The 121,896-nt window shown below is 37.1% G+C and overlaps 4 protein-coding genes, 1 non-coding gene and 8 pseudogenes across 6 annotated transcripts; 5 read left to right on the top strand and 8 right to left on the bottom strand.

The window, feature by feature from the left end:
* Window positions 1–1,683: 1,683 nt before the first annotated feature.
* LOC104731740 (putative disease resistance protein At1g59620) lies at window positions 1,684–5,204 on the top strand. 2 transcript variants are annotated; one of them, XM_087450581.1, is made up of 5 exons: window positions 1,684–1,832; window positions 2,073–2,361; window positions 2,467–2,935; window positions 3,017–3,163; window positions 3,316–5,204. In XM_087450581.1, exons 2-5 carry the CDS (start codon window positions 2,080–2,082, stop codon window positions 5,007–5,009), a joined length of 2,592 nt encoding a protein of 863 aa, XP_087306707.1. In that variant the 5' UTR covers window positions 1,684–1,832; window positions 2,073–2,079; the 3' UTR covers window positions 5,010–5,204. The 2 variants fall into 2 exon arrangements, with proteins under 2 accessions (XP_087306707.1, XP_010449522.2); XM_010451220.3 differs by having other exon boundaries at window positions 1,706–1,832; window positions 2,073–2,935.
* A 2,163-nt stretch (window positions 5,205–7,367) lies between these two features.
* On the top strand, window positions 7,368–10,629 carry LOC147944199 (uncharacterized). The gene is made up of 4 exons (XM_087512496.1): window positions 7,368–7,660; window positions 9,718–10,110; window positions 10,164–10,273; window positions 10,340–10,629. The coding sequence occupies exons 1-4, from the start codon at window positions 7,368–7,370 to the stop codon at window positions 10,627–10,629; spliced, it is 1,086 nt and encodes a 361-aa protein (XP_087368622.1).
* Window positions 10,630–28,356: 17,727 nt separating this feature from the next.
* Window positions 28,357–28,463, top strand: LOC147944198 (small nucleolar RNA R71). Its single transcript, XR_015558614.1, has one exon. It is a non-coding gene; the product is annotated as a small nucleolar RNA R71 (small nucleolar RNA).
* A 4,249-nt stretch (window positions 28,464–32,712) lies between these two features.
* LOC104733523 (putative F-box protein At1g58090 pseudogene) lies at window positions 32,713–39,067 on the bottom strand (annotated as a pseudogene).
* Window positions 39,068–39,083: 16 nt separating this feature from the next.
* LOC147944197 (uncharacterized) lies at window positions 39,084–39,749 on the bottom strand. Its single transcript, XM_087512495.1, has one exon. The coding sequence runs from the start codon at window positions 39,747–39,749 to the stop codon at window positions 39,084–39,086; it is 666 nt and encodes a 221-aa protein (XP_087368621.1).
* Window positions 39,750–49,930: 10,181 nt separating this feature from the next.
* Window positions 49,931–51,034, bottom strand: LOC104733524 (putative F-box protein At1g58090 pseudogene; annotated as a pseudogene).
* Window positions 51,035–56,541: 5,507 nt separating this feature from the next.
* LOC147944196 (uncharacterized) lies at window positions 56,542–57,018 on the bottom strand. Its single transcript, XM_087512494.1, has one exon. It carries the CDS (start codon window positions 57,016–57,018, stop codon window positions 56,542–56,544), a length of 477 nt encoding a protein of 158 aa, XP_087368620.1.
* A 10,166-nt stretch (window positions 57,019–67,184) lies between these two features.
* Window positions 67,185–67,940, bottom strand: LOC104731741 (putative F-box protein At1g58090; annotated as a pseudogene).
* A 14,443-nt stretch (window positions 67,941–82,383) lies between these two features.
* Window positions 82,384–83,863, top strand: LOC147944195 (uncharacterized; annotated as a pseudogene).
* Window positions 83,864–100,687: 16,824 nt separating this feature from the next.
* LOC147944194 (uncharacterized) lies at window positions 100,688–102,835 on the top strand (annotated as a pseudogene).
* Window positions 102,836–103,393: 558 nt separating this feature from the next.
* LOC147944193 (uncharacterized) lies at window positions 103,394–106,072 on the bottom strand (annotated as a pseudogene).
* Window positions 106,073–115,150: 9,078 nt separating this feature from the next.
* On the bottom strand, window positions 115,151–115,702 carry LOC147944192 (S-protein homolog 7 pseudogene; annotated as a pseudogene).
* Window positions 115,703–119,277: 3,575 nt separating this feature from the next.
* LOC104733528 (S-protein homolog 7 pseudogene) lies at window positions 119,278–119,829 on the bottom strand (annotated as a pseudogene).
* Window positions 119,830–121,896: the final 2,067 nt, after the last annotated feature.

Raw genomic sequence — 121,896 nt, 5'->3', positions numbered from 1 at the left:
CTTATCTTATTCACTAATCATATCTCGATTAGGAATCCCTTGTTTTTCTATCTCAAGTTCACTTCAAGCTTAAACCAACAGAGTTGAGGTGTCAGAGGGGAATGGATTCGCTAGGGATGCGATAGAGTCTAACAATTTTGACTTGTAGACAGTGGCGGAGGAAGCATGGGGTCCTATGAATTTACCAAAAAAAATTTTTTACTTGAATTTTTAGAAGAGAAATCAGAAAATAATTAAAAATATGCTTATTCACTCTCGTAAACAGGGTATTTTCAAAAATGTAAAAATGCTCATTTTTTTTATACATCTTTCAAAAATACCTATTCATATTGACCATTTTCAAAACAATCTCTCTTTATATACAAAATGACCAAATTACTCTTTCTTTGAGTAATAGTCACCAAAATCCAAAAAATATTTTCTGCTAAAATTTATTTTTTCCCGCGAAAATTACGAAATTAGATTTTACCGCTAAAACTTTTGAAATTTATACCTTATAAAAACCTTGTAAACTTTTTATAAGGTTTTATATAAGATTTTAATAAAGTTTTTATAAGGTTTTAATAAGACATTTACAAATTTTCATAAGGGTTAAATAAGGTTTTATAAAAAATTTAGAAGCTTTTAATAAGATTTTTATAAGGTTTGAATTAGGTTTTTATAAGGTGTTTTATAAGGTTTCTATAAGGTTTATACTTATAAAACTTTATAAATGTCTTCTATATTTTTTAAAATCGTTTAAACCTTATAAAAATTTTGTAAATTTTTTTGGAGGGAAATTTTTTGTCAAAATTTTTTTTCGCATGAAACTTTTCTTGTGAGAAAATATGTCGGAAATGTTTTGGCAGAAAAATTTTGTTTTTCTTTTTGTTGACTAAAATAGTTTTCAAATAGGAGTAAAATGAAATGAAAATGATCAAAAAGATATATTTTTGAAAACAGATATATCAAAAAAATGTATTTCTGACAAATTCTCATAAAATAATAAAAAATATATTTATTGACCCCATAAAATATAAAAATATGCTTATTGACTCCTATAAAAAAAATTTATAGATTTTGGTTATGAAATTATTTTTTTTGACCCCTATGAAAGTAATTCCGAGCTCCACCACTGCTTATACAAGTCAATCTTTGACAGAGAAACCGAGGTAGCATGTGCTCTGGAAGTGATGAAGGATATGATTATATGTGACATGTTCAACCGTGTTTGGACGAGCAGGGACAACATTAGCTACTTAATTAGCCTACTAGTTTCTTCCTTTCTCTCCTGGATCAACGTAATAGGGAGTTATATCCTTGGATTTAATACATATGGCTTAGATTTCCCACTTTACTAAGAATCCAAATAATTGTTATGTACATATTTTAAGTTTACTGGTCGACTAAGCTTATTTCTTCTGGACCAAGTAATTATTTTCTTCTGGTTAAGTAATTAAAATATGAGAAAATTACCTATGACATGGGATTACCTTGCCTTGTAACTGTTTTGTAGTAACAATTCTTGTTTCTGTGATTTACTTGAAATGAAATGATTAGACAGAAGCTTTAAATTAAACTAAGCTTGAACCAATATAATTTGTCATATAAACTTTAGTTATCCCTTTCTTTCTGAAATAAAACTGTAAAAAAGACAAGTGGGATGTAAGAAGGGGCTACAATAGATTGCTTGTAAGACTTTCTAGCTACAAGATTCACACATCATCTTCACTACAGCTGGTTGTTGAATAGTATTGTATTGACTTGGGGTCAACTCTTATAATGGATCTTTAGCAGAGTTCTAACTCAACACGAAACAAAAACATCAGTTGGACGAACAGAGATTCCAGGAGGTACTTTCGAAAGAAAAGAAGTATTTATTATATTATGTTTCTTTCTATAGTGGTGCTTCAATCCTATGTAGTATAATGTATATTGCATTTTTTTTTTTGTTTAAATCTCAAATAATGTTGAATTCTCTGTACAAAAAAATTTAATCTCACAGAATAGTTTATTTAGTCTGTGAATTTTCAAAATATATTCTCCGAATAATAAACTCATGGATTGTCCTCTACTGTCATGTTTAAAAGCAGGAGACTTATGGCTGAGACACTTTTGTCGTTTGGAGTTGAGAAGCTTTGGGACCTCCTTGTCCGAGAATCTCAGAGATTTCAAGGAGTTGAAGAGCAGTTTAATGAATTAAAAAGTGATCTGAACATGTTAAGGTGCTTTTTGGAGGATGCAGATGCCAAAAAACATACAAGTGCAATGGTCAGAAACATTGTTATAGAAATCAAAGAAATTGTTTATGACGCAGAAGATATAATCGAGACATTTCTTCTGAAGGAAGATCTCGGTAAAAGAAGTGGCATCAAGAACAGTGTGAGAAATTTTTCTAAACGCATGGGACTTTCTTTCGATATTAAAGCCATAAGTAAGAGGATTTCTAAGGTGATCCGTGATATGCATAGTCTTGGGATACAACAGGTCATTGTCAACGACAGGTATATCGAGTCTTTACAAGAACGAGAAAGGGAAATGCGACAAACATTTCCTAACGAAAATGAAAGCTTTCTTGTGGGGGTGGAGGAAAACGTTAAGAAATTGGTCAGTCATTTGGTGGAGGATGAAAGCAGTCAAGTGGTCTCTATAACCGGGATGGGCGGGATTGGTAAAACCACCCTCGCAAGACAAATTTTTAATCATGCGACAATAAAGAGTCATTTTGTAGGACTCGCGTGGGTATGTGTTTCACAACAGTTTATAAGGAAGCATGTGTGGCAGATGATCTTACGGAAACTAAGGCCAGAATACAAAGTGTTAAAGATGCCAGAAGAAGAACTTCAAGAAAAACTCTTTCAAGTGTTGGAAACACAAAACGCTTTGATTGTCCTTGATGATATCTGGAAGGAAGAAGACTGGGACAGAATAAAACCAATGTTTCCGCGAGAAAAAGGTAAAATTTTATGATATTCTTCATTAAGCACTATGTTCCCTTTGTTTGAGAATTATGTAACAAAAGATATATTTGGTATAGGTTGGAAGGTACTACTTACTTCTCGTAATGAGGGTGTCGCATTCCGAGCAGATCCAAACTGTTACACCTTTAAACCAGATTTCTTAACTCTCAAAGAGAGTTGGACAATTTTTCAAAGGATAGCATTTTCTAGAGAAAACAATACTGGTAAGTTTTCAAGACAATTGTTTCTTAAGTTTTGTTTCCATGTTGATTAAAAATTAAGAACATTTTAAGATTATCATAATCCGATTTTCAATCATATCTCTCGAACACGTCTATGAAATTTTATTTTATTTTAATTCCAACATCTTTTGTAGAATATAGAGTTGATGATGTAAAAATGGAAGAGGTAGGTAAGGAGATGATCAAACATTGTGGAGGTTTACCATTAGCTGTTAAGGTGTTAGGCGGGTTGTTAGCTGCGCAATACACATTGCATGAGTGGAAACGGATTTATGAGAACATTAGATCTCACATTGTTGGTGGGACTACGTTCAGTGACATAAATAATAGTTCTGTTTATAATGTTCTATATATGAGTTTCGAGGAGCTGCCTGTATATTTGAAGCATTGCTTCCTCTACCTTGCCCATTTTCCAGAAGATCATATGATAGATGTGGGGAATTTGTCCTACTATTGGGCTGCAGAAGGAATTTCAAGACCAAGGTATTATGATAGAGCGACCATTCGAGAGGTCGGAGATGAATACGTAAAAGAATTGGTGAAGAGAAACATGGTTATTTCCGAAAGAGATGTTGGTACTTCAAGTTTTGAAACGTGTCACTTACATGACATGATGAGAGAAGTTTGTCTTCTTAAAGCTGAAGAAGAGAATTTCCTACAAACTGTTCTCGACACGTCAACTACAAATACTAAATCTCCTTGTAAATCCCGCAGACTCGCCATAGGTTTGTCTCGTGGAACATATCGCCCGGTGGGGGAGATGAAGAATCCAAAACTTAGATCTCTCTTGTTTATGAAGAAGCTCAACTGGACGGATACAAGATTGTGCTTTACAAGGCTACAATTGATGAGGGTTTTAGATCTCTCTAGAGCCCATTTTGAAGGAGGGAAGTTACCCTCTAGCATCGGAAAGCTCATTCACTTGAAATACTTGAGTTTATATCAGGCACAAGTATCTCAGCTACCTTCTTCTATGCAGAATCTGAAGTTGCTGCTCTATTTAAACATATGTGCACAAGAGAGATGTTCACTTTACATGCCAAATTTCTTGAAAGAACTGCGAGAATTGAGTTACCTCTCTCTTCCGTGGAGAATAGATGATGACGTAAAGATTGATTTGGGTAATCTAGAAAACCTGGAGACATTGATGAACTTCTCAACAAAGCATGGGAGAGTAAGGGATCTACATGATATGACACGGCTCAGAGACCTCTCTATCTTTATCAAAGGTGGGTGTACTGTGGAAACATTATCTTCTTCTCTAAGTGAATTGAGACACTTGGAAAATGTTGCTATATATTATTACAAGATGTATGCTCATACAAATGACGAAGAAGGCTTAGTTTTGGATTGTGTTCAGCTTAAACAACTGAAGTTGAGAATATATATGCCAAGGTTACCTGATGAACAACACTTTCCCTCTCATCTTAGAAACATATCTCTAACTGAGTGTTGTCTAGAGGAGGATCCGATGCCAATTCTAGGGAAGCTGCTTCACTTAAATGAGGCCAGTTTATTGAATAAATCTTTCTGTGGGAGGAGAATTGTTTGCTCGGGCAGTGGGTTTCCTCAGTTGCAAAAGCTATACTTATTTGGACTAGAGGAATGGGAAGAGTGGATAATAGAAGAAGGCTCCATGCCCTTTCTTCATACTCTGACTATTCGTAACTGTCAAAAGTTGAAGGAGCTTCCTGATGGGCTGAGATTTATCATTTCCATGAAGAAACTAAATATCACCTTAGGTAACTGGGATTTCAAGAGGAAATTATCTAAGGGAGGAGAGGATTACAACAAAATCCAACACATTCCTCTTGTTGGAATTGTATAGACTCTCCAATTATGGACGAATAAAACAGGTAATAGTTCTTTACCGAGTTGGCGAGTTCTATAATCTGAGAAACAATTTCATAAAAGGAAACAAATGAGTCATTCACTTGGATCTCATGTAGTTTGGATTTAAGAGATATAACATTTTCTTTTTTGGTAGTATTTTACACACAAAATAAAATTAATGTTTCCACAATTGACATTGCCATCTGCTTTACTCAACACCAACTTGTGTGTTAATTTCATCTTTTTTTCTCTTTGAGATTTCCCGGAGAATGTTAAAATTTATAATGGATAGTAAAGCATCTGTAACGCCAACACATAGCCACACATACAAACAATATAAATATCTTCTTAACTACGTCAACTATTGTCATAACATAAGGACATCCATAAACAAACATATGTTATATGTACAACACCATAAACATTCAACTCTAGTGGTTGGTTCACCGGAATCCGGCGTTGACCAGTGTTGACCGACATTGCCTAGTGTTGACCGGCGTTGACCAGAAAAAAATATTCAAAAAAAAAATATTTTTCTTTTTTCCTAAAAATAATATTATTTTTTTCATGTATTTTTGATAAATAAATAAAAAAGATAAATGATTTGTATAATTTACAAAAACAAAATATAACAACAAAAAGTCATACAAAAAAATTTTATTTGTAGTAGATTTTTTCATAAAACTATAACAAATATATACCTTTTCCTTTTAACAATCATTTTTTGTTTTGTATTTTTAAAGGTGTGGATTTTAAATATATCATTTTTCTTTTTTATTTATTTATAAGATTATTTCATTTGAAATATATCCAAGGTATTGCCAACTATTCTTTGATTTTACAAGACCAACCTTTGATTTTACAAAATCAACTTTTGTTTTTTAAGTATCTTCTAGATATATGTCTTTCATGTAAATAAATACAATTTTCATTATTTTCTTCCTTTCTTATTCTTATTAAAAATAAAGAAATAGTTGACAATGTCTTGGATATATTTCAAATGACATAATCTTATAAATAAGTAAAATATATATATATATATATATATATATATATATTTAATATCTCCACCTTTGAAAATACAAAATAAAAAATGATTTTTGAAAAGAAAAGGTATATATTTGTTACAATTTTATGAAAAAATCTACTACACATAAAATTTTGGTGGTATAGTTTTATTATATTATTTTGTATATTTTCTGTATTAACAAAATTAGATACTAGATATACCACAAATTTTGTTTGTCATATAATTTTTAATTTTGTTTTGGTATATAATTGTCTTGTATTTTTTTGTTGTATAACTTTTTGTTGTTATATTTTGTTTTTGTAAATTATACAAATCATTTATCTTTTTATTTGTTTATTAAAAATACATGAAAACAAAAAAAATTTTATTTTTAAGAAAAGAAAAAAATATATTTTTTTTTCTGGTCAACGCCGGTCAACACTGGTCAACGTCGGTTAACAATGGTCAATGCCGGATTCCGGCCAACCAACCACCGGAGTTGAATGTTTATGGTGTTGTACACATAACCTATGTTTGTTTATGGATGTCCTTATGTGATGACAATAGTTGACGTAGTTAACAAGACATTTATATTGTTTGTATGTGTGGCTATGTGCTGGCGTATAATAAAAGTAGCTAGCAATGTAATCCAATGTAAAAAGTAAAATTGCTATGCACTAAAGATAAAAAATTTTAAACGGTCCTATAGAGATTACACTACTATAAATTATGTTCTAACTAAATTAATGACTTGCCTTTCTACCTCTGCGTAACATTCAGTGTCCAATAAGAGAGATTGCAAACAACAAAAGCATTGCGGAATAACTAAAAAGAAAGAGATTAAAAGTCATAAGAATTTATAGCCACTCATTGTTCAAAACAGCTGGTCAATATTGCTAAATCTATCTCGTGCCTCAGTTCAACTTTATAGCCACCGAGTACACAACTTCAGTAGACATATGGTCCACAGGTTGTGTGATGGTGTTGGTGTAAGCTTGAAATAGCTTGAGGAGCAAGCTTAGTATATTTAGGAGATATCTAAATATACATATCTAGAGATTTAGGAAGAATCTAAATTATGTAATATTTCCTAAAGGATGTTAGGCTAAATATTTACTTGTTCCCTATATAAACGTTAATGTCGAGTTGTGATATTAAACGTGAGAGAATTGGGATTTGAGAGTTTGAGAGCTTTAGTTTTTGAGTGATTTTTCTTAAGCAAATAAAGAGAGTTATACTTTGTTTTTCTTAACTTCTTAAACCTTGATTCAATATTTGGTATCAGAGCAAGTATTGAATCAAACACGTTAATTGTCTTGAGAGAAATTTTTAGCGACAAGAGTCATGGGTGATATTGTTCTTGCCAAGCCAAAAGAAGGTAGCTCTTCTAGTATCCAATGTCCGATGTTGAATGCTGTAAATTATACAGTATGGGCGATGCGTATGACTTTACTGCTCAAAGTGAACAAAGTTTGGGAGTCTATCGAACCTGGATCCGACAATGGAGATCAAAACGACCTGGCCAGAGCCCTTCTGTTTCAATCGATACCAGAAGCCTTGATCTTGCAGGTCGGAAACTTGATACCTCTAAGGCTTTTTGGGAGGCTATCAAGGCACGACACGTTGGAGCGGAACGGGTGAGAGAAGCGAGGTTATAAACCTTGATGGCAGAATTCGACAGAATGAAGATGAAAGACAGCGACACCATTGATGACTTTGTAGGTCGACTCTCGGAACTATCCACGAAATCTGCAACCTGATATGTCTGTATTTTGCATTTCCTTAGCTTGTATTTGTCATGCATTTAGCTAGGACAACTAGTTGTTTTGCATCATTTTAGAACCTCTTTCGTATATTTTGCATGTTTAGGAAGTTTCTGCATCATCCTTGCATACATTGCGCATTTCGGAGTTTTTCAGGTGTCTAGGAGACGTTGGAAGCGCAGAGGGTCGAGCCACGCTCCTCACTTCCACAATCGAGCGCTCCTCACTTCCACAATCGAGCCACGCTCCTCACTTCCACAATCGAGCGCTCCTCACTTCTACAATCGAGCCGCGCTCCTCACTTCCACAATCGAGCGCTCCTCACTTCCACAATCGAGCAACGCTCCTCACTTCCACAATCGAGCGCTCCTCACTTCTACAATCGAGCCACGCTCCTCACTTCCACAATCAAGCGCTCCTCACTTCCACAATCGAGCGCTCCTCATTTCCACAATCGAGCCATGCTCCTCACTTCCACAATCGAGCGCTCCTCACTTCTACAATCGAGCCGCACTCCTCACTTCCACAATCGAGCGCTCCTCACTTCCACAATCGAGCCACCCTCCTCACTTCCACAATAGAGCCATCACTCGAGCCACCGGTCTAGGGATTGAGCTTTTGACGTCTTCATCAAAGTTGTAGAGAATTGAGTCATATTTCCAATGCCGTTTATTTCAAGCCAATCAGAGGTGTCGTTCAAGAGTTATCATCGTTGTAGTGGATGCGTATACACCCAGCTCGAGCCACTTTCACCGACCATGCTCAAGCCATTTTCATTCACACCACTGGAGCCACTACTACTCACTCCACTCGACCTCACTCTAGGGAGAGACGACACGCGACTCGACCGCACATGTCAGGAAGACGTTCCGTCTTACGCGCTTCAGGAGATTCCCAAACCGACGCTTCACCTTGTCGTTTTAAGTTTTAGGGATTTACATGTTTTTACTATAAATACATTTTGTTAAGTCTTGGCTGACACCAGATCTGAGTTTTTATCTCGTTTTGTTTTCTAAGGTTGACCTAGCTACCAAAAACGTATTCCGATCTTGTAATCCAGATAGCTTTGATTTTATTGAGTTTTTGCATTGGATTTCTTCTACAAAGTTGTTCCTCTCATTTTTACCTATCTAAGAATGCTTGTTTCAATGTTTTCTGAGTTTGTATTGTTGATGATGACTTTCGGATCTGAGTAGTGTGTTAGTTCTTGAGGATGGGATAGATTAGGTGGAGGATTTTAGGATGTAGAGTGTTTAAGCTTTGATTGTATGATTCCCTTCTGGACTAGAGTTAGAATTACTAGTTTCTCTCTGATCAATTGGAACTAGGTTCGAGACATTTCCGCACCCAAAAGGTGTTTGATGAAATGTCTGACCAACTAGTGCCAGAGACTTACGTTCCTAGCCTAAGAGATTAGTTGTCTAGGATGTTTGTTGACGTGAATGAACTTGTTTGTCATGCCTGCTCGACCACGTTTCTCTAGCGAGAGCTAGGTATGGAAGTGGGTGAGTCTGAGCAGCTTTTGCCAAGAGATTGGATTAGCTAAGTTGTGATGTTCATTGTTTAGGGATACTTTGCTTGTGGTATGTTAAACACTCCTTAGACTAGGATACTCCACCGACATCAATTACCCCATCCTTAGGACTTCTTTCTTTCTGATTTTTATTACATTCCTGGAACTGTTTCGTTTGTTCATGCTTAGAATCGTTTGCGTTTTTATTCACTTTCGCTTCTTGTCATGCATTCTTGTTTCTAGTTCTGTGACTCATTTCTGTTTCGCATTTTGATCATTCTAGGACTGTTAGATAAAAACACTCTTTGAATTGGCTTAACTTGTGACTTCTTGATTGCATCTTGAGTGATAGTAAACTTTCCCAACTGGATTGACACCTTAAGTATTACAACGCATAAGGTTAATTGAGACCTACTAGGAGACACAAAAATCCTAGTATCACAACCCTAGGAGAAAACATTGAGGAGCCAAAGCTTGTTAAGAAGTTTCTCAAAAGCTTACCACGGAGGAGGTATATCCATATCATTGCGTCGCTTGAGCAGGTCCTTGACCTAAATACAACGAGCTTTGAAGACATCGTCGGAAGGCTCAAAACTTATGAGGAGAGAACTCGTAAGGAGGAAGAAGATCAAGCCAGTGATCAAGGGAAACTCATGTATGCCAATATGGATATGCAGTCTAATCAAGGAAATATGAATATGGACGTGGTAGAGGACAAGGCGGTCGGTTTTATGGTCGTGGAAGGGGACGCGGACGGTTTGGTAACCCACAGTTCGGAGGATACAAACAAGAACGAGATAAGTCGAAGATCGTATGCTATCGGTGCGATAAGTCAGGTCATTACACTTCCGATTGTCCTGACAGGTTGCTTAAGTTGCAAGAAACCCAGGAAGCTGAGGGTGATGACACACAAAAGGCTAAAGAATTGATGATGCATGAGGTGGTGTATCTCAATGAGAAGAACGTGAAGCCAAGCAAGTTTGACACACAGTCTGAAAACATATGGTACTTGGATAATGGGGCTAGCAATCACATGTAAGGCAACCGCAAGTATTTTTCAAAGTTAGATGATACAGTCACAGGAAAGGTCCGGTTCGGGGATGACTCATACATCGACATCAAAGGCAAAGGTTCTATACTGTTCGTAACTAAAGATGGAGAGAAGAAGGTGTTAGCAAATGTGTACTTCATACTAGGACTAAAGAGTAACATAATCAGTCTCAGGCAAGCTACGGAGTCCGGATGCGACGTGAGGATGAGAGGAGACTACTTGACTTTGCATGATCGTGATGACAGACTACCGGTCAAAGCAATCAGATCAAGAAACTGACTCTATAAGGTGGTTATGGACGTAGAACCAACTCAGTGTCTACAAGCTAGAGCGATGAGTGAATCAACTAAATTGCATGCAAGATTGGGACACATTGGCATTGAAACGATGAGAGCAATGGTGTAAAAGGAATTTGTCGTAGGAATGCCGTGTATCTCGATTGAGAAGGAAACTTGTGGTTCATGTTTGCTTGGAAACAAGCCAGAAAGGTATTTCCCCAAGCAACCACGTTTCATGCCGCACGGACACTTGAGCTGGTACATGGAGACCTTTTTGGATCGATAACACCCTCTACGTTAGCAAGAAACAGATATATCTTCATGTTGATCGATGATTATTCTCGTTACATGTGGACTGTGCTGTTAAAAGACAAAAGTGAAGCCTTTGACAAGTTCAAGAAGTTCAAACTACAAGTTGAAAGAGAAACAAGTGCTGCGATCAAGACATTTCGGACTGATATGGGTGGAGAATTCACATCACATGAATTCAATTTGTTTTGTGAAGATACTGGTATTGAGAGGCATCTGACTGCACCGTACTCTCCTCAGCAGAATGGAGTGGTAGAGAGGAGGAATAGGACATTAATGGAGATGATGAGGAGCATGTTAAAGCATATGGATTAGGCCTGGGAATTCGGGTACCCGTTCGGGTTCGGTTCGGGTATTTCGGGTTTTTGGGTTTTCGGATTTAGAGGTATAGGACCCGTTCGGGTATTTCTAGACTTCGGGTTCGGATTGGGTTTGGTTCGGGTATTTCGGGTTCTGATTCGGATTACCCGAAGTTCACAAAACTCAAAATTTTAGTATCTAATTTAGTGTAAATTATTCAATAATACGCAATATATCTAAAAATTTAGAGTATTTTCTACCCAAATTTACTAATAAACAGTTTAAATACTTCAAATTGTCAAAGATATCTAAATATCTGAATATTTTGAACACTTATATTATTAAAATTATAAATATCAATAATATATTACTACTATATATTAATAATGTTGGTATATTCGGATACCCGTTCGGATTTCGGTTCGGATCGGGTTCGGATTCGGGTTTTCGGATTTAGAGATTTAGAATCCGTTCGGGTATTTTACAATTTTGGATACGGATTCGGATCGGGTTTTTTGGATCGGGTTCGGATCGGATATTCGGATCCGGGTATTTTACCCAGGCCTAATATGGATGTACCAAATTACTTGTGGGGCGAGGCTGTAAGACATGCTACATATCTTCTGAACAAAGTTGCTACAAGGGTATTGATCGAGAAAACGCCATATGAAGTTTTCAAGGGAAGGAGACCAAACATCGAACATCTTCGTGTCTTTGGGTGTATCCGGTTAGCAAAAACAGAGACACCGTTTCTAAAAAAGCTGGACGATCGATCACGGCCTTTAGTGCATCTTGGCACGAAACCTGGGTCGAAGGCATATCGGTTGTTAAATCCGACCACTCGAAGAATTGTAGTCAGTAGGGATGTGGTCTTTGATGAATCAAGAGGCTGGGAATGGAGTCGTGTAGTGAGTGAAGGATTCGAAAAACCAGGAACGTTAAGGGTCGAGTTTGGAGAGTTTGGAAACAATGGGCTTCAAAGAGAAGAAGCTACTGTCGAAAGGGAAAATACAAAGGTAGAACCCGACTCGGAGGAGAAAGATGAGAGTGATATCGATGGTGATGACACCGGAGATCGTGTTCCCAGACTCGAAACAGAGGATAACTCTGTGCAAGAACAGAGTCAGCCGCTGATGCTGAGAAGATCACAACAATAGATTGTGAAACCAAAATATCTTGGTGATTATGTCTTGATGGCTGAAATGGAGAGTGAACATCTGTTGCAAATAGTGGATGAAGAGCCGTGGGATTATAATGAAGCCAAGCAGCTCAAAGCATGGAGGGACGCATGTGAGGATGAAATTGGGTCGATCAAAAAGAACAACACATGGGATTTAGTTGATCTTCCTTATGGGGTTTAGCCAATTGGTTTAAAGTGGGTGTTTAAGTTGAAGAGAAACTCTGATGGAAGCATCAACAAACACAAAGCAAGACTGGTGGCTAAAGATTATGTGCAGAGACATGGTGTTGACTTCGACGAGGTGTTTTCACCGGTAGCAAGAATTGAGACGGTTCGCCTCATCGTCGCACTGGCAGCATCTCACGGATGGGAGGTTCATCATCTTGACGTCAAAACCGCATTTCTTCACGGTGAGTTAAAGGAAGTGGTATACGTAACTCAGCCGGAAGGGTTTATAGTCGAGGGAAGTGAGGATAAAGTGTATAAGTTAAACAAAGCGCTTTACGGGTTAAGACAAGCACCCAAGGCTTGGAATCATAAACTCAACAAAATCCTGAAGGAGCTCAAGTTCATCAGATGTTTGAAGGAACCATCACTATATCATAAAAAGGAACAAGGCAATCTCCTTCTCTTTGCTGTTTATGTGGATGACCTCTTGGCCACGGGCTCAAATTTAAGCATGATACTTGAGTTCAAAAAAGGAATGGCCTCAAAATTCAAAATGAGTGACTTGGGAAAGTTAACTTATTATCTCGGAATCGAAGTTGTTCAGTTTAAAGGTGGTATTATGCTAAAGCAAGAAAAATATGCAGAGAAGATTCTTGAGGAAGCTGGAATGAGTAGTTGCAATTCAATTCATATACCAATGGACTCGGGGTTGAAGTTGTCTGAAGCACCTAAAGAGGAGAGTATTGATGGAAAGGAGTATAGAAGAAACATTGGGTGCTTAAGGTATTTGCTTCATACACGACCTGATCTATCTTATTCGGTTGGTGTATTAAGCAAGTATATGCAAGAGCCAAAGGTGTCACATGGAGCAGCATTGAAGCAAGTTCTTCGATATTTGCGTGGGACGATCTCCTATGGTCTCATGTTTTGATACTAGGATTTTTGTGCGTCCTAGCAGGTCTCAATTAACATTATGCAGTTGTAGTACTTAAGGTGTCAATCCAAATGGGAAACTTTACTAACAATTAAAATGCAATCAAGGAGTCACAAGATAAGAAAATTCAAAGAGATTGTTTGTCTAATAGTCATAGAACGGTCAAAATACAAAAACGGGAATGAGTCACAGAACTAGAAACGGGAATGCATGACAAGAAGCAAAAATGAATAAAAACATAAACGAGTCTAAGCATGAACTAAAAGGCACGAAACGAAACAGTCTCAGGAATGTAATAAATATCAGAAAGAAAGAGGTCCTAAGGATGGGAGTAATTGATGTCGGTGGAGTATCCTAGTCTATAGAGTATTTAACATGCCACAAGCAAACCATCCCTAAACAATGAACATCACTTCTTAGCTAATCCAATCTCTTGACAGAAGCTACTCAAACTCAACCACTTCCAAACCTAGCTCTCGCTAGAGAAACATGATCAAGCTTGGCATGAAAAACAAGTTCATTTACATCAACAAACATCCTAGACAACTAAACTCTTAGGCTAGGAACGTAAGTCTCTGCCACTAGTTGGTCAGACATTTCATCGAACACCTTTTGGATGCGGAAATATCTAAAACCCAGTTCCAATTGATCAGAGAAAAACTAGTATTTCTAACTCTAGTCCAGAAGGGAATCATACAATCAAAGCTTAAACACACTACATCCTAAGATCCTCCACCTAATCTATCCCATCCTCAAGAACTACCACACTACTCAGATCCGAAAATCATCATCAAGGATACAAACTCATAAAACATTGAATCAAGCATTCTAAGATAGATAAAAATGAGATGATCAAGTTTGTAGAAGAAATTGAATCAAAATACTGAATAAATTCAAAGGTATCGGGATACAAAGTGTCAAGTGTTTTAGGTGGCTAGGGTAAACCTTCAGAACAAAATGAGATAAAAGATAATATCCTCGAGTGAAAACTTAACAAAACGTATTTATAGGAAAAACATGGAAATCTCTAAAACATAAAACAACAATGTAGAACGTCGGTTCGGGAATCCTTCTCGGATGTGTCTTTGGGACATTACCAGGACATCGGTTTAAGAGCGTCAATAGAGTCGCATCGTGAGAGTGTCGATCGAGTCGCGACATAAGAGTGTCGATAAGGTCGCGACATGAGGGTGCTCAGAAACTGTCGATCGAGTCGCGACGTGAGGGTGCTCATAACTTGTCGATCGAGTCGCGACGTGAGGGTGCTCAGAAACTGTCAATCGAGTCGCTACGTGAGGGTGCTTAGAAAATGTCGATCGAGTCGCGACGTGAGGGTGCTCAGAAACTGTCGATCGAGTCGCGACGTGAGGGTGCTCAGAAACTGTCGATCGAGTCGCGACGTGGGGGGTGCTCAGGAGCTGCTGATCGAGTCGCGTCTTGAGGGTGCCCAGGAGCTGCTGATCGAGTCGCGTCTTGAGAGTGCTCGGGAGCCATCCTGGGACGTCTTGCTCGAGTCGCTGCTAACATCTGATCGAGTGGGAACTCTCCTTTGCGTGTGGGTCGAGTCGGATTTCTGAACGTACGGGCATCCACTAAAACAGAGATAACTCATGAACCACGACTCCGATTGGTTTGAAATAAACTGCATTGGAAAGATGACTCAATTCGCTGCAACTTTGATGAAGACGCCGAAAGCTGAATTTCAAAGTAAAATCTTCACTCGACTCGATCAAAGACGTGGAAGCTTGCGTCGCTGGGTAGTGTAGATCGAGTCGCTTAACTGCTCTCCTGATCCTTGTTTGCATTTGATGGTTTGGACACCTCCTAAAACACCTGAAACAACTCCAAAATGCACGATGCGTGCAAGACCAATGCAAAGACTACCTAGATATGCATGTTGTACAAAAAGACTAAAAACAATACAAAGCAATGAGTTAAAAGAACAAAATGAATGACAAATGCATCATGAAAATGTGTAAAATATATACATATCAACTCCCCCAAACTTATTCTTTGCTTGCCGTCAAGCAAACAACCAAGAACAAAGTATGGAAGAGAGGTTTGAAGATGGGGTCTCAGAACCTAAAATATGCTGAATAGAGTCGTTAGAATCAAGGTCCTTGTTATTGGTTCTATGATGCATGGTGAAGGAACTCTAAGTAAAAACTTTAGACAAGCTCATCACAACCTGAAACGATTCCGAACCTTAGTCTACACATGCCATCATTTCTATCATTCCCTTTAACATTCATTAACAAAGAACCATGAACCAAGCTATGCAATGTCATCAAACTCATTTGGCCGGGGTGAAGGGGTAGAGACAAAAATGATCTCCTTTGCAAGTGGTTTTAACAATATAGAACAGGGATCTCTCACGAAAATGAGTTGAGCTTAAGAGAAGGCTAAAGGTTGAAACCAACTGATACATACAAGAGCAGTACCCCGTCTACCCAAAGGTCCCAAGGAAACTTAGCTCTAACTTTCTAACCTAGAAGTTGGTCCTATCTCTACCCCTCGTCGATATCTCTTCTAAAACCCATGCTCTCATTCTTTTAACTTAGCCTTAGGAGGAGGTTACTTCATTTCAATCTAGCGGATGGGAAACTTTTTTATCACTATGGTTCTCTTTCTTTTCTTCTTAGAATTCTAGACTTCTTAAGCGTTTTGCTTTCTCTCCCTTGTCTAAACTTTTCTTTCTATGCCCAGAACCAATAACTCTTTTACGTTGCACAACCAACATCCTTTACTAGACTTGTAAACCTTGAAAACACATTCCCCCTCCTAAAGACTCTTTACCTAGAACCCAAAATCAAGTTCTCACCTAGTCCTACTAGTCCGGATAGCGCAAACTAGAACTACATAGGATCCTACTCTTGTCGGCTAGAACCTAACACTTTCTAACAAGCTCAACTCGGAAAAGGCCTCACATTCAAGAATACAATTGGCTTAAAAGAACGGTTAGTTAAGAGTGCGGGAAACTATTCCAAAGATAGGAATCAGCTACTTGGATTATTAAGGGTGGTAAAACGGAGAAAGATAATCCAAGTATGTATGTGGTATCCATGAGTTCAACTTTAATGCATAACATGATGTCAATTCAAAACAAGCTTCGATCAAGACTAAAATGCAATTTCGAGAATTCAAAACCTGGTTCAGTCTTACATTTCAAGTTCAATCAACATGCATCAAAGAACTAATAACAAGGGCCTTGATCCTATCCTATTGAATTCAGCATGTTAACAAGGTTACAATCATCATCAACCCCTATGCTAAATGCAATATTCCTAAATTAACAACACTAGACTCAATCCTAACATGCAAATGCAAACTACATGAACACTCTGTTTTTGTGGAAATTTTTGAAATTTTTCAAATTATTATGGCTTTTCTATGCAAATAGATGAATGCAGACTCAAACATGATATGATGCAAAAATTTGAAATAAGAATCACAGAAAACATCATCAGATACATCATCTCAAACCCTCCCACAAACTTAAATTACACAGTCTCCTGTGTAAGAAAAATTTGCGCAGGAGAATTTAAGAATCACAACAGAAACAATGCAGGAATGAAATGGTATGTACAGAGGAAATGTTGGAGTACCTCAGTAGTAGAAGAAGGAGTTGGTGCTCGCCCAAGGAGGAGCGTGGTACTGACTTTGTCCTTCGCCTTGTTCAGGGTCAGCAGGAGTGGCCTCAGCTGATTGGTCGACTTGCTCATCAATCGCTTGTGTGTTTGGATGAATGCTCTGTTGTCCGTCGCACTGCATGTCTTCGACGCGAGATTCACCATGTTCCAATAATATCACAACATCCTCTTTATGCTGAAGGTCACCGTGAGGCTCATTCTGCTGCTCAACCACAGGTGCAGGTAAGTGCTCAGAAGGACCGCCTTGGTGATGCTCAGCTGGAGGACTTGATGAAGGTCCCTTCTTGGCTTTCTTCAACGACTTCCTCGCTCTCTCCCGGGGCTCATGAGAGGAATGCCGTGGTCGTGCCAGAGAGGGTTGCTGCGTTCGTGGTGTGTAAGCAGACCGGCGTTGTAATACCCCTCCCCGGGGCCTAAAATTATGCGGAATGGCCGAGGGACGGCTATCGCGTAAGGATCGATCAAGACAAAGGGTAATTAATTTTTGGAGCTGAGCCAAAGTCTTCTTAGAGAATTATAAAGCTTTTGATCGAAGAAAAATTGAAGATGAACGGGGCAAATCGGATTTTGGTGCGGGGGTGAAGTTTCTGGCCGATGGCCGGACGTGATCACCAGCGTACCGTACCGTCTGCGTCCGTCAGCTACCAGGTAGGCAGCTCTACCAATTCCTATGGATAAGGATGGACGGGGAGATAAGCTCGCCCAAGCTTATCCGATAGGAAAGGATAGGATTTTGGATAAGCTCGCCCAAGCTTATCCGATAGGAAAGGATAGACTTGTGGATAAGATCGGACAAGTTTATCCGATAGGAAAGGATAAACTTGTGGATAAGATCGGACAAGCTTATCCGATCGGCAAGGATAAGGTTTTGGATAAGTTCGACCGATCCTATCCGCCATGTGTCACCGTCCGGAGCTGGGTTAGTGTCCGCACATGTGTCGCGCTCCGGTGATGCCTATCCGCCACCTCATGCTTCCACCACCGACCTTGGGCACCTATATAAACCCCCTTCCCCATTCATTTGTTTCCTCACTCCAAAATCAACCCAAAACCTTCCCGCTAAGCTCTAGGCCGTAGGAGTTCAAGTCGGGTAGTCCGGGTAGTCCGAGAAGTCCGGGTAGTCGGGTAGTTCGGTAAGTTAGTCCCTCCCTTAGTTTTATTTTATTTTTAGAATATTTTTATAAGGGTTTTGGTTCGGTCCAAGCTTAGATTTATCGCGTCGGCGAAAGCTTGGTCGGATCGGGGCTAGCGTAGGCGTCAAGGGTAGAATGTCGTTCTCGCGACATTAGGCCAAGGTGAGTTCTGGTTATGTGTGTTGTATGTGGTTGCATGTTGTTCGAAGAACGCATGTTAACCAGCTTGTTTGTTTAATTGTTTGATGCGAACTAGAATTAAATAGGGATTTAATTGGTTGCTTTTGGGTCTTTTATTTATTGTTATAGGCTAGATTAGATTGAGGTTAGGTTGTATTACTTAGAATTATTTAGTAATGCTCTTAGGTTGGTTGTTTGCTATATTGTTTGTTGTGTTGCTTGTTTGCATTATTGTTTGCTTGCATTGCATGATTGCTTGTTGATATAGTATCGCGATGGTATAGCCGTGATGCTGGACGTTAAGTCGCATTGCCGTTATGCTGTCCGATTGCTATATTATTGATTCTTTGCATTATTGATTGATTGCATTATTGCTTGCTTGCATTGTTGTTATGCTGCTTGTATGATTGTCTGATATAACGTCACGATGGTATAGCCGTGATGCTGGACGGTTAGTCGCATTACCGTTATGCTGTCCGATTGTTATATTATTGCTTGCTTGCATTGTTTGTTTGCATTGTGTGATTGCGTGTTGATATAGCATCGCGATGGTATAGCCGGGATGCTGGACGGTTAGTCGCATTGCCGTTATGCTGTCCGGTTGCTATATTATTGATTGCTTGCTTGTTAGTTACTAGTGTTGCATGATTAGTAGATTGTGCATGTTAGTATAGTAGCGTACTTGATGCTTCCCAAAGGCCATAGGTTAGTAGTGTGTGCATAGTGGTTAATCCCTACACACGAGCGATACGATGACTCGGAGATGACGGGGTCGCACCCTATGGCCGAGTGCTGCATGACGATGTAGCCTGAGTTACCACCACAATATGGAACTCGGAACGAGTGATGTTCTGTACTTGTTTAGCCTGTGTGGCTACTTGTATAGGTGTTCACGAATTATGGGAAGGGAAGGTCAATACGCAGGGCCCTAGGTTGATTGATTGAGTAGATGATTGCATGCATGTTTAATTATATTGTTTGCGTATACTCGTTGTAGTATACTTTGCTTGTTGTTTGCATTGCTTGCTGTGTGTTGATTGTTATTTTGGGTTTTTGGGGATGGGATTGATTTCATGCTTAGGGGAGCCCGAACTCACTGAGTGATTAGCACTCATCCCTCACTCTCTTTTGCAGGTAACCTTAGTGGAGAGACCTTAGGGGTTCGAAGGACGTTAGGCCAGCCGGTGTAGATTTCCTTGCCTTTGTAAGATGTAGTTTTTGTATATATTATGTATTACTCGATTTAACATTATCAATAAAGCGATGTTTTCTTAAAACCCCGTGTCTCCCAATGATATTTATTAGTCTAGTCCGGACTAATCACAACTCGCGCATCGCGGTACGGGTTGCAAAGCCTTAGGCCATGGTACGCGAGGAACGGGCATCTGCGGTTGGACGGCTTGGGCGATCGGATGTGTTCCGGGAACCTCGGTCGGCTGACTGCGGGCGTCCTATACGTGATGCTCTCGGTCTGTTCTTGGCCTAGAACGGGTCGGGGGTGTTACAGGCGTGCTGGAGATGGTTGGGCTCGGCGAGTTGGCTCGAGACGTGTAGACAAGCGTCCCTGTACTGGCAGGACATCCTGTGAAGGCATTGGGATGGCAGCAGTGGATGTCGAACAACTGAATTTACTCATGAAATTCATGAACATCCTCTTGAAACTACTGAGCGACTTGTCTTGTGCCTTGCCCCAATTCTGAAGCTTGTTTAGACGATCATGAGCCTCCCTAACACCCTGTCCTAGTCTCGGTGTTTTGTACTTGTCAAAGTGACATCTCTCAGGGCGATAGTCTTCTGAATCCTCCTCCATCGGGTTGTCTTCTTCTGCTGAGATCTCCATTCTCTGATCCTCTTCCTCAACATACAAAACGCTTCTATCAGGGAGAAACTCAATGTTTTCGCCATTCAGGATCGTTGTTAGACTCGCACAAGGAAGAAGGATCCTTGCTTCTTCAACCTCTGGGTGAACGAATTTGTAGACAAACTTTCCATGCTTGTTTTCCCAATCTAAAGTGTGAATCTGTTTCAGGTTGTACATATCCATCCAGCGCGGCGGAAACGAGTCCGAAGGGAGAGGGACGCCTGCTGCTTCTAAAATCCATGTTATAACCCCTCCCATACACATAATTCCAGGTGAATGAGTGTTGTTCAGTCTCACCACCCATGTCTTGTAAGTCTGCAGATGGTTCAACAGGAAGAAGGCGAACGATGTGTCTGAAGCGTCGCCTCTAAGCATAACACCTTCTGTAGTCTTTTTTAGTAGGTCCTTGAGTGCAAAATCCAACATGTCAAGCTCTGCCTTGGTGACAAGGCCAGTGATTTCCTTTGCGTAGAAAACATTCGAAATAGCCCTGTGGAAGTATCTCAACACTGGACTTCTTATTAGCGTCCCTTTCGACCTTGAGGCGTTGAAGCGCTACTCAGTGCTAATCGAAGCCCATAATGACGACGCCTCTTCCTTGTCGATTTCCGCTGCAGTGCCAGTCCCACTAGTGAATCCAAAAACTTCCTCAAGCTGCTTCACAGTAAGGCTGTACGTCCGACCATGTATCATAAACGTGAAATAGCCTAAACTGCCATCTGACTCCATCTCAGGCGCATCCACGAACATGTGAACTTGCAAGGAGCTTAAAAGCTGGATGGTTTCCTCTCTGTAAGCTTTCTTTGGCGTGTTCATAAGCTTGCTAAGGTTGCATTGGTCAAAAAGATATTCTACATCCGCTGCAATACCAAGGTCCATCATGGTTTGACTGTGGGGGTATCTTGTTCCCATAAACTCATGTTGCTGAAACAAATCATAGTATTCTTGGGCAGACAGCTTCGATTTAGACTTCTTCTTGACAGATTTCCTTGATGATGCACTCTCACGAGCCTGCTCCATCTCATAATCGCTACCTTCATCCCTATGCTTCACTGGCTTTTTCCCACGAGCTTTGTCCTTATTAGATCGTTTTACTGCTCTGCTTGACTCAGCGCCTTGCGTAGGCGGCGTAGAAGTAACAGCACGTCCTGGGACCTGACAACCATACTTCTCATACATCTCATCCCAAAAATTGTCAGACATAGTAAAGCTGAGACAATTCAAACTCAAAATCCAAGATTAGTAGGTTAGTGACTAAACAATTTTACCAAATGCAAAATCAATGAGAGAAGACGTGTTTAGGTGAAATGCGGATGGTATTAGAAGTTGTCAAACACAAAGGATCGATGAAGGGTGTCTCGGTTGGCAGCTCCGGGACGGTCGATCGAGTTGGGTTTGAAGTGTTAGTGTTTGGCAAGTCGAGCATTGATCGAGTTGGAGAAGGGGAGTGGTGACGTTGAGGATAAGCAAGCAACGTCTATCGAGTGGCGGGCGTGAAGACGTGTGAATAACAACAGCGGTAGATCGAGTCAAGCAGGTCAAGAGGCGTTCGTCGTTTTCGATCGAGTCAGAGCACGCAGGGGACAGATCGAGTTGAGTGAAACGGTGGTATCTGAGAGTGTTCTGGTAAAGTTGCTTGACGAATAGTAGCTTTAGACTGAGTCAAACCTATTGCATCTCTGGTCGTGTGACTTTGTGTGGTGATAACGATGACGAACGAAAGGAACTTTGACGAATGGTGTGACTTGAGCATATCAGCGGAGCGTGAATGGGGGTGTGGTGATAATGGATCGAATCGTAAGAATGGCAAGCAGTACCGTTGGTCGAGTCGGAACCTTGTTTCTCGATCAAGCGGAAGAAAGAGGCTGTTTTAGCGGGTGCTCTAGGACGGTGGATCGAGTCGGAGAGAATGTTGGTTCTGGGAGCAGCTCTAAGTCGTCGTCGATCGAGTCGAATGAAACTCTGAGAGTGTTCTGGTTAAGCCGCTTGAAGAAAAACAGCTTCAGACTGAGTCACACAAGTTGCAGCGTCGTCGGTCTTGAGAGCAGCTAAACACAACAGATCGACGAAGGACGTCTCGGTTTGCAGCTCCGCGACGGTCGATCGAGTCGGCACCAAGATGACGCGGATCGAGTGAATGTTGAGTCGAGTTGTGAGAGGGGGCTTCACGGCAGCTCCGGTCGAGTGGAGTCGCGGCGAGGGTCGAGTTGGGTCTACCATGTGAGCGGATGGGGGATGCTTGTCAAAGTCTCCGGGTCGAGTCGGAACGGGTGTCAGCGAGAGGAGTTCAGCCGAGCAGTCTCGAGAAGTTGTGTCTTGGATTGAGCGAAGGACGTCGGTCTCTTTCGGGTCTTCTTGAACTCGAGGTGAGAGAGAGATGAAAGTAATTGATATGTTGTGTTTGGTGAGAGGAAAGAGTAACAAGGGTGTGTATTAAGTATCTAGAGATGGAGAAGGTAAAAAGGGAGTTGAAATCGAGCGTGGGGAGCAAAGAGGGGGAGAGTGGATGGGTGAGTGGTGATGAGGTGACAAAAGGTTGATGTGTTTTAGGAGAGGGGACAAGAAAGATGAGAGGTGAGGTGACAGGGGCGTTGAAAATTCACGTGGTTGGGGAGAAAGAGCAAGTGGATTGAGCAAAGGTTGAATGGGGAGGGAGAGTTCGCGTGGGCATTCTTCTTCTTTCTTTTCTGCATTATTTTTTTATTTTTTTATTTATTTATTTTTTTTTTTGCAAAAGAAGAAGAAGAAATTTCTGTGTATCCTCTATCTCTGATCTCCACACGCCCTTCTATAGATTCCTGAATATAAGAAAACCAAAAACAAAAATTAAAAACACAAAGATCCTAAAGAATATGTACAGTGGTACCTTTGGGACTTCCTCCCAAGTGAGCTTGTTTAAAGTCCCTAGCTTGACTTTTCAGCTTTTTAGGCTTTTTGGGGGTTCATAGAGGAGCACAGAAGACCCCTCTGGTTGGACTTGATCAGCTAAATATTTCTTGACTCTCTGACCATTTACAGTGAATTCACTACCATCCTTGTTCAGAAGAGTGATTGCTCCGAATGGCAGAACTTCCTTGACGTCAAAAGGTCCAGACCACCTAGACTTAAGCTTTCCAGGAAATAACTTAATTTTAGAATTGAAAAGCAAAACCTGATCTCCAGCCTTGAGCTCCTTGACAACAGTTTTCTTATCATGAAAATTCTTGGTTCTTTCTTTGTAAATCTTTGAGCTCTCATAGGCATCAAGTCTGATTTCTTCCAACTCGTGAATGTCTAGAGACCTCTTAGCCTGAGCCGTATAAATATCCAAGTTCAGCAACTTGATAGCCGAAAGCGCCTTATACTCAACCTCAACAGGGAGATGATATGCTTTACCATAGACCAACTGAAATGGTGTTCTGCCTATTGGCGTCTTGAACGCTGTTCTGTACGCCCAGAGAGTCTCGTCAAACTTGACTGACCAATCTTTCTTCGAAACCCCAACAATTCTTGATAAGATCCCCTTGATTTGCTTATTCGAGACTTCAAGCTGTCCGCTGGTCTGAGGGTGATACGCAGTAGACACCTTGTGCTTGACCCCATACTTTCTTAGCATACTCTCAAACACCTTGTTGACGAAGTGAGTTCCACCATCACTGATCACTGCTCTGGGTATCCCATACCTTGGAAAAATTATACTTTTGAACAACTTCAAAACGATCTTGTGATCATTGGTAGGACTGGCAATGGCTTCAACCCACTTAGAAACATAATCAACTGCCACCAGAATATAGACATTACCATTTGATGGAGGGTTGAAAGGTCCCATGAAGTCTATCCCCCAAACGTCAAATATCTTTACTTCCAGGATCGGATTCTTGGGCATCTCGTTCCTCCTTGTAATGTTGCCCATTCTTTGACAAGCATCACACTTGGTGATGAAACTGTGAGCGTCCTTGAACAAGGTTGGCCACCAGAGACCTGCTTGAAGAACCGTCTGAGCTTTCTTGAACGTGGCGAAGTGACCTCCATAGGTGGAGCCGTGATAGTGCTCAAGCACTCCATGTACATCCCCTTATGCTATGCATCTTCTGAACAGACCGTCAGAACCTCTCTTGTACAGATAGGGTTCATCCTAGAAGTAGTGGTTGACCTCTCTGAAAAACTTCTTCTTCCTGTAAGGATCCATGTCATCAGGAACTTCTCCACAGACCTTGTAATTCACTAAATCAGCATACCATGGCGCAGTATCCGAAGTGATCACCATACAGTTGATTTTTAGGTTCTCAACCCCGGTGTCATGCATCCGCTCACAAACATGGGCGACCATAAGTTGTTCCTCAGGCATTGAGTCATCTATTGGAGCAGCATCTTCAATCCTCATCCTTGACAAGTGGTATGCAACTACATTTTCTATTCCTTTCTTGTCAACTATCTCCATGTCAAACTCTTGGAGAAGCAGGATCCATCTCAACAGTCTCAGTTTGGTATCCTTCTTCGAGTAGATGTGTCTCAGAGCGGCATGATCGGTATACACAATGACCTTCGAACCCACAAGATAACTCCTGAATTTCTCGAATGCAAACACCACTGCTAGGAGTTCCTTCTCTCTGGTAGCATACCTTCCCTGGGTCTCGTCCAAGGTGCAACTCGCGTAGTAGATGACATGAAGCTTCTTGTCAATACGCTGTCCCAGAACTGCTCCAACTGCGAAGTCTGAAGCATCACACATGATCTCAAAAGGATGATCCCAATTTGAAGCTTGCACTATGGGTGCTGAAACCAAGGCTTCCTTGATCTTGCTGAAGGCTTCCAAACATGATGCATCAAATTCTAACTCAACCTCCTTGCACAGCAACCGTGTCAAAGGTCTTGCAATTTTTTAGAAGTCCTTGATGAATCTCCTGTAAAGCCCAGCATGTCCCAGAAAACTCCTGATGTCCTTCACTGTCTTAGGCGGTTGAAGCTGAATCATGACCTCAATCTTTGCCTTGTCAACCTCAATTCCTCTTTCAGAAATCTTGTGTCCCAGAATGATCCCTTCTTCAACCATGAAATGGCACTTCTCCCAGTTCAGCACCAGGTTCGTCTCCTCACATCGCGCCAATACCCTGCACAGATTCAACAAACAGGAGGAGAAAGTGGAACCGTATACAGAGAACCCGTCCATAAACACTTCCACTGACTCCTCAATTAAATCCGAGAAAATTGAAGTCATGCACCTCTGAAAGGTGGTAGGAGCATTACACAAGCCAAATGGCATGTGTCTGTAGGCAAAAGTGCCATAGGGACAAGTAAAGGTTGTCTTTTCCTGATCATTTGGGTGGATAGGGATTTGGAAGAATCCACTATACCCATCAAGGAAACAATAATAGGGATGACTAGCTAATCTTTCCAACATTTGATCAATGAAAGGCAGAGGAAAATGATATTTCCTAGATACAGCATTCAACTTCCTATAATCTATACACATCCTATGTCATATGATGGTTCTAGTTGGGATTAACTCATTTTTGTCGTTTTTGATCACAGTTATGCCTCCCTTCCTAGGTACACAGTGCACTGGAGATACCCAAGTACTATCAGAGATAGGATAGATAACTCCAGCATCAAGTAGTTTTAGGATTTCTTTCTTAACTACCTCTTTCAGATTAGGATTCAATCTTCTTTGGGGTTCAATACTAGCATATAATTCATTTTCAAGATTGATCCTATGGGTGCAAAGACTAGGTGAAATTCCCTTGATATCATCTAAAGAATAACCAATAGCCTTTCTATACTTTTTTAGCTCAGTTACTAGCATCCCCAATTCATCATCACTCAACCTAGCATTCACTATAATAGGATAAGTAGAATTGGTTCCCAGAAAGACGTACCTGAGCCCGGAAGGAAGAGTTTTGAGTTCTACCTTTGGAGCTTTCAGTTCCGACCTGTCGTCAGCATGGGAGTCTGGAATGATCGCGGTCGAGTGAGAGGGGTGCGACTCGATCGAACGGGACATTGGTGTCTCGAGTCGGGTCTTGACGTCGGTCGAGTGGGACACGTTCTGAACTCTCTGTCTCAACTGCATGTAACTCCTCTGCGTCAGATAGCTGCTCGAATTCCTCTGATCCATCCGTTTCTCTGTGGGAATCTAGCAGATGCTTGTAACAAGTGGTCTCCCCATGCAGAAACCCTTCTTCTCCATCCTTGGTTAGAGCAATTTTGAGATGATCTTCTTCAGCTAGTTCCTCCAACAACTCATCAGCCAATTTATCCATCTCTTCAATGTAGAAGACTTGTCCTCCTATCATTGGCTTCTTTAAGGTATCCTTGATGTCAAACTTCATAGTGAAGTCGTCGCCCAGATTGAGGTCAATCTTGCCATTTCTGACATCAATGATGGCTCCAGCAGTCGCTAGGAACGGTCTTCCTAAAATCAGAGGATCGTTAGGTTCTTCATCCATCTCCAGAACCACGAAGTCAGTTGGCACTTCCACGTCTCTGATCCTGACAGGTAAGTCCTCTAAGATACCATGTGAAAGTCTCACTGATCTATCTGCAAGGATGAGGGAGATGTCGCATCCCTTAAACCTTGTGAAACCCAACCTCTTAGCCACAGAGAATGGCATCAGATTCACTGAAGCGCCAAGATCACATAAGCACTTCTCAAAAGGCATAGGTCCAATGGAGCAGGGTAGGGTGAATGATCCGGGATCTTTGAGCTTCTTGGGTATAACCTTCTTCTGGATGATTGCACTGCACTCAAGACTTAGTACAACCATGCCTTGAACTTCTTTTGATCTCTCCATCACTAAGTCCTTGAGGAATTTCTGGTAGTGAGGAACAAGTGCGAATGCATCCAGCAATGGCATCCTCAACTCAATCTCCTTGACTTGTTTTTCGAACAAAGCTTTGTATTTCTCAGTAAGCTGCTTCTTGAACCTCACTGGAAATGGTAGAGGAGGCTTGTCCGGTGGAGGGATGAACCTCGCAGGTTTGTCTTCAGAAACAACAGGCTCCTTAACCGCTTCATGTTCGGACTGCGTCACTGGTTCAACCGGGTCTTTGACTGCTTCGTCTGGGTTCTCCATCTGAGCGTCATCCTGACCAAAATCCTCCCCAGCTAATTCCTCACTGTCCTCAGTGACGTCTGGAACTCCTTGCCTAGGAGGCAATATTTTCTCACTTCTCAGCGTAATGGCATTGGCAAACTCCTTGGGGTTCTGAACAGCTTTACCTGGGAATTGGCCAGGCTTTGGGGCAGAAGTAGAAGCCGATTGGCCCTCCATGTACCTTATTTTCGAATTCAGAGTTTCGAATTTGACGTTCAGATCATTGTAGGAACATTCCATCCTCAGACTAAGGTCAGCAAACTTCTTTGCAGTATCCATGGAACCGCTAGCTTGGCCCTGAAGAATTTGTTGCATCATCTGCTTCATTTCTTGATCTGGGGTTGGAGTAGGCTGAACTGGTTGAGGGCTGAATCCTGGCGGTGGTCCTGAGGGAGCTTGGTAACCCTGCTGGAACGGTTGTTTTGGAGCGAAGCCCGGATTGTAAGGCACAAAAGGTTTTTCTTGCCCTTGCTATTGTTGTTGAGGCGGGTACACCTGATCTTGTGGATTAGCAACATTGGTACTTCGGTAAGACAAATTGGGGTTCGTCTTGTAGGGGTTGTAACCTTTGTTGTATCCACCCTGATTCTGAACATATCTGATCTCTTCACTCTGCTCACCCTCCCCATCTGGAACTTGGAAAGGGTCGTCCTCAGAGACGAAGTGGACGCTCCTCTACTTGCTCAGCAAGATACGGTCAAGATTCTCATTGACATTCTTGAGGTCCTTCTTGTACTTCTCTTCAGACCCAGCGTCACCGCAAAATGTGCGGTCATAATCCTCATTGTAGTTGCCGTCGGACTGAGCGAGATTCTCCACCAGTTGCCAACCTTCATCGACGTCCTTGTTCAGGAAGTTACCGTTAGAAGTGGTGTCAAGCAGCATACATATTTTGGGAAGGACACCACGGTAGAGAGTACTCAGTAATGACTCAATGCTGAAACCATGGTGTGGGCACTGGCTGTGGTAACCCTTGAAACGCTCCCATGCTTCACAGAATGATTCTGAGCTCTTCTGAGTGAAGCTGGAAATCTCATTCCTGAGACGTGTTGTTCTAGAGTTGGAGAAAAACTTGGCCAAGAATGCCTTCTTGCAAACATCCCAGGTGGTGATTGATCCCTTGGGAAGGTTTTTCTCCCATTGATGAGCTTTGTCTCCAAGGGAGAATTGGAAGAGGCGCAATTTGTAACCATCCTCACTCACGCCGTTGATCTTCGTGAGACTGCAAAGACGGTCGAACTCGTCCAAGTGGTCGAGTGGATCCTCCATAGGCAACCCGTGAAACTTCTTTCCTTGGATCATGGTGATCAGACCACTTTTGATCTCGAAGTTGTTGTTCTGCACGGCGGGAGGGACGATTCCAGCACGCTGAGTATGAGTGTTCGGTGCATCCCCAGCACCAATGTTTCGCGGCCCCTGATGTGGTTCATTCTGGTGTTCCATACTAACTTGTGCGGGATGTTCAGTGGGTTGACGAGCTTGTCGTGGGCGTTGCAACCGATTGATTTCGTCGATAACAGGAACGAGATTCTGATGCCCTCTTGATCTGGTGTGCATGCAATCAACATGTACCTGAGATGCAAAACAAAGAAGCAGAAAACCAAAGCAAATCAGTACTCGGAATGATAAGTGTAACGGAACTTAATCTTGCAAAACTTGAAATCTTAAATGTCGCAAAACGAATCCCAAATGGCAAGGGCGCCAAATTGGTACTAGGATTTTTGTGCGTCCTAGCAGGTCTCAATTAACCTTATGTAATTGTAGTACTTAAGGTGTCAATCCAATTGGGAATCTTTACTATCACTCAAGATGCAATCAAGAAATCACAAGTTAAGCCAATTCAAAGAGAGTGTTTTTCTAACAATCCTAGAATGATCAAAATACAAAACGGAAATGAGTCACGGAATCAGAAACGAAAATGTATGACAAGAAGCAAACAAGAATAAGTGAAACTGAAAACGATTCTAAGCATGAACAAACGAAACAGTCTCGGGATGTAGTAAAAATCAGAAAGAAAGAAGTCCTAAGGATGGGGTAATTGATGTCGGTGGAGTATCCTAGTCTATATAGTATTTAACATTCCAAAAGCAAACCATCCCTAAACAATGAACATCACTTCTTAGCTAATCCAATCTCTTGACAGAAGCTACTCAAACTCAACCACTTCCAAACCTAGCTCTCGCTAGAGAAACATGATCAAGCATGGCATGAAAAACAAGTTCATTCACGTCAACAAACATCCTAGACAACTAATCTCTTAGGCTAGGAATGTAAGTCTCTGGCACTAGTTGGTCAGACATTTCATCGAGCACCTTTTGGATGCGGAAATGTCTAAAGCCCAGTTCCAATTGATCAGAGAGAAACTAGTATTTCAAACTCTAGTCCAGAAGGGAATCATACAATCAAAGCTTAAACACTCTACATCCTAAGATCCTCCACCTAATCTATTCTATCCTCAAGAACTACCACACTACTCAGATCCGAAAATCATCATCAAAGATACAAACTCAGAAAACATTGAATCAAGCATTCTAAGATAGATAAAAATGAGATGATCAAGTTTGTAGAAGAAATCGAATCAAAATACTGAATAAATTCAAATGTATCGGGATACAAAGTGTCAAGTGTTTTAGGTGGTTAGGGTAAACCTTCATAACAAAATGAGATAAAAGATAAGATCCTCGAGTGAAAACTTAACAAAACGTATTTCTAGGAAAAACATGGAAATCTCTAAAACATAAAACGACAATGTAGAACGTCGGTTCGGGAATCCTTCTCGGATGCGTCTTCGGGACATAACCAGGATGTCGGTTTAAGAGCGTCGATAGAGTCGCATCGTGAGAGTGTCGATCGAGTCGCGACGTAAGAGTGTCGATCGAGTCGCGACGTGAGGGTGCTCAGAAACTATCGATCGAGTCGCGACGTGAGGGTGCTCAGAAACTGTCGAGTCGCGACATGAGGGTGCTCAGAAACTGTCGATCGAGTCGCGACGTGAGGGTGCTCAGAAACTGTCGATCGAGTCGCGACGTGAGGGTGCTCAGGAGCTGCTGATCGAGTCGCGTCTTGACGGTGCTCAGGAGCTGCTGATCGAGTCGCGTCTTGAGAGTGCTCGGGAGCCATCCTGGGACGTCTTGGTCGAGTCGCTGCTAACATCCGATCGAGTGGGAGCTCTCCTTTGCGTGCGGTCGAGTCGGATTTCTGAACGTACAGGCATCCACTAAAACGGAGATAATTCATGAACCACGACTCCGATTGGTTTGAAATAAACTGCATTGGAAAGATGACTCCATTCTCTACAACTTTGTTGAAGACGTCGAAAGCTGAATTCCAAAGTAAAATCTTCACTCGACTCGATCAAAGACGTGGAAGCTTGCGTCGCTGGGTAGTGTAGATCGAGTCGCTTAACTGCTCTTCTGATCCTTGTTTGCATTTGATGGTTTGGACACCTCCTAAAACACCTGAAACAACTCCAAAATGCAAGATGCGTGCAAGACCAATGCAAAGACTACCTAGATATGCATGTTGTACAAAAAAGACTAAAAACAATACAAAGCAATGAGTTAAGAGAACAAAATGAATGACAAATGCATCATGAAAATGTGTAAAATATATACATATCATGTTTACTTGTGCGGATAAGACTGATCTGATTGGCTACAGTGACAGCAGTCACAATGTGGATGAGGATGATGGTAAGAGTACTACTGGTCACATTTTTTATCTTGGTGGATGTCCTATGACGTGGTGTACGCAGAAACAAGAGACGGTGGCACTATCTTCTTGCGAAGCAGAATTCATGGCAGCTACGGAGGCTGCAAAACAGGCGATTTGGCTACAAGATCTTCTTGGAGAGTCCACTGGTACAACATGTGAAAGAGTTACTCTTCGTGTAGACAACAACTCCGCAATTGCACTTACTAAGAACCCGGTGTTCCATGGTAGGAGCAAACATATACACACGAGGTTTCATTTCATCCGTGAATGTGTCAAGAATGAGCAGATAGAGGTTGTGTATGTTCCCGGCAATGAACAAAAGGCCGATATCTTGACAAAGGCACTTGCAAGGATCAAATTCAAAGAAATGAGGAGTCTCATTGGAGTTCAAGATGTGAAGGAAAATGATTTCAAGCTTAAGGGAGGCAATATTGGTGTAAGCTTGAAATAGCTTGAGGAGCAAGCTTAGTATATTTAGGAGATATCTAAATATACATATCTAGAGATTTAGGAGGAATCTAAATTATGTAATATTTCCTAAAGGATGTTAGGCTAAATATTTACTTGTTCCCTATATAAACGCTAATGTCGAGTTGTGACATTAGACGTGAGAGAATTGGGATTTGAGAGTTTGAGAGCTTAAGTTTTTGAGTGATTTTTCTTAAGCAAATAAAGAGAGTTATACTTTGTTTTTCTTAACTTCTTAAACCTTGATTCAATAGATGGCTGGACTGCTAGTCTGCTACTTGCACTGGTTGGAGTACTATTTTTGCATTACCTATATGATTTTTGTTCTCGCATTCTATTTTTTTCACCTTCGTAGTTTTGTTCGTGCTCTCGTGGACTTCTTATGTAGTCTCTGTTTCCTGGCGAAAGTGCAGTTGTAGAACAGCTCGTTGAAATCATTAAGGTTTTCGGTACACCAACAAACGAGGAGATCATATATAATACCTCTGGCTTACATTATATATATACTAGAAATAGGCTCGCGCGATGCACTAGATATATTTAATTTTATTTTTATTAATTATGATATACCTTAAATTTACAAATATATTTTTGAATTGGATTTTTTTAATATGATTTTTTAAAAAATATTTAATATGTGTTCCTTTATATATGGTTCTTAATGTTTGGACGCAAAATAAAAATAAAAATAAAAAACATATCAGAATTTTTTTTGGATTGAAGTAATTAAATCCCTCAAAGTTTTGTTGTTCTGGATTTTATTGTCTTGTGATAAATTGTTAGGTTCTTAGAGCATCTCCAACCCTACTCTATTTTAAAGTCAATACTCTGTTATAGAGTAACATTTGCTCTAACTCTAACATTGCTTTTTAACACTAACTCTATTTATATACATTGAAAAAAATTATGCTCTATTTTAGAGAAAAAATAAAATATATATTGGAGATAGTCTTAGCACACATGAGGTTTGTGTAGAAACCATATATCAGACATTCAAAACGAAAGTTGAGTATTGAAAATAGTTTACAAATATTTTTAGATAAATTTCATCTGTCCCTACATCTTTTCCAAAGCTTTAATATATGGATGCGGTCAAGGCTTATATGATGATTCGCTAGATCCCTATAACCAGAAAACTATTAGCAAAACTTATTAACCATGAAAATAAATAAATAAAAATTACTCCCTCCGTTTCATAATATAGGATGTTTAGAGGATTATTTTTGTTTCATAATATAGGATGTTTCCAACTTTTTATACTACTTTTAGATTAATTTTATATTTTATATTATGCACTCTTGGTTATGATTGGTTAAACATTTTAAAAGTAACTTTTTCTTAATATGCATGTTTCTACTAAAACATCCTATATTTTGAAACGGAGGGAGTATGTTTTAGTCTCAATCGTAAAGAAAAATAATTGATAAATATTTATCTTTTTGCGAGTGGTTTTACAACTTTATATATTCTTTAACTCAAATCTTAATATTTGATTTTCTTTTTGACTCTACAATATGTTGCTATGGTTTGATTTTCTTCAATTAGCCTCCTAACAAATTTCTTGTGAATTAGAAACTCTATATGAATGCTTAAAATGTGTTATAATTCTATGATGATCGGTTATTTCTCGGTCTTTGTCTCTATTCTTATTCATTATGTTCATTTAATTATAAAAAAATGAACTCTCCAATATGTCAATTGGTGTAGATGGAAGGGAAGACAAAATCAGAAAATTTGATATCAACAATAGATACATTCCAATTATTTTTCTGACATAAATACATTTCTAATTTATTTTAACTTACATCAAAATATTTTTTTAATTAACTATATTTGAACCTATAATATCTATATGTTGACTTTTCCATCAGTTTTTGATGATTTTAAAATACGTATGTGAGAAAAAAATTCAGACCGACTCAAATTCATCCAATCAATAAACTAAACTTTTTAAACTTGAATTTTGTACTATACTGTAAAATTCGTGAACCAAAATTGGGGATTTTGGGAATGGGTGTCGATCGACACCAGCTTTTCTGGTTTGACCAGATTGTTTAATTCGTCGATTGGGTCGGTTTGGTTTAAGGAAAACCATTGAACCGTCATATTTAATTGAGAAAAATGACCTAGGTCGTTTTTTGTTGTTTGTCGCCGCTAAAACAAGATAAAAGGAGAGAAAACATTGTTCTTGAGATTTTGGGGGAGATTGGTGAGATTTCTTGGTGTTCTTGGGAGATCTGAAGCTAAGGAAGTGTTAGAAGCTTGCTGGGAGTGAGGGATTCATCATTGTTGGTCAGAAATTTCCTGCAAAGAGGTGAGTGCATGACAATGGCTTATCTAAGCCTGAGAATCCTTTGTTTGCTTGTGTGGTGTTGTTCTTGCTTGTGGTGGTTGTGTTATGGTTATTATAGGTTCCGGAAGTTTTTGGGTGAGTTTGGAACGGATTGGAGATGATTGGAAGCGGAGATTCGACGATCGGCTTCAAGCAGAACGTGTCTGCAGGGTCGGTGTCGATCGACACCAAGTGGGTGTCGGTCGACACCAAGTGGGTGTCGGTCGACACCAAGTGGGTGTCGGTAGACACCATGTTTGGGCCAGTGTCGATCGACACCTCTCTGGTGTCGGTCGACACCAACTTGCTTGATTCGTGATTTCCTGGTTTGTTGGTTTTGTTTGTTGTTTGTTAAACATTGGAATCTCAGTTGTTTGTGTGTATAGCCCTGTAGATGGGAGGATTGCCTCACTAAGTATTTGTGATAATACTTACGCATCTCAATTGTTGTTTGTGGTGTGCAGGTATGTGACGTGGAATCATGGCGATGAGGAGGAGGATGATCTAGGGTCTCGTTTGTGTGTTGTTGGCTATATGTGGTTTACGTTGGAACCTTGGTTAGAGTTATGTTAGGATGCTGGATAGAATGGTTAGGAATGCTATTGTATTGATGATATATTGGTTTTGTATTATTTGTTTCCGCTGTGCTTAGTGGTTATTGCTGGTTTAATGATGAGTTGTGGTTTGGGTTGGTTTAATTAAGTAGTATTGGATGCTTAATTATATATTGTATTTATTATTTAAAAAAAAAGGGTTGGGTCGTTTCAATTTGGTATCAGAGCCTTTATGGTTCTAGGATGGTTAAGTGGATGGTTTAGAGCGGTTTAGGAATTTAATTGGTTGAATTATTTTCCTGTTTTTGGATGCATGTCGTTGTGAGATGGATATTGATTACGAGTAGTTAGTCAATTTCTTTGTGGTATGGAGTCCTAGTATCATCCTCTTCGAGCCTTCGATGAGATTCCACGGTAAGTGATTTTGTGTGTTGTTATTTGTGTAGTGTTTGTAGCTTCTGTACGTGAGGTGCAGTTGGCTATTGAAAGTTGTTGGAAAGTGGTCGATCACGCTGGTATCGGGAAATACCATTGGAGGTGATTGGTGGGAGTGGATGTTTTGCAAATGAAGTTCTTTGAAATTTTTGACTTGTGTGTCTTGTGGAAAGGAATTTGCACGGGACTTCTAAAATTGGAATGTTTCCATAAATGGAAAGTTTCTAAAAATGGAAAGTTTTTCGGGAGGTAGAACTTGGAAAGGGTGCGGGGGGACATCCAAAGTGTTTGAGATGTTTGGAGTGAGGCCTGGGGGTGGCCATGACAGTGGTGACATTCTGGGAGATATTATGGTGTTGGTAGGACATTGAGGTGTTCTACGCGGATCACGGGGGGTGGTCCCGGTTGGAGAAATGCTTATAGACGTTATGACATTTGCTATAAGGGCAGGGGGTCCTGAATAACTCATGAGGAGATGGGGGTTCTCCTGAGGGGACGAGGGGTTCCCTAGATACCGATAGCTCGAGGGACTGCGGTCCTGAGGGTGGCAGAGGAGATGGGGGTTTCCACAATTTTATTAAGCTTGATTTGGTCCAGAATTTTAGTAATTTTGGTCCACAATTTTATTAGAGAGAGAAATTTTTTTAGTCTTGCCCTTTTTAAATAAAAACCAGAATTTAAAGATTTTCATGACTACACAAATATCGTTTTGAGATAAGAGTATATGACATATACAAAGATGTTGCAACTTTTGTTGTCCTCGATAGTGAGGCCACCAAAATTGCTGGGCATAGAGCTGCTGATGTTTTAAACGAAGAAATGGAGGTATTGTAGATCAACTATACTTTTTTTTTTGAAATTTTACTTTTCTAACTTCTACACTCATGCTCAGGCTTCCAGCACAGCTTCGTATACTGAAATAAATTTGCAGACCCCAGAATGTTTAAAACATATCGTTGGCAATACTTGCAAATTCCAAATCAAGCTCTCAGGACCACAATTTTAGTAATTTTGGTCCACAATTTTATTAGAGAGAGAAATTTTTTTATTAATAATTATCTGTATTTGAAAAAATCTCAGCTGTTAATTTTTATTTTTTTATAGTTTCTAGTAATTAGTTTTGATTTGAATAGATTTTTTTTAATTTTCTAGATTTTTTTTTGATCAGTCAGCATTTTTTATTTTTAATTAATTAATCTTAATTAAATTTTTTAATGGCAATTGAATATAATTTTTACACATTTTAAAGTTAGTTTTATATTTGTACTTCCCAATTAATATAGTAGGATATAGAGATATATTTCCTATATATTAAAAGAAAAACATTCTGGAGAAAAAAATTGATGTGTCGTCACCATAGAGCTCTGTGCCCTATTTATTATTCACCTTTAGTATTCCATAACATTACATAAAACTGTTATTGCTATATATATATATATATATATATATTTTTTGCCAACTGCCACTGATATTCAATTTATTTATATACACAATATTTTGCTCCTATAAATTGGTAAATATTATTCAAAAATTGATAAATTATTAATCCCCTACATATTTTCGAAATTAAATTAATTTTATTATGTATTGTAATATAATAATATAACTATATTATGAGATGTAAAGAAATATATATATTTCAAATCATATCTTCAAAAATATAAATAATGTTACCTTTCTAATAATTTTAAAACTCTAACGGTGAAAAAATCGAAGATCATTCAATATATAGGAGATTTACAGTAAATTGTTATTAGTATAACTAAGGAATAATTTATTCAATAATTGAAGGAAATCCCATCCAATCCCATATATATTAAGAGAAACATTCTGGAGAAAAAGTTGATGTATCGACACCAGAGAGCTCCGTACCAAATTAATTATTCACCCTTAGTATTCCATAAAATTACATAAAACTGTCATTGCTATACATATATATATATTTTTTGTCAACGCCACTGATATTCAATTTATTTATGTACATAATATTTTACTCCTATAAATTGGTAAATATTATTCAAAATTGATAAATATCACCCCCTACATATTTTTGAAATTAAATTAATTTTATTATGTATTGTAATATAATAATATAGCTATATTATTAGATGTAAAAAATATATATTTCAAATCATATCTTCAAAAATATAAATAATGTTACCTTTCAAATAATTTTAAAACTCTAACGGTGAAAGAATCGAAGATCATTCAATATATAGGGGGATTTACATTAAATTATCATTAGTATAACTAAGGAATATTTCATTCAATAATTGAAGGAAATCTATACTATTAATTGGGGAATACACTTAAGTGTCCAAAAAAAAAATCATATCAAAATATTCATATTGCCAAACTGATGCAATTTACATATTAAGAAGAAGATTAAACAGCAGATGTATTATATTTTAGGAAATCGTTCAAATTAGTTCCATGATTATCATGTTATGAGAATTTTGTGTGGGTATATTCATGTATGAAAAAATACAGGATGGGAATTTTGGGAACAAGAATTCAAGCAGAACATATGCAGAAATACTATTTCCTCATGTGAATTACGAGGAATAGGTTTTTTTGGGTCAAATTTTTTAAAAATTAAATGTTGCAATCAAACATATTAGATGTGTTTGATCACTTGACAATTATATTTAGGTCATCTGAAATTCTATGATATGCAACGGGATGGGTATGGACAAGTAGGCATAAACACGGGTACGATTACGGTTTATTAACTATCGGTTATAGTTATATACGGTTGTGGTTATTTGACGATATGATACAATTGATATTATTTGATGATATGATATGGTTGATATTATTTATTTTCAATTGATATGCTCTTTTAGTGTAATTGTATATCTATATATCATACTATTCATATTAAAAAAAAATTATTAGTATATTTATTATATCTTAAAAATAGTTACGGTAAAAATTTATAGTTTAACTCTCCGGTTGACCAACATTTTTGATACGATGACGGTAAATTAATGGTTACAGTTAATATACATCTAGGTTAAGTACGTGAAATAAATGAAACTGAAACCGAATCCAAATTTTATTTAACACCCTTAAACAAACAATTAGAAATGTTTGGATTACATTTAGAATAATATACACGTAAGATCAAGTATCTCAATTATATCTTAATTTTTTCTTATATATATCATTTATGCAGGTCTGAGTTGAGGTTGACATGAAAATTTTCTAATTTTTAAAAAATTATGCAAAAATAACCCGTGCGGGTCCAAACCTAGAAGTTCAAATAATTTAAACAAGAACGCAACACAATGGGAATCAAACTTGTAAAACTTCCAGGTTTACAAGAAGAATTTAGCATAGGACGTAACCAGTTGATCCAACAACAATTCTCAACAATATCATTCAAATTAATCCTCATAAACCTAATGTAACATCCATCGAAATCAAAAAAAAATCTAGGAAATTCACACTCTTGTGGGTCAAACTCGCGATCTCTTACGTGTTTAGCATATGACTTAACCAGTTGATCCACAACAATACTCAATTATATGATACAATTTTATCCTCATAAAGCTAAAAGAAATCTAAGTCTCAATTAAATGAAATATTTTTATTTATATTTATAAATTAAATATAACTGAGAATATAAAGATAAATTTGTATAACTGATAACCTGTCCTCCAGTACAAATTTCCATTCAGGGAGACCCTAGAAGAGGACTCCTCTAGGCTTAACTCTTCGCGAGAACTGGTACGATGAGTAACCTTCCACTCATTGGTTGCTAATTCTAGGATTGCAACTCTATCGGTCGTATTAGAACTGCGACGTCCAATAATCTTGAAACTCTTTTCTGGTCTACTACCATCGTAACCCATATCTCTGTCACAGATACCATCCCTGGGAATATATTTACACTTTCTCAACAACGGATTCAAAACAAAGTCTCCTTCCTCTAAGGAGTCCACGAAGACGTGACCATCGCAGATCCCACTGACATGATAATGGCGACAGCATAAATCAATGCGCAAATCAATCACTTTTATGGTTGGATCTGCGCTAACCGAGTAAACATCGGAATGTGTATGTAACATGAATTCTGGGGGAGCGCAAGCAAAGTTTTTGTTGACGAATCTCTTACTGCTGAGAAGATTGTTCCATTGTTCCATTCTTTGCAAACGGATCTTAAGAGAAGAAGAGATAGAGGTGGAACACGAACGAGTATCTCTTCTTCCACATCTGACAGGCAGCTTTCTCCACACCGCTAGGGTTTTCTTTTTTTCTGGTAAAAGCATTAGGGTTTTCTTTGTAAAAGGATCGAGGAAGGAAAATAAATGTATATAGAGTAAAAATTAATATATGAGACATCGATGAAGAACTTAGGCCATATTTGGCAAGAGCGTCAGCAGCAGCATTTCTTTCCCGAGTAACATGATCCAGAGAACAGTAGGGTAGCTTGAGCATCCAATGCCGTATATCAAATAGAAGGGTCCCCAACTTGTGATGATCACTGCTTGTATTAATTAGGTTTGTCAATTCTTTATTGTCCCCTTCAAACCATACATAGCGATAACCATGAATCCATGATAATTGGAGGACATAAAGAAATCCTAATGCTTCAGCCTGTAGTGACGTACACGAAGGTGGTAGTTTGGCATATCCTGATGAAAGAACCCGGCCATTTTCGTCTCGAAATAACCAACCTGTATTTGTAAACTTCCTTCCTTGAGCATAACCTCTGTCAAAATTGCATTTGATCCAACCTGGCGGGGGTGGTGTCCATCTTCTATCTCGGGGAATTGTAGCAGGCATATCAGACATCTGATTTGGTATAAGTTTCTCATTCGCCATTAACCATTCATTCACATCCTGAATTCCTTTTTCAAGTACATATACTGGATTCTGGCAAAGTTTGTTGAAGACGAAATTGTTTCTTGATTTCCAAATTCGCCAAAGTATCCACAAGGGAAGAAGTTGGTGTTGGGCTTGAGAGGTTGGGTCCCTTGTAACTGTAAGGGACGGATATTGTCTTCTAGACACGCTGAGAAGTTTATCTGTTTCCCTATCTTTCTCTGTAACAGACGCCAGACAACTTGAGCATATGAACAAGTAAACAGCATATGATTTATCGTCTCATCATCTAGACAGCATCTCTGACAGGTCAGGTCTATGGGAATTGTCCTCGAATGTAGTTGTGAATTTGTAGCTAACGCCTCGGATAAACATCTCCAGAGAGAATGTTGGAGTTTAGGAGCAAGGTTCGCTTTCCATATGTCATTTTTCAAATCTACTGATCCATCTGGCGGTAGGATGGTTTCATCTTCAGCAAGACCAATATGAGTAGCAACCCAATAACCTGATCGGACAGAGTAGCAAGCATTGTTTGTGTATGCCCATTCATAAGTATCATCCTCAGCGTACTGTGATAAGTAGAGTTCAACTGCAAGATTTTGGTCTTCAGGAGTTAGGACACCTTCGAAAATTACAGGATCCCATTCCTGTTTGTTCTCAAGCCATAAATCAGCCACTGTGAAGTCTGGATCAATATCGGGACCATAAGCAGGTCTTGGAGGCAGAGTTGGGAGCCACGGGTCTGACCAAATTTTTGTAGTCTTCCCATTACCAATGCAAACACGAAGACCTTGTTGGAGGAGGGCTTTTCCTTCTTGAATGGATCGCCATCCGTAAGAGGCATACGACCCTGTTTGAGCTTCTAAATAGGTAGAATGAGGAAAGTACATACCTTTGTACAGTCGAGCAAGGAGAGAGTGGGGGTTAGTCATGATTCGCCAAGCTTGTTTCCCAAGTAGTGCTTTGTTAAAGAGATGAAGATCTCTAAAACCTAAACCACCCTCTTTTTTAGGTATTGTCATTCTATTCCGAGCAACCCATGGTACTTTTCGATTACCATTCTCCTTTCCCCACCAGAATGAAGAGATAACACTTGTAATTTCATCGCAAATGGTAGCTGGTAACAAGAAACAGTTCATTGAGTAAACTGGAAGGGCCATTAAGGTCTACTAGGGAGGTAAGCGCGGTAATAAGATTTTAACAACAATAGTTTTGTTACTTCATGATATTTACTTTTCTGAATTAATATGTAATAATTGACATATTTAAACATAGTATTTTATCTTTTGAAAAAGTTTAAAATGTTTTATTGGATTGTTAAGTACTTTTTGTGTTTGCATATATACATAAGGTTTATCTTACTAAAGATAAATAATACTCTCAATGTGAAATATTAATCGAGTCTTTTAAATAAACAACTAAGTTGTAGTAAACAGATATTGAAATTCAATAAGTAAATTTTAAATTTTTAAAAGCGTAAGCAATTTCCAATAGTTCAATATTATAATGTATTATCTCAATTACAAAATAAAGATGAGAGTAATGCAAAGTTGGATTTCAAGTAGCGGTTAATACAAAGATACTAAATTTTATAGACATTCAAAATGAGGAAAAAATAAACGGCCAACACCCCATTCTTTACATGTGAGTGCTTGAGCTTTCACCTTGTTGCTTCATCACATGGTTTATATAATAACGTCCAACAAATTCAGACCTGTAAATTATAAAGTGTTGTAAGAAATTTTACTTTAACATCATACAAAACTTGTTTTAATATACATAATTACATCTTACATACCCTGGTGATGCTCCAGTCCTTCAAACTCTGGTTTTATGAAGATCTTCGAAGAGGCCAAGGTGTTTTCAAGACACGGTCACCTACAGACATTTATAATTTTAAGTGAATATATTGGTTACCTTATGATGATTATATCAGAACTAATTTATGTTACATACCTTCATATTCTCCCACCCTCATAAACCGCATTACACATAACACAGGTTCGGATTTGTATATGAGATGGCACCCGCTTGATTGCCATATGGTCATGAATTGAGAAGCGTAGTTGTCTTTGAGACGACACTTCACAGTCTCACACGTACATGTTTATCAAATAAATAAAAATCTTAACAGAGACAACTCTAAAACGTAACTGTCTTAAAGGTAGAGTAAATATCTTTTTACTTGCCATTCAACAACATGAGAACAACTTTATTAATATCAATGACACTCGCAGGCTTTCTTCTATCTTCAACATCCATTATACACGCACAAACATCTAGTTTGGGAAAAAGACAGAATTTAGGTTTCCAAAATGTAGCTAATCTATTTTTGGTAAAGTTTAAGTCGTACTTTTCTATGAGAATGACCAATACACAAAGTTTCATAAATCCTAAAAAGAATCTAGTTTTTAGAATACAAAGATACCAATTAACTATATTGACGGATTGTACCAAAATAATATAAAATCAATTAAAGAAATACTTACCGAAAGAGATGGGATGATCTATTCTTCCACGATATATGTCATCCAAATCCTCGAACCGAAAGTAATTCTTAGGACTCAATGATCCGAGCAGCGTCATATTGGTATCATCCGTAAATTTAATCTGATAAGGATGATGAGTATTCCTCTCCTCCATGGTTGGATTGATCACTTTGAAATTTCTAATACTGTACCACTCACCATCGTCGATATATTTTGGGAGTTTAGCGAGTGTATCGGGTAAATAAGGAGCTTCAATTGTGTCACCTTCACAGTTTAACAACAATTGTGTAAGAAGTCTTATATACAATAACTGTTAGAACTTGAAATTTAAGTAAAAATCATTCAACTAACAACCCTAACCTTTACATCCACAAGAAGCAGAACTCGTTTGGTAAAGAACTCTCTGACTCTCCAAGAATGTAAGACTTTGGCGTTGATACACCAATTAGTTCTTCTGTGTAGTAGATCAACAATATAATCGAACCTCATGATTTTCTCAAATTAGGTTTTTTCTTGAATCTTCTCTGTTATCAAAAACAAAAAGGAGTTTTTTGATTTGTAAGAATACAAAGAGTCACAACTAAATGTTGTGTCTTAATCTTTTTAGTTTTTCACCTTTAGTCTGATAATTAAAAATTCTAATATTATATAAATAAATACAGTTGCATGTACAAAATACAATTTATGTTAACATATTGAAGATGTTTTCACGTTTTCATTTTTAAAAACTTACACTTAGATATTAATATGAAAAAGGTAATATTATTAAGGGGAAAAAATTGAAAATCTGATGACAATTGTATGAGCTTTGCAAACTCGATCACACTTCATAATATCTCGCAAACTCCTATCCAACGTTTCAAAACAAAATATGTTCCTCATTGGAGACTCATCCCATATAATGAGCTTTGCTTCTCTAATCAACTCGGCAATATAGGATTGACCATCTATCGAACACGTTGTATATTTGTCCACATTGATGGATATACCAAATCTAGAATGGGCTGTCCTACCACCTTTCATAAGTAAAGCAGGTATACCACTTGATGCAACATTAAGAACAATATCATCCCTAGATCGTATATCAGCGCCAAGAATACTCCACAAGAATATTTTTCTAGTACCACCAAATCCATGAACAAAAAATATACCTCTATTGTTTCAATTCACATCATCAATAATTTCTAGGATGACACTGTTTTGCTCATCGGTTGACATACGTAACAACCTGTCGCAATCCTCTCTTTGGTCAGCACGTTTATAGTTCCTCTCATATATGAAAAGCCTATTCTCATTATTATCCATCATAGATTGGTCTGGTTTAGGATTCACAGTAGTTGACAGAGAGCTTCCATTAGACCGCATAATCATTTCAATCTCAGCTAAACATAGGTTTGTTATCTGATCCTGACTTAACATTAGACCTGCATTATAGAGTATTTTGATTTTAGTTGACATATTTATGATCAGAATAATAATCGTAAACGTCTATGTACACCAACATATCTTAAAATTTTATTATATATATTTATAAAAATAACTATATATGTACCTTGGTTGTTCGTACGGTTCCTTTGGAAATACAAAATATCTTTAAACAATATATCTTTTGTAGTGACCCAGAGATCGAGAGACACTGAATCACCTTTCGAAAGCAATAGTATGACAAACAACTTCGTTAGAAACGGCCCAAAACACCATGTACTTACCTCCTTTATAGCTAAAATATATTCTTTGTCGTCATCCAATAATCCCAATGCAAAGCATGCATCTTTAAATTCCTTGTACACATTTTTACCAACTGCTAAATATGATCAGTTTGTGATCTAAGCTCATATTTATTTCCGTTATTCAGAACCATGAAGTCTTTTATATGATCCCAAGTATTGAATTACCCAACATTGATTACTTTTCCAATGACATCTTAAAATTTAAGACGTAAACTCATATCAAAATAGTGCATAGTACATTAGAAGTTAATTACGGGAGATTTTAAATTATGGAGCAAAGGTAACTTACCGACCAAGTAATCATCACAATAAGATTTTTCCTCTCTTATTTTGAAGGATTCAAACGTGAAACACAATCAGTCAGAGAATACAGACCATAATATAACCTGCACTAAGCGAAACCAGTAATTATAAGCAAATTTAGTTTTTCAAACGCATTATATGAAAAAAAATTTTAAGAACATTGGGAAATATTTGAGATTTGATATCAATCATAAACTCTGACCTACGTCTATATATATAACCTAAGAGATTGCTATATATTCCTAAATATATAAAATTATTTAATAATATAAAATTTGTGTATTTAGAATAACAGATATGTGTAAATATTTAACATATATATCTCTTCTATATGTTAATTTACTGATTTAAACAATACTTACTTACATCCTAATCTATCGATAATATAAAATCTAAATAAAAGACTAACCAAAATATATTTATTTCCATCTTTATCACTTTAAGTTTATAATAAATACAAATAATCATCCATTTAAAGTAATTATATATAACATATATATATATATATATATATATTTTCTGAGATATGTTAATTTTCTTTTTCAACAATAGTTATTTCCATCTTTATCATTTCAAATTTGTAAATTTTATTTGAATCGTAAATTTTATCCTTTGCCAGTATAATTTTTACAAATAAAGGTATATAACAGTTATTTGAGTTGTCTAATATGTATATTTTCTATTAAATATGTGTAACTGACAAAACTATATTAATTCTGATCTTTTGATTTAATTGGACGTCTGGTGCTTGTTGAAAGCTCCGGATACCTTTCAGCTAACAACGTGCATACTGAACTTTTTTTCGAAATAAAAAACGAAGAGTAAGTTTTCCTATTATAAAACTTTCTTACATATTTATCGTCTTAAATTTACCAAATTTCAAAAATTTGAAGATATACACGATTATTTCGTCATTCATTTATGTATAATTTATTAATCTATTATAGAATAAATTAGAACTTTTTCAGAAACCTTTATAAATAAATATTTTCATAAATCCAAGCTTTCTTAAAATTTAAGATTCTATTATACAAAAGTCATAAAATAAATAATTCTATTGTTAATAAATTAAATAACCTTTAATGGTACAATTAAAAAAATTAGATTAAATTAAAGAAGCAAATATTATAGGAATATTGCAGGGTGAAAAAATTGTCTTCTTTTTTATCTTGGCTTCCACATCATGTCTTTATGATACCAAACTGATGGGTTTGAAATTTCAGCATAAGTGATTTCTTTGGCTTGAGTAGCTTGTGTATTGAATATAATCCAATCTGAAAATTTAGTTGTTGTAGTCGTTGAAGGAATCATAACATCATCCTCAGGACCATCCTCATTGTAGTATTCTTTAGGTTTAACCTGTTCAATATTTTTTTTATAATGAAAAGTAATAATTAAAACATAGAATTATTATCAATTCTCATATAACATCATTGTTTAAATAATCTACATGAATGTAAGCTAAAGATAAAAATTAAACAATTTTGTTTCTATATTCCCAAAAATATACATGGCTATTAACGATCATAGTTATCCTGCAAATATGGCAATCCAAGTGTAATCAACTTATGAAAAGAAATTATATATAATAGAAATAATTTAACACGTTAATCATTCTGATTATATAAAATAATACATAAACCTCAACAAAAAAACACAATATTATACATTTTTTGTTAGGTGAACCAACAACAACCAAAGCGTTATGATTTTTGGATCTTGCTTTCCAAGAAACCACTATATGAACAGGAAAATAAATAGGATCAATCGATAATCATAAAAAACAGCAAGATCGGAATACAAATATAAATTTGAGAACATGATGAAAGAATTATTGAAATTGATAAAACTATAAATTCAATAGAAGAGAGTTTTTTTTGAGAACATGATTAAAGAATTAAACGTAAAACCTCTACCAAAAAAGCACAATATTATACCTTTTTGTAAGGTGAACCAACAACAACCAAAGCGTTATGATTATTAGATCTTGCTGTCCAAGAAACCACTATATGAACAGGAAAATAAACAGTATCAGTTGATGAATCATAAAAAACATCAAGATCGGAATACAAATATAAATTTGAGAACATGATTAAAGAATTATTGAAATTGATAAAACTATAAATTCAAGAGAAGAGAGTTTTTTTCTTTTTTTCTTTGTTGAGTTATGGTGAAAGCAAACGATAGCATTGTATTTATAGTTGTAAATGATATATCTTTTTAGGGTTTCCAGTAAGGAGGTGTATTGTCGTTGGATTTTTTTTTCCTGCAGAAGCCCGTTAATCTATAAACAATCTAAGCCCATTAATTATCTCAAATCTGTAGAATTTATAGTATAAAACAGAACTATAGTTGTAAAAGGGGTGTTTTCCAGGAAATTTAGGGATTAAATTAGCAAATTCTAGTTTTGCAAATAACTTTTTATGCAATTAGATTATTTTTAAATCGATTTTTGATTTATTTTTAATGCGAAAAATAGGTAAATTTACGTTCAGGGGCAAAATATTTCAACGTCAAGGGCAATTTCATTAATGGTATAATGGTAAAATTTTGCTGAGATTGAATGTGGGACGTTTTCACTTCTCGTTTAATATAATTGATGGATGTTTTCAACGTGTTAATAAAATCAACGGTTTAGATTAAAAATATAAAAATAAATACCACACACACATACAGTAAAACCTCTATAAATTAATAATGTTGGGACCAAGATATTTTATTAATTTATAGTGATATTAATTTATCTATAAATTAATAATTATTATTTTATAGTGTAAACTAATAATTATTAATTTGTAGATATATTTTTAATATTTTAATTTTTTTTAAATTATGAATTGAGACAATTTTAACATAGACTTTCAGATGTTTTAAATTATATGGTATTGGAATTGAATTTGTAATATTTAGAAAATATTATTAATAATAAACCAAAAATACAAATTTATGAATAATAATATCAATTGTTGTATTTTAATAGTCAATCAAACTATCAAAATGTAAATGATGGTTATCTAGAAATTGAAAGTTTTTTACAAAATGTAGTATGATATGTTACAAAACATTTTATATCATTACAGTTTGAAAATAAAACATAACAATTGTTTTATAGATATGAGCTGTAGGAAAAACATACATTATTATATCAGCATATATATATATATATGTAAATTTTCATGATTATTAATTTATGATATTATTGGGACCATATTTTACATTAGGATTTCAGAAAAATTATTATTTTATTATCTTATCGAATTTTGTTATTTTTTATACTGGCCCGACTTGGGACTAGCAAATTTTCTTAATTTATAGTGTTTATTAATTTATAGAGTATTAATTTATAGAGGTTTTACTGTATTGTGATTGATAACAAATTTTTTAGAACCTCTTCTCTCTTCTTCTCTCCCAAGGCGACAAAACTGTTTTCTTCATTCTCAAGGAGACATTTGCCGGTGGTTCTTTTTCAGTTTCTAGTTTTTTTCTTATTGCTACTAATAAGTAATAAGTAAAAACTAGGATGGGATTATATCGGATTTGCCGATCAACTTTCTTCTTTCGGATGGCAGCAATGATTGTGATTGTTGTCACAAGGATAAACGGTTACCATTTTTATTCAAAACCAAGTGCCAGTTCCGAAATCAAAAGGTACTATGCTCCATTGTTTAAAGTAATTTTTTTTTATAGTCTTTGTTTGGGACTTTTCTTTAAGCAAAAGGAAACGCTTTTGTTTCCATCATCTTCCTCCATTTAGAGAGGTAATTCATTTATGGTTCGTTGAAGAGTGTTGGCTTTCTCATCCTGGCCATGGCGAACCTCTTGAAGAATTTTTTGATTTTTCATGATGCTCAATCTCCACAATCTCAATCAACATAAGAGATTGCATTCCTAAAATTTCTATGGTATATTGATTGGCGAATATGGGATCCAAGCATAAGAAATCACAGAGAATTAACGAATTAAATATTAATACAAAAGAAGATACTGAGTAACATCAATAATGTACGAGTATGGAGTTTTTTCCATGAGAGGATAGTTAAAAACGACGATCTCATCGCTTGGGGATTGAATTTAGAGAGGAAAAGAAACAGATTTTATAATCTGTTGGCGAGTAAAACTTCGTTCTCGAAAGCCTTGTGGAAATTCACTTCTCCATTGTTCACTATAATAATTATCTATGTATTTGTGGTTGCGTATTTTGTTTGGTGTAGTCTTGCATAAGATTTCAAATTAATAAATGAATGAATGAGATGTTAAATCATTTTAAAACTTTCACATAATTCATCATTTTATAGAATCCCCCATTACAGCATAAATCTTTGCCTCTGAAGTCTGAACAAATTATAGATTGTTGGACATGAACAAAATTGACTCCGATGCAAGACCGCTATTTGTATATGCAATTGTCGACTTGCTGATATATATCAGAAATTTAGAATATGCATGGACCCTCTATCGATTGATCGATTGGACGAAATTATAAACATCACTATTTTCCGGTGATATAGTTTCAGACTTTTACAAAATTAAAGGACTTTTGTAATTAAATATTCTTTAAATGTTTAAGTTTGATTGATTCATAAACTCCATGACTCAACTAATTGGCATGTCATGAATAAAAGCTCATTCAAATCTATGTCAAGATTAAACTTGATCGGAAAACTTTGTAACAGAACCTACCCTAGATCTCCACTCAAATTAGATCACTAACATAGAATGCACTTTGAATCACCTAATAAACGACTTAGACATATTTAAAGCTAGCAAAATGATGGGTGATAAAAGGGTATGTAAAATAAAAGAATCAGTAAAGTAAAGAGGGTTCACATATAATTCTTAAATATTTACAGATGATATTTTCCCCCAAAATGTGTAAAAGCTACGATAAACGATCAAGTGAGTGCATGGATCTTCAAAGGATGTGTCATCTCTCAAGGTGGTTTGCAACTTGCAGTCTCGAACGTGCGTAGGTTCTGGTTATAAAGGCACGGACGCAGTATCGGAGCTTGATGGCATTTTGGAGTGGAGCTTGGCCGCACCATCATGGTGGCTTGGCGTGGTGAATGGGGTCTTGATTGTGGTTTGCTTTGCTACGGGCACGGGAGAACATGTCTTCATTATTTTCTTCATAACTTCTGAAGCATATTGGACTGATTCCACTTGACGCTGAAATATTATCTCTTCTAGAGTTTCAACAACGTCAAAATGTTGAATTTAGTGGGTTGGAAGGTCTTCCAAACTGGCATGCAGTCTGAAGTTCCGAAACCTTCTGAAAATGTGTTTTTTTTTTCTCCTTTTTGATCATTTTTTCTTAGAAACTTGTAATGACCTCTTGAACCTAAAAATAATTGGAACGTTACTTAAACTAAACGAACTTAAATCATACCAAAACGCTTGTTAAATCATCTTTAGCTTATCATTTTCCTCTCCAGACGCCCGAAAGGTATGGCTACCCAAAGAAGGGGTATAGCTTATTGGTTGTTTGGATATAACAACAATGTATAAATGAAAGAGGAAGAAAGAAAACCTTTGTGGTGTTAGAAAATGGTCATGCGCAAAACTGATTATGACACTCTTATCATATATACGAAAATTTGCAATTATATTATGGCACAAATTTAAACAATGGAAATCAAACTTGTGCTTCAGCAAAAGTATATCAAGAAATGTTGATCAAACTGGGAATATAGACAGACGATTGAAAGTCACATACCACTTCATCTATCTTAATCTTTTTGCATAGATCTCCCCTCACAATATAGACCCAAGCTTTTATAGGTTTCTTGCTACGACAACACAAAACCAAGATTTTTCCATAGATGTTATTATCAACGAAGTAACTTGTAGAGATGTGCCTAACTAACATGGGAAAGTCAGGTCTTGAGACAGTCATGAACTTAATCCACACCACATCGCCTCCATCATCCCCATTACCAATTTTCTTCTCCGTCACCCAAATCTTAGTCTCTCCTGTTCTTCTGGATTGTTGTAACACTGAAAACCGATCTCCCTTGTAAATCGATAGGGCACGAATATGGGAACCAGCACTTTTTCCCTCACACGGTAGAATACAAAAGATCTTCATTATCTCTTTCGAAAAATCCAACATTTCGATGAAATACTTGCCAGTTTGGGGATACTTATAACCTGTCCAGTACAAATTTCCATTCAAGGAGACCCTACACAAGTCGGGTGATAACTTTTTGCTAGAACTAGTACGATGAGTAACCTTCCACTTATTGGTTGCTAGTTCAAAGACTGCAACTCTATCAATCGAATCAGTACTGCAACGTCCAATAATCTTGTAACTCTTTTCGGGTCCACTACCATCGTAACCAATATTTCTGCCACATATAACATTATCCTTAGCAATCCTTTTAGGATGACTCAACAACGGATTCCAAACCAGGCCTCTTTCATGATGGCCGTTCAAGAAGAAGTAACCATCGCAGATCCCACTGACACGATAACGGCCACGGCGCAAATCCAAGCATAAACCAATCTTTTTTATAGTTGGATCGTCGTTGAGATCTGCGCTTATCGAATAAATGTGGGAATGTGTTTGTAACATGAACTCTGGGCGAGCGCAAACAAAGTTTTTGTTGATGAATCTCTTGTTGTTAAAAAGAGTGTTCCATTCTTTGCAAACGGATTTGAAGCAAAGGAGAGATAGAGGTGGAACACGAACGAGTATCTCTTCTTCCACATCTGACGGGAGCTTTCTCGACACCACTAGGGTTTTCTTTTTTCTCGTAAAAACCATTAGGGTTTTCTTTGTAAAAGGATCGTCGGGGAAGGAAAATCTATATATATAATAAAGTTAGTTTTTATCATTCTCATACTGTCACTAAGCAACACTATTTTTTAACTTTAAAATAAAATTAAAGTAGTATTTATTTAGTCCATATTTATCATACCTATAATTAATGACGCATTCTCAAAAATACTCTTTTTATCATATTTTTTTTTTTCAAATCTCTCCATATTAATCATTTTTAAAATTAACTCTTTTTAGGTACAAAATGACCAAATTATTCTTTCTTTGAAAGACAACAAGAATGTACAGTCACAAAAATTGAAACGACTGCACCCGGATTCCCAATCCTCGCACAGGATCCACCGTTGGATATGAAGCCTATCGAACCACAAAGCTCTCCACCAAATTTCAGCCAAATTGGACTTTGTTTCATCCTCCAAACGTTGCCTCAAAATATGCATCTCGGACCAGTTCGCGCTTTTCATCTGCAAGTGTTGGTGTCGACCGAAACCACCATGGTGTCGAACGACACCAAGCCTGCAACCACGATCTAGGCTTCTCCTTCAGCCCCTTTTGGCTGCAAAACCCCAACTCCCCATAATACTCGTTTCCCATATGAATAATCACAAACAAAATAGCCTCACAAGGTAACAACCAAGGAAAACAACCCATGGATTCTTCTCAATTCATCTTACCCATCAAAAATCTATCACAATCATTCCAAAACCCTATATAAGCCTAACATCAACCACTTACCTTGGTTTAGAGACGAAATCTGAGGAAGGAGCAACAGCTCACCACCACCAGTGCTCCCCTGTCCTCCTCCATGCCATATCATCGCCACTCTCCTTCATTCCCATCCCCAAACCATCTCCTCACCTCCCTAACCTCCAAGTATACCCAAAAACCTCTTCTCTTCTCTTGGGGAGGAAAACGGCTGGGCAGGGAACCCCTCACATGAAGAGTGTGTTTTCCTTTTATAGGGAAAGTTAAGGGTTTCTCTAAAACCGCTAAACCACATTAGACCAGAGATTAACCAGAACCGCAACCTTTAAACCATATGGTGTCGAGCGACACCCCCTATGTGTCGGTCGACACCAACCTCTAAAACCGGAACTCTGTTCACAGGCGTTACAAAAATAAAATAAAAATTACTGCAAGAAAATGAAATATTTTCTCGCCAAAATTATTTTTTCCCGCCTAAAAATTAAAACAAAATTCCCGGCAACATTACGAAATTTGATTTTCCCGCCAAAAATTTTGAAATTTCTAACTTATAAAAGCTTTTATAAAATCTTATAAAAACCTTTTATAAAATCTTATAAAAACCTTGTAACCGCTTTTACAAGCTTTTAATGAGGTTTTAGTAAAGTTTTTAAAAGGTTTTTAGGAGATTTTTTGTAAAGTTTTTATGATGCATTTACAAAAAAATTATAAGGATTTTTATAAGGCTTTTATAAGGTTTTTATAAGTTTTATATTATAAAAACTTTATAAATGTTTTATAAATATTCTTAAATCGTTTAAAATCTAAAAAAATTATTGGCTGGAAATTTTATTCGAAATTTTTTTGTCGGAAATATTTTTGGCGGAAAAATTTTTGGCGGAAAAATTTTGTTTTCATTTTATTGATTAAAATATTTTTTATGTAAGGGTAAATTGGTCATTAAAAATTAAAAGAAGGCAAAAATGAAAATTGCCTAAAAAAGGGTATTTTTGAAAATGTGTTTATCAAAAACGGTATTTTTAACAAATTTTCACAATTAATAATTAATAGAGAGTTTAAATAAATAAAAAATTAATGAAGTAAAATAAATGAAATGTTAAAACAAGAAAACAAGTCTTTTAATCGAGAGGATATTTACCTATTTTTCGTGGAGTGGCATTTACCTATTCTTCGGGAGTTTATGGACCCAAAGGATATTCAGAATTTCAGATTATTCGGAGTAGGTCTATAAGCAAGTCTTTAAAGCCAGATCGGCTGATATGGCATTATTCAAAGTCTGGAAAATATTTGGTCAGATCGGGATAAGGATTGGCTAGGGAGATTGTAACGCCCCCGAACCGTCCTTTGGCCGGACGGCAACAGACCGCCCTGGGACGCTATGCTGGTAAGGTTCACCAATGATCCGGCCGAGGTTCAAGAACATATCAGGACCCTTAGCCAGTCCGTCGGTGGCGTTGCCGACCGCATGGAATATCTTTTAGGCTTTGCAACCCTTGAGACATCCCAGGCGTGGAGCCGACTCGGACAAAGTCTATATCAGTTATGACTCATACGAATAAGAAATCCGAATATATTAGATACTTAAAGAGTTTTTTACAAAACGGTAACCAAAAGGTTTTAAGAGTTCGAGTTTAAGGCTTAGCGCCAAAGGTCGAATACAAAATAACATACTTTATTTTACAATAGACACACAAACTACTCCAGGGTCCTACTCATTCACCATGCCCTCTAGTTCCCTCTAGGGTTTCCTGCAAGGCAAACACAGTTCCGTAAGTAATCATAAAGATTACTTATTGAGCTCAGGATTCCTGCAAAACCATAATAAATCCCCAACCCCAAACCCCAAACAACAATCAAGCATGCAAGCAACAAGCAATAAAGCAATCAAGCAGGCATGCAAACAATCAAACAATCAGAGATAGCATGCGGAAGATAATGAGCTAAGAAAATTAATCTAGCAAGAAAATCAATCAACTACAAACAACATGCAGTAAACTTGAATAAAAGCAAAAGAGTTCTAAACAAGTTTTAATTTATGGGTCTGGTATGCTTCCTCTCCTCAACAACTCTGTGAACACCCGCATTGCAGCCACAAAGGCATGCAACCGGAACTTCACCTCGAGCTACACCCTCGTGTCGACTGCGTCGGCCAGGGTAGTGAACCCAGTAACCTCCAAGCTCTTCGTCCCAGACCCTACAACTCACGAACATGGGTTACATGTCGCGGCTGCAAGTTGTACTGAAATAGTCTTAGGACAGCCATACCCAACTCTTACTTTGCTAGCCAGAATTTATAGCGGACTACACGCATTAAGACTTCAACAAATTGATACTTGAGTTTTTATGGTTTTTAAGCTCATAGTTTTATAAGTATCTTAACCAGTTAGCATCTCCAATACTAGATCATTTCGAACTAGTACCGAGAGTAACTCTCAACCAAGTTACCTTCTCTGTTACTAGAACATTTCAAACTAGCAACGAGTGTAACCTCACACACACGCATTTAAACAAGAAAAAATCAAAAAGATAAATCAAGTAAAAAATGCAACTAAAACTCCAAGCAACCGTTTACTAGATGGACGTCATTGGACTCCATCTAGCTCGGTGCAGTGTGCCTGAACTCACAGAAAACCAGCGATCTCTTGTAAGGAGTGGTCAGATTCTCTTGATAGCGTTCCTCTCGCGGCAGCACTTCGGATCTCTTCCTTTGTTGCAATCGAGTTCCTTCTCGATGCAACAGTTGATGGTAGTCGATAGTCTTGTTTTGAACTCTACTTCCTTCTTTCTGTCTTCCTCACCCTTTCTCTCCTTTCTCTCTTTACTCTCTCTTCTCTCCTTCTTATTTTCTTTGCTTCATTTATGCGAAAATAAGAAGAGGTGAGGGTCCTTATATAGAGAGTTTTGGGCGGTGGAGCAACCAATGCATGTGAAGCATTTGTTCGATCTCCTCTCTCTTCCTTTGAGAAAACTTGGTGACCAAGCTATTCTCACACCATAGACTCTCCTTTGTCTCCCTTCTTCTTCTTGCATGAATCATCATTGGCTGCTTTTAGAAAGGTCAAATGATGATGTTTCTCACTTTCCCTTGCTTGAGATGCAATTTGCCAAACCCAAAAAGTGATAGAGATTTTTGTCTCCCACTAACTTGCATGAAATGCGATTGGCCAAATGGAGGAGACAAAAGTTCCTTAAAATCTGGAACCTTGTCTGGTCGTGTCGGCGGTATGGTGGTATGGTCAGCGGTACACAGCACGGTCCGTCTCGTCCGTGACTTCATTGTCCGGTCTTTACTCGGTCATTCTTCGGCCATTGTCCGGAATTCCTCGGACACTCTTCGGCAATTCTCGGTCTCTCGCCCTTGCCTTCTTTCCGAGATACTTCCCACGCCTTTTGGTCATGGGTTTTTATTTGGTTTCTACCCCGTAGTGAGGGTCACAACATTCTCCCTCCCCCCCCCCCTTAATAGAATTCGTCCCGAATTCCATAGGGATCTGACGGCCCTACTTCATCTTCTTTGACAAACAGCTGAGGATACTTGGCTCGAATCCTATCCTCATCTTCCCAAGTGGTGACCTTGCGGTTCTGCTTTCCCCATAATACTTGTATTTGAGGAATGCTCCTGTTCTTTAACTTCCGCGTTCTTCGTTCTCCGATTCCAAACGGTCCTTCGGGGTATGTGAGATTTGACTCTAGTTCCTCGATAGGCTCGGTTATAATCATAGTAGGATCAAGTACGTGCTTCCGTAGTTGTGAAACGTGGAAGACTTTGTGTAGCCGCATAACCTCTGGCATAGATAGACGGTAGGCTACCACTCCAACTCTCTTCTCAATCCGGTATGGTCCAATGAACCTTACCGCGAGCTTTCCAACTTTACCAAACCGATCCTTCCCTTTTTGTGGTGCGACCTTCAAGTACACCATGTTTCCAACTTCAAATTCCACTTCTCGCCTTTTACGATCTACGTACTTCTTCTGGCGATCTTGAGCTTTCTTCATGCTTTCACGAATAAACTTGCTCTTTTTTGTGGTCCCATCAATCAACTTTTGATTGAAACTCGTCCTTTCCCCAACTTCCGTCCAATAGAATGGTGTTCGACAAGGTCTTCCGTACATTGCTTCGAACGGTGACATGCCGATGCTTGATTGATAGCTGTTGTTATAGGCGAATTCAACCAACGGTAGATTCTTCTCCCAATCAGAAGACCATTCCAATGCGCATAGTCGAAGCATATCTTCTATGGTTCGGTTAGTTCTTTCCGTCTGCCCATCGGTCTCTGGGTGGAATGAGGTGCTCATATGAACATTCGTTCCCAAAGATCTATGCAAATCCTGCCAAAATATCGATGCAAATTTTGGATCATGATCGGAGACGATGTTTGCTGGCACTCCATGCAGTTTCAAAATCTCATTGATATACTTTTCCGCTAAAATCGGTGCTTGATCTGTACTCCTCACTGGTACCAAGTGGGCTACCTTTGTCAAACGATCGACCACTACCCATATTGCGTCGTTGATTCGTCCCTTTCTTGTTGGTAGACCGGTGATGAAATCCATTGAGATAGAGTCCCATTTCCATGTTGGTATGGGCAAGTTTCGAAGTAAACCTGCAGGCACTTGATGTTCTACTTGATTCTTTGACAAGAATCACACTGGCTTACCCATCTTGCTACTGCTCTCTTCAATCCAGGCCAATGGTAATACCTGTGCACGTCCTTGTACATCTTCGTGCTTCCAGGGTGAATACTCAATGCTGAGCTGTGGGGTGCTCTTAGTATCTCCTCTCGCAGTCAACTCCGGTCAGGTACTATGATTCTTCCATTAAGTAGTAAGGTGCCATCATCTGCTATGTGGTAACCACTAGCATTTGGTCCGTCTAAACTCTTCAACTCCTCAATGATCTTCTTCAGGTTCTCGTCCTTAGGCTGCTCTTCACGGATTCGTTGTACTAAACATGCTTGAGTTACAGCCTGTAAACCCAACGGCTCACTAGATTCTCCTTCTAAGGCTAGAAGCCTTACCTTCTTCAACTCGTCGGCTAGAGACTCCACATCTCTCTCGACATCCACTTGTGCTTTCCTACGGCTTAGCGCATCTGCCACTACATTCACTTTGCCTGGGTGGTACTGGATTTTAAAATCGTAATCGGCAATGAACTCCATCCATCTTCGCTGTTGCAAATTAAGATCTGGTTGCGTGAACAAGTATTTAAGACTTTGATGATCCGTAAATACCTGAACCGCTTCTCCATACAGATATGATCTCATATCCTTAATGCAAACACCACAGCTGCCATCTCTATGTCATGTGTGGGGTAATTCTCCTCATGCTTCCTTAACTGTCTGGAGGCATATGCAATTACTCTGTCTCCTTGCATCAAGACACATCTGACACCTACTCTTGATGCATCTGTGTACACGGCATACGGCTGATTTGGCTCTGGTAAAGCTAAAATCGGTGCCGTTGTCAGTGCTCCCTTTAGCTTTCTAAAAGCTTATTCCACCTCTTCACTCCAAATGAAAGGTACGGATGTTGGCTTCGGCCAATCCTGAATCGCGGCAATCTTTTCTAGGTCGACGGACACGCCTTGCTCCGAGACTCGGTGTCCTAGGAACTTAATTTCCCTTTGCTAGAACTTGCACTTGCTGAACTTGGCGAACAGCTTCTTCTCCCTTAGTCGTTCTAAAACCTTCCTCAAATGTTCTTCATGTTCTTCTGCACTCCTCGAGTATATAAGGATGTCATCGATGAATATTATCACGAATTAATCCAAATAATCATGAAAAACCTCGTTCATTAGTCGCATGAATGCTGCTGGCGCGTTGGTAAGTCCAAACGGCATTACTACGAACTCATACTGGCCATATCTTGTTCAAAAGGCTGTCTTCATCACATCTGGTTCTGCAATCGAGATTTGGTGATAGCCGGAGGCTAAGTCAATCTTCGAAAACCAGCTTGCTCCTCTGAGTTGATCTAACAGCTCATCAATCCGTGAAAACGGATACTTGTCCTTGATGGTTATGTTATTGATTCCTCGGTAAATACACAAACGCATGCTTCCATCTTTCTTCTTAACAAATAGCATTGGGGCTCCCCGTGGTGAAGAACTTGGCCGAATAAAACCTTTTTCCAACAAGTCTTCTAGCTGAGTCTTAAGTTCAGCTAATTCGGCTGGTGCCACGCGATACGGCACTTTAGCAATTGGGGTTGCTCCAGGCTCAAGGCTTATGGTAAAAGGATGACTTCTCGGCGGAGGCAATCCTTCTAACGGCCTGAATACATCTTCGTAGTCCTTTGCGACTGTGATGTCCTCGACTTCCAGGTTTTCTTTGTCATATCCTCCGGTGGCGGTAAGAGTGACTAGATAAACGCTTCCTTCATCAAACGATCTCCCAATTCTTATCTTTGATGCGAAATATGCCCTTTTGCTTGGGCTAATTCCATAGAAAACTAGAGGTGTCCTTCCTCCATTTTCAAATATGACTCTGCTCCTACAGCAGTCTATATGGCTTGGTGTTCCGATAACCAATCCATCCCCAATATAGCATCAAACCTCTCCATCGGCATCACAAGCGGATTTACCGGGAAATTTGCATCTTACAAGATTATCGACACATCTCTGAACAACCTTCGGGTCTTGAGTGGTGGTTGATTACCAGCGGTGTAGACATTGATGTTTACTTCCTCCTCCTCACACAATTCTCCGAACTCATCGGCCACTTCGGGAGTCACAAAACTTTTGGACGCTCCCGAATCGAACAATACATGTGTGGGGTTACCACCAACAAATAATGTTCCTAAATGCAAAACACGAATAAAACATGCAATGCAAAAACTACTAAACACGCAATCACACAAACACATAATCAATCATAAGAGAGTTAGAACCCAATCAAACCTGTTATCGGGCCTTTCGCAGGCGCTGGAGGTTTGGGTGGCTCTACTCTTAAAGCAAAAACATTAGCTGGGGTCGCTTGTTTCTTTGCTGGGGGTTCCTTCACTTGCTGTACTGGTTGAACACGGTTCACAGTTTGGGCGTTCAGTTTGGCCGGCCTTGATAGACATGAGGTCGCATAATTTCCCATTTCTCCACAGTAGAAACATGTGACAAGCGCAAGATTGGGACTCTTCACTTCCGAAAGTGTCGGATAAGCTCGGGCAAAGTGTCCGAGTTGACCACACGTAAAGCATCCTCTAGGATCTAGGCTGCTCATCGTACGTCCTCCTTGGTTAACAGTCATATTGACTTTACCACGGTTCGCACCCTGGTTCCGCCCTGCTACTTGGTTCACCCTCCGAAGATTCACGATTTTGTTCTGCTGCACTGGTTCTTTCTTTTTCTCTCAGGCCATAACTTCTTTCTCTAACTCTAGACCTTCCTCGACATTAACTGCTCTCTCCTCCACTTCAGCGATGCTTCTTGGTACAAAGACCTCCTAAGTCGGGTAAATATTTGTCCATAAGCGCGAACGCTCATGTCTCCTTGCTCTAGACGCAGGAACTGATTCTCTAAATCGCGAGACTCTGGTAGGAAGTACTTCTGCTCAAATTCTCTCTTAAAGATCTCCCTGTTATGGGCTGGTAGCGGTAGCGAGTAACTACTCTGTCCCACCACGCACGAGGATCCTCTTCCAAGAAGTTGATCGCGATTGATTGAACTCTTCTGGGCATCTTGACGTTTCGAAATTCGTCTCCAATTCTCTTATCCATCTGTCTGCTAACACCGTGTTCTGCTCTCCTTTGAACTTGCGGAGTCCTAAGTTTCTCATCATTATTACCAACTTCAGAAAGTTATCTGACGGATTTTCAGCTGGCTGGTTTCCTTGGTTATGCTGTTGTTGCTGGATCATGTGGTTTAAAAGGTCTTTTATCATCTTCAGTATTTGCTGGGTCTCTGGTACACTGTGTTCATTCAGGTTTCCTCCACGACCTTGGTCTCTCCTTGGCACACTTGGATTCGGGTTGGTAGCGAACAGTCCAACTGGCGAATACTCTCTTAAAGGCGGGCACACGTACTCAGGTGTACTGTACCGAGTAGAACTGGTTGGCGAGTACCTCGGCATCACACCGGGCACATCCCATTCAGGCATATACATGTTTGGTTCGTAAATGCCTGGAAACGACTCATCTCCTTGCTCATCTCCAAAATGTAGACCCCATTCCTCCAGACCAAACTGTTGACTTGAACCCCCCATGTGTCCGGCGAAAAGTGCATCGATCTAGACCTTTCAAATCCTTGACCAGACATCTGCATCCATCATCAATAGTAAGGGTTACCTAATCCCATCTCATCTAACCCTAAAGTGATGAACAAACCGGATTATCCTAAGTGTCTATTGCGACCATTTTGACTCGATAAAACGTTTGAAAACACGAGTTATAATAGCATCATAACCATGCTCTGATACCTCCATTTTTAATGCCCCTGAACCGTCTTATGGCCGGACAGCCACGGACCGCCCCGGGACGCTACGCTGAAAACGTTCACCAACGATCCGATCGAGGTTCAAGAACACATCAGGACCCTTAGCCAGTCCGTCGGTGGCGTTCCTGACCGCATGGTACATCTTTTAGGCTTTGCAACTCTTGAGACATCCCAGGCGTTGAGCCGACTCGGACAAAGTCTATATCAGTTATGACTCGTACGAATAAGAAATCCGAATATATTAAACACTTAAAGAGTTTATTACAAAATGGTAACCAAAAGGTTTTAAGAGTTCGAGTTTAAAGCTTAACACCAAAGGTCGATTACAAAATAACATACTTTATTTTACAATAGACACACAAACTACTCCAGGGCCTACTCGTTCACCACGCCCTCTAGTTCCCTCTAGGGTTTCCTGCAAGGCAAACACAGTTCTGTAAGTAATCATAAAGATTACTTAGTGAGCTCAGGATTCCTGCAAAATCATAATAAATCCCCAACCCCAAACCCCAAACAACAATCAAGCAAGCATGCAAGCAATAAGCAATAAAGCAATCAAGCAGGCATACAAACAATCAAACAATCAGAGATAGCATCCGGAAGATAATGAGCTAAGAAAATTAATCTAGCAAGCAAATCAATCAACTACAAACAACATGCAAAAAACTTGAATAAAAGAAAAAGAGTTTTAAACAAGTTTTAATTTATGGGCCCGGTATGCTTCCTCCCCTCAACAACTCTGTGAACACCCGCATTGCAGCCACAAAGGCATGCAACCGGAACTTCACCTCGAGCTACACCATCGTGTAGACAGTGTCGGCAAGGGTATCAAACCCAGTAACCTCCGAGCTCTTCGTCCCAGACCCTACAACTCACGAACATGGGTTACATGTCGCGGCTGCATGTTGTACGAAAATAATCTGAGGACAGCCATACCCAAGTATTACCACGTTAGCCGAAATTTCTCGCGGACTACACGCATTAAGACTTCAACAAATTGATACTTGAGTTTTTATGGTTTTTAAGCTCATAATTTTACAAGTATCGTAACCAGTTACCATCTCCAATACTAGATCATTTTGAACTAGTACCGAGAGTACCTCTCAACCAAGTTACCTTCTCTGTTACTAGAACATTTCGAACTAGCAACGAGTGTAACCTCACACACATGCATTTAAACAAGAAAAATCACAAAGATAAATCAAGTAAAAATGCAACTAAAACTCCAAGCAACCGTTTACTAGATGGACGTCATTGGACTCCATCTATCTCGGTGCAGTGTGCCTGAACTCACAGAAAACCGGCGATCTCTTGTAAGGAGTGGTCGGATCCTCTTGATAGCGTTCCTCTCGCGGCAGCACTTCGGATCTCTTCCTTTGTTGCAATCGAGTTCCTTCTCGATGCAACACTTGATGGTGGTCGATAGTCTTGTCTTGAACTCTACTTCCTTCTTTCTCTCTTCCTCACCATTTCTCTCCTTTCTCTCTTTACTCTCTCTTCTCTCCTTCTTATTTCCTTTGCTCAATTTATGCGAAAATAAGAAGAGGTGAGGGTCCTTATATAGAGAGTTTTGGGCAGTGGAGCAACCAATGCATGTGAAGCATTTGTTTGATCTCCTCTCTCTTCCTTTGAGAAAACTTGGTGACCAAGCTATTCTCACACTATAGAATCTCCTTCTCCATTCTTCTTCTTGCATGAATCATCATTGTCCGCTTTTAGAAAGGTCAAATGATGATGTTTCTCACTTTCCCTTGCTTCAGATGCAATTGGCCAAACCCAAAAAGTTTATAGAGATTTTTGTCTCCCACTAACTTGCATTAAATGCGATTGGCAAATGGAGGAGACAAAAGTTCCTTAAAATCTGGAACCTTGTCTGGTTGTGTCGGCGGTACCGTGGTACAGTCGGCAGTACGCAGCACGGTCTGTCTCATCCATGACTTCACTGTCCGGTCCTTACTCGGTCATTCTTTGGCCATTGTCCGGAATTCCTCGGTCCTTCGGGAATTCCTCGGACACTCTTCAGCAATTCTCGGTCTCTCGCCTTTGCCTTCTTTCCGAGATACTTCTCAGGCCTTTTGGTCATGGGTTTTTATTTGGTTTCTACCCGTAGTGAGGGTCACTACAGAGATGGTGGAAGTGGTACATTATGGCCCAACATGTACAGCTTTAAGAGCTCAGGCATGTAAACTCCAAGTCCCGCCAAAGATTAAACATTTCTTTTGGCAAATTGCATCTGGTACTCTCCCAGTAACAGATCGCTTAGCTCACCTAGGTGTCCACTGTGATACCAGGTGTAAAAGATGTGATATAGCATGTGAGAAAATTAATCACGCTCTTTTTGAGTGTCCTCGTTTGTGTCAAATTTGCGGTTTGTCTCAAATTCAGGCTTCTCGAGGAGGTTTTCCTTATGGTTCTGTGTTTTTGAATCTCGATTTTATCTACTGGAGAGGTTCCTCTCTTTCAGGTGATCAAGATTCTCTTCTTCAGTTACCTTATATATTATGGTCGATTTGGAAGGATAGAAATAAAAAAAATTTCCAAGGTTCCCAGCTCGCACTAGAATGGGAAGATGTGCAGTCTTAGGCAGTGGTTTCTTCAGGAAGCTCCGTCCCTTCGGATTCTTTGGCTCTCTCGGTTAACCCGGTTCCGGGTCCGTGTTGTCAAATTGATGGCTCCTGGAAAGCATATGATCTGAATTCAGGTTTAGGTTGGTGGTGTAGTAATAGTGATGCTCAGACTTTATTGATGGGTGAAATATATCTTCGGCGAAGCCCTTCCCCTCTCCACGCAGAGTTGGAAGCTCTGCTTTGGGCCATGGAATGTCACATTGCAGACGGAGTTCTTGGTCAGCGCTTCGAGACGGATTGTGCACAACTAGTAGCGATGATTCATTCTCCTAAGAACTGGCCTGCTTTTTCTACTATTCTAGATGATTTCCACCTGCTTCAGACCGCCTTCCCTCACTTCTCATTGTCCAAGATTCCTCGCTCAGCAAATTTCAAGACAGATTATCTAGCTCGCTCGTCTAGATCTTTAATTTCAGCAATTTCCTATGTAAACTCTTATCCTCCGGTTTGGGCTACCAACCTTGTAGATCTTTTCTAATAAATGTTTGGTTGACAAAAAAAAATAAAAAATAAAAACACAAGAAACACAAGACTATAAATTCTTGGGAGATTCTCAAAAATAGCACTCATTTAAGTTTTTAGTCCAAAACTAGCACATGTTCTTAAATGTTCCAAAATTAGCACAAAATTATATATATAAAATCAAATACTTTTCTTCACAAAATAGCTTCTCCTTTCTCTTCATCCTTCTCCGACGCTTCTTCTCCGCCGGAATCATCCACATATTAATTAAACTAAAGGGTGGTTAATTAATTTCGGTTTAGATAAATCTGGTTTAATCTAATTAAATCTAAAGCTCTATTTTTTCTTTATGAGGATGACGCCTCCTTCTATTTTGTGATTGTCGTTGTTGGTCTGTGAGAAAGAGAAGCCTCTTGGTCGATTTGGTGTGAAGGAGAAGAAGGAGATCAACAAATCTTTCTTTTAGAGATAAGAGAAGGAAACAGAACTGTTAGGGTTTGGGAGAATGAGCGTTCGACTGCTGAATAGTTTCCTAAGCTAATGATTTTTGGTATAGTTGTACCTAAGCTTTTTTCGTAGATTTCCCTTTTTACATAAGTAAATTTGGGTTTAAACTCCGTGAGTTATTGGCAGTTTTGTGAGAAACGTTTTCTCATAAGCGAGTTGGGACCATCGGGGATTGTACCTAAGATCGTGGTCTCGTCTAGTTTCTGATCGGCACGAGATTTTTTGAGAAGCTTCGTGACGTCTATCAATAGCTTTTTACTGGAAGAATTTGATAGTTAATAGTTGGTTTTTATTTTAGGGTTTTATTTTTGAGACTGTTTTTCTGATGTTTCTGTCCAGTTTGCTTCAAGGTTGATTTTGGTTGTTTGACTTGTTGTATGACATTTGTCGACTTTTTCAGACGAGAGGAGAGTTTTTCCTAGTTGTAATTATTGTTCATATCACTTGTTAAGGTGAGTGTGGGACCATGAGCTTATCTAAGCGATTAGGCTGTATGACTTGTTTTGTGTGATGATGTTTAGGTGTGGTGAATGTGTTATTGGGTGTTATATTTAATGACTGGTTAGTTATGTTTTATTTGTGTTTGTACTCTTTATTTGTTTGTGTGTATAGCTCGCCTCACTGTGTATTTCTGGTAATACTCATGCATCTCATTGTGTTTGTGGTGTAGGTAATGCATGTGTAGCATGGAATCATGGCGATGAGGAGGAGGATGATCTAGGGTCTCGATTGTATTATTGGTTATGTTACTTATGTTAGAATCTGGTTTAGAAGCATCCTAGATTGCTTGTTTATATTGGTTATGATTGGTATTGTATTTTAATATATTGGAGTTGGTTTGATATGTCTTCCGCTGTGTATGTTTGGTTATCGATGGTTTGTTGGTTTGTTATAATTAAATATTATGGGGTATTTAATTATATTATTATTATATATTATTTTTTAAAACAGAGAAACATTATAATAACTCAGCCGAGAAGCATTATAACTCAGCTACCATATGAACCTACGAGACCTTTTGTTTTCCCTTAAGTATTATAAGTAGCCGTGAAGTAATATAAATTAGCCGTTTACTTTCTGTTTCTTTTTTGTAATAAATCAGCAGAAAAGCACTATAACTCAGCCGTCATATGAATCTATGAGACCTTTCGTTTTTCCTTAACCATATGTAAATCAACAACGGTACAATCAGCTGTAAACTATCGATAAAAATCCTCAATCAGCTGGAACACACAAATATAAAGATTCGACACATACCGGAACACGAAAACGAAGACGACAGCGAGGACGACGAGAGAGAGAGAGAGAGAGAGAGAGAAAGAGAAAGAGAGAGAGAGAGAGAGAGAGAGAGAGAGAGAGAGAGAGAGAGAGAGAGAGAGAGAGAGAGAGAGAGAATTAGGATTTAACGATGGAATCGCCGGAGGATAGACACGAGAATTAGGGTTCAGCAACGGAATCACCGAGAGAGAGAGTTTTTTTTTTGTTTGTGAACAGTAAAACTACTTTTCATTTTTCCTCTCTTTTGATATATAAAATCCTGTGGATGTTTGGCAAAAAAAAACTGTCAATAATGACGTTGAATAGTTTGCTAATATGTATTTCTTTTTAATATTTTCAAAATTAAAAACTGAAAATTAATTGAAGGTGTTAATAGTAATTACACCCAGGACATTAAATATATGAGCAATTTTTATAAAATGTATAATATAATACCAAGGTTTTTACTTTTCTATAAGATGTGAGTAATTTTTTCATCATTTAATAAGCATCTATATTTTTGCACTTGCATGTTTAAGTTGCACATCATCAAAGCAAGAGACAACATTGTTAGTGCTTTCTTTATTATATTCAAAGATATCCACTCATCTAAAAAATCAGCATATGAATTGCTTGAGCAACAAGTTCAGGTACTTTAATTTCCTCTTCTTCTAAGTACCATTTTTCAAAAATATTTATTATAATCCCTGTCTATCAATCCAGTTTAATCATTTGGGCGAAACACCTCAAGAACTGCTTGATCTATAAGGTTGTCATTATGCTTCCAAGATCTTGGTTTAAAAATAAAGACAACACAAATGGAAAAGGAAGAGACTCTTTTTGGTTTTTGTTTCTCATATTTGTTCACCATGATTTAACTGAAAGTGTTTATTTCTTAGCTGACTCAGTTTTTCACTTTGTATACAAATGGTGGTTTATCTTTATTTTTATGGTGAAATTGTTGAAGTAGATAATGTCGTATTTGTTAAAGACCCTGTTTTAGAAATCACCCTTTTATACATATATATATATATATATATATATATACATGGACAAACGAAAGATGGGTCTATCGATTGATCGATTGGAAGAAAATTATATAAACATCACTATTTTCCGGTGAGTTTCAAACTTTATAAAATTAAAGGACTTTTTGTTGCTCAAGGAGTAATTGAAGGAGACAAATAATGGCATGAACCTACGTTATGGTCCACTCCTCAACTAACTGGGAAACGACGCAGGTAATTAAATATGCTTTAAATGTTCAAGTTCGATTGATTCACTAAACTCCATGACTTATTAACCAATTGGCATGTCAAATCGGAGAACTTTGTAATACTCCAATTAGATCACTAACATAGAACGCACTTTAATTAAACCCAACTAATAAATGACTTTGACATATTTAAAGCTAACAAAATCATGGGTGATGAAAGGGTATGTAAAATAAACGAACCATAACTAGAGTTACAGAAGATATTTTCACCCAAATATCTACAATAAACCTGCAATAAACGATGAAGTGATCGTGCTTGGATCTTCAAAGGATGTGTCGTCTCTCAAGGTGGTTGCAGTCTCGAACGTGCGTAGGTGCTGGATAGTTTCTAAGAGGCTTGAGAATTGAGTAAGCATATCTTCTAGGTTTTAAGAATGAGATTTGTATCTCAATTCTCAAGCTTCTTAGAATCTGAACAAATGATATTAAGAAATATCTTTAAAGGATGTGTCGTCATTTGTTCTGGCATTACACTTCTAAGTTCCATATTTTCTGCAAACCCTATCGGTGTTCTCTTCCGCCCAGTAGGCTCTCTGGTCCTCGACTTTGGGGATTTTCAGTAGATAGCCTTCTTCTCTGTAAGCTACTAAGCTATATATATAACAGGAACCACTGACAAAGAAACAGACTTTTGTATATCTTCCCAGGCTCACGAACTAGATTTTAAACAAATTGTGTTTAAAGAAAAATCATATACTATAATCCTTAAAAAACAGAAAAATAAAATGTTTCTTATCAAAATAAAACTACATGCGGTTTGGTTTCAGTTTAATATGAATAATAATAAATTCAGACCTAAAAGTTCAAATAAATAAATAAAACAAGAATGCAACTTGTAAAACTTCTTCTTGTTGAAGAGAGCTTCAGCAAAAAGGTCTTTCAAGAAATGGTGATCAAACTGGGAACATAGAGAGAGGAGTGAAACTTACATACCACTCCATCTATCTTAATCTTTTTGCACATATCTCCCCTCACAATATATATAGACCCAAGCTTCTTTAGGTTTCTTGCTATGACAACACAGAACGAAGCTCTTTCCATAGATGTTATTCTCGACAAAGTAACTTGTAGACATGTGCTTAAGTACCATGGGGAAGTCAGGTCGTGAGACAGTCATGAAGTTAATCCACACAACATGGTCTCCATCATCCCCATTACCAATTTTATTCTGTGTCACCCAAATCTTAATCTCTCTTGTTTTTGTGCATTGTTGTAACACTGAAAACCGATCTCCCTCGTAAATCGAGAGGAGACGATTATGGAAAGAACCTTTTTCGCATTACACGTACGGTAGAATACAAAAGGTCTTAATCATCTCTTTCGAAAAATCAAGCATTTGGATAAAATACATACTGACCAGTTTCGGGAGACTTATAACCTGTCCAGTATAAATTTCCGTTCAGGGAAACCCTAGACGAGTCACTTGATGATGCTAACTCTTCGCCAAAACTTGCACGATGAGTAACCTCCCATGGATAGAATTTGCTCTCATACGTCCAATAATCTTGAAACTCTTTTCTGGTCTACTACTATCGTAACCTATGCTCCTGCCACATCGAGTCTCATCCGGGGCAATCCTTTTAGCCTGTCTCAACAACGGATTCAAACAAGGTATCCTTCATCAACTTCGTCCATGAAGAAGTAACCATCGCAGGTCCCATAGAGATTATGATAAAGGTGACGGCGTAGATCAAAGCACAAATCATTCACTTTTATAGTTGGATCTTCATCGAGATCGACGCTAATCGAATAAATATGGGTATGCGTCTTTAACATGAATTCCGGGGAGCACAAGCAAAGTTTTTGTTGAGGAATCTCTTATTATTGAAAAGAGCGTACCATTCTTTGCAAACGGATTTGAAGCGAAGGAGGGATCGAGGTGGAACGCGAAAGAGTGTCTCTTCTTCCAGATCAGATGGAAGCTTTCTCGGCACATTAGATTTTTTTTTTTTATTACTAGGTTTTGAATCCACGCCTAGTGTGGATTTATTTAATATATTTGGTGAAAATTATACATGATAGATGACAATTATGAAATATTAAATTATAAAAATCTTTAAATTACTATTAAAGTAAATAAATTATTTCAAATACACAATTTAAAAAAATATAAAATCAGTTTTGTTAAAAATTCAAATCTGATAAAAAGAATTATGAATTTATATTTAAACGTTATATTTTTTTCTTCTTCTTCTTTTTCGTCAGCTTCTTCACATTATTCCGCTGAATAATCATTCAAAACTTCCTTTTTAGACTACCACACAACTTGTTAGCCAATCAAACTCCACGACCAAAATTATTGCCTCTTTTCTCGTAAAATGTGTGCAATCAAAACCAACATAGTCACATATTCACTCAAATATTGATACTTTCACGGTATACTTACTTGGTTTTAGATTCACACGTATTGAAACTTCTCAAACCAAAATCGTTAATAATACAAAATTGTAAATTACTTGGAAATAAAGTAATATGAACAAATGTATAGCTAATAAAACAATTGTGTTTGTCGTCGATCTTTCTTCTTTAAACTCCAAAACTTGACTCAAACATCAAATCAAGGTCTTGCGATGTAAATCCTTCTTCCTTAGACCCAAAAATAAAAAAATTACTGAAAGAATATCAACTCAACTATAAAATCATACACAAAAATATGTTATACAGCTCATGAGAAATAAAAAGCACAAACATAGATAAATAAAATATTTTTAGAGAATTTATTAAAAATGCCCCTTTTGATATACCCCTTTTCAAAAATACCCTCTTTTCTGGCCATTTTTATTTATGTCCTCTTTTAATTTTTAATGACCATTTTACCCTTAGATGAAAATTATTTTATTCAATAAAAAGAAAAACAAAATTTTCCCGCCAAAAAATTTCCAACATATTTTCCCGCCAAAAATTTTTCAAAAAAAATTTCCCGCCAAAAATTTTTTTGTCAAAAAACTTTTGATAAAAAATTTCGAAAAAAAAAATTTTCCCGCCAAAAAAAATTTACAAGGTTTTTAAAAGGTTTTATAAGGTTTCTACCTTATAAAAGCCTTATAAACACCTTGTAAAGGCTTTTACAAGATTTTTTAAAGAGTTTTAAAAGGTTTTTTAAACAACTTGTAAACGCTTTTACAAGATTTTTAAAAGGTTTTTAAAAGGTTTTAAAAGGTTTTTAAAAGGTTTTCAAATGGTTTTTAAAAGGTTTTTAAACACCTTCTAAACCCTTTTACAATGTTTTTAAAAACCTTGTAAAAGTTTTTATAAAATTTTTAAAAGGTTTTTAAACACCTTTTAAATGCTTTTAAAAAGTTTTTAAAAGCGTTTACAAGGTGTTTAAAAACCTTTTAAAGCATTTACAAGCTTTTTAAAAGCATTTATAAGGTTTTTAAAAGCGTTTACAATGTGTTTAAAAACCTTTTAAAAACCTTGTAAACGCTTTTAAAAGTTTTTTAAAAGCATTTACAAGATTTTTAAAAGGTATAAATTTCAATATTTTTGGCGGGAAAATTTTTCGATTTTGGCGGGAAAATTTTTTTTTTGGCGGGAAAAAATAATTTTTTCGGGAAAAATTTTCGATTTTGGCGGGAAAAAAAATTTTGGCGGGAAATTTTTTTGGCGGGAAAATATTTTCGATTTTGATGACTGTACATTCTTGCTGTCACTCAAAAAGGGTAATTTGGTCATTTTGTATATAAAGAGGGGTAGTTTTAAAAATGGTCAACATGAAGGGGTATTTTTAAAAAGAGATATGGAAAAAGGGGCATTTTTGAGAATGCCCCATATTTTTAAGATATTTGAAAATAGAATATATTATATTTAATAATCCTTAAAGTTTTAAAATTTTAATAGAGATTAAAATTTTTTAACTTTAGATGTATTTTAAATATTTATAACATTTTTGATTTTTTAGAGTTAAATATTAATGATAAAATTTTAATATTTATACTATTTTAAACATTCTATGGAGGTGTTTATCATATTTTCGAACATTCTACTAGGTTTAAATATTATAAATATTTGTAACCTTTCAAAATTTTTAATAATTATAATATTTTAAAATTTTAAATTACATCTAAAGTTTCAAAATTGTTAATACTTTTAAACTTTTTAAAATATTGTTATATTATAAAAAAATTTAGAAGATTTAATTTGTTAAAATCTATAATAATTATAAAGTTATATAGATAAACTTTTTAAAAAATTTAATTTGCTCAAATAAAAAACCGGATTAACCCAAATAAAAATTTTAAATTTGGACGCTTGATAAATCAAGCTTCCTGCTCATTCGTAATTAGAAGCATAGTAATCTTATTTATGATGGTTCTCAGCTAGTGTCTAAAATTTTCTAGCCGATGTGGAACGTTGTACATATACTTATTTATAAATATTTTATTAATGAAATTTATAATAATTTCAAAAATTTTAAATATTGAGATGTCTGATCCCGATTGGTCGTTTAGAAAATCTGAATATACAAAATTTTGAAAATTATAAAAATGTTAAATAATGAAGTGGCTAATCCCTATTGGATGTTAATAAAATAGAAAAAAATTTAAATTATAAAATGTTAAATAATGAAGTGGCTAATCCCTATTGAATGTTAATAATATAGAAAGTTTTGTAAATTATAAATATGTTAAATAATGATGTGGCTAATTCCTATTGGATGTTTAAAATCCTAGATGGACAGCCTTGGAAGCTTATAGCTCCTACTTTTATTTAGTATAATTATTAAAGGAAGAAAGGAAAAGATATATATAGATAGAGTAAAAAATATTATTTATATATACATTTTTAGAGACATTTATAAAATAAATCCTGAAGTTCATACCTATTTACAAGCATACCATTGGCATTAATTATTAATTAATTAATATTAAGTTTTAATTTTTGAAAACAAGATTTCTCATCCTAAATAAATTTTCAAAACTAAAACTATTAGTTTATCTCATATCTATCTTAACATTTTTGGAGTACAATTTTGTGTCATCCTCTCTTTATCTTTGTATCCAAACAAGTCCCAACTAAATTCTCTACAATCCTTACAACCAAACACAATCATTTTCCTTATTTGATAATATTAATTTGCTAAAATCTATCTATCTAATTTAAATCAATATGATAGATTAAATATTGCTTCAGTCTGTGCCATGATGAGTTCGTCTGTCTGATGTTAAAGGGTCCTATGATTGCTGTTGGTCGAGTCAGTTCAGAAGCTGGTCAAGATAATGGGCAATTGTTGAGCTATAAGGGGGCGGTTCAAGCTGATTCAAGGAGGGGAAATGGTTTCAGCAAGGGTGGTTCCAAGGGATCACACTACGGAGGAGGTAGGTCCCGCCAAGAGCAGGCTGCTCGCAGTTCGGGGAGCTCTGGTTCGGGGGCTTCTCAGGCAACTCGTAGCAGACAAGGTGCTTCTATGGATCCTATGAAGCAACGGTTTGATTCTGCTTCTGCTCCTGTAACGGTTGCCATGGGTTCTGTTCCTGCTGAATCACGAAAAACTGAGCTGCAAGTTAGGCAGAATAAGGGGGCTAAGAAGGCGTTGTTCCAGGATGGTAGTGGTGGTGTTGGGCCTACGGGGGCTCTTGCAGGCACTGTGGATGCTGTCGAAGAGGGACAAATTTTGGTTAGTCCTCCAGCGAGAGTGGTGAAGGAGTCCTTGTCCGCGGTTATGGACACGTTTGGGGTTGCCCCAATGGCGACCATTGGGCTTCAGGGTACAGAGGCGATAGTGCAGGATGTGCATCGAGGTTCCCTTCCGGAACAGCTGCAGGTTGAGCAGGAGGGGTCGGGTAATGAGCAGCAGGGTGTCGGATCTCAAGAGGGTGACATCTCTTTGGTTGTCTCTGGGGGTACGGATACGTCAGTGCTGATTGGCGAGGTTTTGGGTGGGATCATGGATACGAAGGGGATAGAGGAGGTGGCTGAGCAGGAGGTAAGCAAAGACGGTCTTGGTGGTGATTTGGATGGGGATCACGTGGATGGTGATGTTTCTGAGGTAGATATGGAGTGTGATCAAGGTGATCTTGGGGAGGGAAGACTCGAGGAAACACTTAAGCTGGCTCCGGGTGACAAAAGTCGAAGGGGTAAAGGTTTGATGCTCCATGGAGTTAGTGCTAAGAAGCGAAACGCACAGATGCTCTTGTCCCCACGGAAGCATCCTTCTCACGGGATGGGGACTGGAGAATCCGGCCATGGCTCAAAGGCCCAGGAAGGGGTTAAGGGGGGGACAGGTGGGTGAAAGCCACCAAAACCAAAATTTGTTAAATGAATGTATTAAGTTAGAATTGTCAAGGGCTGGGTAATAAGGCCACTATAGGGAACCCTAGAGATCTCTAGAATAAACATAGGCCAGATTTTTATTTCTTATGGAAACAAAACAATCTTCTTCTCATTTGGAAAAATTTGTAGGCCATTTTGGTTATAATAATTTAATAACGGTGGACCCCTGGGATGTAGCGGGGGTTTGGCTTTGTTTTATAATAAAGACGCTTTTAATGTTTCAATTTTATTGGAGACTAACAGAATGATTGATGTCGAAGCGGTTTATAAAGGACGGGTCATACATCTAACATTTGTCTATGGTGACCTTGTTCCTAAAAACAGAGATTTGGTTTGGGAAAGGTTGTTACGGATTAGCTCAATTAGGTCAACCCCTTGGTTTATTATTGGTGATCTAAATGAATTAACCGAAAATCACGAGAAACGAGGAGGGAAGCTGCGTCCTGCATCTTCTTTCCTCTCTTTCAATGGGATGATTCCGGATTGTGATTTCTTGGAATTTCCTTATTTGGGGGGATTTTCTATCCTGGCGGGGTTGGCGAGATAAGAAACCTATACGGTGCCGGTTGGATAGAGCTTTAGGAAATGAGGATTGGCATGATTTGTTTCCGGACACGGTTACAGAATACTTACCTATGATTGCTTCAGATCATAAGCCTCTCGTGGTCAGCATTGGGGCAAAGAGACCGCGGGGGCGTAGGTGTTTTATGTTTGACCGTCGCTGGGTAGGTAAGGATGGTTTAATGGATGTGATCTCGTCGGGTTGGTGTGGAGACCCGGATCAGGATTTTGCCGGAAAAATTATTAGTTGTAGGCGGGAGATTTCTAGATGGCGTAAAGCGCAGGTTCCATATGGCGAGAGTTGATTGAGGATTTAAAAAGGCAATTGGAGATGGCACAGGCCGATGATTTGTCCACTCCGGAGGTTGTTTCGGACCTCAACGGTCGCGTGAGAGAGGCTTATCGGGATGAGGAGATCCATTGGTATTTAAAGAGTCGGAATAGGTGGATGCGGGTGGGGGATAAGAACACAAAGTATTTTCAAGCCCAAACCAAGCAGAGACGGGCTCGTAACGGGATTGTCGGTCTTTTTTGACAAATACGATGTCTGGTCTACGGAGAATGTTGCAATCTGTGACACGGCGGTAACATACTTTGAGGATCTGTTTTCCTCGATATGTCCGGATAATTTTGAGGACGCTCTACGGGAAGTCAACACGGTTATTACAGAGGTGGATAACGCCCGTTTGACGGCCCCTGCCACGGAGGCGGAGGTACGACGAGCTTTATTTATGATGCATCCTGACAAAGCTCTGGGGCCTGATGGGATGACAACCTTGTTTTTTAAGAAGGCATGGAGAGTTGTTAAGGATGATCTGGTGTCTTTGGTAAACCAGTTTTTTGAGGAGGGTGTTTTTGATAAACGTTTTCATCAAACGCACATTTGCCTCATCCCGAAGGTGGCTAAACCGACCCGGATGGCGGAGTTGCGTCCCATCAGTTTGTGCAATGTGGGATACAAGGTCTTGTCAAAAAATTTGTGTAACCGGCTTAAGGTGATCTTACCTGGTCTAATCTCGGAAACTCAATCAGCGTTTGTACCTGGATGTTTGATCTCGGATAACATCCTCATAGCTAAAGGGATGTTTCATGGGTTGAGAACCAATAATTCATGTAAAGGGAAGTTTATGGCTATTAAGACGGATATGAGTAAGGCGTATGATAGGGTTGAGTGGGATTTCGTGGTGGCGTTACTGTGGAAGATGGGGTTTGCGGACACCTGGATTTTATGGATCATCTTTTGTGTCTCTTCGGTGGAGTACAAGGTCCTTATTAACGGACAACCTAATGGTCTTACAACAGGGTGATCCGCTATCCCCTTACTTATTCATTTTATGTACGGAGGTTCTGATTGCTAATATTTGGAAGGCGGAGGTTGATATGCGGATTACAGGCATTAAGGTGGCAAATAAATGCCCACCGATAACACATTTGTTATTTTCGGATGATAGTCTCTTTTTTGTAAGGCGGATAAGGAACAATGTGGTGTGATTTTGGATATCCTTAAGCAATATGAGGGTGTTTCGGGGCAACAGATAAATTTTACGAAATCTTCGATTCAGTTTGGCCACACTGTTGACGACCGGATCCGATCGGAGATGCAGGGGGTCCTTGGGATAACCAATTTGGGTGGTATGGGGTCGTATTTAGGGATTCCTGAGAGTTTGGGAGGATCCAAAACGAAGGTTTCTTCTTATGTTAGCGACCTACAGAACCGGACAACGGGCTGGTCAGCCAAATAATTGTCCAAAGGGGGTAAGGAGGTGATGATCAAGTCTGTTGCGACGGCTGTCCCAACATTTGTGATGTCTTGTTATCGTTTCCCAAAAACGATAACATCCAAGCTTACTAGTGCAATGGTGAAGTTTTGGTGGAGTTCTAATGGTCAGTCTGGGGGTATGCATTGGATCGCCTGGGAGAAGTTTTGTTGTAGCAAGCAGATGGGTGGGTTGGGTTTCAGGAGTGTTGATGATTTTAATACGGCTTTGTTGGCTAAACAATTATGGCGACTTATTGAGGTTCCGGACTCACTGTTTGCCAGGGTTTTCAAAAGTAGATATTACCGGAATCCAATCCAATGGAACCGATATGGTCCTACTCTCCTTCCTATGGGTGGAGGAGTATTGTATCTGCTTGATCTTTGGTAAACAAAGGGCTTATTAAACGGGTTGGCTCAGGAGACAACATTTCTATATGGACTGATCCCTGGGTTCCAGCTCAATTCCCAAGACCAGCTTTAAGTAACGGTATGTTTAAGGACCCAACTCTCTGTTTGACTCAGTTCATGGATCATCATATGAATACTTGGCGGTGGGATCGGCTTGTTGAGCATTTCGATCCTGTGGATGTCGCCTTGATAGAGGCTATTCCCTTCAGTAGTCTCCCGATGGCAGACTCTTTAGGGTGGCACTTTACAAAATCTGTTAAATATTCGGTTAAGTCAGGGTATAAAACGGCACATCTGGGTATTCCTAACACCTTCCAGGCTCTCGGGTGTGGCCCAGAGATTAGCCCTCTTCTTGCTAAGGTCTGGCAGGTTCATTGTCCACTAAAAATAAAACATTTCATGTGGCAAGTGTTAACGGGAAGTATTTCGGTGTCTGCTAATTTGAGGCGGCGGGCATAGATTGTGATGTTGGATGTATGCGGTGTGGGGCGGATGTGGAGACTATTAATCATGCTATTTTTGTCTGTTTGCCAGCCCGTCAAGTATGGGCTTTGGCCTATGTACCTGTGGGACCTCAACACTTTCCAACGGAATCTATTTATGCTAATGTACATCACTTTCTGGGCTCCACGAATCTGGGTTCCCAGATAGAAATTTTTCCTTGGCTAATGTGGTATATCTGGAAAGCGCAGAATGCTTGTGTGTTTGAGAGTCAGACAGAACGACCGGATGACATTGTGCGAGTAGCGCAAGGGGAAGCGTCCTCTTGGTTACAAGCACAGGTGGACGACGAGGGTGGCGAGGTTATCCCCTCCCCTGTGGTTCCTACTTCTCGGTTACCAGGGCGTAGCTCTCCCCTTTCAACGGTTTATTCCGGGTTTTGCTGTTTTGTTGATGGCTCTTGGAAAGAAACTGATGTTTTTGCAGGTGCAGGATGGTTTTGTACTTCTTCGCAAGGAACATCACCTTTTCTAGGAGCTACCAATTACCAACGCATTCTATCTCCGTTACATGCAGAAGAGGAAGCTTTCAGCTGGGTGATGCGGTGCATGACTGGCCACGATTTCCGAGACGTGGCTTTCTTTACGGACAGTTTGGATCTGGTAAAGATGGTGTCTTCCCCTCATGACTGGCCGGCCTTTGCAACATATTTGGATGGAATCAAGATGGATCGAGAGAAGTTTTCTTCTTTCTCTTTATTTTATATTTCTCGTAATGCAAATGTTAAAGCGGTTTCTTTGGCACGCCAAGCGCGCTTATCTCCGCATCATGTTTTGTTTGTAATCAATTTTCCTTCAAATTGGCTCAATTTGAGCTGATTCTTTTGTTGACAAAAAAAAGAGATTAAAATATAATTCTCTTTTCACTTTTATTTAATCTTATATTTAATTATTTTAATTACTATTTAACATATAAATTAATAAAATTTTAGTTTTTTTCAGCATATGATGTGATTTGAATTTTTGAAAACGGATATATATTTTAAAAATTGTCTTAGGATATTTGTAACCAAACAAATATATCCACATATAGAGCTCGGAATACAGTTTTGGAGTACAATAAGGTGTCATCACTTTTTGCCAACTTCGGGTCGGGTTTTTAACTAAAATTATAATCAATTCAATTATCCGGATCCTCCTTAAGATAGCCGAATATTTTGGGCTGGTTTTTAATCCATAGCGTACTTATTTACATCCAAATAATGCCAATTAATGCTCATTATATCTTAGGAAAGATCTAATTTGCACGCCGAAATTTTAGGGCCAAGTTTGACAAAAAGAATTTGATAACACAAATTATGTCATCACATCCCTATAATATCGCAACTAATTCAAGATGAATACATCTTAGAAAATATCTAATTTGCGTTTAATAAACAATTACATATTTGGTAAGATCTTATTAGCTTTTAATGTACACTATTAATCCAATAATATGAATTGAGAATCATAATAAGAATATGCCATATCATTCATTCCTAAATCATAACTAACCAAATCATAAAATGTCTATTCTCAACTTGCGAATTAAGAATTTCTACAAAACCCTACCTACAACCGTTAACAGTATATATATATATATATTGATGCAATTCATCATCGACTACAAACACCTCTAAACCATTACAGTATCATATCAACAAAATAATAGACCTGTGGCGTACCACGGGGTAAAACCTAGTATATTATAGATTTGTAATCATAGTTTTGAAAATTAACTTATAAATTATTTAGTATATGTACTACAAAATATTACACATACTATAACACATTGTTAATATTCCAAAAAAAAAGTTTAAATACACATAAAAAATATACACTAACATACTATATAGTCATATACCTCTGTTTAATTCTAGAGAACAAAACAAATCTAGAATTTTATATTATATCTAATAACAAATTTAATGTAATTAGGTTATAAACTTTATAAAACGTAAGAACAAGAAAAAAAATTCAAAACAAAATTCTAAATTAGTTAGACAAGAATAAATTAATTGAGAATTTGAAAATTAATAATAAATTCAAAATTATTATTTAAAATACAATAATTTATAATTTAGTCTCGTGGTATACCGCGGGTGAAATCCTAGTATGATAAATAAATATTATTTGAGAAAATTAACAAAAGTTTTTGGAAACCAGGGTTAGGATCTATGGCCAATGTGGACTTGTGGTGAAGCTTTGAGATCTAGTCATCTATGTTTGAAAGCGTTGAGACAAGAAAAAGCTTCACCAGAAGTTTCTAACCATGATATCATACAGGTATATATATTGGTGCTAAGTAATTTTTCGATTTGTAATGGATTTTTGTCAGATAAGTTGGTTGGATACTAGATTTTGTTCTCTGGTTGATGCAGTGCAGGATGAGATATTGGTATTATCCTTAATTCTGTTATCTTCCATCCTATTCTTATGGTTAGACTTAGACACAATGGTATAGCATTATGAGTGGTCAAATGGATTACAAACCATTTGGAGTTTAGTCTGTTTATAACTATAGAGATTGAAGAATCTGAGCTTCCTTGGAGATACATTCCCAGTTTTATTGAGTTTAGTTTATTTCCTGTTCAGTACATGAACCTGAGCAAATACGTAAGAATGAGAATCTGCGGCGGTTGAAACACCGAACTGATTCGTCCCGGCGGCGAAGCTTCTCCTCGAAGAATCTGCGGCGGTTGAAACACCGTTCAACGGAAACTGCCAGATCTCCGCTAGATTAAACGGTCCTCCTTCGTTCATCATCCCACTCGGATCCATCAACTATTTGAATCAAAACAAACACATACGCGCGTAAACAACAACAGCGTCCACCGAGTTCACTCAGTCTCCGCCGATTCAAACCAGAGTTAGATAGAGGAGAGCGAGAGAGATGATGATTGACTCAAACTTTCCTTGGACTGTGGAGTCTCTGTGATTGCGTTACTGTATGTGTTGTTGTTGTTGTTAATAAATTAATAATTTTTCTCCAACAATTTTAAAAAATAATAGTTTTTTGAATATTTTTGTGTGCCTCGGGAGCGACGGTGTTTATTAACTTCACTTCATGGCGAGGTTTCCTCACTCTGACCATCGTTGACTTTTTATCTTCTACGAACGCGGGTGTACCTACGCTGCACTGTTGGATCTTGGTAGATCTAAATGGACGGTGGATTAGTGGAACACGTAAGCCTATGTGTGATACGGAGAAAGAAACATACTTTATGAAAATGGAAAAGGACTTGAGGAAGTGGGGACCCACGTAGGTTTCCTTCTGATAATATGTATTTTTGGTTTTTTTTTTTTTTTAATTAATGCTTTATTTATTTTAGTGATTAGTGATGGGCAATGATCGGGTTGTGGATTTTAATGATGTGTAAGTAAGTAAGGATGATGGATAAATCATAGGTTGGATTTTTCAATCCAATAGATTTTTTATTATAATTTAGGCCTCCATAACTAAACCCATACATGATTCTTATTCATTTTTGTGGTAAAATAGAACATGACTAGTATTATATCCTACAAAAAAACCATCAAGGTGACAACAATTTTCATTTTAAACATTCAAACTATTATACTTCAAACTAAAACCACCAAAGTGTCAAATTTATTAAATTAAACATTTAATATGGCATTCGGGTTCGTGGGTCCATATTTATCACCAAAACAGTTAACTCCGTTAACAGAATAGTTTACTCTGTCAACTGAGCAATAACTTCATTCGTTTAATAGCCCATATATGATTTTTAATATATTTTTCGATTAATAAAAACAAATAAAATAACTAAAACAAAAATAATGCCCAAAATCAAATTGCTTTGGGGGTTAGGGTTAGTAAAAAAATAAAAATAAAGACTTACACAATGACTTTTTTTGTTATGACTCAAAAGCATTTTTTATGAACATGATTTATGTTTTATGGAATGATTTCTTTTTATCTGATTGTTTTATTTTTATTTTTTTTCTCTTTGTAATGTTTTTATCTATTTATAATTAATTATCACGTTTTAAATCCTAATAGAACAAACGGAGTTATTGTTCAGTTGACAGGATGAACTATTTTGTTAATGGAGTTAACTGTTCTGATAATAAATGTGGAGCCATGAACACGAATACCACATTGAAGGTTTGATTTAATAAATTTTTGACACTTTGGTGGTTTTAGTTGGAAATATAATAGTTTGGAGGTTTAAACTGGAAGTCATTGCCGCCACTTTGATGATATTTTATGGGATTTTCCCTATATTTTTGTGTTGTTGAACTTAACCCTAAAATGGCTTAAAACAAATTACAGCTAGCTTCTAACACGTACAAATATCTTTTTTTCCTAAACGTCGGCCAAAATTAAAAATAATAGTGAGGTGCTAAAAGATTGTTCAATGGGTTAGAAAGCATGATGACTTCCAAAAAAAGACAATTTAGAGAACATCAATTTTAGTGTTATGGTGTGTTACGTTAATATTTTCGTATAGTTACAAGAAAAATAAAGTAATTAGTTATCTTACCATCAATACTTTAATTCGTCGATATTTTGTAGTATTATAAATGTTGCTTGGTCGAAAATACAACATATAAAAATATTTAGTGTTCAGCTTTTATGGTTGAGGAAAAGGAATAGTAGTTTGTGCCAAACTCTTGCTTGTGACCATTTCTTATGATAAAATATTCGTTAGGCTTCCCTTTCACCTATAAAGCTCAATGTTTCTCCTTCCTTCTTCTCTTCCGTAACTCAGTACCGCCCATCTCTCTATCCTATAAAACTTCGACACGTGTTGCTGATGATTCCCGACAACTACGTGAGTAAGTGAGCATCACGCAATCATCGCCGTACCAATGTTCCGCCTAACTCATCTACTCTTTTCAGACGTAATAACATTTTTAAAAAAAATCTTTATGCGTACCACCTCATTTTTGTTACGAATAGTATTAGTATCTAATTCTTTTCTTTGTTTGTTGATTCATTGTGAACGTACTTAGTTTCCATTTTAGTAAACTTAATTTTATTCTATAAGTACATCTATATTTGAATTAAGTACACTCCAAACCAAAGAAACATACATGTATATCTTCAAATATATTTTTGTGTACTCACGCAGTATGGCACCAATCTAAATTTTTTGTAATTGATGTTGAACATCTAAACAAGGATTAATTAAGGGATATTATGGACTATGCGGTGCATGATCAGACATGATTTTCGTGATGTGGCTTTTTTACAGACTGTTCAGAATTTGTGAAAATTGTGTCTTCTTCTTTCGACTGGCCGACATTATCAACATACCTGGATGATATCAAAATTAGCAAGAAGGAGTTTACTTCTTTCTCTTTATCTTTTGTTCATAAAAATGCAAATGTAAAATGCAGATTTTTTTAGTGCGCTAAGCGCGTACATCTCCGTATAATGTTTTGTATGTAAACAGTTTCTCATTCAATTGATTCATATGAGCTTATCTTTTATTCTTTTGTTGTAAGAAAAAAATAATTAATTAAATAAATGATATGAAATACTACTACTTAACATATGTGACTTACTGGTGATGGAGATTATGATATGATAATGGAAAGTAATGAGGATAATCAAGTGGAAGCTGAGCTTGTTCCTGAGGATGCTATGCTTGTACCTGTTGGACCAATGACAAGGGCCAGGACCAAACAGCTTGCTAGAGCTGTTCATTTGATATTTGAAAATATTTGGAGCAAAGATAACATGAGAATTTCTATTGGGGATGATATCTATCAAGTCCAGCCCACTTTGAGCATAATACAAGCCCAAGAAAGCCTAAAATAATCACTTTATTTTGTGGTCAAAGAAGGATGACGAAAATGGAGTTCAACTCACCTTGGGAAAGACACCTTGGAAAGAGAAACATGCACCAAGGGTTGAATTTTCATTCAACTTACTATCTTTATTATCTTTTTAGTTTCAAGAACAATTAATACTTGGCTTTGTTACCAAGTTTCTTAAACCCTATATAAACACATGTAATCTCATTTGAGAATCATCAATCAATTTTCCTTTTCATTTTATGAGTCTATCTCTTTGTTCTTTGTCTAGAACATTTCTTTGTTTCTTGGTGTGTAATATCCAAACAACAGCCTCCTCTTGCTGGACTAGTGTGTCATATCTAGCAGTGATTGGAGTTGGGAATATCAGCAGCCTTCCGCAACTGTTGTGCGACCCCTCAATCCATCAAATTTCCCTTGTTGCACCTTTCACCCTGGCGAGTTTCTATCTTTTCTAATCCGGCTGAGTGATCCTCGAATTTGGGCGTATCAAGTGGTATCAGAGCCACTCAACCGGTATTTGTCTGTTCATCTTCTCATCTTCCATTTCTAAATACTTCTTCTTCTTCTTCTTTCTATCTTAAATCTGGGCCATCTCCTTACCTAGGCCATTTCTATTTCAAAAACAAAAAGAAAAAAAAAAAGGAAAAAAAAAAAAAGATTTGCATTTGGCTAGGTGGTGGAAAAGAAATCCTGTTGGCTGAGGAGAAATCCAGCCTTGGAGTGGTTAAAACAGATTTTACAAAATTCTCTTGTCTTTCTATCTTCCTTCTTCCCTTGTTACTTGGAACTTAAGGAGAAAGCTCTTGAGTGACCTACCAAAATTGAGATAAAACATTTGTGTGGGTGAGGATTTTTTTATCTGCTAACTTTTGGTGTTAAGTTTTCAGGAAACCATGGAAAGTGATGGAGAAAGAGATCAGCCAGGAAATTATGTCGCTGGGCTATCTAACTTGCAAATGAGGGCATTGCATGACACTATTACTAACCTTATGAATACAAGTCTAGAAGAACTACACCAGAGGCTTGACGAGATTCAGAATAGCCAACAAACCCGCTCTAGACCCGCAGCCAGGAGAGAACGTTCAAGGAGGACTCACCGGCCCGAGGAGGAAATTGAAGAAGAGGAGTTCCATGAAGAAGATGACCGATCCATCAACCGACCTAGACGAAGTCATAGAAACCGTGATCAAGGTGATGTTAATCCTTTTGGTGCAAGAAATGACAATTTAGGTGGTTTAAAACTTAAAATTCCAACCTTTGAAGGTAAAAACGATCGGGATGTTTACTTAGAATGGGAAAGGAAAATGGAGTTAATGTTTGATTGTCAAAATTTTTCTGAACTCAAGAAGGTTAGGTTAGCAGCAACTGAGTTTACAGGCTATGCTATTAACTGGTATGATAAGTTATGACTCACAGGAGAAGGACAGGTGGAAGACCAATAGCTTCATGGGAAGAGCTCACTACATTGATGAGGAAACGGTTTGTACCAGTTCATTACCACAGAGATCTCCAGCAAAAACTCAAACGCTTGCTTCAAGGAACCAAATCTGTGGAGGACTATTTCCAGGAAATGGAAAGCTTAATGATCAAGGCGGATGTAGATGAAACCTTAGAAGCTACCATGGCCAGATTCCTTGCAGGCCTTAACCGGGACATTCAGGACAGAATGGAGCTTCAAGAATATGAAGGCTTGGAGGAAATGTTGCACAAGGCGGTTCTAATCGAACAACAAACCAAGAGGAAGAGTTTCTCTAAACATTTCTTTGCTCCAAAACCAAGTTATCAAGATAAAGGTAAGTCTCCAACCCCATCAAATTCAGTTTTTAAGACTAATGCTCCTGCTCGTTTTGATAAAGGAAAGGCAGTCGAGACCAACAATCGGGCAAGGGATATTCGGTGTTTCAAATGTCAAGGACTTGGACATTATGCCAACAAATGCCCGAATCAAAAGGTAATGATCCTCCTAGACAATGGTGAAGTGGAGTCTGAGGACGATAAAGAAAAAGAGGAAGATCTCTGTCCAATCTTTGACGAAGAGGAAGAACAGTTTGAATATCCAACTCAAGGGACACTTCTGGTTACTAGGAGATCATTGAGCATTCAGCCTAAATCCAATGACCGAGAACAAAGGGAGAATCTCTTTCACACTAGATGTTTAGTTCAAGATAAAGTTTGTTCTTTGATCATTGACGGTGGAAATTGTACTAATGTTGCTAGTGAAACTCTTGTTAGGAAGCTTGGACTTGAGACCAGACCTCATCCGCGGCCCTTTAAACTGGAATGGTTGAATGAAACGGGCGAACAGTACGTCAGGGAGCAAGTCACGGTTCCTATTACCATCGGCCGATATGAAGACGAGACCATGTGCAATGTCCTTCCCATGGATGCAAGTCATGTCCTTCTAGGATGACCTTGGCAGTTTGACATGAGGGCGATACATGATGGCTTCACCAACCGGCATTCCTTTGAGCATAAAGGAAAGAAAATCACTCTGGTTCCTTTAACTCCATTGGAGGTCCATCAAGACCATGTCCAGTTGAAGAAAAACCGGGACAAAGAAATTAAACCAGCAAAACCTGAGGTATCTCCTAAAAACTCCAACTTCATTGTCAAAGAGAGTCAAGTACGGAAATCTTTGTACTCTCAACAGCCATTGCTTTTGCTTGTGTATAAAGAAACACTAATGGGATTTTCTGACCTTGCACCGGAGCTTCCGAGTGATTTGATAGACGTTTTGTAGGAATTCTCAAATATCTTTCCAGAAGAGAACCCTAACGGGTTGCCGCCAATAAGAGGTATAGAACACCAAATTGATTTTATCCCAAGTGCGTCACTTCCAAACTGGCCGGCTTATCGAACCAATCTGTTGGAAACAAAGAAAATTCAAAAGCAGATTGGAGAGCTTCTTGAAAAAGGTTACATCAGAGAGAGCCTAAGTCCATGTGCTGCCTAAGAAGGATGGCTCTTGGCGTATGTGTGTAGACTGCCGTGCCATCAACAACATTACGGTAAAGTATAGGCATCTGATCCCTAGGCTTGATGACATGCTAGATGAATTGCATGGTTCTTCTGTTTTCTCAAAAATAGATTTGAAAAGTGGTTACCACCAAATTCGCATGAAAGAAGGTGATGAATGGAAGACTGCATTCAAAACTAAGCTAGAATTGTATGAGTGGCTTGTCATGCCTTTTGGCCTTACTAATGCACCTAGTACATTCATGCGTTTGATGAATCATATCTTGCGAGCTTTTATTGGTCACTTTGTTGTTGTCTACTTTGATGACATTCTTATCTATATCAAGAACCGTGAGGAACATAAGCTGCATCTGAAATCTGTCCTAGACGTTCTTAGGAAAGAGAGGTTATTTGCAAATCTTAAGAAGTGCTCTTTTGGAACAGATCATGTGGTTTTCTTAGGTTTTATTGTAGGTGCTGATGGATTCAGGGTGGATGAAGAAAAGATCAAGGCCATCCGTGATTGGCCTAGCCCCAAAACCGTTGGAGAGGTAAGGAGCTTCCATGGTCTAGCTGAGTTCTACTGGAGGTTTGTTCAGGATTTCAGCACAATAGCAGCTCCACTCACAGAGGTAATCAAGAAGAATGTTGGTTTCAAGTGGGAACAAGCTCAGGAGGATGTGTTTCAGATACTTAAAGGGAAGTTAACTCAAGCTTCTTTACTTACACTTCCTGATTTTTCCAAAACTTTTGAGACAGAATGTGATGCCTCAGGAGTGGGTATTGGTGCTGTGTTGATGCATGAAAAGAAACCCATTGCCTACTTCAGTGAGAATTTAGGAGGAGCCACACTCAATTACCCCACTTATGACCAAGAGCTATACGCTTTGGTAAGGGCACTCCAAACATGGCAACATTATCTTTGGCCAAAGGAGTTTGTCATTCTCACAGATCACCAATCCTTGAAGCACCTCAAAGGCCAGCAAAAGTTGAACAAAAGGCATGCACGTTGGGTTGAATTCATTGAGACCTTTTCCTACGTCATAAAATATAAACAAGGTAAGGAGAATGTGGTGGCTGATGCCTTGTCTAGAAGGTATGTTCTTCTTTCAGCTCTTGAAACTAAGTTGCTTGGTTTTGAGTTTATTAAGGAATTGTATGCAACTGACCAGGATTTTGAAGAGATTCATAGAAAATGCTCTAAAGTCGCTTATGGGAAATATTATCAAATGTATGGATTCCTATTCTTTGATAACCGTCTTTGTGTGCCCCAATGTTCTTTGAGGGAGTTATTTGTCAGGGAATCTCATGGAGGAGGATTAATGGGACATTTTGGAGTGGCCAAAACACTTAGTATTATGCAGGATCACTTCTACTGGCCGCATATGAAGAGAGATGTGGAAAGGATTTGCAGAAGGTGTGTCACTTGCAAGCAAGCCAAGTCTAAAGTACAACCCCATGGTTTGTATACTCCTTTACCCATTCCTACTGAATCTTGGACTGATCTTTCAATGGATTTTGTGCTAGGACTGCCTAGAACCAAGAGAGGTAGAGATTCTATCTTTGTGGTTGTTGATAGATTTTCTAAGATGGCACACTTCATTCCATGTCACAAAACTGATGATGCTTCAAACATTGCTGATTTATTCTTTAGAGAAGTTGTTCGATTGCATGGCATGCCTAGAACTATTGTTTCTGATAGGGATACTAAGTTCTTAAGCTATTTCTGGAAAACTTTGTGGTCTAAGTTAGGGACTAAGTTGTTGTTTTCAACTACTTGTCATCCTCAAACTGATAGACAAACTGAAGTAGTGAATAGAACTTTGTCTACACTCTTACGTGCTATCATTAAGAAAAACATCAAATCTTGGGAAGATTGTTTGCCTCATGTTGAGTTTGCATATAATCATTCAGTTCATTCTGCTACTAAGTTTTTCCCTTTTCAAATTGTCTATGGTTTCAATCCTCTAACGCCTTTGGATCTAATCCATTTGCCTTTGAGTGAAAGAGTTAGTATGGATGGGAAAAAGAAAGCTGAACTTGTTAAGCAGATTCATGAGAAGGCACGACTCAACATTGAAGCAAGGACAAAGCAGTATGAGAAGCAGTCAAACAAAGGAAGACGCCAGCTGGTTTTTGAAGTGGGAGATCTAGTATGGATACATTTGAGAAAGGAGCGTTTCCCAGCTGAAAGAGAGTCTAAACTAATGCCAAGGGTCGATGCTCCATTCAAAGTCTTGACAAAAATCAGTGACAATGCTTACAAGCTTGATTTGCAAGGTAAGTAGAAAGTGAGTTCCATTTTTAATGTTTCTGATTTGGCTCCATTTGTTGCAGATGGTACGAATTTGAGGACAAATCCTTTTGAAGAGGAGGGGCATGATATGATAATGGAAAGCAATGAGGATAATCAAGTGGAAGCTGAGCTTGTTCCTGAGGATGCTATGCTTGTACCCGTTGGACCAATGACAAGGGCCAGGACCAAACAGCTTGCTGGAGCTGTTCATTTGATATTTGAAGATATTTGGAGCAAAGAGAACATGAGAATTTCTATTGGGGATGATATCTATCAAATCCAGCCCACTTTGAGCATAATACAAGCCTAAGAAAGCCCAAAATAATCACTTTATTTTGTGGTCAAAGAAGGATGACGAAAATGGAGTTCAACTCACCTTGGGAAAGACACCTTGGGAAGAGAAACATGCACCAAGGGTTGAATCTTCATTCAACTTACTATCTTTATTATCTTTTTAGTTTCAAGAACAATTAATACTTGGCTTTGTTACCAAGTTTCTTAAACCCTATATAAACACATGTAATCTCATTTGAGAATCATCAATCAATTTTCCTTTTCATTTTATGAGTCTATCTCTTTGTTCTTTGTCTAGAACATTTCTTTGTTTCTTGGTGTGTAATATCCAAGCAACAGCCTCCTCTTGCTGGACTAGTGTGTCATATCTAGTAGTGATTGGAGTTGGGAATATCAGCAGCCTTCCGCAACTGTTGTGCGACCCCTCAATCCATCAAATCTCCCTTGTTGCACCTTGCACCCTGGCGAGTTTCTATCTTTTCTAATCCGGCTGAATGATCGAATTTGGGCGTATCAGATTAGAATTCATATTTTAAAGTTTATGTGGAGACATGAAGAATCGTCAAATGATTTAATCTTTAATCGTTTAAAAGTGGCATCCATACGATGGTTCAAAGAATTCTTGGGAAGACATTACTGATTGGACTAATGCAACAAGACGGAGTTGGTGATGTCGATCAGTGATTATCATCGGCCTATGCATACTACAAGTGAAGCCAATCGAAAACCTTCAAGATTTGAAATGGCTAAATGTAATTATAATTGCATGCTGTACCTAATTCAACTATTCAAACACCATGAGAGGAATCAATTTAACTGAAGCATAAAATATCTATGGTAGTTTAAAACTCAAATAAGCAAGCATCAATTTAGAAGAAGAAGACGTTTTTCTTTGTTGGATAAGCTTGAAGTTAACTTGAGGAATAAGCTATTGTGCTAACCGAGTAATGGTTAAGAAGGATAAGATCAATTGTGTTTAGGAGTTATCTAAGCATAAAGAGGTTTCTTATTAGGAATTGATTTTGGTGTTTTGGTGTTATATAAATAGTGGTCTTATGCTAAGACATTAGACATGAGTTTGAGAGAGAAAGATTGAGACTAATTTGAGAGGCTTTTGTTTTGACTGAGTTTCAAAAGCTAATAAAAGAAGTGTTTTTATAAATCTTAATCTTGATATTCAAATTCTAGACTCTTGTCGTGCAATGTAATCAACCTAGCTAGTGTTGAGACAATCGTATAATTAGTTAATTACACATGGAAGGTAACTCAGTAACTGCGCTGACAATAATGAACTTCTCCAAATCCAAGGAAGGGATGCACATGTAGGAACCATGTTGGATGATATTTGAATATGGCTGACCCGGTTTAAGCTATTGTCTTTCGCTTAATTATGTACCATGATCATAATCAAATAGCATACCATTTGGCAAATTTGGCCCGCCAGCAACCAAATTCACTATTGACATTTGACACCAATGTAGTCCATTTTCAGTTTTTTTTTTAGATACAAAGATATTAATATTATGCACGTGGAAAATACGTAATTTATGCGAAAATGAACTAACTGTCTACATCACGGGATGAACAATAACAATACTTCACGTGCTTCATTTCTCTAGAAGGTGATGTTTTCTATCCATTCAATTGGCGCATGTAGGACTGGAGTATGTATTTTAATCGTCTGTAATTTTTTTTTTTTTCATTTTAGTAATTTCTTTTAGAAACCATCAAAAGATTTAATTAATAATATTTTAATTTAATTAAATTGTATAATTATTTTTTAATTTATCTAACCAATAAAAAGAAGATAGTAGGAGACCCAGTGTCTTATTTGTTTTGGGCAGAGATACTTTTCTCTCATCTTTCCACATTTTTCTCATTTTTTAATTTTTTTTAATTCTTTTGATTCTCTATGGAGTATTGGACATGCTCTAAAAGCTTAAAAACCATTACAACTGATATGAAGTTATGAACTAACAAATAGAAAAAATAAATAATCAAAAATAGGATTCTCACCAAGGTGAATATTTATTTCATTCAAAAAGATAATATACCATCACAATTATATTTCTTTTATTTATTAATTTTCATCTTCTTTATTTCTTCTAAACTCAAAATTTCTATACACCACTAATTCTTTTTGTTGCATTAACAGTTCATTAAATATTTTGACCCTACTTTACCTTTACCCAAATTTGAAGATTATAAACTCTGAATTTAAGTCATTACGATTTTATAATTGTTATATTAGATTAGACACATATTTCATTTTTTAATTGTTTTCTTACTATATGTTAAAAAATATGCCTTTTTTCCGTCATATCATAAAATATGTCATTTTGACATATTTTGTAAGACAAAAAGACTAGTGGGGAAAAGATTTAGAATAATACAAGTGTAGATCTATTAAGAATATATAAACAAAAATACCAAATGGGGAAAAAGATTTAGAATAATGCATAATGAACGTGGATCTGTACTGATTAGTGATTACCAATTCGTTTTAAGTTACAAAAACATGATCACTAACATCATTTTAGTATAATAGCAGTTGCACTTGACATCGCTCGTTCATAACAATCTCTTGCTTTTTGTATTTTTGTTAAAAAAACCAAAACTATTTATTTTATTCGAATGTATAGATCAATATCTATTGATTTAGGTTTACTGATTTCTCGGGTAGTCGGGTTTTTGGTTTATGAATGATGATATTTAAAATAAAACCTAATCTATAATAAATAGTCTGATATAAATTCAAATTCGGATTTTAGAAACAAAAATTATTCTTAATTTCAAGATATTCTGGTTGGGTTTTTTTTAAAAAAAAATACTTGCTTTTCATTCACTTGAGTTCAAGTACAGAGGGATACAAAGATCCAAATACTAAAACAAGAGCATACATCGATCATTAATCAAGGAGAACTTTGAGTCATTAGCTAAAGAGCAAATGGCACATGAGAGATCAATGTATGTCAATAACTCTTCCACGAGAAACTCAATGGAAGATGAGATGGTTCCTGTCAAACAAAGGCTAGTGGACGTTGAAAGAGTAGTTATGGCTAAGCGTCTCACCGGCATGAAGATAGCTACTTGAGGTAGTACAAGGACCATAACATGAAGCTTCATAACCTTGGGAGCAAAGAAACTCACCAATGAAGCCAATAGGAGGATGCACCAAAGATAAGTGACAAACCGTAACATAACAGGTGGAGTCTCTCTAGCATAAGAGCCTTGGCTATGGAGATTAAGGCTTCCACACAAAGCTTGTGGTCGGTGTGACACCGAAAAATGATAGCTCATATTTCCCGGCGACTGATGAAAGGTGGTTACTAGTGATAAATGGGTTGGCATTACAAATAAGAGTGAAGTTCTTTGGGTGGTGGCTGCAATAGCTAGCTAGTATTGACAAAGGTTGACTATTGACAAAGGATCTACCAAAGACATAGTCAAAGTGGTGGCAATAAGAGTTCAGAGCTGTATCGCCTAATAGCTTCGGAGCCAAGGGAGCAGAGATAATTACCACATATAGAGCATAAACCAGTGCTCTACTTAGCTGATTTAAACATCCTAGCAGTTTAATCGGTGTATGCCTCGAGAGGAGTCTTTGGCATAAGAGGATATACTCACGATTTGGACCTAGATACGAGCTAGGAGTTGCAAAAGAGTAGGAAGAGGTTGACCTGGATATTTGGAAGTTGGGCTGAGGCTAATAAACTGTTAATGGGCCGGCTTCATGGATCATGCCCACCAAGGAAACACTAGGGTTTACATTTGGTGACCACAGACAAAATGATGTTCGGCGGCTGGTCGGAGTGGGTGACTGGAATTGCAATGACAAGAACATCTCCGGTGAACACAAAAACAGCCCAGCCAAGCTCTGTTGGTGTGGTGAGTAGATAGAGTGGAGGTCCAGAAGTTTGGTAAGACCGTGATCTTGAAGAGAAGCTCGTCGTGCGCCGTCAACATCTTCCCCGGAAAGGCGCATTTGATAGTTCAAAAGAATATTCATCTACCATCAACAAAATCGAGGTGAAGGACTCTTCAAGTGAGAACATGAATCCGACTTTTGAGTTGTACAACACAGTGGACAATCGATCCGCTATCGCAGAAACTGAGACTATGTAGAGACAGGTGGAAATCGCCAGAAAGCACCCTCTTTCTTTGCGATAGAAACCGTCTAGATCTGGATTTTGCAAGTTTTTAAAAAGTAGCCAAAAGATTAAAAAATGGAGATCAACGCAGGAAACGAAAAAGAGACTAAAAAAGATGAGAGCAGGGAATAGAACAGAGATCTCCCGACATCGACGAGCCGAAGCTACCTCGACGCCAAATTTTTTTTACGAAAAGGTTACCTCGATGTTGGTGCCTGAGAGAAAAGTGTTTTTTGGTTTAATTAATCCACCAGAAACTTTGATTTCTCTAAGATTTATATTATGGTTGGTTCTAGATCATATTTTTTTTTCGGTTCTATTTTTGGATATAATATGTTTGTTCACATTGCATCAACTCATATTATCTAAATTAAATACTCCTAACGGAACTTATTATCAAAACTTAAAATCTTGTGTTGTAAATTAGGGAGTTTAGGGAGTAAATCTCTTAGGTTATTCTTGATAGGAATTGAGTTTACAACAAGTATATATAGTGTTACAAGTCCTAAGGTAAAACCGACATACTAATGCTATCGCCGATGGGCTTCGACTAACGGGCCGAAGGCTCTCGACCAAGTGTGGTCGAGAGGCTGCGTACGGACGGACTGATAATGGGCCGGTTGGATAGAGTCCACCAAGTGTTTTACAACACTCCTCCTTGGACGATACAACCGTGCCTATGCGAAGAAGGGATCGATGCAATGTGCTTAGGGGATGCTGCCTCATTAAAACCTTACCAGGAAAACCCATTGGGACAAAACCTTAGTGAAGGAAAAAGAGTACAGCACACATTGCTCCCCCTGTTCCAAGCATCACTCCAAGTCCTTAAGCCTCCGCATTCCAATCTGGTGCGTGAGCTTCCTGAATGTTGTTGTCGGTAATGCCTTGGTGAAGAGATCGGCTGAGTTGTCACATGACTGAACTTGCACCACTTGAACTTCTCCGGCCTTTTGTAGTTCATGTGTGTAGAAGAACTTCGGCAGGATGTGCTTTGTCCGATCTCCCTTGATGTAACCTTCTTTGAGTTGTGCGATGCAGGCTGTATTGTCTTCATAGATGACTGTTGCTGATTTGTCTATGTCCATGCCACTGTCTGTCTGAATGTGCTGAGTCATTGACCGCAACCAAACACACTCACGGCTGGCTTCATGCATGGCTAGGATCTCCGCGTGATTTGAGGACGTGGCTACCAGAGTCTGCTTCATAGAACGCCAAGAGATCGCTGTACCACCGTGTGTAAACACATAACCTGTTTGTGATTTACCATTGTGTGGGTCGGACAGATAACCTGTATCAGCAAAACCAACTAAACCTTCTTTGTTATGGTTAGTGTAAAATAAACCAAAGTCTGTCGTTCCTTGTAGGTAACGCAGAACATGTTTTATACCATTCCAGTGCCTTATGGTCGGACAAGAACTGTATCTTGCCAGAAGGTTTACTGCGAAGCATATGTCAGGTCTAGTGTGGCTAGCCAAGAACATTAATGCTCCTATAGCACTGAGGTAAGGCACTTCAGGACCAAGAATTTCTTCATTGTCCTTCTTAGGAGCAAATGGATCTTTATCCACTTCTACACTTCTCACAACCATTGGGCTAGTCAATGAGTGAGCTTGCTCCATATTAAATCTCTTGAGTACCTTTTTCTGTGTATGCTTTTTGATGCACAAGGATCCCATTGTTTATGTACTCAAGCTGCAACCCCAAACAGAATTTTGTCTTGCCTAGATCTTTCATTTAGAATTCTCTCTTGAGATATTCTACTGTTTGGGCGATTTCCCAGAGGTTCTTAGGATATTCAAATTATCCTCATATACTGCTATGATTACAAATCCTTTGTTTGCAAACTTTCTTTATAAATACATGGACTGATGGGATCATTTTATAGCCCTCTTTGGCTTGGTACTTACTGAATCTATTGTACCATATACACCCATTTTGTTTCAGTCCAGTAAGGGATTTGTCTAGCCTTATGCAGTATTGTTCTCGAGAACTACTCTTATCTTTGAGTTCTATACCCTCTGGTAATCTCATTTTATTATCCAGTGGACTATATAAGTATGTGGTTACAACATCCATTAACCACAAATTACAGCCAGACTTATTAGATATCTAAAAGTCATTGCATCCATCACAAGGGAGTATGTCTCCTCATAATCTTTGCCAGGTCTTTGAGAGAATCCTTGTGCTACAAGCCGTGCTTTGTATCTCACGATTTCATTACTCTCATTTCTCTTTCTTACAAAGACCCATTTATGTCCAACTGGCTTTAATTTCAGGTGTTATCCTTAAGGTCGGACCAAACACACTACTCTTCTTGTAAGAGTTTAAGCTCTCTTCTTGTAAGAGTTAAGCTCCACGTCAATAGCTTCTTTCTTTGCTTTGAGTGCACTCTAATATAGACGTGGGCTTTTAGATCCTCATTTGTCTCAAGTGCTACCTTGTATGCATAATATTTCATTTAATGTCGACATCTTTGCAGTTCCATTATATTCCAGACATGATATAGTTTATTGAGATCTCATTGTTGTCAACTCCTTCAGGCTCTTGAGGCCCAGCGTCCTGAGTCTCACTTGGTGCCTTAGGAGTTTCTGTGACAATGTCTGGCTTCTCTATAATTCCCTTAGCCTCGGTCTGATATGCACCTCTTTTACTTTTCCGAGGAATCTTATCTTTGGAACCTTTCTGTAGCAACTTGATTATTGTGTTCCTTGTGAACATCAATACGTACTGGTGCATTGCAAGCTGGTATGTACGATTTTATTACTCTCTTTGGGTCAAATGGAATTTGGCAATTTATTAGCTAGCTGTTGAAGATGTATAATCTTCTGAACTTCTGCATTACATGCTATAGTTCGAGGATCTTGCCAATCTAAGGATGTTTGATTCCATATTAATTCTTTGACCAGCTTGCTAGTCTCTCCACCTAATCATAGGGAATTTGGATTCTGTAAACTTACAGTCCGCGTATCTGGCCACAAATAAATCACATGTGGTTGGCTCAAGATACTTTATAATGGTGGGAGACTCATATCCAACGTATATTCCCATTCTTCTTTGAGATCCCATCTTAGTGGATGCAATATAGGCGGCACACCCGAATATTGATTTAGATGGGATATGTCTGGCTAATGACCCGTTGGGAATATCTATTCTCACTAGATGGCCTGATGCGTATAAGTTCTGTTGCATGTAATATTGTGTGTCCCCAAGCCGACACAAGAAGCATCGACCTCATGAGTAATGGTCGAGCATTTAATGGAGTACACTTAATGAAGGATTCATCTAATCCATTCTCTGTATGTACATGTGCCACAGGGTGGTCCACACTTCCCCCCATGGACATACCATTATGATTAAATGCTTGGGATATAATAAGCTTCCCTTGTGTACATGCTACACACGTGAGTTTTTAGGGATAACTTTTCTTCCTTTGAGGATGTGCCCTTTCGAACTCTTAATTAGTTTACGCATCATGTTCGAACCTGGCCGGCCAAGCCGGTCATGCCATAGTGAATTATTCGTTGAATATTTTCTTTCTTTGCTTTGCCAAGTTAGCTTCTATCATGTTAATATTATCATGGTATAAACCAGAGGCTATTGCAGGTATAGTCTCTAGGATCTTCTTTTGTCCTTTCACATTTTCTGTAATGTAGAGGAACTCTTTAGATCCTTCACCCTTGGTTTCAATATGATAACCATTTGATCTTATATATTTAAAGCTCAATAAGCTTCTCTTAGAGCTGGGTGAGTATAAGGCATCATTTAGTTCAATGTGTGTGCCATTAGGTAACAAAATGTGAGCCTGGCCGTAGCCTTCTATCAAATTTGCTATACCCGCAATTGTACTAACATTAGCATTATATGTCCTCGGCCATTTCTATAAATAGGACAATAATTTTATGTTTTAAACCAAAGCTTATATTTAGGCAACCAGAAATCTCATAATTTAATTGGTCATCATTCTCATGGCCAAAATTTTCCTTCACCATCGAGATGCACCACATTAGTTTCTGGATTTTTTTTCAAATTCTCTTGGTAGAGATTAATTAGGAGTTTATGCATGTCTTTATTCAATGGTTCTCCATACCATATTTATGATAAGTGGACTTGGTCTTATGTTGCGGTTTTAAATAATCCGCGGCCTTTTTCCCCCGACCATGGCCGAAGCCTAGTCGATTTACACGGCCTTAACCATCATACTTGTGTCCTTAGTATGCATCAATGAGATGTTTGGGTGTTCTGCAGTTCTTGGCCCAGTGGTTAGACATACCACATCGGTGACATACCGATTTTGCCTTGGTGTGTGGTTTAAAGGACCCACGGCCACTACCACCACATCCACGGCTGGCTTGGCCTCCTCGACCACCACGTCCTCTGCCACCACGGCCACGGCCGTAGTGTCTTTCTCTGTGGACGTGGTTGGTCTCCTTAGGCTCTCTAAGCTCTTTTAGGCTCTACTGCATTTTTCTTTCCCAAATCAACTTTTGTGGGCTTCTGGTAATTGGTTATATCCAGGAGGCCTCACAACACTGTTTATAACTCATTGTTTTGCTCAGAAAGTAGCAATAACCTTTCTCGCGATATTGCTGCTGGAGCACAATGTTACTTGTGTGAAATGTCGAGAATTTCTTCTCCAACAATTCCTACTTAATGACCTTAGTACCACACAACCTTAGGATTGAGACAATCTTAAAAGCTCTGAGTTATACTTATCCAGGGATTTGAATTCCTGGTTCCTTAGGTTTCCTAATCAAATTGAGCCTTTGGTAGGAGCACCATCTTTTGGTGTCCATATTTGCTTTTAAGCTCTGTCCAAAGGTCAATAGGATCATCTATTGTGAGGTACTGGTTTTCTAAGCTCTCAGCAAGATAATCATTTGATATCTATATTCTTTCAGTGCTACCATAATTATTTTCAATGCATTGCATAGATCATATTTGGAGATTGTTTTAGTCTTTGACATTTACAAACTTATGACATGCATCATATCATTAGCATGCGGTATTAGCCCCCGTTACCATGCAAAATAGGTCATGCGGATTTGCCCCCGTTACCATGCCTTTAATATATTTGTAGGTCATGCGAAACATGCCTTGCCTTATCTCTCATTATTTTCAGCTTTGGTGTTCATGAAAAATACTTTAGGTCATGCGGTATTTGAGACCGAAACATGTAATTAATTTGGATTATGCCATGTGGTATTTAAGACCAAACCATGGAACTGTTTTAGTCTAGGCCATGCGGTATTTGAGACCGAACCATGCCACAAATATTAATTCAGATCATGCGGTATTTGAGACCGAACCATGCCTTAGGCCATGCGGTATTTGAGACCGAACCATGCCTTTATTATACTCAATTTCGTGGCTTAAATTCATGCATGCAAGACAACAAAATCAAATAGCTATATGCATGCAACAATTTCCTTATTTCTAGATAGGATTTCCTTATCTTATAATTTCCTATTTGATTTAGGATTAAATATTTTTTGATTTTAAGGAATTTGGATAATTACTATTTTAATTAGGAACTTATCCTAACTAATATTTTAATTTCCGATTTGGAGTTTTAATTTATAGAAACTTAACAAAAGTTTTTATTCAATCGGATTAACTTAGGATAATTACTATAATTTTAATTTGGAAATTATCCTAGAACAACTCTAAAATTTTCGAGTTTATGAATTTAGGATCTAGGGATTTTCTTCTTGAATTTCTCAAGAACAGTTTAAACAATCCTAAAATATAATTCATGCAATCGATTTTATAACAACCTAAGCATGGTCCGATTTTAATTGTTATGCATGAATGACCCAAGTTTTAATTTCCTAGAACAATCTGTAATAATCTGATCCTTATGAATCTAAAACAGTTCTAGGTTCTTATGCAACAATCAAGCAGTCAATCAACAATTTTAAAGCTTGATATAATTTGGTGCAATTTAACAAACAATCTAACAATCCTATGTGAATAGATTTTAAAGTTTATAGGATTATAGATCTTAAGTTTGTTTGTTAGTTTACTTGGATATTTTAGGGTTCAATAGTTTTTAGTTCCAGATTCAATTATGTGGTTTTAAGAAGTTTGAATTTTGTTTACCTTAACACCACAAGGATTCTGACTGGAATTGATCTGGGAGCTAAAGACCTCAGATATCTCTTGACCACGAACCACGAACAGCTTCCCTACGAACAGCTCCTTGCTTCCCGTGAACAGCTTCTTGCACTCACCCACGATCGACGAACCACGAACAGCAAACCTCGACCAAGCTGTCGAGAGAACTTTGAACACAAGCTAAGGGTTGCTTGTGAACAAGAGGATCTTCGAACAGGAAGGATTTGATCTCGGATGGAAGTAAGAACAGGAAGTCGGTTTAGGGTTTTAGGGTAAGGGAGAATAGTCGGCTGCTTTAGGGTTTTGGGAGAGAGGCTATCGTGCTGATAACGTGTTGTAAATTAGGGAGTTTAGGGAGTAAATCTCTTAGGTTATTCTTGATAGGAATTGAGTTTACAACAAGTATATATAGTGTTACAAGTCCTAAGGTAAAACCGACATACTAATGCTATCGCCGATGGGCTTCGACTAACGGGCCGAAGGCTCTCGACCAAGTGTGGTCGAGAGGCTGCGTACGGATGGACTGATAATGGGCCGGTTGGATAGAGTCCACCAAGTGTTTTACAACATCTTGTTATTTTTTTGTTATTTTAAAATTTATGAAAAGATAAATGCTACTATCGTCAATATTAAGCAGTAGAGGATCTTCTTTAACAACGACTTTAGTCTGACTTTATGTTGATGCTTAGATGTTCAAGTCATTGTCCATCAAACGAACAAAAGCCCAAAAATAACAAATCAAATTTTTTTTATAACGAAATGTATTTGTCACTCCATCATTTATTATGAGAGGATAGTTGGTATCTTGTTCTAAATTGGAAAATATGAAAATCCTTTTTAAGCTTGGAAAACGACGGTACGCTACCACTGATCAACATTAATCTCTATCAAAAGTATCAATTAATGATACAACTAACAGTCTACATTATATTCATATTTTTGAAATACATTTTGTGATCTATACTTTAAGTCATCCTTAATTACATGGAAGGTCTTTGTAGAAATAATAATTTCAAAGTTTATCCAATTTTCATAAATTTTTTTACCTAATCAAATATAAATATATGATAATTCTTTCACTTTTATTTGATTTTATATTTAAATTATTTTGAATTATTATATAATACATTTATTAAATAGAATTTGTGATTTTTCTACATATGATGTGATTCAAATTTGGGACAATTGCAAAATTGGACCCCTGACTTGAGTTAATTGCAAAATTGGACCCCTTTTTTTCTCTCTCCAACATTTGCCATTTTCTTCCTACTAAATCCTCTGCCATTCCATGAATTCACAGAAATGCCATTATTTCTGATTTATTTGAATTTCTTGCGAAAATGTTTATTACATCCATATTCTCATATTCTTCTTTTATTTACGGTTGTGCCACCGCCATCAATTTTCTAACCACCATGAACAACCAAATTTGAAGCTCTTAATGCTTCAACAACCCAAATTTGTAAGCTTAAATAACACCCAAATTTGTAAGCTTAAATAACACCCAATGCTATGAGTACTTCATTTCTTCCATCTCCTCTCCATTTTAATCGAAAAAATTGAAAGTTCGTTAATCTTGTTATATCTCTTGAACAAGGAAAATTGGCGCTGTGTTTCTTCAGTGGTGACTAAATACGACGTCCTCGGTGCTTGACATTGCGAAACAACCACTGATAAGGTTATTTTCCGGTAGATTTCGTGATTTTATTTGTTTTTTTTGTCGAAATTAGACTTCATTTGTTAGTCCAACCGTCATAATATCATGTAAAGTCTACTATTTGGTCAGTTTTGCAATTTAAAATTTATCGACTTTCGAGCCCGTAGACTAAATTTCTAGTCTCCTTAATTTTATTTGAAAACAAAAAAATATAGTGTAGACTGCATTAAAATATTTCCAACCGATACCTCCAGTCTACTAAGGTATATTTTTGCAATTGACCAAATTCTTGACTTTTTAGTGATGACTGCTAGGCTAAGTCTTCTTATGATAATAAACGAGTAGACTTCTATAGTGACTGCTAGGCTAAGTCTTCGTTCGCAGTCTGCTTTGTTAAATTGTACTTGCAAAAATAGACCGCAAGAAATAGACTTCATTTGAAGTTATCCTCGTATAGTCTTTTTTATGTCTACTCGTTGATGTGAACATGAAGTCAGCATTATTTGAAAACCAAATTATTGCAAATTGGTGAATAATTTTTAAGAATTTCTTGTTGTATTCTTTGATATATGTTATTTACTTGCCTCTGTATGTTTTTGACATGAATCCATATTATACATATAGAGAAATCAAATTTTTGGTTTTCATAGGCAGTTAGGTCATTAGGGTAGACTAATTTTGGAAGTCAACATGTTGGAGTTATCTGTGAAGTCTGTATAATTGAAATAGAATTTAATTGAAATTTATAAAATTTTTTTATTGATTTTGTAGTTCATTTGTTTTGTATCGGTTATGTACTTGCCTCTGTCTTTTTTCATGATAATATATTATACTTTTGGATCAATCATGTTTTTGGTTTTGTTAGGCATCTAGGTTATTGATTTAAGACTTCTACGGGTAGTCAGCTACGTAATGAGTATTTGACTTGCTGCTTACTCTTTCAGATAAATGGCGCAAATACCTGTTGTTTTCGGAGTATGGGTGACGAGAAATGGGTCTTGGCATTTTGATATGGATGGACGCAAAGGTGGGAGAATGTTTTTTTTTGCGACACGGTTGTACATACGCTGAGCTTCTTGAAATGGCTGTAGAAGATTATCAGATTGACAAAGAAACTAAGATGGTTCAGTTATCATATCCCTTAACAGAGATGTTGCTTCAACAATTGCCCCAAGATACCCCTCCTGTCTATGTCACAAACGATAGATCAGTTTAGAACTTGATAGATTTTAGTAGTAGGAATGTTGTTCGCCTTTGCGTCTCTACGCGATGCATGGATGGACAGCCGGTTAAGAAATGTGTTAATGATATAAACAACTCTCGTTCTATAGACGATGGGGAGTCAACGGGTGAAGTAGGTGACGATGTAGATCCAGGTGCGGATGAATGTGTAGAAGAATGTCAAGAAGCTCTCCATGATACTACAAATGAGAAGCCGAAAGATGTTGATGACATGGATTTTGATTACAGTGAGTACGGAAAATTTGAAGATGAAGATGAAGATGACGATGACGATGGAGATCACCTGGATGTAGATGCTGAAGAAGGGAAACCGTTTATTGGTGGTATTCATGGACAATTAAATAATCCTTGGATAGACCAACTGAAAGTAGGTCAATGCTTTCCATGCAAACATGATGTCATAACAAAGGTGCCTTTGACCACTATTATGTTAAAATTCTCTTTCAAAATTAAGAAGTCCACAAAGACTCGGTTGGTGGCAATATACTCTGTGCCAGGATGCACGTGGAGGGTCGTTGCCAGTGTGAAGAATGATCCAACCACTTTTTGGGTCACGAAATATCTGAACGTGCATACATGTTCTATTGTGGACCGTGTAGCTCACCGTAGGCGTTGCACTTCCAAATATATTGGGATGCTTTTTGTAGACCGGGTAGGAATAGTTGATGGTGTTGACCCACAACATATCGAAGATTCAATGAGGACAATGTTCGGCATAACATTGGATTACACAAATTCGTATAGGGCTTTACAATATGCTTTGGAATATGTGAGAGGAAACGCCGAATCTGGATATGCGAAGTTGCCTTATTATCTTAGAAAAATAGAGCAGTCAAACCCGGGAAGTGTTGTTGACCTTGTTGTTGATTATGAGCATAGGTTTAAGTACCTTTTCCTATCTTTCGATGCTTCAATCTGTGGTTTCAATTACGTGATGCGAGTTATTGTGGTTGATGGGACCCATCTCACCGGAAAGTATGAAGGTGTATTGCTAGTCGTTTGCACACAGGATGGTAACTTTCAGATATTTCCGTTGGCATTTGGAATTGTGGACTCGGAGTGTGATGCTTCATGGGATTAGTTTTTCACCAAATTAAGTGAGTGTATCTCGGATGAATATCCACTGGTAGTAGTTTCGGATAGGTGCAGTTCAATAGCTAAAGCATGTCGCAATGTTATGCCATGGGCAACATGAGGGATATGTTACTACCATCTCCAACAAAACATAATTTCTAATTTCCATGGGAAGCAACTGATGTACTTGGTGAAAGGGGCAGCATATGCGCATATGCATGATGATTACAACCGCTACATGGCTTCCCTTAGTAACATAAATCCAGCCCTTGCAGCGTACTTGAATGAGGCAGATCCAGCTTTATGGTCTCGGGTTTACTGTCCCGGAGATAGATACAACATCAAGACTAGCAACATTGCGGAATCTATCAACTCCATGCTAAAGAGAGCCAAAGGTTATCCTATCACATATCTCATTTAGTTTATTACGAAAAAGTTAGGTAAGTGGTATTGGAAAAGACGAGAGGATGCACTAAGTCTGACAACCACTTTTAGCCGGGGTTTTGAGTTCTTATTAGCTGTAAGGGAGCATTACGCATATATGATGACGGTAGAACGCATTGATGGTTGGCGTTTCTACGTTAGGGGTGGGCAACGTGACTGTTTGGTTGATTTGGAAGCAAAAACTTGTTCATGCGGGGTTTTTAATGTAGAGAAAATACCATGTTCACATGCGATTAAGGCTGCCAAGTCAAGCGGATGACATATGTCTACCATAGTTAAAGCTTACTATACAAAAGATTATGTCTATGCGTCATACGCGGTAAACATCATGCCCAATGTCGAGCACGATCCAGTTGGGCCAGATATCCGATGTATACCTCCCATACCAAAACGGAAGCCTGGTAGGCAAAAGAAGTCTCGTTGGCTAACATGTCTAGAACTGTCACGTAAAAAGAGGAGCAAGCCGAGGAAGTCTCATAAGCAATATGCTTGTTCAAAATGCAGGCAGCCTGGACTTACTCGACCTCATTGTGTAAGTCTCAATCCCACCTGATATATTTTTAACGTTTTGTATATGATCGTCGGTTACACCAACAATTATTTGTTCAGGTTGCTAAAGACGGCGAGTAGAAGTTAACTTCATCGTGAAGTCATCTAGAATTTCCATACCAATAATTTGTCTCTGTAATAAAATATTAGGGATTATCCCACGTGTTCAAGTCGACATTATAAAAGACTAGTACTTAACTATCATATACTCGTAAGACCATTTTATGATACTCCTCTACTTAACCAAGCACCAACAATTAGAGGATAATGAGTCAAATTTCGGGGTCAGTTTCTGAAACAAATTTGCAAATACAAATTACTGGTCCAATCTGCAACTACTGTGGTAGATCGACGATTATTGTGAAATCATGGACAGATGCAAATCCGGGAAGAAATTTCTTCAGATGCACTATTCATGGATTTTCCCATTGGTCATACGCAGAACCATCACGTGGTTGGCAGAGGCGGAGCTTATTGGATGTGAGGGATGAGATCCGTTGGTTCAGAGAAGAAACCAAGGTACTTAAAGAATCTATAAGTGAAATGAAAGAACAAGTTGTTAACGGTTTGGTGAACTATGGGGTGGTTAATACACATGAGGAAGAGAAGAAGTTTGAATGTGAATTACTGGCAGCCAATGAAAGAGAGAAAATGCTTCGACAATTCTTGGTTTTGTCTTGGATAGGGTTCATTGTTGTCGTGGCCATGTGTCTTGGGATGTGTATGAAGTATGTTGTAGAAGAAGTCTTTCAGTTAACTTCAATCATATGTCTACTAAACTTCCCCTGTACGCTATTTTTGTTTACTAAGCTTTCGCTGTACGCTACTTGTCTTTTTTTAAGTTATTTTTACTTTTTGGCCATCTACACTCTTTCACTCTGTTTTAAGCTTAATGTTTGAAGTTATATATACGAAACAAAAAACTGACCAAAAAATACCAATATCCCACATATAACTAGTTCTTGTCAACAAGAACAATCATCCTTACACATTAGAGTTTTAAAGGAGGATCATAGAAAAAATATTAAGATCCCGCCCATCATCAGAGTTTAATCACTAGGATCCCACCCACAAAGTCCATGTACTTCGCTGTCCACAGATGAGTGAACATAGCGTCTAGGAAAGCCACTCTACTCGTTTTAAACCTCTCAGGCTGCTGTGCGTGTCGATGTCTCAATAGATTCAACCCCGCATCCATGTGCTGGATAACCACATGGATTTAAAACGAGGTTATATAATTTGAAGTCCGAAGTTTACAAGTATACTTGAAGTAGAAGTTTTCTAGTAGACTTACCGAATCTCGTAGCCACACTGTTTTTGTCTGCAGTTCGTACCACCACAGACAAGTTCGGGATTTCTCTAGGACCTTGTTCTTGTACGTCCTGCGGGTGATGACATACCTTAAAAGTTACTAGAGTTTCGAAAAATAGAATTTTTGAAACATACCATAAAAGTTAGAAGACTGACAGATCTTTCTTTAAGAAACCAAGCAAAACCTTCTTCAAGTTCTTGTCTGCTTTATCAAAAGGATTGTACGCTGACGTAGCTGACTTATCACCCATGATAGTCTTGGCTATGTTATCACCAACAAACGGAGAACGTTGACTTGACGCCAACCTCTTAGCCCTTTCGACCTTGCCATGTGCCGCAATCCTAGCCGCTTCTTTCCTTGGTTCTTGTTTCTTGGCTCTAGCAGTCAACTCTGCAGCTGTTGGGATTTCCGTGCGAATAAACACAGGTGGATCTGACTCAGTGTCAGATGAATCAGAGCTGACTATCTTTGGCACCTTCGTATTCGTACGAGTAACAGCTGGAGATGTTTGCGGGGTCTGAGATTGACCTGGCTTGTTCTGCAAATTCCGATTTAAAAGTTACATGATCATTTATGAAAACAAATAATATTAAAGTCGCAGCATATGTTTAGAAGTCTCGAATAAAACAAACAAAGACAACACGGATAAAGAAGTCTACTTCACATAAGGAAGTCTACTTCTGACGGATAAGGAAGTCTACTTCACATAAGGAAGTCTACTTCACATAAGGTAGACATCACTTGTTTTTATGTCTTCGAAGTTGAGAACTTCTGGAAGTCTATTTTTTCTTCGCCTTGTACCTGGTATTGTGATTGTGAGGGATCGTAGTAGGAAATTGCAAGTGTTCAGAACTAACCATATCCGCCTGAGAGTCCTTCTTCTGTTCCTTTGATACAGCCTCTTGTCTACCAGTAGCCGCCTGAGAGTCCTTCTGTTGAGCAGCCACAACCTCTTTCGTACCAGTAGCTGCCTGAGAGTCCTTCTGTTCCTTTGGTAAACAATCAGCCTCTTTCGTACCAGTTACATCTCCCTTCATTTTGGTAAGATCCAAAGACAGGCTTTCAATCTTATCAGTCAACACGTCAAACCGCAAATCGCAACTGTTGAAACCTTCTCTCATCTGATCGAGCAGAGCTGCTCCCCACATGCCGAGCTCATTTTTAAAGGAATCCACAATGTTGAATTCCATGTCAGTCGAAGGACCTGGACAGTGCCTCTTCCCACTTGGTTCACCAAATTCACCGGCTCTCTTATTCGATCCCTTTTCTTCAATCTTAACCTTCTGATTGTTGGATTCATAAATACCAACCGTCTCCCACAAACCTCTCGTCCACTTCCATGGACCAAAATCCCCATTGAATGCTCTCAAAATGTTATCAATCTTCTCATCTGCTTCATCGTCTTCCCAAACAGGACTAATCATGCCACCAATGGTTTTGAAGTTTCTGAAGTTTGTCTACAATTTATATAAAACAGGAAGCAAAAGCAAGTTCAAATCTAACACAATAGGGTTACCGACTCATCTAATATCGTACATAAACTATAGACAAATCACAGGGATGCATACCTGTTTTAGAATATGCTCTTTGACATATTTTCTTCCGCGAGAACCACGGTAAGCAAGCAACGGTGGACTTGGATTACCTGGAAACGGTTCCCCAATTAATTTGGCAAAATCAGGCATAGATTCGTACACCCATATCTGCAGAGGTTCGACCAATCCGTCTAAGGTGTAACTCTGCTTGTTTAAGTCCTTCTCCTTAACAGACATAATCAGTTTCTCAAAGCAACTCTTCCCCAGGGATAATCAAGAAATGCATCTAAATCCATGACTAGCCTAGCCATATTTAGACGGGTGGGCGTTGATGGTTTCCTAGCTTCTATAAACCCAGCGTAGATGGCTAAATAACCCAACCTAACACGATCGATTCTATCCCAATCGTTTGAGTTCTTACATGCTGCGACCAGTTGCTTAATACTCGGACCGTTGTCTAAATTGACTCCAAGCTTCTCCCAAAACTCTTCCATCTTGTCTGAAACCTCAACCTTTGGCTGCTCCAACGACTCGACAGTTAAGTCCACAGTTAAGTCCAGTGATAGCTTCAAACTCATTCAAAGAAAATCGTAAAGGGTTAGATCCAACAAGACTCCAAATCTCGTACTTTTTGTTGCAGACTATCTATAAGGTGAACCAGTCTGGAAGCCCATTCAAATTGGAGACGGTTGAACTGTAACAAGACACCCAGTCGAGATTGATAAATCTCGTCCCATTCATCCGGCTCGAGAGCTTTGTAGAGTTCATCAAACAGCTTCGTATCGTTGCTGTAATAGCCGATGCTTTTTTGAGGAAGCGGCTCTTCACCTTTCGTGTAAAACCTCCGAGGAAATTCTGGTTTTCTCTCATCCATTATGCAAGATAAGATTAGGTTTGGTGGGGAAATTAAAAAAAAAATACTGAGAAAGAGGAAGACTAATCCAATAAGTCTATGCGTCAAATTGGAAAAGAAGGCTACTATCGAATTGCAAAAGAAATCAACCTTCAGTTTGATCAAAGAGGACAACTGCGGCGAAGACGATGCGGCGAAGATGAAGCTGAAGCGGCTGGGTTGAAGAATACAGAGTTCGTTGAGATCTGGTACAAATAAGTTAAACAAAGTAAGTAAACTGACAATCTGAAAGATAGAGATTTAGGTTTAACATGAACAAAAAAGAATGGAAAATCAACCGTTAGTGATAAGCGATAGAGATAAGCGGCAGAGATAAGCGGAAGCAAAGAGTTTTCTAGTTCCTTATGACGAAGAATTAGAGATAACTATCCTTTGTTACCTCCGTTTTTAAGTTGTAAAACCTACAATAATTATAATAATCCCAGTTTTATAAAACCAAAACCGTTTTATTATAAACAGTACCGGAAAATTATAATGAAATTTTAAAGAAACCGATTAAAACCGGATCTCGCATATCGTTAAATTAAACATATAAATATTACCGCCAACTAACGTCAAATCAATTTATACCTTGTAATGATTATGTTGACGACTTCTCTGGCAGACTTTGCCACGGGAAACTGAACCGTCTGCAAATCCATCAAATCAAATTAATTTTTGTACTATTATGATGAAGACTTCTTTTTGGGGAAACTAAAACATACTTTAAACCGCAAAACTATCAAATCAAATTAATTTTTGTACTATTATGCTGAAGACATATCAAGTAGACTTCTTTCTCGGGAAACTAAAACGTACTTTAAACTGCAAAACTATCAAATCTAATTAATTTTTGTACTATTATGCTGAAGACTTATCAAGTAGACTTCTTTCTGGGAAATTAAAACGTACTTTAAACTGCAAAACTATCAAATCTAATTAATTTTTGTACTATTATGTTGAAGACTTATCAAGTAGACTTCTTTCTGGGGAAACTAAAACGTACTTTAAACAACAAATCTATCTAATCAACCAAATTAATACATGGACAAAAGTTGCGTGTGAATATAGAATTCTACACTTACAAGTATAAAGTGATATGATATAGAATCTTTCTAAAAATGAAACAAACGTGAAGTGATATAGAGAAAGTTTCAATTACCCAACCGTGATCAGTCTCCAATTAAGCGTGGATGATTTATATTCACCGATACAAGACTTTCAATCACCAATTCTCCGTCGTCAAGATGAACTACGTAATATTTTTTTTAAAGAGAAAAGAAATGATTGACTGATAACTTTTTTGGTTGCAGTTTTAAAATAATCAAAAGGCTCCGGGCTGGTTTATATATACGAGACGAAACAGTTACATAATTAATAACGCAAACCGTCGCGTCGTAAATCATTAACGAGTAGACTTCGTCGACTGACTTCTTAATGGAGAAGTCTACTAAATAGGTCAAATAATGAAGTCAACGATATCGTCCAAATATTACAGAAACTGAAGCAAGTTTAACAGATTACAGACATAAATACGCCATTCAAACAAATGGCCACGATAAACAGAGGTTCACAGATTTTAATTGAAAGGTCTACGAAGCAAAAGAGATTAATACAACAATTAAGATTATACCGGCGATTAAGACATTCTTGACCACCCCGCGTACACGACTAATTGACAGACGTAATTCCTTCATTATATCTTTCACCTTTTCTAGCTCCTGCTAAACCCATAGCATTTCATCATTTTCCTAGATGGCTGTAATAGAATCCCTTTGGCCAGCAAGTCCACCTCTCATTGCTTGAAGTTCTTGCATAATAGCCTCATCCCACCATTTCATAATATGGTCCTCTCCATCCTATACCGTACCATATAAATAAATATACCATAAGAATATTATCTATACTCAAATAATAATTATACCAAACGAATAAATTATCATATAATCTAACAACCTCATGGTTATTGCATCCAAAGAAAATCCTTCCAGGATTGTCGGCTGTGGTGGAACATTTTATAACGGTTTCCCTTCTGCAGAAACATCTGTCAGGAATTCCAACTGTCAGGCCAAGAAAGTTTACTTCGGGTTGACCTTCACTCCATACTTGCAAAGAACTAGAAGATGGCTGAGTGTAGCTGTGTAACCCCATATCTGTGTGCAAAATGAACAAAAAACTATGAGAACATATATATTTTCGAACAAAATTAGCTAAAGCGTTACAAAAGCAAATAGCCGACTTCCTATGATGAGAATACTTATCTGAGATGTCCTTGAGTTTCGAAGACGATAAATGATGAGGATAGAATCTGAATTTTTGAGAGCAACAATATCGGAATTTTAGAGAGAGAAATTGTGGAGAGAGAGAAAGCACATACAAACTAGGGTTCACCTACAGAAAGAAGTATTTATATGGTTACCGAATCCGGTTAGGTTAAAATCAGGGAATTGGTACGCATTCGGGTAGGTTCAGCTATCGGTTTGGTTAAATTGTCGGTGAGCTTAAAATAATATAATATTAATAGTTGATGGCATTACAAAGTCAACCACCAATAGTCTATAGAGTAGTCTACTTAAGCAAACCCTAAATCAAATAATTTTAACCAAATCAGCCTTACCTCCCTTATTTTGACTAGTTTATATGTAAATTTATTTTATAACAATGCAGGAAGTCTATGTGGTTATTATTTGGTCAAACGGTTAACCAACTTATTTTTATAAATTTTAAAATTAAAATTTAACATATAATTAAGGAGTAGACTTACTTTTAAGTCTTCCCTTTGACGTCAATAAGAAATCAACAGTAAAGATATCTATTGCAGACTTGCTCGGGTTAAATCTGTCATTTCGGCTTCTGTTTTTTGTTTGGTCGTAAGGGAGTCAACTGTAATTTCAGCACCCTTAGTGGTTATGTTTCTCGAAAACGAATATGGGGTCTACGATTTCATTCAAATGCAAATAAGGGTACAAAAAATGCAATTGTCCCTTCAAATTTTTTAGACAATCGATGAATAAAAAAAATGCGTATACAAGGATGTCTCATATCGCTTGGAAAAATAGGGCAATGTTTCAGAGTCATACTATAAAAGAAACCAAAATGATTCTGAATACAAATAAGCAGTAAAATTGATTAATCATACATTCAAATTTATAAATTTTCTTTGGTTTACTCTGATTCTTTATTTTAAAGAATTTTAACTTTTAAAAAATAAAATAACATTAACTCAAAGCTACACGAGTAAAAAATCATTTCATTATTTTGTTAACCCTATCAATATTAGAGTAATAGATATATCTAGTTAAATTGATTAAATTAATATTATGTAAAAAATGAAATTGTCCCATGGGATAAATCATAAAATTAACAATCAAAATACAGTTATATAATATTATCTCTAAACAAAGCAAACAAAAATAACAAACAAATACAACTTAGAATTTAAATTTTTTAGTTACAAATAACTTGTCCCATGGTATACTATGGGTTAAAATATATTATTGTGTCAATTTACTGCTTAAACAAATTTATTCATAATTATATGGTTATGGTATACTGCAGGTTCTGACATTGCAAATTGCACCCAAAGCTAATGCAATTTGCTGGAGTTATACCTAAGCCTTTTAGCTAGTTTCTCCATTGACGGAATTGGATTTGAGTTAATATTCTAGGAGGTATCTACAATTTAGAGGAACGTTTTCTCTTAGACTTGGGTTATGCTGACCAGTAGGGTCAGGGTTATGTGGATGTTGGATCACATTGTGGTACAAAACTTTGCCATAGTGGAAACATGTTGTAGTTAGACGGTATTGCGGGATTCAAGGACAAATTTTTGTTGGTGGAGCAGAATTGTAACACCCACAAACCAGAAATCCGGGTTGTGCATCGATCGACGCCAGTGAGTGCATCGATCGATGCAACTGCACAATTGGTGTTCAGGTTAGTTATATTTTCTCCAGGTTTGACGTGGTTTAGTTGATGGAAAACCTAGGGTTCGAGTATTTAAAGGGAGAACTTGACGCCACTTATTCTTTTAGCCACTTTTTTCATTTCTGGAAGAAGAGAAAGAGGAAAAAAGTTCTTGAGAGGTTTTTCAGAGTTTCTGGAGATTTCTAAGTCCGATTTTGGTGTTTTTGGAACATGGAGAAGGAGATCTGAGCGAGAGTGTCGAGTAGGGGTCGTTGGGAGGCTTGAATCTCGCTGTTATTTGCCAGATCTGCTTGTTTTAGAGGTGAGTGCGGGACCATGAATTATCTAAGCGACTAGATGTGTGTTTTGAGTGTTTTTGGGTGTTGATTGCTTATGTTGTTGTTTGTGAGTGTTTTGCCTTGAGTTTGGTGGTCTTTGAAGGATGTATTCGGCATCACAAAGCCAAGAGAAGTCGGTGGAGATCGTGGCGATACTTCGCACAACTGCATCGATCGATGCAAGGTGTGCGTCGGTTGATGCAGTTAGAGATTTTGGAGGAGACGCAAGGTTGAATCGGTCGATGCAGCTAGGGATTTGGAGGTTGCATCGATCGACGTAAGGAGTGCATCGGTCGATGCAAGGTCGCAGAATCACAAATGTGTTCAGAATTGTCTGGTTCGCTTGTTTTGTGTATTGTTTGTGTTTGTCTTTTCGCTTGTGTGTAAAGTTCAGTAGATGGGAGGATTGCCTCACTGAGTATTTGTGATAATACTCATGCATCTCAATTATTGTTTGTGGTGTGCAGATATGTGACGTGGAATCATGGCAATGAGGAGGAGGATGATCTAGGGTCTCGGTTATTCTGTTGTGGTTATGTTTATATGTTGTTGGAACCTTGTAGAGAAGTATGCTAGATTGTTGGATAGAATGGTATCATGTTGATGTTTTATTGGAGTTTGTTATGAGTTATGTTTCTGCTGTGCATGTTATTGGATGTTGGTTATTATTGGTATTATGGTTGGTTAGTAATGTTTATGTTGTAGGTTAATTAAGTAGTATGAGATGATTAATTATATATTAATAAAAAAAACGGGTTGGGTTGTTTCAATGTGTAGGTGTGGTGAGTGTGTTATTGGATGTTCTGTTCAATGGCTGGTTTGTTATGTTTTATTTGTGGTTATACTCTTGATTTGCTTGTGTGTATAGCTCGTAGATGGTAGGATTACCTCACTAGGTATTTCTGGTAATAGTCACGCATCTCATTGTGTTTGTCATGCAGGTAATGTGTAGCGTGGAATCATAGCGATGAGGAGGAGGATGATATAGGGTCTTGGTTGTATTATTGGCCATGTTATTTATGTTGGAACCTGGTTTAGAAGCATGTTAGGTTGATGGTTTTTACTGGTTTTAGTTGATATGGTATTTATATTAAACTGGAGTTGGTTTGGTTTGTCTTCCGCTGTGCATATTGATTTGTTTTTGGTTTATTGTTTGGGTTGTAATCCCCCATATATTAATAAAAAGGCACACTTTTGAAAAAGCTGATGTGTCGCCGTCACAGAGCTCGAGACACATTTAGCTATTTAGCCTCATTTAGATTTATTATTTATATTAAAAATTAGTTATTCTTAAAAATTTTATTACATAAAGTTATTAATATTAATTAAGTTTAACCTTTAAATATATTTTATATATTAGTAAAAATAATTTATTGAAATGCATGTGTAACCCACGCGGATCTCACAAATTCAAGCGGAACAAATGCAAAGACATTTTGGCGGCTCAAAATATTTAAATCCGTTGCGGGATGGCTTAGCGGATATGTTTGAATGGGTTAACAATTTTATTTAAATTATCTGGTTCATGTAATTTTAGTTTTTTGCAATTTTTATCTGATTTGATAGTTCAAGATTTTGATAAAAATCTAACAATTACTAATTCAGTTCACATTCTATCCAGATCCACCATCATGTCAATCTAAAATTTATGGTGAAACGATTACTATTTTAAACTTTCAGAAATCTGATGAACTCAAACCAATATAAGTTTAAATGTTATAATAAATATATATATTTACAAATATAATAACTCAAACAAAAATTTTACTCCATGCCACAGCACGGATTATTACCTAGTTAAATATTATAAAATATTTAATTATATTATTATTATTAAAAAAGGGTCAGGTTGTTCCAAAGGGGACCTCAGCAAAGACTCGTTGTGTCAACGTACTTCCACCGTTGCTAAGGATTTTTAAAGTATTGACAAGTTTTTTAACCAAATTATGTGAGAGACAGTGTGACGTGGACATAACAAACTACAATTTTTATTAGTAAGCCATGTTGAGCTGTATTAATTCTTTTAATTTTATTGGCCAGTTATTATAATTGAGGTATCAGTCAAAGCATAAAAGTTAAAAACAAGAAAGAAGGAAAGAAAGAAAGAAAAGAAACTCACTTTTATGTGAACAGCAAAGAGACTATGACAGCTAAACAAAATGTGATTATTCAGATAATTCTAACGATCGAAATCTCAAATCAATTTATGTTTTTGCTGTGATATATATAAACAATTTTTTTTTTCTTTTGTCAAACCACTTGCATTCAATACTCAAAAGGAAGTAATGTTCTTATAAGCGTAACTTAGAAAACAAGATACAAGGGCAGTCCCTAATGCCACAACAACATAGAAAAAAAGCAAAGATAACATTAATCGGCAATGGATTCTTGAGAGCTGTGAGCCAAACTCTTGGAAGAGGTTTGGTACATGTGAGGTCAAGATTGTCCACAAACTCTTCCATGAACAAGTAAAAGGATGAGAGATAGCCACTGTCATTAAACTCGTTGGCGTTAGTGAAGGGGTCAAGATTGAGCTTCTCACCGGTTTAAGAAGGTCTACAATAAGTAGAATCTTGACAAGCTTTCGAGCAATGTTTGGGATGCTCTGACGATTGAGGGTGTTTGATAGAGTTGCTGTAGGGTGTAAAGTGCCCATGGCCACACTAAAGTCGTATACATAGCTCGGGCCGCTTGGCAGTGGGATCCAATAAGCAAAGACACTAAAGCAGAAAGGTTCATAGGTCAGGATTATAAGGGTTACTAAAATCATGGTTCTCAAGGAGAGCAAGTGGCGCCAAAGCAACAATGATGAATTACTTCTCAAATGTAAACCATAGAGTTCGTAATCGTGACCACACCATTGGCTAAAAATTGGCGTCAACACAAGATATAGATAACCGTACCTGGATTTAAATAGCGTTAGAGATGGAACCACCAGAGTATGGGAAACTTCCCGGAGATTGATAGGTTGAATATGGTTAAGCTCAGTAAACACGGGATTTGGAGGCTTGAGATCGAGGAATTTTCGGTAACCATCGCTCCGTGAAGCAAGGGTCATAATGCCGTCCTTCCTTGATCCAAAGTTGTGTGTTGAACCCAAAAGCAAAGTTCCCACCAGCCTAGCGCTTAGATGAAGAGTGATTATCGAGGAACTGCATTGAACCAGGGATTGGAGATGATCTTCTCGAACCCAACTCAAGACTATCGAGACAGGATGTAGAAGGCTTCTGCCCTTACAAACAAGCCGAGGAAGCGTTGAGAAAGGCCTTAGCAAGGGTTCATAAGAACTTAACCTGGATTTTTTGGTTGTGGGCTTGTTTTGCTGCAAGGTTAATGGGCCGCCAGAAACTATAAGGCCCACCAGAAGGAAGCATTATCCTTGTTGGTTGACCTAATTGGAGTTAATGTACGGCAGCGGCTCTCTGGAGACGGTGGATAGATTTGCAAGAGAAAGATCAGCTCCGGTGAGCAAGGCTTTAGCAACAACAAGCCAGAGGGATGCAAGTTTCGCCTGAAAAAGGAGCCGTCATGTGCCATCGACGTCTCCACCGGGTGAGATGTAGCGGATGGTCCAAAACGGAGCTCACCTGCTAAACTCGGTGCCTCAAGATAAGCTTTCTCAGGGGTGAACAAACAGCCAGATCTTAAGGTATGCATGTCGCCTGTTTGTGGGTCCTTTAAACCGGCTGAAGCGTTCAGGGAGAAGAGGAGGGGGTTCACCAGAAGCCACCTGCGCTCTTTGTTCCTGTCTAGTGATAACACGCCGCGATCTGAGGGGATCGGGGAGAATTGTAACCAAAAGAGAAAAAGAAACAGGGACAAAGCTAAACAAAAGATGGAAGTGCAAGCAGGGGAGAGAGCGGGATTAAAGAGATCCCGACGCCGGCGAGCAAAAGCTACACTGGCATCGGAGAAGGGTTGTAAACTGGAAGCCTCGATAATAGTGTCTGAGAGAGTTTTTGGTAGGTTCTTTTCTTAAGAAAGAAGAGTTTTTTATAAATAATATTTTCAAATATGTTCTTTCAGGCCCATCTCTACCCATAGGCACGGTAGGTAAATACCAAGGGTCCAATAACAATTTTGAAAAAATCCTTTAGGATAAAAGGTCCAAATTTTCCAAAAAAAAAATTTATTAGGAGGTTTTAGTTTTTTTCTAGTTTTGCCACGGGCCCAATTTTAGTTTAAGACAGGCCTGTGTTCTTTCACACAGCTAGAGCCGTATATTGATTTCATCAAACCATCAAAAATAATGTTGAATGCAGAGTCAATCATTAGATGGGCAAAACTTTCCCAGCCAACCAACAATAGTGGATGTTGGGGTGCTTTATGAACTAAATGAATGAGAATCTTAATGCTTGTTAGAATTGTTTGAAACGGATCAAATGTTTAGTTTTAAGTAATTACTTTTATAGAGAATTGTTGCTACCAAAGTAGTTTACAAACCTTGATTTTGGAAAACCGTAACCAGTTTTTGTCAAAATTTTGATTTTTGATGCTAGGATTTTATAGTTCACTTGAAAATTAATAAATCAAAAGATTTTTCTAATTCAAATGCTTGCATTATCATTTGTTTTTTGCATTCCAGATCGGATACGAATTACTGAACCAATTTGGACCTATCAGTTTTAAACATATCATTTGTTTACTTGGATATAATTCATTTTATTTTAATTATAAAAAATCTCATTTAAAGGCAATTCAACTTGTAATCAAACAATTATATTATTTTTATGGTGTATACTGTGTATTAGGATTTGTCATATAATATGACTCATATTGCATAAATTACAAACCAATAATTTTTAGGTTTTGTATATAATTTTGAAAATCCAATTTATTAAGTATTATTTCCTCATATCATGAAATTCATTAACATCAAATATAAACGACAATATGGATTGAAGACTAAGATTTTACCAACTATACATAAACTTTTCATGATAATACTCATTTGAGAGATAGATCCCATCCTCTCTAGCATCCCAAAACGTTACTTCACCAAATTTAATGTAAAAATAAGGATCTTCTCTGTAAGCAGTAAAAGTAACAGAAGATTTAAAACCCACTCCATGCGATAGTTTGCAGTCAAACTTAGTCCCACCAAAAAATTTATCCCCAAACTTAAAGGAATATAAGTCTGAATAATGCACATAGTGAATACCGAGATCGTCTTGATCAGATATACAATGAACAGTGAGAATATCATCACTCCTGTTGAGAGAATTCTTGATAATTACTTGGTTTTTTGGAAAAAATTTGCTAGCATTGTTCGATCCAAAACTCAAAGCAATTACAATGATTAAAACAAAAGATGTATTCATGATTTAGAGCTATCTCTTTTTATCTATAGTTTTGTATAAGTTGGTAAAACCAAGTCACCCAAGTAGTATATATACATTAGATTTTTAAATTAATATCCTTGCATAGCTTAAAAAGAATCTTTGACTCTTTTATTTTGGTAACAACTTAATTAAGTACCTAAGTTTCAGTCAATACATCCAATGCACATTAAAAAAAATAAACGATAGGAACATCTATACTATTAAAGCAGAAATACTCTCTAGAGTAAAAATGGACCATGACTTGGTTTTGGTAGGTTTTTTATTAAAAATGATTAGAGAATAACAAAATTTAATCTAATTAACCTATAGTTTCGATTTCTTTAAATGACGAAAATACCCTCGGTCGATCACTTAAAAAATTGCCGGGTTGGGACGCGGATCCTTACATATCCGACTACAGAAGAAAAAAAACCCGCGGATCTGTTTGTACTTCAGAATAATATTTTTCGGATCCAGTATATTATTTCATTCAAGATTAGTTATTTAAGATCCCAAACAGAGTTATTCGATATAGGCAAACACTCTAATTTCATTTTCCTTTAAGGTATTTAAATAAAAACATAAATTTTAATTACTAAAAATTTGGATATTTCCTTAATTACCGAGATTGATCTTAACAGATAATCTTTTAAAAGGAATATTTAGTGATTCAGTTAAAATCTTTAAAAACGAATATTCAAGTTACCAAATCTGACTAAATTGCTTGATTTCTGATATTATAATATTTCCTTAACAAAACTATAGTAATTAATTGTGAGTAGTATAGATAGAAAGAATTAAAAACGCATAAATTATATATATGTAAAGTTGTAAACTAATTTACAGAAAAGGTGTACTGTATATCCCATATTGACTAAATATTTTGGAATATGGTTCATAATCACTATAAATATGTGACTAAAATGTTTAGAGTACAAATGAGCAGGAAGCTTGATTTATCAGGTATCCAAATTTAACAGTTTAATTTGGTTCTATATTTGAAAATATTTAAACTTTTAAAAAGTAAACATATTATAATATATTATAATATATTTACTTTTTTAAAAAAAGTTTAAGATATTATAAATATTTAAATTTTTATAGAATGTTTAAATTATTATAAATATTTGAACTCTGTCGAAAGTTTAAAATATTATAATATATTTAAAGTCTATAAAATATTTAAGTAATATTTATATTTTAATTCTTAAAAATTTAAAATATAAAATTTTTTGAGTTAAATCCGTTTAAACATGTATTTTTATCAAACTATAAATTAAGCCATGGAAGCAGGGTGTGTCTATCCTCTTACAAAACTACTATCCGATATTGCGGAGTGTAATTCTCTTACAAAACTACGTACTATCTACTATTGTGGTGTGTCTGTTTCCGTGAAAAACTACATTTTACAAACTACTTACTCTATTAGGATTTCCAATTTACTGTATAACCCCAAATATACAAATAAACACTATATAAACAAAGAAAATAAATCAAAATAAAAAAAACTATATTACAAAAATACAAATTACAAAAAAAATAACTAACAAAATATATAATCTCGTGCTGTAGCACGAGTATCACCTAGTTTTGAATTAAAGTGAGTCAATTTATGAAAAAATTTAAATGGACTTAAATGAGTTTCCCAAATTAGTCTCATTAATTATATGAGTTTTATCATAAATATATAGGTATCCATCTAGATCCATTTCTGTTGATATTCTTATTAAATATTTATCATATAAAATAATTTTTTTTTCTGCCAAAATTATAAAATTATATTTTTCCACCAAAAAAATTATCTTTTATTAAAACAGTTTTTTCTCGCCAAATCCGTAAAAATTGTTTTTCCCGCCAAATCCATAAAAACGTGTTTTCCCGCTAAAACACCGCAAAAAATGTGTTTTCCGGCCAAAACCGTGAAACGTGTTTTCTCGCCAAAACCATAAAACGTGTTTTCCCGCCAAAAAAAATATATCTCTTTATCAAAATGTTTTTTTTTCTCAAAACCGTGTTTTACAACCAAAAATGCAAAATTGTCATTTGTTATCAAAATGTTTTTTCTCTCAAAACTGTGTTTTCTCGCCAAAACCAAAAAATCTGAGTTTTTACATCATTAAAAAATATTCTCACAAATACATTTTTTCACGCCAAAATTAAAAGCCACAAAATTGCACATTATCACCAAAATTATATACTTAAATGGCTTCAATAGGTTAAATGGGGCAATGTATGTTTAAATGGGTATGATTAAATGGTTTCAAATGGGATTGTACTTAAATGGGGTGGGTTTAAATGGGATGAGTTTAAATGGGGTGGGTTTAAATAGGATGGGTTTAAATTGGGTGGTTTACCATTTTAACATCCCTACTTTGGGCAAAATGATATCAATCTATGAAACTTAAATCTCTATGTATTTAATTTGTTGTCTTTTTATTTTTCCTGCACTAAACTTCCTTCTTAAACTTTTATTGCACAGTTCACTAAATAAAGCTCACCTTAATGAGCTACGTGAAAACCTCTATAAGTTATTAATTTATTGATATATATATATTAAACCGAAAACCTAATTTAAGACCAAAGATATATACTGATTTATTGAAATTTATCGAATGTTAATTTATAGTGGTTATAGTACTGTATTTCATTTCAATCTAACGTTTTTATTCTATTAATCTAATTGAGCTAGATCGAATAAATACTTATTATTATTATTTTTGACCGAAATAAATACTTATTTATAAAAACACTTCAACCTGTCACTATTTTGATATGAATTTCCATAGATTTGATACGTTTAGCCAGTTAGGAGTACAAGCTGGTGCTTGCGACTGTCAGATAAAATAGTAGTTAATCGGCTTTTTCAATGGAAAAGTTCTTTTGGTCTGCTAGTAGAAGTAGTATGTTTTTAGTGGTCTGCACCCTGGTTCGATTTTTATTAGGAGGTTTTAGTTTTTTTCTAGTTTTGCCACGGGCCCAATTTTAGTTTAAGACAGGCCTGTGTTCTTTCACACAGCTAGAGCCGTATATTGATTTCATCAAACCATCAAAAATAATGTTGAATGCAGAGTCAATCATTAGATGGGCAAAACTTTCCCAGCCAACCAACAATAGTGGATGTTGGGGTGCTTTATGAACTAAATGAATGAGAATCTTAATGCTTGTTAGAATTGTTTGAAACGGATCAAATGTTTAGTTTTAAGTAATTACTTTTATAGAGAATTGTTGCTACCAAAGTAGTTTACAAACCTTGATTTTGGAAAACCGTAACCAGTTTTTGTCAAAATTTTGATTTTTGATGCTAGGATTTTATAGTTCACTTGAAAATTAATAAATCAAAAGATTTTTCTAATTCAAATGCTTGCATTATCATTTGTTTTTTGCATTCCAGATCGGATACGAATTACTGAACCAATTTGGACCTATCAGTTTTAAACATATCATTTGTTTACTTGGATATAATTCATTTTATTTTAATTATAAAAAATCTCATTTAAAGGCAATTCAACTTGTAATCAAACAGTTATATTATTTTTATGGTGTATACTGTGTATTAGGATTTGTCATATAATATGACTCATATTGCATAAATTACAAACCAATAATTTTTAGGTTTTGTATATAATTTTGAAAATCCAATTTATTAAGTATTATTTCCTCATATCATGAAATTCATTAACATCAAATATAAACGACAATATGGATTGAAGACTAAGATTTTACCAACTATACATAAACTTTTCATGATAATACTCATTTGAGAGATAGATCCCATCCTCTCTAGCATCCCAAAACGTTACTTCACCAAATTTAATGTAAAAATAAGGATCTTCTCTGTAAGCAGTAAAAGTAACAGAAGATTTAAAACCCACTCCATGCGATAGTTTGCAGTCAAACTTAGTCCCACCAAAAAATTTATCCCCAAACTTAAAGGAATATAAGTCTGAATAATGCACATAGTGAATACCGAGATCGTCTTGATCAGATATACAATGAACAGTGAGAATATCATCACTCCTGTTGAGAGAATTCTTGATAATTACTTGGTTTTTTGGAAAAAATTTGCTAGCATTGTTCGATCCAAAACTCAAAGCAATTACAATGATTAAAACAAAAGATGTATTCATGATTTAGAGCTATCTCTTTTTATCTATAGTTTTGTATAAGTTGGTAAAACCAAGTCACCCAAGTAGTATATATACATTAGATTTTTAAATTAATATCCTTGCATAGCTTAAAAAGAATCTTTGACTCTTTTATTTTGGTAACAACTTAATTAAGTACCTAAGTTTCAGTCTATACATCCAATGCACATTAAAAAAAATAAACGATAGGAACATCTATACTATTAAAGCAGAAATACTCTCTAGAGTAAAAATGGACCATGACTTGGTTTTTGTAGGTTTTTTATTAAAAATGATTAGAGAATAACAAAATTTAATCTAATTAACCTATAGTTTCGATTTCTTTAAATGACGAAAATACCCTCGGTCGATCACTTAAAAAATTGCCGGGTTGGGACGCGGATCCTTACATATCCGACTACAGAAGAAAAAAAACCCGCGGATCTGTTTGTACTTCAGAATAATATTTTTCGGATCCAGTATATTATTTCATTCAAGATTAGTTATTTAAGATCCCAAACAGAGTTATTCGATATAGGCAAACACTCTAATTTCATTTTCCCTTAAGGTATTTAAATAAAAACATAAATTTTAATTACTAAAAATTTGGATATTTCCTTAATTACCGAGATTGATCTTAACAGATAATCTTTTAAAAGGAATATTTAGTGATTCAGTTAAAATCTTTAAAAACGAATATTCAAGTTACCAAATCTGACTAAATTGCTTGATTTCTGATATTATAATATTTCCTTAACAAAACTATAGTAATTAATTGTGAGTAGTATAGATAGAAAGAATTAAAAACGCATAAATTATATATATGTAAAGTTGTAAACTAATTTACAGAAAAGGTGTACTGTATATCCCACATTGACTAAATATTTTGGAATATGGTTCATAATCACTATAAATATGTGACTAAAATGTTTAGAGTACAAATGAGCAGGAAGCTTGATTTATCAGGTATCCAAATTTAACAGTTTAATTTGGTTCTATATTTGAAAATATTTAAACTTTTAAAAAGTAAACATATTATAATATATTATAATATATTTACTTTTTAAAAAAAAGTTTAAGATATTATAAATATTTAAATTTTTATAGAATGTTTAAATTATTATAAATATTTGAACTCTGTCGAAAGTTTAAAATATTATAATATATTTAAAGTCTATAAAATATTTAAGTAATATTTATATTTTAATACTTAAAAATTTAAAATATAAAACTTTTTGAGTTAAATCCGTTTAAACATGTATTTTTATCAAACTATAAATTAAGCCATGGAAGCAGGGTGTGTCTATCCTCTTACAAAACTACTATCCGATATTGCGGAGTGTAATTCTCTTACAAAACTACGTAATATCTACTATTGTGGTGTGTCTGTTTCCGTGAAAAACTACATTTTACAAACTACTTACTCTATTAGAATTTCCAATTTACTGTATAACCCCAAATATACAAATAAACACTATATAAACAAAGAAAATAAATCAAAATAAAAAAAAACTATATTACAAAAATACAAATTACAAAAAAAATAACTAACAAAATATATAATCCCGTGCTGTAGCACGAGTATCACCTAGTTTTGAATTAAAGTGAGTCAATTTATGAAAAAATTTAAATGGACTTAAATGAGTTTCCCAAATTAGTCTCATTAATTATATGAGTTTTATCATAAATATATAGGTATCCATCTAGATCCATTTCTGTTGATATTCTTATTAAATATTTATCATATAAAATTATTTTTTTTTCTGCCAAAATTATAAAATTAAATTTTTCCACCAAAAAAATTATCTTTTATTAAAACAGTTTTTTCTCGCCAAATCCGTAAAAATTGTTTTTCCCGCCAAATCCATAAAAACGTGTTTTCCCGCTAAAACCGCAAAAAATGTGTTTTCCGGCCAAAACCGTGAAACGTGTTTTCTCGCCAAAACCATAAAACGTGTTTTCCCGCAAAAAAAAAAATATATCTCTTTATCAAAATGTTTTTTTTTCTCAAAACCGTGTTTTACCACCAAAAATGCAAAATTGTCATTTGTTATCAAAATGTTTTTTCTCTCAAAACTGTGTTTTCTCGCCAAAACCAAAAAATCTGAGTTTTTACA

Source organism: Camelina sativa, chromosome 5, assembly GCF_030686135.1.
Source record: "Camelina sativa cultivar CO46 ecotype springtype chromosome 5, ASM3068613v1".
Classification (NCBI taxonomy): domain Eukaryota; kingdom Viridiplantae; phylum Streptophyta; class Magnoliopsida; order Brassicales; family Brassicaceae; genus Camelina; species Camelina sativa.
Note: the sequence above shows the minus strand (reverse complement) of the source record. Positions and strands in the feature narration are given on the sequence as shown.

Bases quoted from the DNA above. Each gene is read 5' to 3' on its own strand.
- LOC104731740 (XM_010451220.3), top strand. From the start codon at position 2,080: ATGGCTGAGACACTTTTGTCGTTTGGAGTTGAGAAGCTTTGGGACCTC. The intron at 2,936-3,016 runs GTAAAATTTTAT...TATTTGGTATAG, and splicing joins AATGTTTCCGCGAGAAAAAG to GTTGGAAGGTACTACTTACT. The intron at 3,164-3,315 runs GTAAGTTTTCAA...CATCTTTTGTAG, and splicing joins TTCTAGAGAAAACAATACTG to AATATAGAGTTGATGATGTA.
- LOC147944197 (XM_087512495.1), bottom strand. From the start codon at position 39,749: ATGGCGAATGAGAAACTTATACCAAATCAGATGTCTGATATGCCTGCT.
- LOC147944196 (XM_087512494.1), bottom strand. From the start codon at position 57,018: ATGAGATCATATCTGTATGGAGAAGCGGTTCAGGTATTTACGGATCAT.
- LOC147944199 (XM_087512496.1), top strand. From the start codon at position 7,368: ATGGGTGATATTGTTCTTGCCAAGCCAAAAGAAGGTAGCTCTTCTAGT. The intron at 7,661-9,717 runs GTGAGAGAAGCG...GAGACCTACTAG, and splicing joins GACACGTTGGAGCGGAACGG to GAGACACAAAAATCCTAGTA. The intron at 10,274-10,339 runs GCAAGTTTGACA...ATCACATGTAAG, and splicing joins TGAGAAGAACGTGAAGCCAA to GCAACCGCAAGTATTTTTCA.